Source organism: Eutrigla gurnardus (assembly GCF_963514095.1).
Source record: "Eutrigla gurnardus genome assembly, chromosome: 10".
Classification (NCBI taxonomy): domain Eukaryota; kingdom Metazoa; phylum Chordata; class Actinopteri; order Perciformes; family Triglidae; genus Eutrigla; species Eutrigla gurnardus.
Genome location: NC_139924.1, coordinates 157378 through 281679, shown reverse-complemented (window position 1 = coordinate 281679; position 124302 = coordinate 157378). Strand labels below are relative to the sequence as shown.

Sequence of the window (124302 nt, the reverse complement as noted above, 5' to 3'; positions counted from 1 at the left end):
GCTTTTCACATAGACAATAGGCGAATTCGACTTGATGTAGCCGCCTGCAGCGCGCTATCTAACGTGATGTATTGTGGGTTGAAAGCGATGCATGATGGCTAGAATTGTGTCCGACTTAGCAGCCGACTGCAAAGACGTCACAGGGTCGCGACCATATCACGTGACCCAAAACATCGCGGGAACAAGCGCGGTCTATGGCGGCTGCAACCGGCTTGTCCACACCTCCGCTACAGTGGAATGGTTCTCATTGGTTAAAAGTTCAATGACGTGTGTTCAGGTCCGCACTCGGCGGCCACCTTGTGGTGAAATTATACTTTTTATTTTGGTCGCATTGATCTCATGGCTTGATCTTAAGTTCCGTGCATTGTGCTGTGAGTAGGCCTATTATATGTGAGGTCTGGTTAATACAAACATAGAATGACAATACAAATATACTGGAAAAAAATAATGCCTTCCACATGTTGCCTTGCATGTGTGTGTGTGTATGTATGTATATATGTATGTGTGTGTGTGTGTGTGTGTGTGTGTGTGTGTGTGTGTGTGTAATATATATATATAACATATCCTCTTTGGTTTGCTGCTGTGTTCTATCGCTTGAGCACCATAGTCACGTTGACTTTGTTGTCCGACTTGACGGCGTTTGGCTGCCGTCTCTTTTAGAGACTGCCCCCTCAGACACCTGCAGCTCTCGTCGGCGTGATAAGTCAAGTCAAGTCAAGCCAAGACCATCCCGAACAAGCCTAGTGAATGGGACGCGGGGAAACACCGCTGCCTGTGGACACGTACCTTTAGCAGCTGACTGCAAAGACGTCACAGGGTCGCGACCATATCACGTGACCCAAAACATTGCGGGAACAAGTTTTTAAGCTTGCAGCGCTTGGCAGCGCGGTCTACGGTGGCTGCAACCGGCTTGCCCACACCTCCGCTACAGCGGAATGGTTCTCATTGGTTAAAAGTTCAATGACGTGTGTTCAGGTCCGCACTTGGCGGCCACCTTGTGGTGAAATGATACTTTTTATTTTGGTCGCTTTGATGTCATGGCTTGATCTAAAGTTCTGTGCATTGTGCTGTGAGTAGGCCTATTATATGTGAGGTCTGGTTAATACAAACATAGAATGATAATACAAATATACTGGAAAAAAAGAATGCCTTCCACATTCCGCCTTACGTGTGTGTGTATATATAGCGTATCCTCTTTGGTTTGCTGCTGTGTTCTATCGCTTGAGCACCATAGTCACGTTGACTTTGTTGTCCGACTTGACGGCGTTTGGCTGCCGTCTCTGTTAGGCCTCAGACACCTGCAGCTCTCGTCGGCGTGAGTCAAGTCAAGTCAAGCCAAGACCATCCTGAACAAGGCTAGTTACTCGAACTACGGCAAGCCGCGAAGACCAAAGCTTATTATCATGAAAAAAAATAGAGTATTGAATTGGGAAATATAAGCGTGAGAAATGTCAAGTGTGGCGTGTGGTGTGAGAATGGGTCAATATGCGTGACTGTCACACTCAAAGCATGAGGCTTGGCAGCCCTGCTTCTTAGACTATTAATCCAATCCTCCCTTGAATCCAGATAAAAGGCTGGATTTGGGTATTTTAAAACGTAAGGCAGAGATCAGGATCAACTTGATACCAAAATTTCAGGATAATTTGGATCCCACCTCAGAGGTGGATTTGACTTGGATTGACAATGTCTCAGCTCCGCTTCTCCTAGATATTGTTACTCAAGATGTTCATTACACTTAATCTAAACTGTCAGTGCATAACTTGAAACAAATTGGAGTAATTTAAGAACATTTAAGATGTAGCAAAAGTGTTTGGCTATATGTTTGTGTACAAACTGATTATTTTACTTAACCAAATCAGATGCTATTTTGCTTTAAATTACCACAATTATGTTTAGTGAGAGTCTTCTACATAAAGGGGGACAAATTAGGATGGAAAAAATGTATCTAATTGTGTCACTGATCACGCTATAATACATGAAAATAATGCAACTACAATTTCAAACACTTTCCAGCACTTTATTCAACATCCAACAACTTATCACTGCAATTGAAGCATTTCCACGGATTTCGAGCACTCATACAGACCCTGTCCTTGAAGAAAGGGAAGGAGTATGAGTAATATCTTTGTCTTCATTGGGAATCCACAATAGTCACAGAAATTGTGTGCATGATGACTACAGCATGATTTTCCCAGCATTACTGTAGCATTCTGACACTTCTGAATGAACTGCATAATTCATACACAACACACATATACACAGTGTAATGTTAGGTTTCCAAAGCACTGTAGCAGTCTGGTCTGTACATATATAGCCTATTTTTTTTAATTTCTTTTTACATGTAGCCTATTTTAAGTCTGCTGTGTTGCCAATGACGTAACACTAATAAACTCCGAACAGGTTGATGTTAGTTTAAACAGTTATCGTATAATGTACGTCAGATTAATTACCTTGTAAATCAAACCATGGACCGCAAAATTCGTAAACAGCTGCTTAACATGTAAGTCAATGGAGCCGAGTTAGCTACCGTTAGCACGGCCGCGGCTCAATTAGAGATCGCTACAGCCTGGTTTTAAGTACGTGACAATTCATATAGTTAGCTAGCACGATATGTTGGTTGGCGTTCATATGGTCCTTAAACCGCTAAATATTAGACGACGGTAAACTTACATTTTTGACGTGAAAGTCGTGCTCCCAGCTGCTCCTTCCGTGAAGTAGTCCGCCATGTTTCAGATCCGGAGGCGGAGACTTGCGATTTGGTAATCCGTATCCAACCAGGTCGGGATCACGGTGATCCCCCCGGCCAGTGTTTTGAAATACTCAGATAAAGTCAGCAGGATCACCTTGATCCATGACTGAGAAAAGGAGGATTTCATTATCCGGATTATTCTGATCCGGATTACAAGTTTTGAAATACTGGGCCCTGGAGAAGTATGATGATATCTGCAACCTCTTCCGAGAGCATAGCGCGGCAGTTGATTAACGAATGCTTGTGTTCAATCAGCAGATCACCTCTGATTTGCTGCGAGACGTAAGCTGCTTGGACATATACATCTGTGTCCGTCAGTCTAGAACAGGTGTGTCAAACTGATCCAGTAAAGGGCCGCTGTGGCTGCAGGTTTTCATTCCAACCAAGCAAGAACACACCTGATCCAACCAATCAAGGTGTGAAGGCCAATCAGGTAGGTGAATAAGTCGAGTCAGGTGTGTTCTTGCTTGGTTGGAATGAAAACCTGCAGCCACAACGGCCCTTTACTGGATCAGTTTGACACACCTGGTCTAGAACAACGGGTCCAGTGTACTTACTGGCTCTCACCTTTGCATAGGCAGAGAGCAGCATTGTATCTGCTTCTGGATGTCTGAAGACATAGTCCCCATTAGCCATGCCAGTGCTCAGGTTGGTTGACGGTTCTCCCTCGCAGTATATGATGTCCCCATGCACCTGACCCACTTGTCTTTTCAGCTGTTCCTTTACAAGTTTCTGTAGTCTGACCTTATTTCCGGAATTAACCATGAGTTGGTTAAACTCAGCAGCACCTGGGAACCTGTCTTCAGGCTTGGGAAAAACATTTGGGCCTTTTGGATGTTTTGCTGCACGACGATCATGCTCATCATCCTTGATGCTGAAAGGAAGGTCATATATGTCATTGACAAGGATGATGAGATATGCGTTGGCATCGCGTGAGAAGATCATAGCACAGATTTTATCCAAGTATTCACCCCAGTGGTACTCACGGTTGTCAGGTGTGGGGGTGGCAAGCCGCCAGATCAACCCTATGTCCACAAGGCTAACATGGTCTCTCGGTTTTTCACTTAATGGGTCTGGCTTGAAGAGCTCCAACAACTTACTCTTCACAGTCTTGCGCATTGACCCATCTACATTGTAGAGTGAAAGGCACTCCTGAGTCACTCTCCTCTCAAGGGCTGACTCAAGTTGGATCATTCCTTCCCTCTGCAAGGTCCACTAGGGCTGCTAGCCCTGATCTCTCCATATGGGCAACCTTCATATGAGTACCAGATGGTGTACAGATAATTTCTCCAGCAAAATTTCGCCTCTTATTCCTGTGGATGGTTGCAGTGAGAGGCTTGATTTTTGTGAAAACTCGCTCTTGCAGGAAGATTTCCAACCTGAGCTTGGCCATCTGGAAGTGCAGTCTTTAGGTCATGCACTAACTCTGGTTAGTGAGTGTAGGTGAAGAGATGTCAAAGGGCTCAGCTTCAAAATCCTTCATGCATGTTAGGAGGACCTGAACTACCAGCTCATCCTTCTTCATCCTTGCTGGCTGGCATTTAACATGCTTCCTATGGCGGCGCTGGCACTTAAGGCTCTGCTTCACAGTAGACTTCACCCTTGCAACATTGTTTGCATTTTTTGTTGTTGAGAACAGTTGCTTTTTATTATGTAGAAGCTGAATCCATCCTTGCTTTAGCTTCAAGTTCAGATTCATAGTTGTTTCTATCCAAAGGTTGAGTGGCTGACAGGAGTAAGGTAGCCCTGTCATTGCTGGATGAAGTGAATGTTTAAGAATGCCAGTCTCTCATCCGACAGCGAGGAGAGCATTGTCCAATAATCTGGTAATAATATGTCAGCCAACATAAATTGAGAAACAGCTAAGATAACATTAGATAGCTACCTAATTTAGCTAACACTAATTATCAATGATAACTTCTGCACATAACATTATCTCTTTGCTGTCATACATTCATAATGATAAAATAATATTTGGACTAGTGAATAATGTTGAGTATATAAGAACTTACCTCAAAGTGTCTCAATGCAGCAAGTAATTTTCCAGTGACATGAAACCGTGGAAACGTAAACATTGGAGAGAGAGCGTATTTGCAGCGTATCACTTGAATGTGGGACTGACTGATTGGGAGTGAGGTATGCTTTGTTGAATTACTGCAGAAGACAACTTTAGAGATATTTTATGCCATTGAGAAGTGTTATTTTCCAGTTCGAAATGAAATGAAGGGACCAATTGATCAACACAGTTCAGGTAACTAATAACATCAGCAAAGTTTGTTTCTCATCAACCACAAACCTTGATCTTTTTTACCTTTGAGATGACTTCTGCATAGCCTACTTGTAATTTTACTGTCCATAAGTAAACTCAGTATGAGCAGACCTTTCATTTGAGCCTAATATTAAGGCTCAATGACGACTTTGAAAAATGTACATTTAAAGAGCCAAAAGTGGCAGCCATCTTGTTAAATCACAAGTCAGTTCCAGTCACACAATCCAGTTTTTCAAGTCAGTCACCTATACCAAGTCAAGCTACCTGCATCACCTGTCACTCAATGAGTTGGCCACGCCCCCCAAGGCTATATAGGTTGGCCCTTCAGCCATGAGGCTTCCTTGTTGTCTCCATACCAAACCCCAGCAAGAACAAAGGAAGCACATGGATGTGTTGCACATTTTCCTCTGAATAATGACCTCGTATCACTGTTCGAAGTAACTGATCTTTCATTGTTTATTTCATTTAATAGATTCCTGAGTATACCATTTACCTGTTGTTTAAGGAGATAAAGGATGCATTAATTAAGTAAGTTTCAAGTTATCTGATTTACGATTTTGACTTTTTGTTATGCAAGATCAGTAATGTTTATATTTTCACATCCTCTGTTTAGACTAAATCATCCGTAAATCATCCATCAAATAAAGGATTGAACAGCAACCTGGATCCCGTGTTTAAATGTGCACACCACATAAGATGTTCCCTGATCCACCCCACACAAACTGTGCAGTTTTTTCACATCTTGAATTTGAAGTTTAAAAATAGGTCAAATCGAAAATCTACATCATTCGTGAATTTCTTGACCCAAATAGTCTTAGAAGCCATGTATTATGCAGCACTGTGGGCAAAACCATTAAAAAGTTACTTTCCAGCTTGGCTGAATGTAGCCATTTTGGATATAGGGCTCTCCCACAATTTTGTGAGGGGCACCCCGGCTCATTTTTTTTAATTTAACCTAGCTCTGAGCGACGACATTGTGAAACACCGCTCACTGCTGTCTCACCGCAGGACACACTGAACTTCACCTCGGTGATGAACACCCCCTCTCTGATATCTCCTATCAGAGGAGTTCGGTCTATGCAAATGACTCCCTTCGGTACGTAACAATGGGAGCTGAATCTGATCAGCCTGTAGGAGCGCCGTTGTACCAGTGGGGGGGGGGGGGCTGCAGAGACCATGGGTGCCGTAAAATAGTCTTTTTTGCTTAGGAAGGTTCCTAACTGAAGAAGTGACCCGGAAGTAAACAAGTGGCCGCCATGATAAGAGCCGTTCGAATTCTCTAAATGCAAAGGAAAGGAGCTTATGCCAAGCCGTTTTAACATTTAATCGAACCACTCTGCTATCTGTAATTATATTTTAGATATCCTAGTCAAAATTACAAAATTACATTTTGACTAGGAGAAATGGTAATTAAAGATATCCACAATACATTCTTACTAGTAAAAATGATATTTTAAGATATCTACAACTTTGATTGTACTAGTCAAAACTACATTTAAGATATCTAAAAATCCTTAAAAAGTATAAGTGGCCGTTTTATCATTTAATAGCTAAACTGGATATGTATTGCAGATATCTGTAATTCAATTCTTCCTAGTCAAAAAGAACATTTCAGATATCCACAATGACATTCTTCCTATCCACAATTGTCATTTCAGATATCCACAATGGCATTCTTCCTAGGACAAATGACGTCACTTTTGCCATTCATGTGTATTGGGCTTTCAATTTCAGATATCCACAATTACATTCTGGATATCTAGAATGAACATTCTGGATATCTGCAATTGAATTCTTACTAGGAAAAACTCCCATTTCAGATATCTTCAATCCACTTGTTACTAGTCATAATTTAAATTTTTTTTAAATGGCGTCCTGTCTACCTGTCAACAGATATCAACAATACATTTTGATGGATATCTGCAATTGTATTGTTCCTAGTCACAATTCTAATTGTAGATATCTGAAATTACATTTCTACTAGCCATAATATGAATTGTGGATATCCATAACAACGTTTCTACTAGTCACAATGTATTTTTGGATATTCAAAATTACATTCTGGATATCTGGAATAGTTTTTCATTTTGGATATCTAAAATGAAAATTATGACTAGTAACAATTGGATTGAAGATATCTGAAATGGGAGTTTCTCCTAGTAAGAATTCAATTGCAGATATCCAGAATGTAATTGTGGATATCTGCAATTGAAAGCCCAATACACATGAATGGCAAAAGTGACGTCATTTGTCCTAGGAAGAATGCCATTGTGGATATCTGAAATGTTCTTTATGACTAGGAAGAATTGAATTACAGATATCTGCAATACATTCAGTCTAGCTATTAAATGTTAAAACGGCTTGCCATAACAGCTCCAATGCTTCCTTTCAGAGCTCCTTTAGCATAGGATGCAACGGACCTTCCTATGCGAAAGTAAAGGAGATTACGCCGACCCACAATTCTTTGCGAGAGCAACATTTAAACTGCCGCACACCTCGGCCGTTCATGAAAACAAACGATATGTGCATTTGCATATTTAACAGTTACTTTCATGCAGACATATAGTAATTGGAATAGTGTTGATAAATGTGTGTGAACAGTGATAATTGAATGGTTTTTTTTGTTTTTTTTCAATCATGTTACAAACTTGACAAAAACGAAACTAAAACCACAAATGAAATGTAAATAAAGCAACCGGTCAAACAGGAAGGAGGAGCTGCTGAAACTGAAGCCGGTCAGTGAACGAGCTGTTTATAAAACCAACATGGGGAGAAGTGGACGATGCGCTTTTTGTAGTCCATTATTGTAGTTTCTCCAGCGCAGACGCACGTCAATCACCGGTGCCGATCATCAGCTGTCAATCATCAGCGGCCGCGTTATAATGACGTAGATAGTGAAAGTCCGGTCGGATTCTCTGAGCACCGCGGTCGACTTTTCCTAAATCCTTTTGCGTTCTCCTATCGCCTTTCCTTAACCCCGTGACGTTTTCCCCAGAGGTCAAGGAATAGGAGTTAGGACCTTATTTGACTATTCGACTGCACCCCTTATTTTTTGACTTTTCGACTGCACCCCATGCAGGTGTCGCTTGTTTTCCACATCCTGGATGTTGACAGGCCCAGCCCCAGATCACCAACCCCACCTCCCAGGCGTTTCAAGTGTCTACCTGAGACCGCCCCCATGTCAGTCTATTTAACAGGCAGAATCCCATAATGTACCTTCCTTACTGATCTGTTAATATTTATAAACACACATTGGGATCTTCGGATTCAAACATCCAGCATAAGTTTATTTCATCTGGTGGTATATTTACTAAACGTACATGTTGCATTACTCATGTACTTGATCTGTACTCACTTCCTGTGAGGTTACTTTTTCAGGGCAACCCATTAGTGCTGTCCATCAGTACTGATACAGATAAATACATAAAAATGCACAGCACACCCATTTTATAGACATTTTAAATCTGCAATTGAATTGCCTCATTTAACTGAGGGTGGACAAGAGATGGAAACGATAGACCGATCACTGATGATGAATCATAAATAAAGATATGATTTAAATGACGAGACTGTTTATACGCTTTGGACCTGATATCAGTTTTATTGTTTCTGTACAAACAAGAATATCAACGGCTGCAGATGTTTCCTCTTCAAACTCGAGAAGGATACAGCATCTGGAAACGAACAGGAAGTCAGACTGTCACAATAAAACAACACATTCACACAGTAACATCTGATCTGAGAGCTGCATAGAGGGGACTGGTTAAAACAAACTCTTCCTTCAGGAACCAACAGACTCGTTAGTAATGCCAAGCAGTTTTACAAGAGCACTATTTTATATTTCAATTAATAACACTGAAACCACAGTTGTCCCTGAACTCACCACTCTGATTCTGTGTCCGATGGCTTTAGCTGGCAGGTTGCTGCCAAACTTGGCTCGGACCATCCCGCTGTTTCCGTGAGCCCGGGTCACCTTGCCCCAGATCACACGGGTCTTATTGGGTTTACCGCCAGGCGTCACTGTGTTTCTGCAGACAAAACACATGGCTCATTTAACTCAAACACCTAAAACTGCGGGACAGGCAAGTCATATCGTTTACTTCATGAGAACAATATGAACTGGTGGCCCGTAGGCAAGTGTCTCTTACTTCTTAGCCTTGTAGACATAAGCGCAGCGTTTCCCAAGGTAGAAGTCGACCTCATCTCTGGTGTAACATCCCTCAAGCTTCAGGAGCGCTGTGTGTTCACGCTGGTTCCTCAGACCACGTTTATAGCCAGTGAAGATGGCCTTACTCCATAGTCTGACCAATCAAACACAAACACAGATGCAAGGCCTTTTTACACAGAAAATTCTGCCGTAATCGTGGAAAGGAGAGCCAAAAATATGCCGTGATCACACCGTTTATAAAGAACTTTGTAAGGCCGCAGAGTTGTCTCCTTTTACAAAGCACCTCAGCTTTGCCAAACGAGAGAGACGGTAACACAGTAACAGTAGCACCCGTGGGTGTGTGCCATATTAAATGAGGAAATCCGATTAGCTTGAGCCAACAAAACATCATAGATTTCTCCCACCTCTAATAGTGTTACAGCAGTTAATAGGATGGTTTGTTCAGTAACAAGAAGCACCAATTAAAAACAAAACAAAACAAGATTACTTACTTACAAGAACTTAACCGTTAAATTCACATTAATGCATAATGCAGGATAGGGGTGATAGCGATTCGATTCGATTAACGATACAGTAGTTGGCGATTCAAGGACGATTTTTTTTTTTGTAACAATTTGATTCGATTCTGTAAACCACGATTTGATTCAGGAACTTGTAACCAAAATTCTATATCCATGAAATAAACATGCAATAATGCGAGTGAGACTATCTGTATTCTTCTGAAAGGTGAAAAAATAACATTTATTCTATAAAAAAGTAAACCTGCATAATATTTTATGCTGAATACAACAATGTAATTAAACATTGCTCGGTTATTTTTTTTACATTTTGCTGGCAGGGGAGAGAGTGTCTTAAACGTATTAAAACATTAATCATAAGTAAGAATCACGATTAATCCGATTAAATGCATTTATATCGATTATTGGTGAAGCCAAAACGATTCATTCTATTTATTTATTGTAGCAGATCGATTTAGTAGAATCTATAGGACTGACAATCGATTCATCGATTAATCGTTACACCTCTAATAGAGGAAGTTGTTATATCAATCAATCGGTTTTATATCAATGAGTGAATTAACAGTGTTGGTCAGTTTGTTTACTGCCAGCAGGGTTTATGTTAGAAGTGTGACAGTAGCAGGAAGGAGGAGCTGTAGGAACTCTTCAACATCACAGTGAAGCAGCTGTCATTGAAGGAGCTCTTTATACACAACAACATGGGGTGAATTGTAAAATGCACTTTTGTAGTCCACCTATAGAACATTATAATTTAGCCACCGCAGACCCACATCAATCATTTATGGTTCAGCTGTCACATTAGCACGTAGCTTAGTAAAAGTGCAGTCAGATTCTATGAGCTCCGTGGTCGTCTTCCACATCCTTAAATTCTCCTCAACTTTTCTTGACCTCATGACTTTTTCCATTGAGGTCAAGGAAAACTTTAGGATGTAACTTTTTGATTTTTCGACCGCAGCACTGGACTCAGGTGTCTGTGTTGCTGCTTACCTTCCAGGCATTGTCAGTCTTCTCCAGGTGAGTCCTGGAAACAAACAAACAGTCACATCATTAGCCGAGATCACCTGCAGCTTCAACAACAGATCAATTTCCCCGTCTGTGTGGAATCGCTCACTATTATAGTGCAATATATATTGAGTTTGCCATGTTGTAGTGATAAAATCAAAGTTATTTATACAGCACAATAGCATACACAAGAGCTTTAAAATTAAAATAAAATGTAAACACAAATAAGATCAAATAAAACAATTTTAATAATAAAACAATATAAATCAGGGGTGCCCAACTCCGGTCCTGGAGAGCCACTGTCCTGCATGTTTTAGGATTCTCCCTGCTCTAACACACCTGATTTGAACGATTTTCAAACATGTGACAAGCTTCAGTTGCTTGATAAGAGCACATCATTAGAATCAGGTGTGTAAGAGCAGGGAGAAACCTAAAGGCGGGTCCACACTGGACCGAAAATCGGCGTCTTTGAGAGAGTCGGCGTCCGTGACATGAGTCTCCTTGGTGTGGTCGCTCGAATCTGCCCACGTTGGCGTTCATTTCAGCCGATTCAAATGTGTAATCCGCCATTCGAGTCGGCCATATTAAGTAGCCCGACTTCATTTACCGATGCGAGTCGGGCAGTCGGTGCAGTGTGGACCTGCCTTAAAACCTGCAGGACAGTGGCTCTCCAGGACTGGAGTTGGGCACCCATGATATAAATGCTTAGACTTGACCCTAGGTACAACCAGCTGACCAGGGTCAGAAGATCTACGTGACCTGTTATGTTTGTAGCAGACTTGTAAGTCTGAAATGTATGTTGGTCCAAGGCCATTGAGTGTTTTATAGATAAGGAGAACTTTAAAATATATTAAGAATTTGATTGGAAGCCAATGCAAAGACCTGAGGATTGGGGTGATGTGTTCTTTTTTTAAGTTTTGGTCAGAATTCTGGCCGCAGCATTTTGAATTAATTGCAGCCGCCCGATAGATTTTTTTGGGGGAGGCTGGTTAAGAGGGCATTGCAATAGCCAAGCCTGGAGGAAATATATGCCTGAATGAGCTTCTCTGACTCTTGCTTTGACACAAATTATCTAATCTTGAAAAGTTTCTCACATGCCAGAATGCCATTTTACTTATGTTTCTTATGATAACAAAAAGTAAGATCTCAACCCAAGATAACGCCAAGACTTTTTACATGGGTTTTTGTCTGAAGTGCCCTAGACTTAGTAGGCACTGTGCATAAGGCTCCCTTCTAGGAGTTCGAGAACAGTTATTTTGCCCGAGTCTGTATTTAAGCGAATGTCATTTAATACTAACTAGTGCAGTTTCAGTGATGTTGACGAAAATATTGTGTCGTCTGTTAGGTGAGAATTATTATATCCTACATAGTGGACACATAGTATCCCAGAATTAATCTGGTAAACAACCAATGTTAACTAAACGAGCATTATTCACCATCATGCATTGAGCTACAGGAGAGATTAGATGGATGAATGCATCATTATAATACAATATAATACATAATTCTGCACGAGTACTTGATGTACATTTCGATGCAAATACCGTGGTACTTTCATACAGTACTTACTCTCTACAACTTTTTTACTGCACCTCTGACCGAAGGGTTACAGAGGTTAACAATAGGGTCACGCAGTCAGTCTGTTGTAACTTAAAAACAGAGTTATTAGCAAAGATAGTTTGATCAGGGCAAGTTTTCATTAAGTGTAGCTCACAGGAGGCTAACAGGTAGCACATTGGAGCCACAGATCTTCTGTGTGACACATCTTGAACTCCTGCAAACCTCAAACACAGATACTGAATATAACAGGTGACCAGTTTGTCTGTATATCCCCTGCTTTTTCCTTCAACACGTATACGCACTGATGCTAATATGCTAACGCCAGCTCCGCTCGCGTCTACCGGCTGACTTTAACCGGAATAACACCGGTAACACATTAACAACAGCGGGAGAAAAGTTAAAATGGCACCATGTTCTTACGGGACCTGCACCAACAGTCCGAAACACCTCACTCAGTCTACACGACCGTGCAACCATTCCGCCGGCTCCGCACCTTTCCGATAGCCGCTTTTAGCTATATCCAAATGGAATCGTCGCCATCATGGCCTGAACCATCGACACACATCGTCAAGTGTGCGGACAACAGCCTACCGGATCACTGACGCCGATTATCGGGCGAAACACAGCCATATTTAGTGTTTTAATGTAAGTTTCAATTTGTAATGTTGGATCTTACCGTCACTGCGAGAAGGAAGATGGAGGAAAAGAAAGCGAGAAAGGAATCCTGGGAAATTATTGTAAACAGAGGTGTCCGCGGAGCTGCCTGAACAAAACAGCGGATTAAAAATATATACTTTATGTTGCCTAATTTTATTCAGAAAATGAATGCGTTGACTCTATTACACACCATGTTTATTTGTCATCTTTATTAATGTATTCAATGCATATATATATATATATATATATATATATATATATATATATATATATATATATATTTATTATTATTATTTTTTTTTTTATCAATATCCTTCTCGTTTGTTACATCATGATTTTAGCGAATTTTAGAGTTTTCCTTTCTTTTTCTTCCTGTTACATTATTGGGGCCAGAGCACCGACAACGTCGGGCTGCGAAGCCCTATTGTAGCCTAATTCAAATGTTTCTTATTATTCTTACGCGGAAGTAACTCGCGTTTTGGAGGCCTAAAAAAGAGGTGTTGGAGGTGTGCGTAAAAAAAACGAAAAATTTCACTATTTTGAAGGTTCTTCCACAAAAAAAATTGCTCATTAGCGCAACCTGAGCATTTGCCAACCCCGCCACACTGTAACTCCGATTGACATGACATTTTGCACACCTGTGCTGGTGAGTGTCCTCTACAAAAAATCCCAAATTTGCTAAATTTTCAGCCATCTCGGATTTTATGAAAAGCCCTATCTTGCTAATTTCTCTGACACGGTTGCTCCTATTTGTACGAAATTGTTCCCACTCATTAAACCTAGCTGGGGTCATGGTCCAAAAAGGTTTTGAAAATATGGTTTTATTCATAAGATATCGGCCAAGGAACATAAGAGGGTTGTGGCTCCAAAACGCAATTAGCATAACTCCATAACCTTTAGGCCAATCATTACTAAACTTGATAACCTATGTTGACATAGGTTCAAAGAACATACATGTCAATTTTCATCAAAATCGAGTAATCTGGGGCACTTCCAAAAAATTCTAAAAATCTAAAAAATTTGGGCCACTCACACGGGTTGTACTTGATCTATTTTAGACTACACTGTTGGTCCGATTGATAACAAAGTTATCTAAAGGTTATCTGGTTGGAAAGGCTTCGAGAACAAAAAGTTATCCAAAGATGTCCAGAATATTAAGGGACGTGGTCAGGACGACGCCATGACTGCGCTACTAAAGTATTTTGAACCTTCGCCAAAAGCATCAAAGCTGTTATAACTTCAGTGTTTCTTCTCCGATCTGCTCCAAAAAAATCATACTTGATGAGGGTCCCGCCCTGAACATGTCTGCACTGCAATATTGAATCACAGTCAGAGCGCCACCTAATGGCGACAGGAAATGTGACTGATTTTATGGCCTGTACAACCACCTGCGTATCAGCTCTGTGACTGTAAATAGTGGCGGAGGGGAAGGAGAAACACTAAGGGGACTCAGAGAGATGTCAGGAAGGCATGGAGAAGATGTGACCTCTGTCACTGTTTAACACCAGATCAACAGTCATGAAATTTTCCACATCAGCTAATGATTTTGTTCATTGTCTCATCTGCTCCACACTTAGCATGCACCTCAGACAGCAGTCACGGAGATAGATGTCTTTGAATGTTGATCGCTTGTGTCTAAACTTGCGCCACGAGGAGGCGGCCACAGCACAGGTAGGCGGCTGCGACACTGCCATGTGACCGCAGGCACTTCACAACTGCATAGCGAGGGCCCGTCACATCACTTTTAATTATTATTATTGATAACTAATTCATTATGGTCCTCATTTTTGTTTATTTATATATATATATATATATATATATATATGGATAGTTATATGATTTTATAATAATGACAATAAAATGAATTCAGTAACATGTCCATCCAAAACACTCCTAATTTTGTATAAAATGAAATACACTACAAAATTATATGTTTTCATTGTTTTTGCTTTTGTAGTGAGTTATGAAACTATTTTTCTCTGTTCTCCATGTCTTTCCTCCTCTCTGGTCTTCTCTCCAGTGTTCTCTTCTCTCATTTCTTTCTATTTATTTGTTTTATTGAAACTATCACCATCATCTATTATTATACTATCTGTTCATTATAATCCTTTTCCTTCTTTTTCTAAAATATATTTGATAATTTATTATGATCTATTTCTATTATGTATTGCTATCTTCTCCTCTCCTCTGCTCTCCAGTCATCTCTTCTCCTTTTCCCTGTTTTCCTCTCCTCTCCTTTCAATTTATTCTCACGTAACTTCTCAGATTCAAGTTTTCTACTTTTTCATATATTTGGAAAGAGACAGTACAGTGTTTGAAACGTGACTGGACCGACCAACTGCAAAATCTTCTGTTGGGGAAACACACACCACACAAACACACCACACAGGAAGAACAGCAGCAACCTAGCCCACTCCGTAATAATCTCCGTAACAATACTCATTTGTTACCTTTAGTTATTAACCTTTAGTAATTATTAGTTATTGTTATTATGATTACAGTTGCTAATGATTATTTCTAACAACGGTGTATGGTGGCCTTTTTTAAAAGTATATACAGTGCTGTGAAAAAGTATTTGCCCCCTTCCTGATATTAGTGTTTTACATATTTATCACACTTAAATGTTTCAGATCATCAAACTAATTGTAATATGAGGAAAACACGAGTAAACACAAAATACAGGTTTTATATGATTATTCCTTTTATTGAAGGTAATGAAATATTCCAAACCTATATGAGCCATGTGAAAAAGTAATTTGTTTGCACCACTCTCGGCAGCCACAACTGCAATCAAACGTTTGCAATAACAGACATGAGTTTTTTCCATAGCTGTGGAGGAATTTCTTTGGAGAATAGTTTTAATTTAGCCACATTGGATAGTACTGCCCCTTAAAGGTCACACCACAGCATCTCAGTGGGATTTAAAGGTGCCATATTATATGTATGATACGTATATGATATAATATATGTTTTTCAACAATTCCACACAGCTGTCAGAGGTCCAACAACACTGTATTCGACATGCATTGCCCCAAACCCATCCACGGTCCTGAATTGCAGCTGTATAAAAGTTGCTCAAATGAGCTCTCCTGAGAACAGGCTGTTTCTGTGCCTGCACCTTAAAATGCTAATGAGCTCCATCTGTCATCGCCTAATTGGAGAGCCACGGAGAGGAAGCTGCTTACGCTAGCGGCAGCATGCACCAATGTTTACGGTGGAAGTATCGCTATGGCTGGTGGATGTACAGGTCTCTCTCCTTCTCATGGCCTATGTGGCTCAGGCGAAGTTGCTGGTCCCGTATGGTTGGGACAGATCCTTTAACGACGGTCAGTGTCGAGGCAAAGCCAGCTTTGTACTGACCCTCGTTACTGAAGCAGTCCAATGTGAAGTGGTTAGCACACACATACAAGCTAACACGGACCGTAGCCGGCACATTGTCATTAAAAATGAAACGCAACCATAGCTGGGACAGAATATAAGCACTTATGTTGATATGTACAACCAACAACAGAGCAATTTGCGTAGCTCTGAGCGACGACATTGTGAAACACCACTATCTCACAGCTGTCTCACCGCAGGACACATCGAACTTCACCTCAGTGATGATCGCTAACTCTCGGATATCTCCTATCATCAGAGGAGTTCGGCCTATCAGGACACACCGAATTTCACCTCGGTGATGAACGCCCCCTCTCGGATATCTCCTATCATCAGAGGAGTTTGGCCTATGCAAATGACTCCCTTCGTTACATAACAACGGGAGCTGAATCTGAACAGCCTGTAGGAGTGCCGTTGTACCATGCAGGAGTCGCTTGTTTTCCTCATTCTGGGAGTTCACAGGCTCAGGGAGGACCAGTTTATAGGTGTAAACACCAGAGAAAACATGTTTATGCTTTAAGTCAGGACTTTGACTAGGCCACTCCAACACATTAATTTGGGATCCAGATGTGTACTTGCTTGTGTGCTTCAGATCATGGTCCTGCTGCAGAACCCAACTGGACTTGAGCTTCAGGTCACGGACTGATGGGCGGATATTTTCCTTCAGAGTTCTCTGGTCAAGAGCAGAATTCGAGAGCATAATGGTTCCATCAATAATCACAAATGGTCCAGGTCCTGAAGCAGCAAATTAGCCCCAGATCATCACTCTAAAACCACCATGTAGACTGTTGGTATGATGTTCTTATTGTGGGATCCCATGTTAGATTTCCACCAGATGTAAGGGGAGACATGTCTTCTGAAAGTTCTATCTCTAACTTATCAGTCCATAGAATTTGATCTCAAAGGTCTTGGGGATGATCAAGATGTTTTTGGCAAATGTGAGACGAGTCTTTGTGTTCTTTATGGACAGCAGTGGTTTTTGTCTCCCAGGTCTCCCATCGGTGCCATCTTTGCCCAGTGTCCTTCTTATTGTGGAATCATGAACACTGACCTTAACTGAGGCAAGTGAGGGCTGCAGTCCTTCAGATGTTATTTTGGGCTTTTTTGGGACCTCCTGGATGAGTCGCCGATGTGGTCTTGGTGGAATTTTGGTGGCCAGTTGGTCCTGGGAAGGTTCACCATTGTTCCATACACGGACGTAATTTAGGGGGGGACACAGGGGACATGTCCCCTGCACTTTTTCAAAAGGCCGTTTTGGTCCCCTGCACTTTTTACCGGCTAAAAACAATGTTACGCAGTAGTAAACGGACACGTCAAGCACTAGGACCAAGCGGAAAACGGCCGCTCAAGCTGAAGCCTGTTTCCCTTAGTTTAGACCGCCCACAAGCTCCTCGATTGGCTCTGCCGTTTCTTGTGTGATTGGCCGTCCCCGCTGTCACTCCATCTTGCTTGCACACCGGTCTGCGGTCAGGAGTCATACAGGAGTCCGCTACTAATATGGGGTCAGTTCAGTCTCATTAATAATGAATGCACAGAGAAGGATTCACAAATATATTTTGTGATTTATATATAAATGACTCTCTTCTCACAAATACATTTCGTTTTAAATAAATGTAATATAAATCCATAAATATATGAATTAAAAAAATATTTTCAATTTTCATCAAAAATGTATTTGTATGTTGTTACATTTATATACAAACTGTTAAACTTGAATTTATAAGACGCTTTTCATTTGTGAACTTGTTTGCATTTGTTCGTGAACTGGTCTGTATTTATTTGTGGATTTTTGAGACTCTCCTGACGTGGCTGGATTCACAAATGCATTTTTTTCAACAAGGAACTCTCTGTAGCAAATCAGATGCCTCCCTCATTTTCAGCCAATCACATGACTTCATTCCCACGAGGGGTACCTCACCATGGCCAGAGCACAGCTTTTTCTCTGCGCATTTGTGATTGGTGAAATCATGTAGACCAGTTCACGAATAAATGCAAACATGTTCACAAATGAAAAGCGTCTTTTAAATTCAAGTTTAACAGTTTGTATATAAATGAAACAACATACAAATACATTTTTGATGTAAATTGCAAATATTTTTTAAATTCATATATTTATAAATTTATATTACATTTATTTAAAACGAAATGTATTTGTGAGAGAGTCATTTATATATAAATCACAAAATATATTTGTGAATCCTTCTCTGTGCATTCATTATTAATGAGACTGAACTGACCCCATACTACTAGAAGTTAGTTCACGTCAGCTAGAAGGATGTTAATAGGCGAATTCGACTTGATGTAGCCGCCTGCAGCGTATGGCAAGCCGTTTTAACATTTAATAGCTAGACTGAATATGTATTGCAGATATCTGTGCATTGTGCTGTCAGTCGGCCTATTATATGTGAGGTCTGGTTAATACAAACAGAATGATAATACAAATATACTGGAAAAAAAGAATGCCTTCCACATGTTGCCTTGCGTGTGTGTGTGTGTGTGTGTGTGTGTGTGTGTGTAATATATATATATATATATATATATATTTTTTTTTTACAGTTATAATGCGTTCATGCTCTCTTCTCTTGTAAAATATATATATATATATATATATATCCATCCATCCATTTTCTACCGCTTATCCTGTATTCAGGGTCACGGGGGGGCTGGAGCCGATCCCAGCTGTTATATATATATATATATATATATATATATATATATATATATATATATATATATATATATATATATATATATATTGATAAGTCAAGTCAAGTCAAGCCAAGACCATCCCGAACAAGCCTACTATCAGAGGTTTCATTTCCATTAACGTTTCAATCGGTGTCCGTGTGCGTATGTGCACGCGTGCGTGTGTATGTGTGTTTGGTAATTAGACGCAGCCAGGGTGTCTAAAAAACATAAGAGACTTCTTTAGAAGTCAAAGTGTAAGATACTCAAAGAAATGCGTTACACCCATCCTGCAACACCTTCACTGGCTCCCAATAAAGCAGCATATCCACTTCAAGATCCTCCTCATCATTTACAAAGCTCTCAATAATCTGATAAATAAAATGTATTATTATTATTGTTGTTATTATTACTATTGGATTAGAATTGGGTGATAATGTTTTGCTACATGCTTTACAACCAGTCAAACCAAAAAAGGGAACAGTACTAGAAAACAGTGAACTGAAAGAGTTAAGAGTTTTATTAAAAATACTTGTGTCCCCCCACCTCTGAAATCAAAATTTCGTCCTTGGTTCCATGTTCTCTCCATTTGTTAATAATGGCTTTCATTAAGGTTTGCTGGAGTCCCAGAACCTTAGAAACACTGACACACTAAATAAAGCATATGTTTTATGTTGAGTTTTAGTTATTTCAGAAAACTGGTGGTTTGATTTTTATTGACAGTAAATAAATCTATTTATTTATAACACAATTACATTAAAGGATCATTCACCAGCAGTCAAAAAATAAAATGACCTCCCCTAAACGAACTCGTACGTTTGTACGTTCTGGCACTTAAAAAAATACTCACCACCCTGTAGCATCTTATCCTAGCTATCTCTGTTTTATACCAGTAATGGGTTAACCTTGCAATTGGAGTGCTTGAAACTTGTTCTATTGACATCCTTACTGTACCGACAGCCATATATTGTTTCACTTTCTTCTGACAAATGTTCTTATTGTAAGTTGCTTTGCACCAAAAGCGTCTTCTAAATGCCCTAAATGTAAATGGAATAAATACAATTTTAATATGTCAATGTGATGAAGCGTTAACATCAGTGAAGAGTCAAATTAAAATATTTATTTAAAGCATGTAAAACTCAACTCTTCATACAGATGTGGTCAAATCTTTTATACAGCAAAAAATATAACTAAATGAAAAAATGTGAAACTTAAACTTGTCCTCCATGAAGAAATGGTGGAATGTCCTGTAAAACCACGACACTGCCGTCACATGACACCCTGACTGCTGCAGGAGAAACAAACAATGAAGAAAAACACAAAACATCTGTACAAACATGAAGCCACTTGATCGATCATTGAGTCCATGAGAACGCAAGTCTGCTCAGGACACGGGATTTGACAGCACACCTGTCAATCACAGCACCTGCGTGGGACGGCTTGGGAGGTCCCACATAAAACACGCAGATCACCGATAAGGGTTTGACTGGTCTCAGCCGCTAAACTGGAGGTGAGATGCTGCTTTTAGGTGAAATGGAGGCTATGCGCCATCCCTTCCTGTGTCCAGCATGGGACATTATTTCAGAATAAATATGTATGGTAGTCAACAAAGACAAATCATATTTGATCCCATTTGAATTCTACCAATCATTACACAGGCTTGTCAATTTAAAAGATGATTTTAAATTATGCAAGATGATGAAGTCTCATTTTGTTGTATAACTGTTTCAGTTGTAGTATCAGACAATGAAAAAACATAATTGGAAATACTTTCCACCAAAAATGTCATGGTAAGTGACGTTTCTCTCCGAAGCTACGAGGTCTGTGTTTGGTACCAGGATGTAACGTTACTCACACTAACAACAGGTCACTCTGTGTGTTGGGTACCAGGATGTAACGTCACTCACACTAACAACAGGTCTCTCTGTGTGTTCGGTACCAGGATGTACAGGTCTCTCTCCTTCTTTCTTTTCCTGCTGATAAGAGGAGTCGCTGGATAAAACATGTTACATTAGTGATGGAACGTAGCCAAGTTAGATAGCTAGCTAGCTAGAAATACATGCTAACAGCTGTGTTGGTGATGTAACTCTCAGTTTCACACAAAACTAAATGATACTTGAAAAAAATATATTTTAAATTGACAAACATCATAATTCATGGCACAATTCAAACTTGAAAAAAGATTTGTGTCTCTCCGTTACTGTACATATCTACTCTCGAATAAAGTACCATGAAGACACAGGAAGGGGCGGGATCTAGCCTCTATGGAAACAAAACTGTTCCATGTCCCCCGAATGCAGCACATGCCCTCATTAAAACATGGAAATATAAAATATGTGTTCACGTCAGTGAGTTCAGACTGTTGACTGAGGCAACATGATGAATGTTATCCGTCTGTAAACTTGATGGTTCATAAACTCTGCAGTAGCAGGACCACATGATGACTGGGCCGCTCCTTTAACAACACTGAGGTGACCTCGTCACTTTGCTCATCTTTTGACCTTTGATTCATCTGTCCATGATGCTATATGTGACATATAATTAATACATATTTATATATATTTACAGAATACATTTGTACACACATATTTAATGTAGACTGCCCTGCCCATGCTGTTTTAGTGTCACATCAGGAGGATTCTTGTCACCTTTTCCAACAAAAAATGTCCCGGAAGAATGCAACAGACAGCTTGTCACCACCTGGTTGATTTCATCCACTACAGGACCTTCAGTCTCCGTCTGAGACAGATCTGAGGTCTGTCTACAGACTCAAACTGTCATCAACAGGTTGGTTTGAATTATTAATAATGATTGCTGTCAGTACATTTGCTGACTCACATATTTCTACTGTCTTAGTTCATAACTGGAAGACTAACTGTCAATTATTTTAATGAAACCTGTAATAAATAAAGTTTAAAATGTAAACCAGTGTTTCTCCTCCTGATTGTAACATGTTGACCAAAGAGAGTCTACACATAAAACATGTGTCCCAAGGTCCGAAGAGTTAGCAAAACTTTTCATAAATAAACACATTTCCTGTCTTATGGTTTGTATTTCTGAAACTGCAGGTGAAAATCAGTTTGGTTTACAGACATGTGTATCAATGTGTGCTGTACTTATTTGTGGCTCTGAGATGAGACTGAAACAATGTATTATCATTAGAAAAGTTAAAAAGCAGAAGTAATTAATTAGTTTTTCTATCTTATTTTAGTCTGATTAACTAATTATGACCCACCAAATGATTATAGGTCATGAATACTTTAATGGTCCGGTTTCCCTAACATAGTTGAATTTATTCTTATTATTGAATATGATCAACCAGATGGTAACGGAGCCGTAAACAGCCGCCAAGTAACAATCTGAACCTTCAGCTGTGATATGTTCAAAAACAATTAAAACAAGAAGAAACGGTGTCCATCCGATGGCAACAAAGATCCTCCTTGTCACATTTGACCTCATCAAATGATTGATGATGTCACTGATGCACTTAGAACTCAAGAAAATTTAAAATAGGAAACTAAATTCTGATGTTTGGATCTGACAGAGAAAACCAAGCTGAAGTCTCAGGAGCTTGTTGTTTAAATTACTTTATCCATATTAGATAAATCAGCTTCATATCCACACCGAGTAGAATGTTAGCTAATGTTCAACATTACAGCTAACTGTAGTTTAATAGCTAAAACTACCATGACCTTTAGCTAATTGTTAGCTAATTAGATGTGAGATGTAAACTCACCTTATAAACCAATTAAGTTTGTGTTGGCTAATATTAGCATCTATGTGTGCTGTCATTAAATTGTAAACCAGCATTAGCTTAGCTTGAATCCCAACCTAAGTGGTCTATTATTACCTAATATTAACATCTAGACATGTTAGCTTAATATACTAACTAGCTTCCTAATGTCAGCTAATATTAGCAGTGAGTTATGTTAGTGTTATCTCAAAACAATGATGTATTAGCTAATATAAGCAGTGAGTTAAATTAGCTTCAACTTCAAACCAGCTACATTAATCTAAGCTAACATTAAACACTAGCCATTTAAGTTTAAGCTTTACACTTAACAGTATAATCTTCGCCAATATTACCACTGATCCGTTTCTGACCATATACTGTACATTTATGTTGCAACAGGAACTGTTAGTAATCAGTAGTGTTGGTGTGAACTCTAAAACAATTTTTATCAATGTTAGCAGTGACCTAAATTGGCTTCAATCCCAAACCAAGCAGTTTAGATTAGTTAAAATGTACAGCTAGCCTTGTTAACTTAATCTACAAACCAACAAGGTTCATCATATTCGATAATATTACCTGTGAACTATGGTAGCATACTCTCTTATCAAACTACACTCATATTGGCTACCATCAGCAGCGAGTTACATTAATGTAATTTGAATAAATGCTAGTTATTATTAGCAATTAGCAGCACAACATCTCGACGAACTTCAAAAAGGATTTATTTTCATGCTTAACTTTTGCCATGTAAAATAATATTAGCATTTAACTACATTAGGTTTTACTGATATAATTGTTTTTAAAGTTACATGTTTAGTGTCTAAGTATCTTTGTTTGACATAAATAAATAAAACCAAAGCTCGATAATTTCAGCTGAAGCTGTGAAGGCATCAACCTCATTTTCAAACCAAGAAGACCCATAAAGTTAGCCAATGTTAGCTTAATATCAAAACTACCTCCAACATTAGTCTCATAAAATCTAAAGTCACTGAATAATTCTCCAACCTGGAGATCTAAAACTATAATGAAACCTGAGTCATCAGATTATTTTTATAGGCAGTAAAATGACAAAATCTTTCAAGGATTGAATTGTTGTTCCTGCATTAACTGTTTGCTATCTGATCATTTTGAGCTACAAGCTGAGTGTCAGACGTATTGTTGTGTCTTCAGATGTCTTGTTGTCTCCATCAGATCCAGACCTGCTGCTGTTCAGGATCACTCACTGAAAAGGTTTCCTCTTAAAACAGACTAAGGGAGTTTTACAGGTGGCATCTACACGCTGGCGGAGGGTCCAGGCGTGGTGTTGGCGACAGGGTGTCTGGGCGGGGCCAGGTTCAGCAGGGCGCCAACCGTCCCGGCCACCTGCGGGAGACCTCGCTCCTCCAGGATGTGCAGAGGAAGACACAATTGACTCTACAGAGACAGACAATCCAGAGGAAGACATACAGCGGGGGACAAAAGAAAACACAACGGAAAGGTGGGTCAATGAATGGCAAATTAAAATAATGAGGAAAACAACAGTAAGCATGGCAACACAGGTGATAAAAAAACAAGGGGCAACAACTCAAAATGACACAATGAACTGATGGAGGAAGCCTGGGAGAAAGCAGCAGTGTGACAGGATAATTGAATAAAAATCTTGCTTAATACCGTGATCAGAATTTGCTATAAAGAAATAACAGATCAATCAGAACAAAGCCATAAGACAAGTCATACGAGTTATTTTAACATGACCAAATATCAACATCTTGTGATGACTCCACCTACAAGTGATGAACATCAGATGAAGGGTTGGGGAAAACATAGTATCGTGATATTTTGCGTGGGAATATTGTATCGAGAGATGGATGTATCAATCTTTTATTACATAAACTATTAATATTTCAAATACAACTTGAAACATTTGGTAACCCCTAGATGGTGCCGAGTTTTTTCTGAGTAAAGTCAGCTGATTGACAGGAAGTTTGCGAGATGAACCAAGTGAAAACTTTATTTTATTGGATAAAACAGTTGTTGACAAACATTTAAAGTTGATAAAGGTAATAAATCGCAATATATGTTATCGCAAAAGTCAACATGCAGAATGTTTAAAATCTGAATAAGACCATACGGATGGAACTGATGGAAAAGTATGAGAAGATCATAACGTGACTTAACTATTGTGATAACATATCAAGATAATATCTAAATCGTAGGGCCTCTGGTGATTCACACCCTAAATGAGATTTGGTGGAAAACGCTAGCCAGGATTCAAACTTTATGTCATCGTAAATAGAATTTACGATTAAAATAAACATGTTACCATGTTCATTCAGCATCTTTTATAGTCAAGAGTTCAAGACACACAAAGTGAGTCCAGGTGATTTCCTTCTTTTTATTTACGTTTCGAGGAGAAAATCATGATCAGCACAGAGCAGAGACACTCAGTCAGTTAAAAATATATATTCATCATCATCCTCACTCTTCATCTCTTATAAATACACAGTGCCATGACTGGGAAGTCAACTTTAACAAGCTGATCAGAGGTTTACAGGTTTGATAGGAATCCAATAATCTGGTTCTTTCTTTGTGAGGCTCTGGTACCAGGGTCTTCTTGTGTCCTCAGAGACAGACCATAACACTGATTTGGAAGAAGGTTTTAGAGTATGCAGAGCATTTCTGGGGATTTTGTGTTTGAATCAAAAGTATGTTTCCCTGTTGACTTGTGTCTCCTCTTTGTCACAACACAAGAAGTACTGGAGAAAATGACTTATTGTTACATCTAAAAGCTTGTTGGTTATACCAGGTACTAACAAGGGCAAGGGCTGAATGCCATCAGACAGAATGTAGGCCTTATGAGACCCACTTGTATCCTGTTGTGTCCCTTTTCTCAACTGGTTCGTAGGACTGGTCCCAGGAGATAGACTTTCTTGACATTCAGCAACAGTGACAACCATGTGACCATGTAACCTTACATCCCAATCCAGTCTCACAGTAGGTTGTAAAAGAGTCAAGCTACACACGCATTGTCCATTTTTGCGTGCCTCACAGCACTGTCCAGGGCATTTACATTTAGGTCATTTAGCAGACGCTTTTGTCCAAAGCGACTTACAATAAGTACATATGTCAAAAGAAGGAAACAAAGAAACCACAATATATCATTGCTGATAAAGTAAGAGCTAAAAATAGAACAAGTGTTAGGTCCTCATCTGAGTAAACTAGTACTTCAAGAGCAACAGTGCTACGATTAGAGTGCTATAGGTGAGGGGGGTTTTTTTGTTTTGTTTTTTGGGGGGGGGGGGGGGGGGTGTTAGTGGGTCATGCTTTGTAGAGTCGAGGTGAAGTCTGAACAGGTGAGTCTTGAGCCTTTTTCGGAAAATGGCAAATGACTCTGCTGTCCTGACATTAGTTGGGAGTTCGTTCCACCACTGAGGCGCCAGAACAGAGAAGAGTCTGGACTTTGCTGAGCGACATTTGTTTGATTTCAGCGATGGTGGTGCCAGCCGGCCAGCTGAAGTAGAGGAGTGAAGTGCTCGCTTCGGGGCATGAGGTTTGACCAGTGTTTGAAGGTAGACGGGTGCTGTTCCATTGATGGCCCTGAAGGCCAGTGTCATAGTCTTGAATTGGATGCGTGCTGCAACAGGGAGCCAGTGGAGGTCACGGAGGAGGGGGGTCACATGGGAGAATTTGGGTAGGGCTCGTGATATTGATAAAGACTCCTTATGGTGGGGGGTGGGGAAGTGAATGGGTCCAACAACACAGGACTTTCACCCACTAATGTTCCAATGTGTTGATGTGAAGTGACGTGTTAATTTTCCTAAACCCAACGTTGGATTTGTTATCTTAGCCTAACTAAGAGGTTTTGTTGGCGAAAACCTAATACTGTGTTTCTTTTTGTCTAAACCTTATGTTTTTGATAAACCTAACTCATGTTTTTTTTTTGTCTAAAACTAATGTTGATTATGTTGCATAATGTCGTCCCAACAACAAAAATGTAATTAAATGATCGATATTCCACAAATGACAAATTGAACATGACATGTGAGTTCAATATATTTTGACAAACTGTCGACAATGTTATTGTCTAAAGCAGCACAAAACAAAATGAAATATTCACCATAGTCTTAAAGTACACTTGCCACTGTTTGTAATCAAAATTGATATACTCCAAAGTTTTTCTACAATGCAACATAAATTGCCAAAACTCATCAGCTCACTGCAGCACTGCCATCAGGTAGTGCATCTAGTGTTGCACGGTATAACGTTACTAGAAAAGTGTGGCGATACCCTCTCATCAATGTTTTTATGGACCTTGCTTTGTGCACTGGTGCACAGTCATGTTGGAACAGGAGGGGGCCATCCCCAAACTGTTCCACAAAGTTGGCAGCATGGAAATGTCCAACATATCTTGGTATGCTGAAGCATTCAGAGTTCCTTTCACTGGAACTAAGGGGCCAAGCCCAGCTCCTGAAAAACAACCCCACACCATAATCCCCCTCCACCAAACACTACACGTCGCACAATGCAGTCAGACAAGTACCTTTGTCCTGGCAACCGCCAAACCCAGACTCGTCCATCAGATTGCCAGATGGAGAAGCGTGATTGGTCACTTCAGAGAACGTCTCCATTGCTCTAGAGTCCAGTGGTGGCGTGCTTTACACCACTGCATCCAACGCTTTGCATTGCACTTGCTGATGTATGGCTTGGATGCAGCTGATCGCCATGGAAACCCATTCCATGAAGCTCTCTACGCACTGTGCTTGAGCTAATCCGAAGGCCACATGAAGTTTGGAGGTCTGTAGCGATTGATTCTGCAGAAAGTTGGTGACCTCTGTGCACTATGTGCCTCAGCATCTGCTGACCCTGCGCCGTCATTTTACGTGGCCTACCACTTCTTACTTTGTTGCTGTCATTCCCAATCGCTTCCCCGTTGTAATAATCCCACTGACAGTTGACTGTGGAATATTTAGGAGGGAGGAAATTTCCCGACTGGACCTGTTGAACAGGAACACTGGAATTCAATGAGCTCCTGAGAGCGACCCATTTTTTCACAAATGTTTGTAGAAATGTTCTGCATGCCTAGGTGCTTGCTTTTATACACCTGTGGCCATGGAGGTGATTGGTACACCTGATTTATGTTATTTGGATGGGTGACTGAATACTTTTGGCAATATAGTGTATCTTTAATGCATCAGATCATTGACAGTGTATTGAGATACGTATCATATCGGTCTCACACCAGAAATGCCCAAATCTAGTTTACACACAGTACGGCAGGTTTCTAGTGTGTGTGTGTGTGTGTGTGTAAAAATAAATAAATACAAAAAACACACATGCTCAAACAGCCAGCCAAACATAAGGCACAGGGGGTGGAGCTTCAACAGGCAAGAAAAAGGCTTCAGGGACAACTTTGGGGGATAGTCATGTTTTAAGTTCACCGGAGGGATCACATGTTCCTCTGGGGCTTAATAGAGTCTGATCCTCAGGGAGACATCATACACATACATTTTGCAAGTTTAGCAGAGGTGAACTGTCATTGTTCTGGCTTGCTCTTTGCCATGAAGTGTGGGGTCAAGGCAAACAAGGCCCAAATAAAGACCAACCGTTGAGGTGGTCTGATATTTCCATCCATCCATTTTCCTCACCCCTTTTGCGTCCGAGTCACGGGGCAGCAGACTTAGGAGGTCAGAACCATGATCTCAGACTTGGGGATACAGATCCTTGGTCTGATATTTCTGATCATAAAGAAAAAGAATCATGAACTTGCCTAGCACTGGATTGCTTCTTTCGGGTTTTGAGTGAGGAAGTTTACGTATTTTCTGGGCTTGTTCAGGAGTGAATGTAACATGGTAACACCAGATCGGTGACACATTAGCAGTATAGTAGGCCTTTGCACTGGACTGCTGTGTTGAAGGAAGAGATCTACGCTTCGTTCCTAACCTGATGGTTAGGACCTAAATGGTCCTGAGCTCCAAGTACTGATCAAAAGAATGCAATAAGGCATACTAATAACTTAGGATTGAGATGCGTTGGAACAGGGGCAGCCGCTTCAAAAATCCCCCTTGGCAACGTAGATTGGTGAAAACAGCGTAGCAGGGGTGTGTGATCAACCAGGTGATCAAATGTGGATTCAAGCAGATGTAGCTGTTGCACTGCTGTTGGATAAGGAGGAGAGAAATGCACCATAAAAAGATGCATACTGAAAAAATATATAAGTCATCCTAATTAAAAACCATTAATATCAACTTTGCTTTGTCTGTTCCAACCACACCTACCTGCATCAAAACAGGAAGGAAGTGGTTAAATAGATTTGATTGGCTGCCTGGGTCAAATATGACACTGACGAGTGGTGCAACTCCACACCTGGTGCTGAAAATTTGAGAATATAATAACATTTATGCGTGTCTATAAATTCCAGGTAAGTGCAACTGGAAGAAGACCTGGGGCAGGCCAGGGATAATCTGGATGCGTTATACAGCACATCAGGCCTGGAAATATCTTGGGATCATCCAGGAAGAGCTGGAAAACTTAGCTAAGGAGATCTGCACACATTTTCAAAGTCTGCCTCCACTGACATGTGGATCACATAAGCATCAGAAAATTGATGGAGGGATTTGCATTTCTGGCTCCAATGGTCACAAGCTTTGGTAAGAATGACATTGAAATCAGTTTTCTCTGCAGGCTACTCAGCCTCAGAGACTCAGAGAAGAATCGCTGTTCCTTAAGGTAAAACAAATTCAGTTGGGGTGGTTTAGGCATCTCATCAGGAAGAGGGGCTGTGTCCGACCATTTCTGTAAATTTCCAAAACCAATGATGACACTTATATATTCTGGCCCTTATATATAGAGCACCTGGCCTGGGAATGCCTACAGGTCCTCCAACAAGAGCTGATGTTGTGGCTACATGGAAGGACATTTGGGCTAGCTAAATAAAGGCGGGTCCACACCGGACCGAAAATCGGCGTCTTTGAGAGAGTCGGCGTCCGTGACATGAGTCTCCTTGGAGTGGTCGCTCGAATTGGCCCACGTCGGCGTTCATTTCAGCCGATTCAAATGTGTAATCCGCCATTCGAGTCGGCCATATTAAGTAGCCCGACTTCATTTACCGACGCGAGTCGGGCAGTCGGTGCGGTGTGGACCCGCCTTAAGAGTACGAAACCGGACCGGGGTAAGTGGATGGATGATATACAGAGCCAAGCTACATGTCAGCTAAGTGTTTCCTTATGGCACTTTACATATTGTGCTGTGAATCTTATTTTCCTATGGATATTAGTGAAATAAAATAGTCTATGTGGTGCCTGATCGGACAGCTTGTACTCAGACATAAGGTGCCAGTTGTACGTAGATGGCACACAGCACCGAGATGATGGACAGGTAGAAGAAGGCAAAGCCTGCCAGCTGGACCCGAGGGGAGGAGCCAGTTAGGGGCGGGGCTATAGAAAGCAACACACCCACTGTCTCATAAATCCCGGTGCCTTGCCCCTCCAGGACTTCTCCCACTGAACAAAGACTGTTCTATGAGTTGAGGAAGGGATGGACACGGTGAAGTATCAACATTTGGACAGTGAGACGAACAGAATAAAACAAGGATTCATGAAATGAAAATGAAAGAGAAGAAAGAACGTTGTTAGTTGAGGAGAAGCGGATTTTTGGTGGGGCAACACCCATGAAGACACTTCAATTTAAAACCATTGTTGTCATTAAAATACTTTTCAGACTTAAACAAAATGTAGGGCCCCTGTGCAGTCTGCTTTCTTGTGAACTGGGTGAAAGTTTCTTACTGCCCATTCATTGATTCATTGTTACAAGGTAGCAGGCTAGGCCTGAAGATCAAACAACTGTCTTTGGTCCTGACTTTGACCAGGTGTTTTCACAAAAAAGGTGTCACAGGTAAATCTGATCTGGGATCAGTGTGGATGTGCGAGTGAGTTACCTGTGGAACACCAATCCTGCGACACGCCTCCAGGAAGTTCTCAACGTTTCGTCGACATTTTGCCATGGTGAGTTTAGGCTGCAGGACAGAGACGCAACATATAATAATAATAATAATAATAACGATAATAATACCAATAACAACAACTATAATCTGTACTCACCACAGCAGGGGAGGGGACATGGATGCTGGGGACAGACCGAGGTCTTACGTGATTGGCCAGGTGACAGAGCACCACCCCGTCTGTCAGAGCTGCTCCCAGGTCGCTAGGCAATGACACCTTCAGACGAGCCTCGATATTCTGGATGGATAGAGACATTGCTGTTTATTTTTATTAATAGTACTACTATGCATGTGTACATTACTCTGCATTGCTCAGCTCAGTTTAATCTAAACTATTGTAATGCTATTGTAATACTGATGTTTAAATGCCACTACATATTAAAGGATCCTTCTATGATTATATCCTCAATATTTCTAAAAACAGTTTCAGTTTAAATTCTGTGTGGACTGTGAAGGTGTGTTCCCACCAAATGCGTTTGACCCCGGGGAACTGACCTCCATGTAGCCACTGACAATGTTCAATCAATCGTGGCTAAAATAACCACTATTGCTGCATTTTGGCATATTCATGCCATTCATGGCCTCGGCGCAATTTCATGCCTATTTGTGTCTTTGCATGGACTTTGTATGCAATAGCACAATGCGAAAATGTCACTTTGCCTTCAGTGTGAACACACTTTCCCATGTGAACAAGGCGGACCTAACAACACTCTGAATGTGACGTGAGGTTCTGTTCTCCACACAGAACCCCTATAGAGGACCATACAGACCAGCAGCTGTTATCAGGTGTGAGACATGTTGATACGAACCTTCCTTAGCTGCTCTACCAGCTCCGCATCTTCTCCAATCAGAGGAGGAGCAGCAGGAAGCTCCTCTTGGGTCTGAACAGCAGCAGCATCACCTGGACAACACAGAGGACACTCATATTATCAAAGCTTTGCTCAAAAAGCAGGAAACTCTTCCTACTCTTTGGTTGAAGATTCTATATAGGGTCATTCCATGTCAACTCAGCCACCAAACAAAGGAATCTGAAGTTTCATGTCAATATCTAAAACGGGTTGCCCGTGGCGTCCATTTGAATTTCAAGTGCCACACCCCTTTTTCATTTGTTGGCATTTTTGATAGTGATTGAATAGTGATAGAAGGCTGAAAATTGCTGTGTTAGTTCATTGTAGTTTGTACTAGCACCACGATAAATGATCATATTTGTTCTAAACAAGATTATTTGTTATATTTGGGAGCTTTGCTCTTGCCAAAATGAATTTGAAGGGTATGGTACCACTGGTGGGAGTTTTATGGGGGTCCGAAAACCCTTTCGGGCAGAGGTGACTCTTTTGGAACCCCATATTTGGACCCCCAAATGACCATGTGGGCACTTGATGATCCTAATGGGATTAATACCAGATAAGGATACATATTTGTTCTTTCTTTTAATGAAATAAAACCCTTGACTATGAAGCTCCATCATATGAATTTTATTCTTCATAATACACCATTTTTGAAATTTTTTCCAGAAGTCTGGCGTGTAGATCAGGGAGAATTTAGTGATGATAAAGAATGAAAATAGTGGAAATAACTTAGTATTATGCTCAGTGATGGCAAACAATTAAATATCAATATCAATATATAATATATAATATAAAGATTGCTGGCCATTAGTTTCCTGAAATCACAAATTAACCCTTATCCCTGATGAAAGAGACAAGCAGCACGAGCAAGTCTGCAGGCCACTGATGCAAACCATATTCTGACACCAATGGAGATGTTTCAATGAGCAAAAGAAAACATTAAGAACATTACATTCTTCTTTGTTCATGTAAAATATATTAAAAAACAAGGTGAAACGTACAAATTGGAGAGATGTTACGCCTCGGCCAAAAGGATCAGTGGAACACGATCGCATCATTGCTTTATACCAATTTCCAAAAAATAAGATACAGATGAAAAGAATATCACAGGATACAATATTCACAGAAGTTGATGCAGGACAACAATCGGATTCAGAACACTTGGATACAGAACACCTGGAGGCAGAACACTCGCAGTCAGATCAGCCACAAAACTCAATTTTCCAGCCAGGAAAATACATTGGCTGTATCTATGATGATGACTGGTTCATTGGCAACATTGTTGAACCTTCAGATGAACATGGTGCCATTTTTGTGAAATTCATGAAGTGTGTCAACAACATCCTCACATGGCCATCGGACCAAAGAAAGATCCCCTGTTGGGTGCCATTCCAACATATCATTTGTTGCCAGACATCTATGGACGCAGTGCTCACCAATACAAACTTGACCAATTTAATTAAATTGTATTATTGTCCACAAATACCATGACAAAATTATGTCACTGCTTCCACAATTTCTTGGATAATAGATAATGTCTTTAACTATTATCCAAGAAATTGTGGAAGCAGTGACACAATTTTGTCATCGTCCTTTGGTCAAGTTTTTATTGGTGAGCACTGAGTCCATAGATGTCTGGCACACGGACACAACAAATTATATTTTTATAAATGCTTGTATTATCAGGTTGACAAGTGTTGACAAGTGTTGACCTGATAATACAAGCATTTATAAAAATATGTTGACCTGATAATACAAGCATTAATACAAATTCAGCGAAACTTTTTCATACTCTCGCGTGAAACTTGCATGACGGAAACAGCTGGGTACACACGGAAGTTGTGCAGCAGGGCATATATAAATTTTTATTATGGACTCAGATGGTCCACTCACATCCAACATACACACACACATATGACACATTAAAATACAGACATAGAAGCTATCAGGCAAGTGTTCTTTTAAATAAACTCGTGGTGTACTTACACACTTTCAAATGCCTCATTTTGTGAGTAGAGACCCTATGTGTACTACTGCAGAAGTTTGGTAACATTCCATGCATTATTAGTGGGGTCATTTATGAGATATACACACTGTACCATTTGCGCAAGTACTAAGCCATTCGGCTGATAGCCCTATCTTAACCAATGTTGACCATCGCTAAAAATACTTCTGAGGGGGTATTTGGCTGGATGTCATGGTGGAAATGAACTAGGGTTTACTCCGAACCATCCCTTTAAATGAGCTTCGGAAATCCGATGAGTTTGAGCCACCAAAACAACAATGAAAGGGGAACCTTTGCTCGTCGTGAATATAATAATTAAGCAAAGTTGCTGTGCGTCATAAACATGTTAATGTGTACAACAGCGGCCTTGTGCGACCAACTATTGGCTTTCTATTTTCTTCGGATCTACGTTATGAGCTTGTTAATTATTCCAGTGGCACGTCACCCACGTTGCATGTCTTAAAAACGCTCGCTCCGTTCCTCCTGTGTTGTGGCTGTGACTGCTTCGTTGCCGTCTCAGAGGCTTAACGATTCTGTCACACCTTCGCTAGCGTTTACAATGCGGAAAAAGGAGTGATACTCCCACAACAAAATGAAGAATTTAGCACCTTCAACTATGAGGGGCCGTCAGGGACATAATTCAGAATGACCTCTCACACACACATGTGAAATGCTCTAATATACACTACTGAAACACTCTCACATAAACAACTGAAAAAGTATTTGCTCACACACACTATTGAAACGCTCTCACACACACTACTGAAACGCTTTCATACACACTACTGAAACGCTCTCACAAACACTACTGAAACGCTCTCACACACACTACTGAAACGCTCTCATACATACAAGTAAAACACTCTCACGCACACTACTAAAACACTCTCACACACACTACTAAAACACTCACGCACTACTAAAACACTCTCACACTACTAAAACACTCTCACACACACTACTAAACACTCTCACACACACAATACTAAAACACTCACACACACTACTAAAACGCTCTCATACATACAAGTAAAACACTCTCACGCACACTACTAAAACACTCACGCACACTACTAAAACACTCTCACACACACTACTAAAACACTCACGCACTACTAAAACACTCTCACACACACTACTAAAACACTCACGCACTACTAAAACACTCTCACACACACTACTAAAACACTCACGCACTACTAAAACACTCTCACACATACTACTAAAACACTCATACACACTACTAAAATGCTCTCATACATACAAGTAAAACTCTCACACACACTACTGAAATGCTCTCACACACACTCAGTGTGTATATATATATACTGTATACACAGTATATGTATATATACAGTATGTATACAGTATGTATACAGTATGTATGTATATAAATGTATGTATATATATATATACTGTATATACATATATATATATACATATAAATATACACACATATATATATATATACATACTGTAAATATATATACACACATTATATATATATATATATATATATATATGTAGCTGAAGCGTTGCGCGTGATAACGCGGCGCACACTCTCTCCGGACTGGAGCTGCAGTTGGCAGTGTTATGCTGCTGTGCTGTCCGGGAGGGGAAAAGCGACGCGATGTGACTGTCCAGCGTGTCGCGGCTTGGATTTGCAATGTCAGTTGCTGCTTGACAACGCATTTGACAAGGTTCTGATGGTCTCCGCTGACGCCAGTACAGTGTGAAGTAACGCTGCTGCCACGGTTAGGCTACGTGCAGGCTGTTGGGCAAACATTAGTGTTGCAAACAACGTGGCTGACGATCAACACGTGAATCGCGCTGTTAATTGCGCAATTTTGTTGAACCGAAGACCTTCCGGTTTTACTGAAACACCTTCCGCTTTGACTGAAATGCCTTCCGGTTTAAATGAAAATCCTCTCACACACTATACTGAAATGCTCTTATATAACCAAGTAAAAGCCTCTTACAAATTAAAGTGAAGTAGTGTGTACGAGAGCATTTTAGTAGTGTGTGTGAGAGCGTTTTAGTAGTGTGCGTGAGAGAGATTTACCTGTATGTATGAGAGCATTTTAGTAGTGTGTGTGAGAGAGTTTTACTTGTATGTATGAGAGCATTTTAATAGTGTGTGTGAGAGCGTTTCAGTAGTGTGTGTGAGAGCGTTTCAGTAGTGTGTGTGAGCAACTACTTTTTCAGTTGTTTATGTGAGAGTGTTTCAGTAGTGTATAATTAATTCTGTAATTCTGAATTATGTCCCTGACGGCCCCTCATATTCAACTCTCCAGCCTTCACTGTTTGGCTGTACTTGAACATGTCACCTGCTTATAACAGCTCACCTTTCCTCTTCTCTTCTTTCTGACCGAGACGAAATAGGAAGCTCTCCGGTCTTAGACTGGCTGTCCGACAGGAAGTCACTGAGCCGGGGTATGAAGGTGACTGATTGGCTGGAAGAAAAATTAATCAATCAAAATTCAGGCAGTAAAAAGTGACAGAATGTTAAACAGCATTTATTCATTTATGTGGCGTCTTACCTGTTGGAGACAGAGTAGCTCTGTCTTCTCCCTGCAGAGACATAACACAGTTGACATTTACACATTGAGACATCAGACATGTTTGAGTCAAAATAAACTAGTTAAAAATGTAATCCTTGAAATAAGGACAGACAGCAGCAACATGCAGGTGTCAGTACCTGCAGCAGACAGGAGGTGGAGCTATCAGAAGGGTGAGAATGACAGCCATCTACAAACTGACAGACAAGGAGACGGACAGAATGACAGGAAAAAGACAAAATAGAAAGTGGCAGAAATGAAAAGATGAAGGTGTAAATAAAAAACAGAAAACTTAGCTCGGATGTCATGTCCCTGTTGTCTTTCTGCTCTTTAAACTGACCTTCGCCATCACACACACATACAGTAAGACTGTAGAGTGTTTGAATTACCTCGACAATGTGAAGAAATGTTTGAAATAAGGCTAATTAGGCACGTTTCCATCAACTGGTTTGGAGCAAATAGACAGAAGTTTATAGGCTACGCTTTAAACAGCGTAGAATAAGTAGAGGCCTATGCAACCATCTACAAGAGAGACATCTAGAGGACTTTTGCTTCATGTCGGTTAACCTGGAGACAAAAATGATATCAATATCTACAGTTCAGATCAGTCATGTGACTTAAATGCTCAATACATCAGAATTTATTTCACAAAGGTGTTTCCATAAACTGTAGAGCGTAAAACAAGTTTGACTGAATGTACTTTGATACTTCAAAAAGAAGATGGCTTGTGTGATCTCAGATCAGGTTATATATACTACATTCACTCATCAGAGAGACAAGAAGACAACAGTGGACACATTTAACTACACAAACCTGTCTGTATGGACCAGCTTGTCTCTTTATAGTATTATTGTCAGAGTCTGTCTCAAACACCAGCACACAAAGACAGACAGACAGAGACAGACAAAGACCGACAGACAGAGACAGGGAGAGAGACAGATAGGTAGACAGAGACAAACACAGGCAGAGACAGACATACAAAAGGCAGGCAGGCAGACAGACAGAGAGACACAGTTGGGGACAGAGGTAAAATGAGGGACAAACTAAAGAGAAAGTGAGGAAAATATGGATAGAAATACAAATATAAAAGAAGAAAATGTAGAAAGTTGATAACAGGAAGAATCAAACAAATGGAAGGTTGATAGAAGGAAAAAGAAGCAGAGAAATTAACTGTTATCTTCGATATCAAAATTAGATTGCAATGCATTTATTCTCATTTCATTGTTTCCAGCTCTCATTTGAATAAAATAGAAATAACTTAGGATATTATTGTCCTGTGTGTATTATTATTATCGTGTGTGTATTATGATGATTATTATCTTGTGTGTATTATTATTATCATTATTATTATCCTATCAATATCAAGATAATTAACATTGTATAAACAAGAGGTAGGATTGGGGACGGGAAGTTATTGCAAGCTACTGTATATGTGTTGATTGTATGTGTGTATATTAGGGATACAACCAGTGACGGCGCGGGGGGGGGGGGGGGGCAAGCAGGGTCTCCTCCTGTCAAAGGCTGTGTCCCCCCTTTTGCCCCCCCTCCCCTCAAAATATTTATGGATTAAAAACTATAACAAATATAGAACAAATTAAGACACTGAGACATTAACAATCAATCATCTGAAGAAATATTGTTTATAACGTTCCTATGGTGATTGTTTTTTTTTTTCCCCTGTGTCGTGCGATTTGATTGGCTGGTTTGCACGCAGACGGCAGGCTGAATTTGACGTTCACGTTAGCGGTGGTTGATGCATAGCGGCTAGTTAGCGATTGTGTCAACAGAGCGAAATGGACCGATTTGTGATAGCCAAAAAGCGAATAAGAGTGGACGATGGTGGTGGTGATTTACGGACGCAGGACAGAGTGATGACGGACTTGGAGGATGAGGATGAAAGCGAGGATGACGAAGGGGCAGTAGTAGGTGAGGAGAACAGAGAAAGGAGGAGGAGGGGAGAGGAGAAGAGAGTTTAGTAACATGCATTCGACAATATGTAGTGTATCAGCACGGCCACAGGAACAGTACATCTATTATAGTATTATTTGTTGGTGTCAGAATTCACTAGCACCTCCTATAAACATAAAGCACCCCCTCATTGCCCCCCCAATAATAATTTTCTGGTGCCGCCGCTGGATGCAACGGTTCTCAATATAATATTGAACCATACAGTATCCTATGCATGGTTCAATGCGCACTTTTGATTTTCGGTTTTGCAATAAAATGTCATGTTTCCATGCTTTGTATTTCTCTCTGAATTGGTGGAGCTTAAGAGGAGCACTTGAACGCAGCATGTGTTCATGCACTGCAGATAGGGAAACGCCTCCTTGCCGAGTAAACACTTCCACAACACTTCAACATGGCGAGCGGAGCGGAGAAGCAGGAGTTTGAAGAAGTACCGTCTTCTTACAAATCTGTGGTGTGGGGACATTTTGGTTTCGGCGTTGAATACAGTGACGATGGAACAAAAAAATTCAACAGAACAATCTGTCTGCAAGCATTGCTTCACACGTGCCGCTTATGCAAACAGTAACACTTATGAGCGCACATTTGCGGTGCCACCACCCCGCAGGATGGCTGAGCAGGTACTGCTAGTTAAGAAAGAGTTGTCCCTTCCTGATGCTTTTCAACAATCCTACTCAACCAGTTCTGAAAAGCACAAGAAAAGTGCAGTTGGAAGGTTTGTTGTAAAAGATTTGCAACCGTTTTCAGTAGTTGGAGATGCGGGCTTTCGCCAGTTAATCAAGATGCTTGTTCCGCGCTACAATGTGCCATCACGCATATTTCTCAGTACTAGTGTATTTCCCGAACTCTACATAATAACACAGAAAGGCATCGAAGTTGAACTGGCAAAAGCACAGAGCCTGGCACTGACGACCAGTCAAAGATCTAAGACCTTTTCTGTACACAAAAAGCCCATTTCTCTCAAATTTTGTTTACAAATTTGTTTCAATCAGTGTTAGTGAGCATTTGTCCTCTGCTGAGATAATCCATCCACCTGACAGGTTTGGCAGATCAAGATGCTGATTAGCTGGTGATCCCCCTTTTCCTCACACAGTGCAATACATCTCCTTCGCATGGGGTTGACAAGTTGTTGATTGTGGACTGTTTGTCCACTCCTGTTCAATGGCTGTGCCAAGTTGCTGGATATTAGCAGGAAGTGGAAGACGCTGTCATATAGGCCAATCCAGAGCATCCCAAACATGCTCAATATGTGGTTGTGAGACCAGTTGGACATACAGCAGTCATTTCTCAGAAAACGACTTTGGAGACTGCTTATGGTAAAACAATGAACATTCACTGCTACATTCACAGCTGTAATGCAGTCACAAACTCTCTCTGTCTCCACCAGACACTCGCTAACGTTATGTCATAGTGGCTGTAGTACATCGGTGAAACCCTGAATGATTCTATCAGCAAACAAAGACACCTTCACAGCTAAAAAAAACTGATGTGGTGGAGACTCTCTGTTAAGCTCCATAGTACTGCAGCTGTTGATTAATGGTGATTTAACATTTTTGTCAGGTTTAAGACAATGATACTGGCATACAAGGCTGTCAACGGAACTGCCCCTACCTACCTCCAAGCCTTAGTCAGACCCCACGCCCCAGCTGGACGGCTGGTACCGCCATAGCTAAGAGCAAGCAAAGGTCACAACTCTTCTCTGTTTTGGCACCGCGTTGGTGCAACGAGCTCCCTGCTGATGTCAGGACTGCAGAGTTGCTCACCGGCTTCCGCAAGAGACTCAAGACTCACTTGTTCAGAATTCACCTGGACTCTGCAAAGTCTCCCTCCTTTACCCCCCCGACTCTCCCTACTATATATATATATATACAGTGGTGTGAAAAAGTATTTGCCCCCTTCCTGCTTTCTTCTTTTTTTGCACGTTTGTCACACTTAAATGTTTCAGATCATCAAACAAATTTTAATATAAGGCCAGGAAAACACAACTAAACACAAAATGCAGTTTTTAAATGAAGTTTTCTTTTATTAAGGGGGGAAAAAATCCAAATGTACATTGCCCTATGTGAAAAAGTATTTGCCCCCTAAACCTAATAACTGGTTTAGCGTTTGCGATAACTTGTAATGAGTCTTTGACAGCGCTGTGGAGGAATTTTGGCCCACTCCTCTTTGCACAGTCATTGTAATTCAACCTTATTGGAGGGTTTTCGAGCATGGACCGCCTTTTTGAGGTCATGCCACAGCATCTCAATAGGATTCAGGTCAGGACCAGGGGCGGGGTTAGGGGGTGGCTACTTGGGCTCAAGCCCCGGATGTTTTTGCCAAAGCCCCGAATGTTTAAAGTAACCTGCGTTCATAGCCTGCCCTGCCGAGAAGAAGTGTGTCCTCCCTGATTCTGTTTCCTGTGTTGATTCCGAGTCCGCGATCTGTCAGATGGACGTAGAAGATAATGGATATTAGGACATTTTTCTCAGCGGCGGCGCAACGACCCACCAGCAATGCCAACGCCGGAACAGATGTTTCAGGTCTGTGAATTTTTAGATTAACACTTGGTGTGTGACACTTTACTGATAAAAGATACTGCTATGACTATGTTAGCATAACTGTTAGCACACGCAATTAAAGTGAATACAACAACATAAACGCTACATGATAAAAATCTAAATTGAAGGGTAAAGTGGATAAAATATAACCACATGAGTCACTGACTGTGTGTGTGTGTGTGTGTGCGCGTGCGTGCGTGTGTGTGTGTGTGTATTTTGCCATTCAGATCAGCTGCCATCCACTTCAGCTGCATCAGCATCAGCCAGTCCTCCAGATGCTGTTTCAGGTTTGTAAAATAAATAATGTTCTTCTATGTATTTCTATTTTAATGGTTCTAGACTAGTGCTGCTCTCTATGAAAAGTGAAAACCATTTCAAAAAATTAGTGGTGAGTTAGAGGTTAGCTAAATTTGTCCCTTTCACTGTAATTTGACATGTGAAAGGGATTTTTGTTTTGTTTTACGCAGATAAGTCAGCTACATGCAGGGATGAGCAGCAAGGGACAGCACAGCAACAAGAGAGAGCAGGTGTACTGCCTCCTATTGATTTAGGGACAAAAGAAAGTGGCCCAAAGCAGGTGCCCCTCTCCCAGTACCCGTTCAGCCAATTTGGTATCCAGCAGAGGGCATTTAACAAGAGCTGGTTTGAGGAATTTTGTTGGCTGGAGTACTCTGTCTCCAGAGACTCTGCATTTTGTTTCCCTTGTCATCAATTTGGAAGGCAGCATGTCCGTACCAACAAGGATGCTCTAATCCGAAGCTCTGGATTTTCTAACTGGAAAAGAGCTCTGAATTCATTCCGTGAACACGAGAAATCTGAGCTCCACAAGATGAGTATGGGCTGCTGGCAGAGTTATAAGGACACACAAACCTACGGGGGGATGTGGTCGAGCAGCTCCATACTGCAAATGCAGAGGATATATTAGACAGACGCTGCTACCTCCAGCGCATTGTAGCTGTCACTACTTTTCTGGGAAAACAAGGCATCGCATTCCGTGGCCATAATGAACAAGAAGACAGCCGTAACTCAGGCAATTTCCTCGAATGCATGAAGCTTCTTACACAATTCGACCCATTTCTGCAAAAATATGTACCACAAAAAAATACTACATACCTTTCACATTCATCACAAAATGAAATGATATCCAGCATTGCACAAGAAATAACTATACATGTCACCAAGCAAGTTACATCCTCCAAAATGTATTCTGTGATGGCAGATGAAGCCCGAGATGGCCACACACAGCAGCTGGGAGTATGTGTCCGTTTTGTCACTGAAGAGGGTACCCCAAGGGAGGCTTTTCTTGGTCTATACAAGCTGGACAAGTTTGATGCAAAATCCATTGCAGATGGTATAGAGGCGGTGCTTCATTCCCACAACTTAGAGGGCCTCATGTGCGTTGCTCAAACGTACGATGGAGCAGCAGTAATGAGTGGAGCAGTGGGAGGGGTCCAGGCCCGCTTCAGAGAGCGACACCCAGAAGCAGTTTATGTGCACTGTTATGCACATGAGCTGAACCTGGTTCTGTCCCACTCATGTAGAGCCATACCAGAAGCTGCAGCATGCAAAACGACATCCAGCTCCCTGCTGGTTCCCGGCACAAACAGAAACGGCTGGATGATTTTGTGGTGGAGTCAGCCTGTGGGGCAACTTCTAATCCGACCACCTCAGGTGATTTCAAGCATCATCTTTTTTATCCATGTCTTGACAGGATGTTGCAGGAGCTTAATCACCGTTTTTCAGATGTAGGGGAAGAGCTCATGTCAGGCATTCAAGCCTGCAACCCAACTTCTCCGACCTTTCTCTCTAAAGATGCCCTCCAAAACCTTGCTACCCATTACAAGATCCCACTGAAATCAGAGGAGCTTATGGTAGCTACAAATTTCATCAAGAGGAAGCTTGAGAAGGAGAAAGGGAAACAAGTCTGTGAAAGAGAAAGACCCTGACATAGCCACTGTGTTCCACATGCTTGATGAGGACGTTTCCAACCCTGAAAGCTGTCCTCCAAGTGGCTCTGACAATTCCTGTAAGCAGCTGTAGCTGTGAACGGTCCTTCAGTGCATTACGTCGTTTGCACACATGGCTAAGGAGCACTATGGGCCAAGACAGGCTTAATGACCTTGCTATCATATCCATCGAAAAGGACAACCTGGATGCCATAACCCCAGACAATGTTATTGACAGATTTGCCCAATTGAAACCACGTCGGCACAGCCTCATTTTGCCACCACCACCACCACCACAAGAAAAGTAGAAAAAAAGCTTTAGTTGGGACAGAGGGGTTGGGGGGTAGGATAGTGGATAGTGAAGCACAAAGGAGAAAATGACTTATGAACACAAGAAATGAAACTGAGTTTAGAGCAGAGTCATATTGAAGATATCAAACTACTCCTCGTCCTTCTCCTTTTCTTCCATCTCTTGTGTTGAATAGTCATTTTTGCTTCACTGTCCACTCCTTTCCTTTCCAGCATTAGTTTGATATCTTCAGTACAAGACTCTGCTCTAAACTCAGTTTCATCTCTTGTGTTATGTAACACAAGAGATAGACAGATAGACAGAGTCAAACTGAAGATATCAAACAAATGCTGGAAAGGAAAGGAGTGGACAGAGAAGCAAAAATGACTATTCAACACAAGAGATGAAACTGTTTAGAGCAGACAGAGTCATATTGAAGATATCAAACTAATGCTGGAAAGGAAAGGAGTGGACAGAGAAGCAAAAAGGAGTTTAGAAGAGAGGAGTGAAGAACAGAGCAAGACAGCAGAGGTGCCAGGCAGCATTAATGTAAGATAATAAAACAAACTTCTTGTTTGTTTGTTTTTCAGTTCTGAAGTTTATGAGATGTCAATCAGGACATGCACTGCAAGATTTTAATGTAATGCTTATGATCAGTTTTAACACCTTTTTATCTTTTCTTTTTTCAGCGGATGCAACACACTATTCGTGGATCCTTCAGGACAGCACCTTTGTCTAGATAAAGTATGTATGTAATGTGTTTTCTGAATTAGCAATAAAAAATTAAGTTAAAAAAAGAACTTTGTGCATACATCTTTTCTCCCTCTGGGCTAAGCCTCGGATCTCCCATAATCCTAGATCCGCCCCTGGTCAGGACTTTGACTAGGCCACTCCAAAGTCTTAATTTTGTTCTTCGTTAGCCATTCAGAGGTGGACTTGCTGGTGTGTTTTGGATCATTATCCTGCTGTAGAACCCAAGTTCGCTTCAGCTTGAGGTCGCGAACAAATGGACGGACATTCTCCTTCAGGATTTGTTGGTAGACAGCAGAATTCATGGCTCCATTTATCACAGCAAGTCTTCCAGGCCCTGAAGCAGCAAAACAGCCCCAGACCATCACACTACCACCACCATATTCTACTGTTGGTAGGATGTTCTTTTTCTGAAAAGTGGTGTTACTTTTACGCCAGATGTATTGGGACACACAACTTCCATAAAGTTCAGCTTTTGTCTCGTCAGTCCACAAAGTATTCTCCCAAAAGTGTTGGGGATCATCAAGATGTTTCCTGGCAAACATTAGACGAGCTTTAATATTTTTTTGGCTCAGCAGTGGTTTTCGTCTTGGAACTCTGCCATGTAGGCCATTTTTGCTCAGTGTCTTTCTTATGGTAGAGTCATGAACATTGACCTTAATTGATGCAAGTGAGTCCTGCAGTTCTTTTGATGTTGTTCTGGGGTCTTTTGTGACCTCTTGGATGAGTCGTCGCTGCACTCTTGGCGTCATTTTGGTTGGCCGGCCACTCCTGGGAAGGCTCATCACGGTGTAATGTATTCGCCATTTGTGGATTATGGCTCTCACTGTGGTTCTCTTGAGTCTCAAAGCTTTAGAAATGGCTTTATAACCTTTTCCAGACTGATCGATCTCAATTGCTTTCTTTCTCATTTGTTCCTGAATTTCTTTGGTTTTCACCATGATGTCTTGCTATTGAGAAGCTTCACTTTGTCAGGCAGGTCCTATTTAAGTGAATTCTTGATTGGGAACTGGTGTGGCAGTAATCAGGCCTGGGGGTGGCTAGAGAAATTGAACCTTGAAGTGATAAACCTTAGTTAAGTTGTGTTTTAACTGGAGGGGCAAATACTTTTTCACACAGGGCCATGTAGTTTTGGATTTTTTTCTCCCTTTATAATACAAACCTTCATTTAAAAACTGCATTTTGTGTTTACTTGAGTTATCCTTGACTTATATTAAAATTTGTTTGATGATCTGAAACATTTAAGTGTGACAAACATGCAAAAAAAGAAGAAAGCAGGAAGGGGGCAAATACTTTTTCACACCACTGTATATATATATATATATATATATATAAAATATAAAATATACAATACCAAACAACTAGTGTCTACTAAATATGAATCAATATCAGACAAGTTAGTATAAACAATCCAAAAGTACTGAATCCTGTCTGTTAGAAACACATTAAAATTACAGCACCTGAGACAGACAGGTGGACAAATAGACAGACAGGCAGTTAAACCTGACTGGGTGGGCGGTGTGAAGATTAGATTAAAATCATTCACATTCAGGAATATCAGTGTTTATGATGACATCATCAGACTGTGAAGTGACCTCTGACCTTAAAAGGTTTTTACACAGAAACTTCAAGTACACTGCTCAAATGAAAGGCATACTTCACCGGTGGAATCATGAATCTGTATTGAAAATGGGTCATATCTGTAGTCGAAAATGTAAATGTAAAATAAATTTCAAATTTGGTGCCTTCTTGACCGAGAAAAGCCAGACAGTGACTTTTTGGTGCATGTGGATGGAAGACAACAACTCCCACAATGCACAGCTGCGCAGGCCACTCCCACTGATCTAAATAAAGCCCTGATTATGCTTCCGCGTAGCGATCACGCAACGGCCACGCAACGGCCATGCAGTCGCTTGGAGACCGTGATGGTTCTGCGTTGGGTTTACGTGTCGAAATGCAATTCAATGCCACACCGGTAAAGGGCGCTATGTTTTTTGTAAAGACTGACCGACCGACCGAGACTCTTGACGTATATCGTCGTTAGTAGGGATCAAGGACGAAAATTTTATTTCAGAGGTGGGGGGGACAAGTATTTTTAATAAAACTCTAACTCTTTCAGTTCACTGTGTTTTCTAGTAGTTCTTCTAGTTTTCTATTGTGACTTTTAAGTTTACTGTTCCCTTTTTTGGTTTGACTGGTTGTAAAGCATGTAGAAAAACATTATCACCCAATTCTAATCCAATAGTAATAATAACAACAATAACAATAATACATGTTATTTATCAGATTATTGAGAGCTTGTAAATGATGAGGAGGATCTTGAAGTGGATATGCTGTTTATTGGGAGCCAGTGAAGGTGTTGCAGGATGGGTGTAACGCATTTCTTTGAGTAACTTACACTTTGACTTCTAAAGAAGTCTCTTATGTTTTTTTTTTAGACATCCTGGCTGCGTCTAATTACCAAACACACATACGCACGCGCGCACATACGCACATGGACACCGATTCAAACGTAAATGTAAATGAAACCTCTGATATTACAATCTTTCGAGCTGACGTCAGGCAGAACAAACTCCCCACTTCCAGTAGCGGACTCCTGTAGGACTCCTGACCGCAGACTAGCAGACCGGTGTGCAAGATGGAGTGACAGCGGGGACAGCCAATCACACAAGAAACGGCAGAGCCAATCGAGGAGCTTGTGGGCGGTCTAGACTAAGGGAAACAGGCTTCAGTTTGAGCGGCCGTTTTCCGCTTGGTCCTAGCGCTTGACGCGTCTGTTTACTATAGCGTAACATTGTTTTTGGATGGTAAAAAGTGCAGGGGACTAAAACGGCCTTTTGAAAAAGTGCAGGGGACATGTCCCCTGTGTCCCCCCCCTAAATGACATCCGCCTCGTATTTGTTTACTTTCCGGCTTTAAACGTCCACAATTTTTCAGAACTTGGTGTTTTATTTCTTTGTGCAAAAGCGACAAGGTGCAAACAATAAAACGAGGTGCAAACAATAAAAGTAGCCTTTTAAAAGTTTAAATGGTGGTGTTTATGAGTGGAAACCGGATAGCGGTCTCCAGCGGATGTAGTTAGCGGACCAATCACAGCCAATGCGTTGGTGTTGTGTCGCCTCGACGCGCGTCTAGGATTTTTGGGAGGTGCACGTCAGGCCCTTGCGTTGGACGTAAGGGGGGTCCGCAAGCCCCCTTGCGTTGTATCGACGCGGAAGCATAACTTGGCCTTAAGAACAAACAAGCCTAGGCCCGGATGCCTCTTGTACATACGTCATCATGACGTAATACGACACGTGCATGACTTTACATAGTTTCCAAGAAGCGCTGTCTTAAAGTGATGGTTAGGAGTTAAATGCACGCTTCTATCCTCGGCTACCGGACGCCACTTCCGTGTTTACCCAGCCGATGCCGTCATGCGAGTTTCACGCAAATTTTTGCTGAATTTTTATAAATGCTTATTATTAAGTTTCGACAAGTGTTGACCTGATAATACGCTACGCTGCGGTAGCGTTAGTAGCCGAGGATAGAAGCTATCAGGCAAGTGTTCTTTTAAATAAACTCCTGGTGTACTTACAAACTTTCAAATGCCTCGTTTTGAGAGTACAGACCCTATGTGTACAGCTGCAGAAGTTTGGTAACATTCCATGCATTATTAGTGGGGTAATTTACGAGATATACATAATGTACCTTTTGCAGTAGTACTAAGCCATTCAGCTGATAGACCTATCTTGACCAATGCTGACCATCACTAAAAATGCTTCCGAGGGGGTATTTGGCTGGATGTCATGGTGGAAATGACCTAGGGTACTTTTACTCCGAACCATAACTTTAAAGTCATCAACAAGAGACAATAACACAGAGAAACATGACCACTCAGCCTCTGGATCGGCGCATGTGAGCGCGAGCAAGTGGCCGGCACAAGCAGGGCCAGCAGATTTGGGACAGAGTGCAGAGCGGCATTTTTTCTAAAAGGACCGGTCCAGCTCCACTCACACCCCCGTGTCTGAAGTGAGGTCCCACCACTGGTCTCTAATAGGTCTGTAGTCTTAGTGGGTCCCACCACTGGTCTGTCACAGGTCTGTAGCCTCAGTGGGTCCCACCACTGGTCTGTAACAGGTCTGTAGTCTCAGTGGGTCCCACCACTGATCTGTAACAGGGCTGTAGTCTCAGTGGGTCCCACCACTGGTCTGTAACATGTCTGTAGTCTCAGTGGGTCCCACCACTGGTCTGTAATAGGTCTGTAGTCTCAGTGGGTTCCGCCCCATGAGGAACTAGTGTTGTCGTCTCACCCCCTCTAACCAAAGCAGCCTCCTTTTCAGAAAAGAAATATATCTCCCCTCTCTGGAGAAAAAATGAGGGAATGATGCACGACCATTCAAAAATACTACCGGGTTTCTAACGACACAAAGCTTCATACAAATGGGTGAAGTATTCCTTTAAGGGGACACTTAAATCACACATCAGATCTTGATGATTGCATTATTTAATTTGAAAATCTTTACTGATGGTCATTGTATAATTAGTTGAGATCAGAATGACATAACAGTCAATGGTAACCAAAATCATTAACCCGTTGAGGAATGGATTCAAAATTACACCTAAAATCACAGGCTGATCCAATTTCATCATGGCAACTCATAATGTGACTCAGTAGTGTGTATGGCTCCAGCCTGCCTGCCTGGGCATGCTCTGATGAGTCAGCGGATGGTGTCCTGGGTGATCTCTTCCCAGACCGGATCAGGGCATCAGTGAGCTCATGGACATTCTGTGACAGTCTCTTGGACAGTACTTGGCAGCGTTGGATGCACCTATACATAGCGTCTCATAGGTGCTCAATGGGATTTAGGTCAGGAGAACATGAGGGCCAGTCAATGGCATCAATGCCTTTGTCATCCAGTAACTGCCTACACACTCTTGCCACATGAGGCTGGGCAGACTGATCTCATGAAGTAGCATATGTATGACACCCCAACTCGTATGCCGCTATGGCTATTGGCGTGTTTATCAACGCCGAACCCTAACCCGAACCCTAAAGGGCGTATACATACATGGGGATGTGATGGGTCGTTTCGCTAGAGGGCGCTGACAAACACGCGAATGCGATGGGTCGTTTCGCTCAAAACGTACACATACAGGTGGATAGCTCAAATTGCGTACAGATAACATGCCACAGGCAGTGGCGTGTATTTTTACGAAAAGTCATGATGCCACATTGGGCTGGGCTAGTCCTGCACCAGGAGGAACCCAGGACCTGACAATCGATCTGGGAACTGTTGGCTATGACATGGAGGTCTGTGCGACCCACAGACCAGAGCATGTGAGTGGAGCGGAGCACAGGCGAGTGGCAAGCACAAGGGTGCATGCGTGCAGGGCGCATGCTCGTGCAGCGACCGGCAGCAAGACAAGTCGTGTCTGTGTCCAACGTATGTGTTTTTCTGTTGGGGAGTGTGGTGTGGAAGAAGTGTGATGCTGATGGTGATCTGATGGTGATCTGCAGTGTGGAACCATCAACGTGAAAGTTGGTAATCCTCTCGTGTGTGCATGAGAGATGATGGAACCTGCAGTGGTGATTCTACTGTGGATAGCGTTCTACCTCGCCCAGGGTCTCCAATCCCCGATCGACAATCGCGGATCCAGTACAGCAGGGAGTTTCTTCTCCAGTGGAATAATCTACTGCCTGCTGACCCTCCCTTGGATCTCATTCTACCTCGTGTAGATGATTTGGTGGATGTAAAAAAGTCTCATGAAAACTCAAACAGTGCTCTGCCCCCCAAGAGGGGCGGGGCCCGCCAGAGATTACGCAACCAATCCCTCTCCCACATCCCGCTGCCGTCTATGATTCTTGCTAATGCACAATCACTCAGAAATAAAACGGATGAATTGCAAGCCCTAGTCAGGTATCAACACGACTTCAGAGATACCTGTCTATTGGCCATCACAGAGTCATGGCTTACGGTACAGTGAAAGGAGCATACAAGTCCCTGCCTCTCCCCCCTCTCGGTGGGGCTGACCACAATTGTGTGCAACTCATCCCAACATATCAAACAGCTCTGAGGAAAGGCAGAGTCCTCACCAAGCAGGTTAAGAGGTGGACTGATGATGCTGTGATGAGGTTACAGGAATGCTTCGAGCGCACTGACTGGGACATTTTCAAAGAGACTTCCATGGACATCGATGAGCTGACTGATGTCATTGGCAGTTACGTGACTTTTTGTGAGGGCAATGTACAAAGACTCTTAAGGTTTTTCCCAACAACAAACCGGGTTTCAAAAACACTGAAAACTCTATTGAGTAAAAAGAAAAGGGCATTCAGAGAAGGCAATCTCTCTGAGCTGAATATACTGAAAAGAGAGATAAAATGTGAAATCAGGAGAGCAAAATTGAACTACAAAGAGAGGCTAGAGAGAGAAGTTAGTCAAAACAAGCTGGGCTCTGCTTGGGACGGCCTAAAGACTATCTATCGCAATAAAAAGGTGCAATTCCAGAATATCTTTTCATGACATGATCAGATAAACACCTTGCACAGGATCTTAATAAGTTTTGAGATTTGATACCCTGGATTTTAGCAATGACATTTTAAAACTGAGGAACGAACTACAGTGCTCTGGATCCCTCCCTTCGATCCACACTCAGTGGTGAAGTCTTTTAAAAAGACTAATGTCAGGAAGAGCCCTGGTCCTGATAATATTTGTGGCCGTCTGCTTCATACCTGTGCTGATCAGTTAGGCCCCATCTACTTTTATATATTTCAAATTTCAATAAACCAGCAGAAGGTGCCAGAGAGCTGGAAAAATAGTACAATCATCCCAGTGCCCAAAAATAAACATCCCAAATAACTAAATGACTTCAGGCCGGTTGGCTTGACCTCTTTGGTGATGAAGTCCTTTGAGAGACTCATGAAGAGAGCACTTCTCCCTCACTTAGAGCCACTGCTTGACCCATTGCAATTTGCTTACAGAGCTGGTCGTGGGGTGGAGGATGCCACTGCCACTTTTAAATCTTGTTTTTAAACATCTTGAGGGGAGCAAAACACATGCCAGACTCTTATCTGTGGATTTTTCTTCAGCTTTTAATACCATTCAGCCCCACATTTTAATCAATAAGCTTATTAATGATTTTAGTTTGGATTTTAATGTTGTGGGCTGGATCCTTGACTTTTTAACCAATAGAACACAGAGAGTCAGGGTAAATGGGCACATGTCAGATGTTTTAACTTCATCCACAGGCTCCCCCCAGGGATGTGTCCTCTCACCACTCCTTTACATACTGTACACTAATGATTGCCGGAGTGAGTATGAGAACAGATACATTCTGAAATTTGCGGACGACTCTGTTATTTTAAGTCTTCTACATGGCACTGAAAATAATCATGGTCCTGTTGTGGACGAATTTGTACAGTGGTGTGATAAATCTTTCCTGAAGTTGAATGTTGCTAAAACAAAGGACATGAGCATCGACTTCAGGCGGCAGCCCACACCCTCCCAGGCTATCATCAAGGGTCAAGTGATAGAGTCTGTGGAGAGGTGTGAAGTACTTGGGGTCTATCATTGACAAAAAGCTGAATTTTAATGACAACACTGACATGCTATGTAAAAAGGGGCAGCAGTACTTGTTTTGTTTGAGGAAGCTGTCATTCTTTCATGTGGACAGGTCTCTCATGACCTTGTTTTATAAATCTTGTGTGGAGTCTGTACTTACTTTTTCTATAATGTGATGGTATGGGAACCTCAATGTTAAATCCAAAAATGCACTCATGAAAATAGTCAAGATGAGTGGCAAGATTCTGGGAGTTCAGCAGAGCACACTCTCTGACCTGTTCACCAGACAGATAGAGAGGAAGGCCAGAAGCATCTTGTCAGATGCCACCAACCCCTTGTTCAGTTGGACAGAGCGCAAAGGGCGTTTTTAAAAAGGACAGCGGGTCGCCCTATGTACCACTCAAATTTTGCTTATCGCTCACACCACAAGTCTGAAACATGCACAAGCAAGGCCCTGAATCCATCTGTGTCTTGCAGACCCATCAACAGTGAAATACATGCAGATAGATTGGAGTGTCACACATGTCACATTTGCTCAGTGTGGACCTGCTCTCATCTGTGAAGAGAACGTGGCGCCAATGGCGGACCTGCTAATTCTGGTGTTCTCTGGCAAATGTCAATCAAGCTGCACGGTGCTGGGCTGTGAGACTAGGTGCCATTAGAAAACATTGGGCCCTCATGTCACCCTCATGGAGACTGTTTGACAGTTTGGTCAGAAACATGCACACCAGTAGCCTGCTGCAGGTCATTTTGTAGGACTCTGGCAGTGTTCCTCCTTTTCCTCCTCCCCGAAGGCGCAGATATCGGTCCTGCTGCTGGGTTGATGCCCTCATGTCCTCCCACATATGGATGTTCCATCCTAGAGGAGTTGGACTACCTGTACAACCTGATTAGGCTGCAGGTAGCACCACATGCTACAAGTAGTTACAAGGACACTAGAAGAACTCAAAACTCATTCAGGAAGGATAAGGAGAGAGCAACTGTCTGTGGCCACCATGTGCAAAATTATTCCCATTTTGGGGATCTTCTTGCTTTTGCCTCTCTATTGCCACTTAATGGACTGATATAAGTTAATTTCAAACGACTTGGTGTTTTGCTGTGATAATAAAGTGTTCCCTATATTTTTTTGAGCAGTGTATTCATTGGTAATTAGTTTTGTGGTAATCACTCAAACTTGGAGTTTGTTGGAGAAAACATCTTTGGAGAAAAGTTGGAGAAAACATCTTTGCTTGTATCTTTATACTTCTTCTACTACACCTTTGTATCTTTATACTATCAGTCTGTACCTTTGTACTGCTTCCACTACCCTCTGTAACTTTATACTGCTGCTACTTCCAGTTTCTAGCTTTATACTAACTACTCTACTACCCATACATACCTTTTTATTGCTTTTACTACTACCCTGCTTAACTTTATACTACTTCTACTTTCCGTCTGTACTAGTAAACTATTGCTACTGCCCATCTATTCATTGAAACTACTTTACTGTATGTGAAGCTAAACTGGGAGTTGCTTTAAAAGCTTTCCAAAGTATTTTGTTGTGAAACAGCAACAGTAAATGCAAGGTTCAGTTTCCTATGATGATGATTATTCATTAATCTTAATGGTTCAGTTGTTAGTAGGTTTCTGGGGGCATGGCCAAACTCTTACCATGAAGAGGGCGGAGTCATCTGTGTGGGTGGAGCGTCTGGAGGGGTAGAAATTCTGAACACACACACACACACACACACACACACACAGAGAAATACATGAGGGAACAGGTGTGGAGGAATTGGGCCAACATAAGGAGGAGGTGGAGCCAATCTGAATCTGACAGGTGAGCGTTTTTTTAAACCAAAATTGAAAACATCACAGATATGATAAACATGTGAGAATAATTATCAGGGCCCGAGCACAGACAACGTTGGGCCAGCGAAGGCCTTATTGAAACAGTCTCGTTGTTTCGTATTATTATTTAACGGAAAGAAGCGCCTTTTTGGAAGCCTTATTATATTTAGAAGTTCGCCAAAATTGGTTTTCGCATGGGAACTGGTGAAAAAATAGAGAACACGCCTGCACACAAATATTGACACACGGTCAGAGCGCCACCCACTGGTCGCATACAGTATGCCTTTTTCCACAATCAGCGTCTGATTTTCATGTAAAATTCATGGTACGTTGAACACCTCGTACTGAGACATGACGAGAGATGAGGGAGCATTGCTTGGAGCCACCTAGTGGACACAGGAAGCAATCTTTGACTCGGTCGCACCGTGTCCCTAACAGGTGAGGATTCAGATACGTGTTGACAGGCATCGAGCGATGGGTCCATTCATCATGGCCGCAGTTTTAATTATTTTTGTTATAGACTCCAGGACTATCATTCACATTGACTCAGAATATCCATCAATCAGGAAGAACATTGAACATGAGGTGAAGTAACAGAACCAGTATTTACTCTAACCATTTACAGTAAACCAAAGACAGTGATGGATTTCTTTATGAGCTGCTGAGTGAGTGATGCTGATCCAAGATCTCCATGTTTAACACCCTCCAAAACCAAATTCTTTGTTTTTCCACATTATCATTAGTTAAAATATTTCAAGGTGATCATGAACATGAATAAAGCATGTGCAAAGATCAGAGACTGTCTCTGATAATAATAATCACTGTAATGTACAGTGTACTCACATGGATTTATAGAAAACATGCTGCATCAATTTGAACTAATCAGTAGAAAAGTGGTTTGTTCATTTGTTTCATAAATGTATAATTTATTCAAAAACATTGTGGGTTTTTCAAGTGAATTTATTGGTTTGCTATTTATAATTAGCAATTGGTCTCAGTTATATGAACATGGAATATTCTAGAATTGAAGGAGCTGGGGTGGCCGGTGTCACAGCGGTTAGGGCAGCCGCCCCATGTACAGAGGCTCAACGTCCTTGACGCGGTGATCCTGGGATCGACTCCCGGCCTGGCGATCAGTTTCCCGCATGTCTTCTCCCTCTATCTCCCTGTTTCCACGCTGTCTCTATAAAATAATAATAAAAGGCTTGAACGGCGCTCTAGCCAAAAAAATAATCTTAGAATTAACGGAGCTGCCGGACAAGATGACTTGACCCATAGTATCAAGATTTGGCTTTTGACCCCTCATAGTTAACCTAGCGTTTTTGTTGTTCATTGGAATGCAAATACTGGCTGCAGACTTGTTAGCTAGGCTTACATCCTGTAATGTTATCATTAACGTGGGTTCAATGACAAGCATCTGAGAGGATATCTACCTGTGCGTGCTTACGTTTCTACTGTGTGCATTCGGCTTTATTTTCATCACAGTTCTATGTAACATTAGCAGAATTCTTGTTTTATTAAGACCCTCGTCCCAAAAGTATTATCAATCTTCCTGATGTCATTGTTTCCTGGGGGCTGAACTATGAATCCAATTCAACTTACCAATGATATCTTTAGGTTATCTGTCTTAACCAACATTAACAGCTGTGATCATACTAAACGGTCCTACGACGGTGCTTATCAAATCAGCTGATCAACTGAGGTTTATCAGTGGGCTGTGAGTGTGTTCACATATAAGGGGCGGAGATTGCAGCATATGACCAATGACAAACATGTACAAGTCTGCTGTCATCAGAAGCAGATTTTATTAATGAAGAGCAATTATATTAGATAGCTATGAAGACGTTAAACACATAATCAGATTTAAAGCAACACAGTTGCCATTCCAAATGCAGGAAGGACAGCTGGTAATAAAACACTGACTGTGTGAGTATGTAAATTAATAGACTGATTATATGACTGACCATCTAGGTCAGCGGTTCCCAAACTTTGCCATGCCGAGGACCCCCATATTGCATCTGGCGGGTACCCCATTTAGCGATCTCGAACTGGCATCGCAATCAAATTTATGTAAATTTTGGTGATAAGCCATGAACATTTTTACTCAATGTGGATAGCGCTAATAGCCTATAAACAGCCAAAAATTCACGCGACCGCAGCCAGTCAGTTTTTGGCTTGTGCATCAAAGTAAATGGCCATTTCCTACCACAAAGCAATATTTGAGTTAATGGCGGTAAGGAGGACTAGGAGCCACAGCAATAAACCAGGGGAATCAGGAAAAATGAGTGGAACCAGTGAGGAGGACGACAGCGAAAGTACGTCCATTAAATGGTTTGATTACCTAAAAAGCTATAATTAGAAATTAAGGCTGTCTGCAAATTATGTAATCTGCCTGTGTCAACCAAGTCAGGAAACAACACAAATTTTTTAACTCAACTGAAAAGGGACCATCACACTGACTACACCGAAAGCATGGCAATGAGGGCAAATGTACGTCCCTCCACGAGTGTTAGCAGTGCAAGCTGGGCAACACCAAAACAACAGCCCAACAACAGCCCAACAACAACTTCTTTTTTCGGCCATGACCCCAAACGGAATGCCATCCAAAAGATGCAAGAGATAAGTAGTGCAGTTTCGTACTGCACAGCAAAAGAAATCTGGTCCAGCTGCACATCTGAGCCATTAGCCTCACCACAGTTTTGGCAGATTTCAGGTTTTTGACATTAGTAAAGTTACAAGGCAAGCCAACTTGTATTGTTTTTCATAAGGCAGATGTTTGCAAAGTTAAATGTTTACAGGCTGTAATTCTGCACTAATTACTTAGATTTCTACCTCTACAATATATGCAAAACCAGTACATTTGGGCTGGGTTCAAATAATCGATTTTCTGATTAAAATCGATCTTCATTTGTATTTTCCAATATCGATTAATAAAATCCCAGGATCGATATTTTAATATAGTGTAATTAACGGCACACCGCTTCACCCAACATCTCTCCTCTCTCTCTGTTTCACCGAGGGGCGGGGCTGAGACACACACACACACACGCACGCACATACACAGATCGATAGTCATGTCGAAGACATTTATTCTAACTTTTCTCTGAGTTTTGTCAACACAACAATGAATCGACCCTCAAGAATCCATGTGATGAGCAGCTACAAACAGAATCTCACATCAAAAACGTGAATCAAAATTCACAACTGAAAGTGAAACTTAAATAGCGGGGTGTGTGGATCGACAGATGCGCTGACCATAGACACGGTGAGGTGGGGGGACAGAATTTAGAAAAAAATAAAAAAAATAAAACAGAATCTGGAAATTTACTGGAAAACTACTAGTAGTAGTGAACCAAAACATGGCAAAACATATGGGATTTGTTAAAGACCTTTGGGATGAATTAGAGTGGAGAGCCAGGCCTTCCCGTCCAACATCAGTGTGTGACCTCACAAATACACTTCTGGAACAATGGTCAAACATTCCCATAAACACACTCCTAAACCTTGTGGAAAGCCTTCCAGAAGAGTTGAAGCTGTTATAGCTGCAAAGGGTGGGCTGACGTCATATTAAACCCTATGGACTAAGAATGGGATGTCACTTCAGTTCATATGCGAGACAAGGTTGGTGAGCGAATACTTTTGGCAATATAGTGTATATTAAAACGTTATTGTCTTTTCCCTTTAAAGTTTCCCCCATCTGAGGCCTGTACTATGAAGCAGGATTTGTGCTTAGCAAGGTTACTTAAGCCTTAACTCTGGGTTTTCCGTCCTACGAAGCTGGTTCACTTCTTACATTGCCATGGTAACTTACGCTGCAGAGCTAACCTGCTCCGGAGCAGATTATGTTCCTGATAAGAGATCAATGTGTAGAAAAGCACTGCCTACTGACCAGTCAGCGCTCTTGGAAAATGGATATATAAAAAAAAAAAAAAGAAGCTCGGTGGATCGTGGATCGGGTCTCTTAGGAGAACTAGAGTGTTCAGAGACCGGCAAAACCCTGTCTGTCCCTGATGGTGTTTTATATGAGATACAGATAAAGATTTGAACACATAACTGCTGCAGGAACCATCGATACATGGGTCGGTAACTCTACCACTGAGCTATCAACGCACTCTTCTTCTTCATTTAATCAGTCAGATCTAGTAGTGCTCTTATGATGGAGCAGTCATATTACACAAATATTAATTTACGCATTCACACAGTCGGTGAGTTTTTGCCAGTTGTCCTTCCTACATTTGGCAGATGATACTGTTACCTTTTGCTTGTATTATATGTTTAACTTCTTCATATTTCTGTAAGATTATGGTTTGCTCCTCGTACGTGAAATACACCGCTCCACTGCCGTAGACTGATCCATGTTAGCTGGAAAGGGAAACCCTGGTTGACTTACCAAGTTGATAACCAGCGTCGTGTGACTGCTTATCTCTTGGGCCTGTAGTACGAAGCAGGATTTGGGCTTAGCGAGGTAGCTTAAGCGTTAACCCTGGGTTTTCCCGTCCTACGACGCTGGTTCACTTCTTACCGGGGTAGATCGCTATGGTAACTTAGGCTGTGGAGCTAACCTGCTCCGGAGCAGGTTATGTTCCTGATAAGAGATCAACGTGGAGAAAAACACCGCCTACTGACCAATCAGCTCTCTTGGTGCGCAGATAACAAAAAGAAGCTCGGTGGATCGTGAGAGGGTCTCTTAGAGAGTTCAGACCAACATTGAGGAGAAGATAATTGTTGCTGTGTGTGGGCACCCGGTGCTCTACGACACCACAGCGGTGTTCTACCGGGACAAAATAAAAAAAGAGGAGGCGTGGGTGAAGGTCGGTGAGGAGGTGGGACCCGGTAACTTCATGAACCCAGACACAACGGCGGGTGGTTTTCCGGCGTTTCTGGGACTTGTACAGCAGGTACAGTGCAGCAACGGTGGAGATATCAGCCATGATCGACGTGGAAAGAGAGCGGGAGAAAGGGCGCCCACGGTTAAAAAATGAGCGTCATGCGCGAATGACGCGAATGGCGCGTCTGACGCGAATGAAGCGAATGGCGCATCTGACGCGAATGGCGCGTCTGACGCATCTGACGCGAATGGCGCGTCTGACGCATCTGACGCGAATGGCGCGTCTGACGCAAATGACCAAAATGATCAAGCGGTGCGATACACGCGTCTCACGCGATTGTATTCGCGTCTATCGCGTCCGGTGTGAACGCACTAGAATCACTTTTATTTCCATATCGATTAGGTTGACGAGGAAGGGATGAGAATTTTTTTCAGAGTTGGTTCAAATTCCGGAAAAAGGCGGAGACATGTAGGAGAAACTCAGGGTTTGTTGAAGCAAATCTGCCAGCGAGCAGGTTAGGTTCACAGAATTTACTTTCTGTGATAACATGGTTGTTGTGATGACGTGTTTGTTGTGAAGACGTGTTTGTTGTGAAGACGTGTTTGTTGTGAAGACGTGTTTGTTGTGAAGACCTGTTTGTTGTGACAACGTGTTTGTTGTGAAGACCAGAGTCTCACCTCATTCTCTGGACTGGATTTTGTTGGACTCTGAGCTGCTTTATGCTGAAACAACAACAACAACAACAACAACAACAACAGTAAGTGCGCGTCTTCCACCTTTAAAGGACCATACCAGTGTTACTACATATCATTGTCCATTGACAACATCGTGCACACCTAACTTACAAAAAATCTCTGCCATCATTTAAAAAGATTCTCGAGAGGAAGGTCGCATTTATACTTCCCGTCCACGTTGCATACCTGTACATGTGCTCGTGCATGAGCAACTGTACCGTGCCGAAGCAAGCCTTTTTCAACTGTGCCATGGCTAAAGAAGTGTACCATGCTTTGGCACGCTACGGATTACCTAGTGTGATCGCACCCTAAGACTCCACTGGTGACTGTCAAACTGGAGTGGGACCGGGTAAACTGGCAGGTTACTGGTGAAATTGGCAGGTAAACTGGTGAGTGAATAGTTAGACTGGTGGGTGACTTGTTAAACTGGCAGATCACTGGTCAAACTGGTACCTTGGCGCAGCTGAGGACAGAGTCTCTCTGCAGAGATCGATTCTTGTGTCTCTCCTCGTCGTACCTCAGGGCAGCGAGATGAGCCTCCCTTCTCATCCTCTCCACCCCCCCTGAAGCACCAGTTCCTCTCTGAGGGGGACACGGGCAGACATGGGTTGTCGGGATTTGTAGTTGATGGTCTAAAACATGTACCTGTTTGGATCGGAGGGGCAAACTGACAGAAGGTTTTACCTGACTCTGTGCACTAGAGTGCGCTGTGACACCATCAACCACACTCCTACAGGACAGGACAGACAGACACGGGATGTAAGACAGCTCAAATGTTTACAGTCAGCATATTATGCGTCATTAATTCACAAGCTTTTTTGTTGTAGTAGTGTACCTGTTGTGTCTCCTCGTGTCTTCTGTCTTCAAATTATTTTTTACTGGAGAACCCTGTACACACAAGTACGACGGCGTATTAGGGCCAAGTATGAAAAAATAAATAAAATAAAATTACGGACCCAGAGGAGGGGGGTAATATTTCGAGAAAAATGTTGCAGATTTAGGAGATTAAAGTGGCAAATTTACGAGAAAAAGGTTGCAGATTTACGAGTTTAAAAAGTGGCAAATTTACGAGAAAAAAGTCGCAGATTTACAAGTTTAAAAAGTGGCAAATTTACTAGAAATTTCACGTTTCATTTTTTGGCATTTTTGGAGGCCCATAACTTCTGTTCTAATAGTGATAGAAGGCTGCAAAAAGGGAACAGAGATCAGGGAGAATTTAGTGATGATAAAGCATGAAAAAAGTGGAAATAACTTAGTATTATGCTCAGTGACGGCAAACAATTATTACAATGTTACACTGATGGTTCGGAGTAAAATGCACCCTAGGTCATTTCCACCATGAAATCCAGCCAAAATACCTCCTCAGAAGCATTTTTAGCAATGGTCAACATTGGTCAAGATAGGGCTATCAGCCGAATAGCTTAGTACTGGCGCTAATGGTATATTTTGTATATCTCGTAAATGACCCCACTAATAATGAATGGAATGTAACCAAACTTCTGCAGTAGTACACATAGGGTCTGTACTCACAAAACGAGGCATTTGAAAGTTTGTAAGTACACCAGGAGTTTATTTAAAAGAACAGTCGCCTGATAGCTTCTATCCTCTGCTGCTAATGCTACCGCTGCATCGACGCCACTTCCGTGTGTACCCAGCTGTTGCCGTCACGTAAGTTTCACACGAGAGTATGAAAACCTTTCGCTGAATTTTCATAAATGCTTGTATTATCAGGTCAACAAGTGTTGAAAAGTGTTGACCTGAAGCATTTATAAAAATGTGGAGATGTTTCAATGGGCAAAAGAAAAGCATTAAGAACATTACATTCTTCTTTGTCAGTGCAGAAGATATTAAAAAAACATGAGGAAACGTACGAATTGGAGAGACGTTAAGCCTCGGCCAAAACGATCAGTGGAACACGATCGCATCATTGCTTTATACCAATTTCCAAAAATAAGATACAGATGAAAAGAATACCACAGGATACAATATTCACAGATGTCAATGCAGGACAACAATCGGATTCAAAACACTTGGATACAGAACACCTGGACGCAGAACACTCGCAGTCAGATCAGCCACAAAACTACATTTTCCAGCCATTGCCTGTATCTATGATGATGACTGGTTCATTGGAAACATTGTTGAACATTTCAATTTTATTTTCAATTCAATTTTATTTGGAGATTGACAGGGGCAAGGAAAAACTCCCTTCTATTTGTAGTTTTCTTACACCATGTAATATTCTTGTTATTTAGTTCTTTAAAAGTTTGATGCTGGGTCTCTTTCATGGGGGATAAGAGGTTAATCCGTGACAGTCTCAGTATTTAATTGTTTGCCATCACTGAGCATAGTACTAAGTTATGCACTATTTTCATGCTTTATCATCACTAAATTCTCCCTGATCTACATTCCAGACTTCTGGAAAAAAAATTCAAAATGGTGCATTATGAACAATAAAATTCATATGATGGAGCTTCATAGTCAAAGGTTTTATTTCATTAAAAGAAAGAACAAATATGTATCTTTATCTTGTATAAATCCCATTAGGATCATCAAGTGCCCACATGGTCATTTGGGGGTCCAAATATGGGGTTCCAAAATAGTTACCTCTGCACGAAAGGGTTTTTAGACCCCCATAAAACCCCCACCAGTGATACCCTTCAAATTCATTTTGGCAAGAGGAAAGTTCCCAAATATAACAAATAATTGTAGAATAAATATGATCATTAATCGTGGTGCTAGGGGCACCCAAAAAGTGAAAAATCACACATGCCATCAAAATTTTTTACGACTTTGGTGACCCACCTGTCACCCAAACAGTAAGGAATGTTGATTCTGCCTACAATGAACTAACACACCAATTTTCAGCCTTCTATCACTATTAGAAGAGAAGTTATAGGCTTCCAAAAACGCCAAAAAATTAAATGCGAAATTCCAATGTGTCCAAAAGGGGTGTGGCACTTGAAATTCGAATGGACGCCACGGGCAAACCGTTTGAGATATTGACCTGAAACTTCAGATTCCTTTGTTTGGTAACATAAGGCATATTTTCACCACAAAATCTGAGAGGTGTCATGTACATGGGTGGCTGAGTTGGCATGGAATGACCCATTATGAAATGTCATTAAGTCACAATTACACAACTCTCCGACGGTGAAAACACATCAGCCGAGCGCTCTAGAATCTTTGGGCGACCGAAGAGAGACAGGGAGAAAGACAGTGAGAGAAAGGTAGATTATACTAGAAAAGTAATGCGATACCCTGCCATTAAAAACCATACTATACACTGATTTAATATGAGTTGTGTGGAATCACGGGATTGGTACGTCGCTCAAGTCAACGTCACTGGAGCATGCCGCTGGCAGAGTTAAGAGATGTACCAAAACAACTCTGACTGATGATGGCCATGTCAGAAAACGGATCAACATCGGGCAGAAGTATAAGTTGCTAGCTCTGAGGTTGCTGCTGCTGTTTCCCGATTGAAAGGGAGTTTGAGAACAGAGACACAGAAAGTGGAAGGGGAGAAGTAAAGTCTGACTTCCTTCCTCCGGGTGTTGATCCCGAGCCTTCACTTCCTGTTATCTAGACTAGTTGTGTGTGACAGCGGAGCAGTGATTTGTCTGCAGTGCTCTGCTAGAGGACTGAATGGAGAGTGAATGAGGATGGTTTTATCTTTGCAGCAGTCAAAACATAAACTACAAGTCCAGGCTTTCGCTAACATGGCTAACTAGAAGGAAGGAGTCAACAAATTAAGTTGAAAAGATTATTAAAGCACGACACAAACCGCTCACTCTGAGCTGGTGTCTTTATCAGCAGAACCCCATTAAAAAAACAAGGAAAATAATAACGCAGCTCTAATTACCGACCTAATGTTCTGATAAAATTAGACTCAGGGGGTTGTAGGGTTGGCCTGCCCCCGCTGCTGAAAAAGTCTTAGAGGAGACATTGCACAATAACACAAGGGGAAAGCATTGACAGGAAGGTACACAGGTTAAAATATTCAAAATATAGCGTCCATCTAAACTGGTATTGATTGTTTAGATAGCAGTACACTGACTCTGGACCTCCTACAAAGATCCCTACTGTCCCTTTAACATGACTTGTTGAGGGTGAAGCCGTGTGACCGCAGGCCAGGAGGAAGAGTTCCTACCTCTCTGGTGATTCGTCTTTCGATGTATGCCATGAACTGAGAGCTCAGGCTAGCACTGTCCCCGCCTCCTCCTCCTCGACCCCTCCCATCCTCCTCCTCTTCTTCCCCCACACAGCTGTCTATGAAGTCTATCTGCTCCAACTCCACATCTGTAGACAGAGACAGATTGCATCACAGCAATTTTTCGGTTTTCTTTTAACAATCCAATTTTCATCAATAACAGTCTCTGGTCCTCTGAATGTGATGAACTCACGTGTGCCGTTGGCCACCAGAGTTCCTCCTGGTCCTCCTCTCTGTCTCTGGTCTCTGCTGATCTCGGCGACTCTAAGCGGCAGCTCTGACAGCTCCTCTGTAGGCTGGACACACAGACAGGAAGTGAGCTCACACACAGACAGGAAACAGAGAGATGTGCCGAGTGTCCAGTGTGTGTCTGACCTCGTTACCCGACCACCTCTTGTCTCCGCTGTCCACGCTGTTGAAGCCTGAGTCAAGCGCTCCGTATGGACGGCCAGGGTAGAGCTCATCAACACTGACACAGGGAAACATTTCGTCAAATAACGTACCAACAGACTGGGGCTGATTATTTATACTGTAGCGACATACAGGAGGCTGAAAACTAAACCACCTTTACTGTTAATAAACAAAATCATCTTCATATTGACACACAGTTGTGTACTGAATGAGGCTCAACATATTGTTAAAGACAGAGGTACCCCAATCGACCGAGGCTGTTGTCACAATACCAAAACTGTGACTGACTATCTCGATAGGATACTGAAAAAATACCACAGCAAAAATCTAAAATTTCAAGAAAAGTAATGGAGTAGTAGATAACACAATATGGAAATTAAAATACATTTTCCTATTCATTTTTTAATGTATTAATTTGAAAATGTACATGGTATGCAGTAATCTGATATTCCCTTTAATTGAGTTTATGCGATTTCCTTGATAGTTCAAACACATAATAAGATTATGTGTTAGGGTGGATTACAGGAGATGCCTGGACAGATTCAGAAAAGATGCTGAGTCTCATTTTATTAGAACTTTTTGTCAGTTAATAGAGCCACATTGTTACTTTCCTTGTTTTTTTAAGGGAATTCTGCTGATCGAGACACCAGCTTAGAGCGGGTCTATGCAGCCAGTGAGCAGTTTTTGCTGCTCACTGGCTGCTTAAATATACTTTTACTTTTTGACTCTATCCTTCTAGTTAGCTCTGCTAGCTAAATCCTGGCCCTGCAGTTTTAAGTTGATGCTGCAAAGGTAAAACCGTCCTCTTGTGGAGCAGAGCGCTGTCACACATCAACTCATAGGAACGACTCTTAATAAAACACTGTCCGACATTAACTGCCGCTACTAATAAAGTTGGAATCATTTTTAACAGCAGGGAATCGCCATACTTTTATAGTTTTGTTATACCATGAAAAACAAATGACACCTTTTATATAATGTGTTAACTAAGCATACTGTACATTTCCATCACTTTATCATAATAAATTCAACAACATTAGCACGTGATTTTCAGCGTTATTTAGGGGTGTAAATCTTTGGCTTCACAGCGATTCGATTCGATTAATGATACAGTAGTTGGCGATTCGATTCAAGGACAATTTTTTTTTTTTTTTTAAATTCGATTCGATTCTGTAAACCACGATTCAATTCAGTAACTTGTAACCAAAATTCTATATCCATGAAATAAACATGCAATAATGCGAGTGAGATTATCTGTATTCTTCTGAAAGTTGAAAAAATAAACAGACCACAGAATTACTTATTTAACATATTTATTCTATAAAAAAGTAGTCCTGCATAATATTTTATGCTGAATAGAAAAATGTAATGCTCAGTTATTTTTAACATTTTTCAATAGATTACATGCTGGCGGGGGAGAGAGTGTCTTAAACGTATTAAAACAATCATAATTAAGAATCACGATTCATATGCTTTAACGCATTTATATCGATTATTGGTGAAGCCAAAACGATTCATTCTATTTATTTATTTTAGCAGATCGATTTAGTTGAATAGGTAGGACTGACAATCGATTCATCGATTCCATCCATCCATTTTCTACAGCTTATCCTGTATTTAGGGTCACGGGGTCGATTCATCGATTAATCGAATGAATCGTTACACCTCTAGTGTTATTGTGTGTTCATGTCTCAGCCAAAATGGGGAAATTTACATTAATTAGGGCCCTATGAAATCCGTTTTAATTTTTTCTACATTCCGTTTTATTTTCACCGTGTCTAAAGTCAGCGCATCTGTCCATCCACTCGGCAATATTTAATTTCACTTTCAGTTGTGAATCAGTTCATTTCTGCTGCTCATCACAAGGATTCTTGTGGGTCGACTCATTCTTGTTGATAAATTGTATGTTGAAAAGTTAGAATAAACGTCTTCAACATGACGATCGATCTGTGTGTGTGTTTGTGTGTCTCAGCCCCACCTCTCGGTGAAACAGACAGAGAGGAGAAACGCTGTATGAAACGGTGTGTCTGTTAATTACACTCAAATACAGTAGAGACTCTTAGGTACTCTTAGGTGCGGTGACAAACGCTTATATTAGAGAAAACATCAATTTTTATAAATTTATGAATTTTGACAAATTCCACGGAATTCAAAGTTTTACAGTTTCCGCATCACGGAAATCCTAGAGCCCTACATTGATGTTCACAGTAAATGTTTGTGTTTAGTTTTCATCAATTAGACCAGTTAAAGTTATTGTATTTTAGTTCATGATTATTAAATATTCAGTAATTAATTTAAGACAAAGACAAGACTATAGCAGCAGATAATGAATGGTTCTGACCAGGAGCTGAAGATCAAAGGTCGTCTGTCGTAGTCTGGGAGGTCAGGGGTCGTCTTACTGGCCTCCAGGTTCAGATACTTAAATATGTGGACCTTCCCTTTCATGCAGATCTACACACATACACACACACACACAGACACACAGACACACACACGAGAGAGAGAGAAAACACAGATATTCAGATTACTTTCATCCTCTAGCTGGACATCAATGATTTCACTTCCGGTGAGTACCTGTGCAGGTGGAGTCTGCAGAGGGTTGTTGTCAAGGACAATGGTCTGTAGCTGTGTGAGCCGTCTGTAACAGACGGGGATGGATGTCACTTTGTTACAGGAGAAGTCCAGACGCACGAGAGGGAGGTCGGCCAACTCTGATCAACAAAGTGTTAAAGTTACAGAGTGTTAAAATGAAAGAGTAATATACACATGTATACACACGTATATTTCACATGTGTATGTGTTTACCTGGAGGCAGTCGGACCAGATGGTTCCTCCTGATGTTCAGGTCTCTTAGAGTCTCCAGCTGACCCATGTGAGATGGTAGAGTCTGGATCTCATTACAGCTCACATCCTGCAGGGGGTGTCCACACAACCATCAATAACTGATCATCAGTAAATGATGAATGATTAATAATCTGACTGATAAAGTGTCATCAATGTGATCAATACTTTGATCCGTCAGACTGACCAGTTCAGTGAGGTGTCTCAGCTGTCCCACTTCTTCTGGCAAAGAAACCAGTTTGTTGTTGCAGGCGATCAAAACCTTCAGAGGAAGATTGCAGACCACTACAGGGAGGACAGACAGCTGGTTCCGACTGGAGGACAGACAGACAAACAGCGAAAGGACAGTGACAGAGACAGACAGACAGAGAGGGAGAGAGACACAGGTACAGAGATAGAGAAAGCGACAGGGTCAGAAAGACAGGGAGGGTCAGGAAGAGACAGACAGATAGGGAGAGAGAAATGGAGACAGAGAGACAGGGGGAGAGACAGGGAGGGAGAGAGATACAGGGAGACAGGGAGAGACAGGCACAGAAGGAGAGATACAGGGAGACAGAGACAGAAAGAGAGACAGACAGACAAGGAGAGACACAGGGTGGGAGAGAGACGGGGAGAAAGAGAGTTACACAGGGAGAGAGACAGACAGACAGAGACAATCGTCCTCAGTCACAAAGTGTCTACCAACAGATCATTCAGCACTTTAAATAAGAGACACTGATTATATTAGACTCCTTGATGCATGTTTTATCATGAATGTAAGCTGAATACTAAAAACAGACATGGAGCCAAGAGGAGGTGAAGAAAAGAATCAAGGATGTACAAACTGGGAAACGATAAATAGTGGAGCAGATAACTGCTACTAGGGACATCCCGATCCAGCTTTTTGCACTTCCGATCCGATACCGGCTGATCCAAGCATGTATTAAGGATTAAAGATATTTACTTATTTTTTTGTCAGACTCATGTTGAAAAGGGTTTTACTCCTAAGAACAACTAGCCAACTTAATTAGGTTAGTTTGAATAATGAATGGATTACCTACATTGGTGCGCTGGAAAACACGGACCGGAGTTTTGAAAAAAACTGGATCGAGAGTCCGGATCGGGATTTTCCCGTGCAGGCCGATCCGATATCGATATGCATTTTTTGCTAATATCGGCGGCCGATCCGATCCAAATTTCGGATCGGGACATCCCTAACTGCTACAATCTTTCAATTTGTGATACAAGCATGAAAATTGGCATGAGCAGTCTCCATGGGTCACTTGACAAGAAACTTTTCCGAGACATTTGAAATCTCAAGATGGCGGCCATTTTTCAAGATGGCCGAACACCTTAGTGGAACAGTTAAATGTGCCTGGAACTGTGGAAACCTGCCTGTGAGGTCTTGGTGATGTGTACGCACTGCACGCCAGTCAGACAAACTGCCACTCCGCCAGCTGTAATTCGCCTTGAATGAATGGACTTTATTTGCGCCTTACGCCAAAAGTAGACTAGGTTGGAGCTGGCGGGCTTTCAGCGCGGTCTACGCCAAGCTGAATCTGTGACGCCTCCCCCTGCTGCGCCGCCACACCCATCTTGGTGCAGGCGATCCACCAAACTGCCAAACTGACTGTGCACAAGGCTGCACTGGTTGACACTTGCATTGCACCGGCTCCGCCACCCTGCGCCACCTGCGCTCCGCCACGAAACTAGGGCCCATAGTGTCATCCTTCCATGGCAAATCAAAGAAGTCTGCTTGGAAAACATGGGACGTGTGTGATGAGGTCTCAAAAACATTTGCAAGACTCAGCGAATGTCCCTCTGCAGTGGAAGATAAGTGACCTGCAAGCTTTGGAGAGATTTGTTGTGACAGGTCCAGCAATGTCACAACTGTGAATGAGGCCAGGCTTGATCTCTTTGCCAGAAAGCAAGACAATATGATTTGATCCCACCAACTCAAGCAGCACTCAAAGAACATGCCAAATGTGCTTCTTATGAAGCTGGATACGTGTGGGGACAACCATTGAAGCAACATCTACAAATGCCAAGCCATCCAACTGGGGATGGGTGGTACAGGACGAGGAGTTGACCAAATGTGGGTGCACCAAGGGCATGTACTGGAAGGTGTAAGTGCTTCAGATATGGACTCAGTTGCACATGCCTATGTAGTTGCCCCTGCTAGAACCTATTTGCATGTTTCTTTTGCCAGAGTTATTCCCTGTTGTCCTCTGTGTTTTCAGGTGTAGGCCTATGGCTCGGCTTCCCCTCGCCACATCCTGTTTTACTTTGTCACCAGCCTATTACTATGAAATTTTCAGTTGTTACTTTGTAGCATTGCTTCCACTGCCTATATTTTACAGTGAAGCACATTTTCAGTTTAGTTCCTTAGTATTGTTTGAGATACTTTCTGTTTGTCATGGTTCTGTGGCTGTGTCAGCCAGAGCTGCTGTTGCCTCTGGATCTGTCCTTATTGTCATTCAGTATTAGCCATTGCTCAATTATTATTTTGGGGCACTGTTCGTTCACTTATTTTTTGTTTCCCCATCCCTTAGTATTTATTTGACAAATGTAATGGCTGTTAGTTATAAAAAAAACCTAAAAAAAAAAAACCCTCCCTTGTGACTGTTACCTTGTTGTGGTAAGGGAGCTTGTGTACCTCAGTGAACACTGAAAGAGCTATGCCGGTGGGAGGCAACTCCTGACAGGTTTTACCAAACTGGACAGGTCGTGGGCGAGGAATCGGACAAAACACAGTCAAACAACCTCACTTGATAGAGCCTTTTGAGGAACACAATACATTTCTATGAGAAAATGTATCATTTAAAAGATCCACATGTAAGATGGCAGTCATCCTAAAAAATGGCCGCCATCTTGAAATTTCAAGTCAATGTGGTGATCATTTGGTCAACTCTCTGCAATATAGGTGGAAGTGGAGTCCAGAAGACTTTCCACTCCTCGTCCTGTACCACCCATCCCCAGTTGGATGGGCTTGCCATTTGTGGATGTCACTTCAATGCCTGTCCCCACATGTATCCAGCTTCATATGAAGCACGTTTGGCATGCTCTTTGAGTGCTGCTTGAGTTGGATCAAGTCATATTGTCTTTGCTTTCTGGCAAAGAGATCAAGCCTGGCCTCGTTCACAGTTGTGACATCGCTGGACCTGTCATACATTAGCACAACAATTCTCTCCAAAGCTTGCAGGTCACTTATCTTCCACTGCAGAGGGACATTCGCTGAGTCTGCCTCTTCATGAATACACAGGGCTACTGCATCCAAATTGATCTTTTGAGGATCCATGGGGTGGCCATCTATTTTCATCTTGAAAATAGAAATTTCAAGTGGCTGGGAGTGTTTTCTTGTCAAGAAACCCTTAGAGACTGCTCATACCAATTTGCATGCTTGTGTCACTAACTAAACAATTATATCGCTTAATTGCTCCATTTAGGTTGAGGCCATTTTGAAAAATGGCTGCCATCTCGAAATTTCAAGTAGCTGTGGGTGGCTTATTGTCAAGTGACCCACAGAAACTGCTCTTGCCAACTTTCATGCTTGTATCACCAAATAAACCATTATATCACTTAACTGTTCCACTAAAGCCCTGATTATGCTTCCGCGTAGTGATAACGCAACGGCAACGCAACGGCCACGCAGTTGCTTGGAGACCGTGATGGTTCTGCGTTGGGTTTACGTGTCGAAATGCAATTCAAAGCCACACCGGTAAAGGGCGCTATGTTTTTTGTAAAGACTGACCGACCGACCGAGACTCTTTGCGTATATCATCGTAAGCTTCGTTATAGCGTATTTGTTTACTTTCCGGCTTTAAACGTCCACAATTTTTCAGAACTTGGTTTTTTATTTCTTTGTGCAAAAGCGAGAAGGTGCAAACAATAAAACGAGGTGAAAACAATAAAAGTAGCCTTTTAAAAGTTTAAATGGCGGTGTTTATGAGTGGAAACCGGATAGCGGTCTCCAGCGGATGTAGTTAGCGGACCAATCACAGCCAAAGCCGCTGCGTTGGTGTTGCGTTGGCGTTGCGTCGCCTCGACGCGCGTCTAGGATTTTTGGGAGGTACACGTCAGGCCCTTGCGTTGGACGTAAGGGGGGCCGCAAGGACGTAAGGGGTCCGCAAGCCCCCTTGCGTTGTGTCGACGCGGAAGCATAATTCAGCCTTAAGGTGTCGCCCATCTTGGAAAATGGCCGCCATCTTGAAATTTCAAATGTCTCTGCCAATTTTCTTGTCAAGTGACCCATGGAGACTGCTCATGCCAGTTGTCATGCTTGTATCACCAAATAAACCATTATATCACTTAACTGCACCACTATGGTGTCGGCCATCTTGAAAAATGGCCGCCATCTTGAAATTTCAAATGTCTCGGACAATTTTCTTGTCAAGTGACCCATGGAGACTGTTCATGCCAATTGTCATGCTTGTATCATCAACTGAAAGATTCTGACAAAAATAAGCACTTAGCCGCTCCACTAAAAGGCCCACTGTCTTTGTGGCAACATTGAGGACAGTGTCAGACTTAGAGGATGAGTCAGTATATCTTAACTTATGTTAAAACTCAAACCAAAATCGCTTGTTGTTTGGTCTCTCTCAACACTGTCTGACTTCCTGTCAGTGTCTCATTGGTTCCTACTTAAGACGTTAAAAAAAGAAACACCTATAGTAGGGTTGTTTGGTATACCGGTACTAATTTGGTACCGGGGTACTGAGGCATTTAAAACGGTACTAATTGCATTTGGATGGGACCAGTACTTGCAGCGCCGCCCACAACAGCGTGGCGACCGCGCCACGTGACGTCACCGTGTTGTAACTACAGCTGGGGAGAAAAAAGAAAAAGCAAGCAAGCCGGAGGAAACGGCTAGCAAGTGAGCGAGCAGCGTGGCCTGGAGCAACAAACGGAGCAGGAGGAAAGCTGGGAGAGAGAGACGTTGGAGAGGGAGGGGGAGAGAGAGAGAGAGAGAGAGAGAGAGAGACGGGGGGAGAGGAGCACAGAGAGGAGAATGGCTGCTGCAACCGTCACCATGCTGCAACTTGTGCAACCAGGGGCGGGAAGTGCGATATGGCAGTACTTTGGCTTAAAAACAAAGGAGCAAGGCGAGGCAATTAACACTGATGCACCACTTTGTAAACGGTGTTTTAAAACATGCATGGCTAGGGGCGGAAACACCTCCAACTTAGCCAAACACCTAAAAGACAAGCACCCAGACCTGCACACTGAGAGTCTGTCCACACGAAAACGTTTTAGTGCGTAAACGCAGAAGTCTTGTGCGTTTCGCCCTGCCGTCCATACGAATCCGGCGTTTTCGCGGCCTGAAAACGCACTTTTTGAAACCAGCTCTCTGGGTGGAAAAGAAAAAATGGCACCCCTCCGTTTCGTGTTTGTTTTCGTGTAGATGGCGAAAACGAATACGCTGACGTCATCGCCCCGCTCCTCGACCCTCGAGCCTGACTTCTTCCCCCGCAACGTCTCGTAACAACAACAACAACGGCGGCCTCCGTGCTCGTAGCAGATATTCTGCTCGTCTGTACGTATGAAAAAAAAACGGGCACGAGAGAGGGGGGGCGATATTCCGGGAAAAAAGTTGCAGATATGCTACTTTATTACGATGCTAACAAACAACCGCTAGCTAACTTCCCATGAATGTAGGCATTTATTTGTCTAATTAATCCATCCCAACGTGTGACAATGCCACGTCAAGGTCCTTAGGGTGACGGCTGTTGATGCTTATTGTTGGTTTTAGTCATACGGGCCAAATTGTCATCTTATGGGTGTTTATTGATCGGGTGGTCGGGCGGAGATTAGCCGTAACTCTCACGTGTTGCCATAGCAATGGCAAACATCCGGTCAAGCTCCGTCTCTTCTTCTGCGTTTTTGTAGCAGAAACAGCGCCGCATAAGGGCCTGGAATATGTACTACAGCGCGCTGAGTCGGTTTCAGTGGATTCGTCTGGACGCGGATTTTCTTGAAACAACGCCAAGGCAAAACGGGGAAAAAAAGTTTGTTTTGCTTCGTCTGGACGGCCTCTGAGCTCAGGGAACAACAGGGCTGCGTTTCAAAAACAGTTTGAGTCGCCCTCGCTCACTTGCCCTAAGCACTTCCCCACTAATCCCCGCCGCCATCTTAAGGGCTGTTCCATTTCTCTGAACAGCTGAAGTGAACTCCGTGAGATCGACCCTTGAGGGCTGAGTGATCGAGTCAACAACGATGGTCACTTCAGAGCTGTATATCACCCACCCAATGCATTGCAGTGGTGCACGAAAAATATGTCCATGCGGTTGGGATAATGAACCTCAAACACCATTGTCTGCTGTCTATTCACCACCAAGGAAGAAGAAGAAAGACGAAAGTAGAAAATGAATTAAATTTAATTCATTTTCCTTAATTGTGCAATTAGACTGTCTGTTGCAGAGTTATGGCAGAGCCCACCGTTTACAAGTGTAAGTATATAAGCCGACGTATTGCCATCAAGCGCAGAATACGTCTTCGTCTCAATTAAATGAGTCTCCGCATATTTTGTGTAATTTGGAATAGGCAGTATAGCGCTACTCCAACAACGTGTGGTTGATCCATGATTGTCTGGGCTGTTAGTGAACGAGGGCAGGTGTGTTCCATTTACCTCTTTCACTCCTCCTCCGCCCACTTTCCCTCCACCCTCCAAGTGGCCTCCGTGTGACTTCATAGCAAGGGCTGAGGGCAAGTGAGCGAGGGCGACTCAAACTGTTTTTGAAACGCAGCCCAGGTAATTTACTCATGAAAAAAAGCCACATTCAGTGCTAAAAGCAAGCGCCACCCCCTTCACTCTTAACGGAAGTAGCTCTGGAAGAAAAAAAATAGAGCTGGTTTATTTATATTATATTATTTATTTATATTATATTATTATATTTATATTTTCACAGTGATTTTTAAACTTTTTGCCATACATGTAGACATGCTGATTTACAATAAATCTGAAGTGGTCCCTTCATTTTTTTCCAGAGCTGTAAAATGCATACATGCATTATTTTAAAATTGTGTGCATTAGAAAAGCTTGTCTTTGTGGTATTTTATTTTATTTACTGATTAATATGTCATTGTTCTAAGATTTTCTATTAAAATAAAGTCAGTAATGACATTTTTTGCGTTCTCTTTTTATTTGAAAAAGTATAGAAAAGTATTGAAAATTATCGAAATACATGTTGGTGCCGGTACCGATACCAAAATGTTGGTATTGTGACAACAGTAACCTATAGTTTCATCAGTGATTCATTGGAGTTTTATCAAACAAACCGTATGAAATAGTGACTGTTGGGGACTATTTTCAGGGTGGATAAATCCACATTTGGTGCTCTAGTGAGTGTTTGTGGGAGCAGAACGTGTGTGTATGTGTGTTTGTTACCTGAGGTTCAGGTACGTGAGGGCCTGCAAGTTGAGCAGACTGTCTGGCACAGACCTCAGACAGTTCTGGTAAAGGTTCAGACTCTCCAGAGACACGAAGAGACAAACCTCCAGAGGGAGCTCAGAAAGACGATTACGAGACAAGTCTGGACACACATACACACAGACAGAGAGAGAGAGAGGGAGAGAGAGAGTTTCGGTTATATTACATTACATCATCAACATATCCTTTTTCCAAAACAATGTAGGAATCAGAGCTGGACATCATCAACTGTATTTCAAAATTCTAAATCAACATTATGATGTGGCAGAGCTTCATTGTGTTTAAAGCTTGTATTTCTACAGAGCAGGATCAGGCTACATTAGAGTTAGTTAGTAGAACTAGGTTCAAGTGGTGGCTGTAGGATTGTATCAGACTTTTATTATCCAAACTAGGGATGATTTTAATTTTTCCCACATTCCGTTTCATTTTTTCCCAAATTCTGCGTTTTCCGTTTTAATATTTCGTAAATTCTGTGTTTTCATTTCCCTACATTCTGTGTTTTACAATTTTAGAATTTTTTTTCCCCATCAAATGGTGTCTAATCATGTGGTTGATGAATCAAATTCTGTATGGAAAGCCTTTCCATTCAGCATCTATTCATTATCTGATCGGCTCTTGTAATGAGCCTTTAGAAGGAGTATCAGCTGATTGGGAACCAAGTTAACAAAGTTATCGAAAGCAAAATGAACCAAAACTGACATCCCTAATTGAAACATTTCCAATAAAATATGGTCCAAAAGTCAACATTTTTTAGACAAAGATGGTTGTTTTTATTTCAGGAAATATTCTGCTTTGATTCATATTTGTTGGTGTTTTGCCTTTCAAAAACAACATTTTCATTGACGATAAAACAGTTTGTTTGCTGCACAAACCGACAAATTTGATTTATTAAAGAAAGTTGATTTAATAAAAACCACTCACAATACATTCACACTAGGGCTGCACAAAAAATCGTTAAAAAATCGCGATCTCGATTCACACATACACGTGATCTAATTTCTACACACGGCGATTCTGAAGCATTTTATATCTCGAGCTGCATCACAAATGCTCCTATTTCCTTCCGGATTTTTTGAAGCGCCCCCAAACGCAGCACTGCCGCTGCCTCCTCCCTCAACCTATGGTAAAGCGTCTTTACAACACGTGATTCAGTGGAGGAAGCCGCCTGCAGTTGAGTGTTTGGAAAGAAGGTACGTGTCCACAGGCAGCGGTGTTTCTCCGCGTCCCATTCATTGCGCCGGGCTCGACTCGCCGCCTCGGGAACGCTCGCGAAAATCATCTAAACTGAATGTTGTCGATCTAAAATAAAGACAGATTCAGCAACTGCATAGCTTATTTCTCGCTTAAAATGTTTTCAGAAACACCTTTCGGTGAACTATTTTCGTAGAATAAGAGAAAGTTTCCAAACGAGCCGCCATGTTGGTCTGCGTGAACTCCGGAGCAGACAGGACAGCTGTGAAAGCGATCGTCCAATCAGGTGCAGCCATGAAGTGTGCGCGTGATTGTATGAAGGAGAGCGCCTGTCAATCATCATAGATCGACAACATTCAGTTTAGAAGATTTTGGCGACCGTTCGCGAGCGTTCCCGAGGCGGCGAGTCGAGCCCGGCGCCTCTAATTAGCATAAAGTAGATTCGACTTCAACTTTATGCAAATGAAGAGCGGCCAACTGATAAACACTGTAAAACATGAGGGATTTCGTAAGATGATAAACACTGACAACAAACGGTACTAGATGCCCTCCCGGAACTACTTTTCAAACATTGCGCTCCCGAACATGTACAATAAGCAGCGGGCAGTGGTCGAGGCAGAATTGTGGGAAATTGATCATTTTCCCGCTACATCTGATTTATGGTCTAGTCGGACCATCGAGCCGTATTTGAGCCTGACGGTTCATTTTATAGCGCCTGATTCACTATCAGCCGCACGTCAAATTTTTTTTTTTTACTTTTGTAAAAATTACGTATCTTCCGATGATAGAACTACTACTATGCCTCTGCCAAAGCAACAAACGTTTTTTTTTTTGTAAAAGTTCATCAGTGCAATAAACATTTTGTGGAAAAAAATCGTGCAAGAGAATCGTGATCTCAATTCTAAGCAAAAAAATCGTGATTCACATTTTTTCCAGAATCGTGCAGCCCTAATTCACACTATGAGCGACAAAAGAAACCAAACAGTCCAGCGTAGTCGGCTATGCCGTCAACTTTCTGTCAAAGTGTTGCTCAAGCACTCAATGTAGAAATGTCTTTAAAAGGAACCCCGGCTATGAACTTGTAGTTCTTAAAAGATAAATGTTAGGATCAGTTATAATAAAGTGATATAAAAAACCTTCTTGATGTCTTCGTTTTTATAAAATTTGTAAAAAATTGTTTAACTCGTAGGTCGCCATTGTTAACGTCGCAATGCACTCTGGGTAGTGACGTCAAATGGTTGCACTAGCCGGCTTCGGGACCCTGTGGTAACTGTTCAGTGACATAAACATGTCATCTGTTCAGCCTTTTCAATTTGAACCCGAGCGAAACATTAATGAGGAGGACAGCACTGACAATGTTTCACAAAATGAGCATCAAAATGAAGAGCAAGAAAGACGGGATGAGGAGAGAGTGGGACAAAACCGGTGGTGTATGTGCGGCAACTCAACTCAACCGAGAGGGAGAGTGTTTGTTGTCAAGAGCTCCAATTTTTGTCAGCAGATGTTCACGGTAAGCTATTGTGTGATCAAACTTATTCCAATATCAATAATTTTGGAGATTATTAACATCCAGAGCTGTCGTGTGCTTTATAGATAATAAGGAGTCCAACAAACAAAAGTAGCCACTTCATTAAGTCCCACGAGCACGCTAACTCCAGTTATCATCCATAACACGCCATGTGTTTACTTTGCGAGTCTCTGTAGAAGATTTTGTTTATCGCTTTGTACCGCTTTACGACGGAGCTGTACTTATCGATGTTTAACGCGCATTTCACTCGCTCCCCGAGGGCGTTTAGGCTCCTTATGTGGGAAAATTGTCGGAAAAGCATTTGATTTTAGTCTTCGTTTATACCAAGCCGCTCCGGTGAGCTCTTTCAGCAGTTGTGGTCGACTAAAAGCCTCAAATGCATCAGGAGAAAAATGTCGAGAACACAGCCGCGGATCTTTGGGAAGTTGTGTCCGTCCACAGGCATCTTCCCACTCCTTTCTCCTCTTCTTGTCAGTAGGAAAGCAGTGTAAACTCACATCACTCCCCTTGTTGCCTTTTGATTGGAAATCGCATCCAAAAGCAGTACAATGTGGCATTTTACTTGAAATTACTTAATACGCACGTAAACAAACACTAGCGTCAATAGCTATTCTACCGAGTGCAATCATTCTAAGTCATCGCCCCCAGAGTGCATTGCGCGCGGAAAACATGGCGTCCTACGTAGGTCAAAATATGTACTAAATATTATATATATTTAAAGCAATGGCAATATTTTATGTGCTTCTAACAACATATTTTAGTACAAGAGAACAATTGTGGCATATTGGGGCCTACAAGTCTTCATACCCGGGGTTCCTTTTAAAAATTTGAATTGAGAACTGACTAACAGTACATTTAGAAGTAACAAAAACATATGATTGGTCCACACTTCACTGGAAGTACTCAGCACGACACAAAGTACACTCAGCACAACACAAAGTAACTCAGTTTGAAACAAAGTACACTCAGTACTTTACAATGATTCCAAAGAACAACACAAAGTACTTCACATTAGAACAAAAAGTGCATTCAGTACTCAGTATCTATATTTATCAGTGCAGCTGTGAGGGGATCAGCACCTGGCTGGCAGGAAGAACACATCACTATGGCAACATTTATTTCCTGTTGTGATCACACACACTTACACATACACATGTCCTCCATGTTATGTAATCATTCCAAACATAAGGAACAGATAACCCACATTATTTATGATGCATCAACATTAAGGGTGAAGTCTGCCTTTCTGATCCAACAAAGCTACACTTTCTATCCTCAGTTTGAATAAAGTGACTGAGGTGATAGTTACAAACCTTAAGTTCATATACATATATTTAGGCACCCCGAGTATCAGGAGGCGTGGGCTGCAGTTAATTTACATCTATATGTAAACCAATTGAGCTAGAGACGAGACACACTGCAGTGAGCTCTGTGGCGGCGGGCTCCGTTGTGCTAGGGCTCTATGATTTCCGCGAAGCGGAAAACGTGGACGGAATTACAGAATCTGTAATACTGTGACTCCTCCATAAATGATGCACATACACTTACATATTTATGCACTACACAGAATTTAGAAAAATTAAAACGGAAAACACAGAATTCAGACAAATTAAAACGGAAAACACGAAATTTAGAAGAAAATAAAACAGAATCTGGAAAAAATGTAAACAGATTTCATAGAGCCCTAGATTCCTCCCATCTTCAACACTTGTGTGCATCAGTGCATAGCCTCACTGTTTTAAACACTCTTCACTGCCATTCATGTTGAAACGGTAAAGGTTTGAAATGTAAGTTGCTGGGTTTAGGGAATTCAACCATGTGAAAATCCTCCCATTGTTTATTTTATGTCAAATCAGCCAATCCCAGCTATCATTGGGTGAAGGCAGGGTTCACCCTGGACAGGTAACCAGTCTATCACAGGGCCGACATGTAGAGACAAACAACCATTCAATCTCACATTCACACCTACGGGCAATTTAGAGTCATCAATGAACCTATCCCCATCCTGCATGTCTTTGGACTGTGGGAGGAAGCCGGAGAACCCGGAGAGAACCCAGGCTCACATGGGGAGAACATGCAAACTCCACACAGAAGGAACCTGAACCCGACCCGGGAATCAAACCCGGGACCCTCTCGACAGTGCTACCCACTACACCACCGTGCAGCCCTAACATGGAAAGTATTGTGTCAATTAAGTTTGCACATGACAGAAACACTGTGCACTTATAAGTTACATGGAGATGACTGACTTACATTTACATTTAGCAGACACTTTTGTACATTGTACATTTGTCGAAAGAAGTGAGTCATGCTATGCAGAGTCGAGGTGAAGTCTGAAAAGATGAGTCTCGAGTCTTTTTCGGAAGATGGCAAGTCACTCTGCTGTCCTGACATCGGTCGGGAGTGAGGTGCCAGAACAGAGAAGAGTTGGGACTTTGATGAGCGACATTTATTTGATTTCAGCGATGGTGGTTCAAGCCGGCCAGCTGAAGTAGAGGAGCGAAGTGCTCGCTTTGGGGCGTGTGGCTTGACCAGTGTTTGAAGGTAGATGGGTGCCGTTCCATTGATGGCCTTGAAGGCCAGTGCCATCGTCTTGAATTGGATGTGTGCTGCAACAGGGAGCTAGTGGAGGTCACGGAGGAGGGGCGTCACATAGGAGAATTTGGGTAGATTGAAGACATGGGCTGCGTTTCAATAACAGTTTGAGTCGCCCTCGCTCACTTGCCCTCAGCCCTTGCTATGACGTCACACGGAGGCCACTTGGAGGGCGGAGGGAAAGTGGGCGGAGGGGGAGTGAAAGAGGTAAATGGAACACACCTGCCCTCGTTCACTAACAGCCCAGACAATCATGGATCAACCACACGTTGTTGGAGTAGCGCTATACTGCCTATTCCAAATTACACAAAATATGCAGAGACTCATTTCATTGAGACGAAGACGTATTCTGCGCTTGATGGCAATACGGCTGCTTATATACTTACACTTGTAAACGGTGGGCTCTGCCATAACTGCAACAGACAGTCTAATTGCACAATTTAAGAAAATGAATTCAATTTAATTCATTTTCTACTTTCTTCTTTCTTCTTCTTCTTTGGTGGTGAATAGACAGCAGACAATGGTGTTTGAGGTTCATTATCGCCAACGCATGGACATATTTTTCGTGCACCACTGCAATGCATTGTGGGTGATATACAGCTCTGAAGTGGCCATCGTTGTTCACTCGATCACTCAGCCCTCAAGGGTCGATCTCACGGAGTTCACTTCAGCTGTTCAGGGAAATGGAACAGCCCTTAAGATGGCGGCGGGGATTCCCCCGAGGGCAAGTGCTTAGGGCAAGTGAGCGAGGGCGACTCAACCTGTTATTGAAACGCAGCTAAGGTGTGCTGCAGCATTCTGGATACACTGCAATGGTTTAGTCACCGAGGCTGGGAGTCCAGCCGGGAGAGAGTTGCAGTAGTCAAGGCAAGAGATGACCAGTGCTTGGACCAGGAGTTGCGTTGCATCCTTTGTGAGGAAAGACCGGATCCTACGGATATTGTAGGGGGCAAATCTGCAGGATCGGGCCACAGCAGGGATGTTGGCGGTGCAGGATAGTTGGTCATCAAGGATTACACCCAGGTTCCTCGCAGTTGACGACGGCAATACTGTGATGCCCTCGACAGTGACCGACAGGTCCATGCGAGGGCAGTCTTTCCCCTGATGAAGAGGAGTTTGGTTGTATACAGGTGTAGCTTGAGGTGATGCACACTTGTCCAGACGGAGATGTCCGCCAGACATTCCGAGATGTAAGTTGCAATGTGAGTGTCGGAGGTTGGGGGAAAAGAGAGGAACAGCAGGGTGTCATCCACAAAACAATAGTAGGAGAATCCATGTGATGTGATGACACAGCCTAGTGATCCGGTGTATAGTGAGACAAAAGCGGTCCTAGTACTGAGCCTTGAGGGACACCCATGTCCAGATAACAGGGTTTGGACATAGAGCCATTCCATGTGACCTGAAAGGTGCGATTTGTCAGGTATGATGTGAACCAGGTTAGAGCAGAGTCAGTGATGCCAAGTTCAGCCAGGGTGGAGAGGAGGATTTGGTGGTTGACTGTGTCAAATGTGGCAGATAGGTCGAGGAGAATGAGAACGGAGGAGTGGGATGAGGCTCTGCCGTTTCACAGGGACTCAGTCACTGTGAGGAGGGCCGTCTCAGTGGAGTGAGCAGTCCTGAATCCTGATTGATTAGGGTCAAGGAGGTTTTTCTGTGAGAGATAAGGATGACAGTTGGTTGTAGGCGGCACGTTCCAGGGTTTTAGAGTGGAATGAAAGAAGAGATACAGGTCTGTAGTTTCGGATGTCAGCAGCGTCTAGGTGTTTTTTTTTTAGGAGGGGCTCCACTGTAGCCGTCTTAAAAGCCGCTGGAATGACACCTGAAGTGAGGGAGGAGTTGATCAGGGTGATGAGGAATGGCAAGAAGTCTTGTGAGATATCTTGGAGAAGAGAGGAGGGAATCGGGTCAAGGGAGCAGGTAGTGGCACGTGTGCGTGAATATCTTCAGAGGAGAGAGGGCTGAAGCTGGTAAGGTCATCAGAGGTGAGAGTTAGGGGAGATGTTTTCTGGGAGGTTGTAGGAGCGAATGAGGAGCTGATGTCTTTTACTTTCTGCTACACAGTGCTCATTAACTAGCTAAAGTTAGCTGACGTTGTTTTGGTTAATGTTGTAACTTTTTATTTAACAGGTGTAAAAGTTATCTATAAAAAACTCTGGGTGTACATTGGTCTACTGATATTTGGTCTCGTTGAACGTTGTTAAGCAGTTTTTTACGTAATAATATAATAAGCGACCAGGGAATCACGTCAAGTTAACAAGGGGGGGGGGGGTACAATGTTTGTCACAACACCGGCCCTGACGGTTCTCCCATCCCATCCGCTACACAGTCGTTAAAGTTGAATCTTGACTTCTCAGCGCCCTGAACTCTATAAAAGCTGTCGCTAAGTTACGTTAACCGACTGGACAGAAACCTGCTCGGACACTGTGTTCAGTCCCCGGGCTCTGTGGCTCACTCACCGGCCCTGGTGGTGTCAGTCAGGTCGTGGTTGGCGGTGCTCCGGGGAAACTCCTTCAGCTTCCTGCCGCTGAGGTTCAGGCACCCGGTGGCCGAGGCTTCATCCAGCGCCCGGTCCATAGAACGGTTCCAGGGAGCCGGACCCGCCGGTCCCAGTCCGTTATTATTCCCGACTAAAACATTTCTGGGGGTGCCGCTGTTGCCGCCTCCAACCGTAAAGTTGAGACCGGTGTTGTCCACAGACCCCAGCAACACCGAGGCCGCCATTACACACTACGGCTGGTTAGCTCTGGGTGCTAACGGCTACTACCTCTCCCACCCTAAACTCCAGAAGAGAGCATGCGCAGAGAGGCGTTTAGAGGGAAGATAACCGGACATCAGATTAATTGAGCAAAACTGCACAGTAATCGTAATGTATGTACTGTAGTACTTTATTGTTCATACAGTATGACTACATAAAGTACTAAAGTAGACACAATATTATTGGACTACTTCAAAGGACATTTATGAGGAAGAAAACATTTGAATGAAACTTTCGGGACCACAGAACTAAAGATAAACGTATGTGACACCTTCCAAAAAAGATAAAGTGCTTTACATGGGAAAAAACGAATGAAATGAAATCGTTGAATAGAATAACCACAATAACATTTTTCCACTTAATGAAGATAATATTTAATAATATTTGTGGTATGTTAATGCTATGTAAATCAGATCCTTCATTATAAAGTCCTTTACATGACACAGAATGGCTGCCGTCAATTTTATTATATATTAAATTAATTATATATTTTTTATACTATTACTAATGTTTTCAACTTGGTTAGCTATTGTAACAATTTGTTGTGTTGTTATAATGTATCTATAACACTGCCTCGTACATTTGAATCTGATTATATTTGTTTGTTAAAAAAATAATTCTAAAATATATAATAATATATTTTAATAAACACATTTCTTCATACATGAGAGAGGATCAATATGAACAAACTTAATAAATATATTGTTGATTACATTTTCACCTACTTTGGATGAAGTTTCACAAACATTAAAAAAATATTTCATAACATTTTCATCATATGGTAGATCAGTAGTATCTGAATCAATCATTATTCTATTAAAAAAGAAAGTAGCTTTAACAAAACACATACTATCCTGATGGGAGACCAATAGTATGTATATTATATACATTCATTCTAACAACAGAAAAAACACTCTTTTCTTTCAATTTGTAGTATTTTATCACCTAACAACTTCATCCCCCAGAATTCCCGGCGCTGTCGCATATTGACGCATGCGTTTCCGCAGCAGTGTCCTGGGCCGGGTATCATGGCGACGTACGTGGACATCCTGAAAAGCGAGTTTCCAGAAATCGACACGGAGGTTTTCGATTATATCACAGGTGAGTGGCCGGAGACAGGAATGCTGTGTCCGGGGACAGAGACGCTGTCTCTCGGGGTGATGGAGCGACAAACGGCAGCCATATAATCGACTGTTAGCCGGGCAGCCGCCGCTCTTAGCTACAGCTAATGAGCTAACATGGGTGAGGCTAACCGGGCTAACTGTTCTGAGAGGAGGGACACCGGGTGGGACAGCATGGCTCGGTGAGGGTAGCTAAACCTGAAACCAAGTTAGTTGGAGGTTTATAGCCCGGCTTGACTTTACCAAACCCTGAACCCTGAGCGACAGGAATCATTATGTAATTATCTACTATAACAAGAAGTATAACTTGAAGTGTTGTCGGAAAAACTACTACAAGAGCAGCAATAGTACAGGAATGTCATAGGAAGTAGTATAAGAAGCATAACCCTTAGTTTCAACACAACATTATAGGAAGATTACAGTAAGGCAAGGCAAGGCAACTTTATTTGTATAGCACATTTCATACACAAGGCAGACTCAAAGTGCTTCACATCATACAACAAAGTGAAAAAAAAATAGAAGAATTAAAAGAAAATAAAGGCAAATTTAAAAGTGCATTACAGAAAGAAAGGAGAATAAAAACATATTTGCAATAATTAAAAACAGTGCAGACATTAAAAGATTTAGCAGAAAGCTATGGTGAACGTAAAAGTTTTCAGTCTAGTTTTAAAAGTGGTCAGAGTTGGGGCAAGTCTTACATCTGGGTCATTCCGTGTCATTTCATCAAATTTCTGAAAATCTTCCCACCTGACCATCTCAGAATGTCCTGAAAAAATTCAAGTACAAAGACACACTTGTTAATAGGACAAATCCAAAATATTAGGTCTCTACTGTCAATACTTTTCTCATGAAACATCATTGAATGAAGGGTAGTTTAGACGGTTTTTGGCATCATGTTCTGAAAAGCCATTTTTAAACAGCAATATCTGGAAAACTATCTCACCTGTGGCCTTCAAATTTTCTACAGTGTATATATGTTACTAATAGCCTCCAGAAATGAAATATCAGGGGTGTAGCTCAATGATAACCTAGTATGGTAGGTACTTAAAATTAGGCTTTTTAAAATAAAGTAGTACATTTGAAGAGTGGCTGAGCTCCCATTTTTGCAGATAAAAGACTTCTATCACTTCTGCCTCTATCTCTGGTGTTGGCTTAAACATTCTACAAAATATGGTTTCTCTTAGATTATTAGTTTCACAGATATTAAGGCTCAAAAATGGAAGTAAACACATCTTTGCCCAACTTCAGAGTCATATTCCAAAAAACTGACAACACGCATCAGGTCCAAACTTACTTATTTTGAAAGATCATATTCTTGTTGAAATCATATTAAAAAATCGGGAGGGTGTTTTGCCTCAATTTGTCGCAGTGATTTTTTAAAATCCTGACATTGGTGGGGATTTTGTGGCCGTTTTTGGTACTGCATGTCTTATTATCCTACCAGTAAACATCACAGGAGGGCAATTCAATGTGTTTTTTACCATTTACCAAAGACTTACATGTGACTAAATGCTACTGATAAATTTAGCCTCACGAAAACATTAAAATGTAGCACAGTTGTAGTTACAGAGGCAATACGTCCTTGAATGTGAGTTAAACATGGTGAAAGCAGCTTTTAATGTCTTAAACCATGAACAAACATAGCATAATATTGAAGAGTGTACATTTTGTCATACTTTAAGTATATAAATTACACAACTAAACCAAATAATAATCTTAATTTGAGCATAAAGATTTTGAATTACAGTAGAACAGTCTCCAAAGTTTGATATTGAATAACAGTTTGTCTCTATGCTCACTATGAGACAATATGTGAGTTATGATCAGAAATGGTGGATAGGAAGTATCAGAGATGTTTCAGATGAAGATGTACTGGTTCAGTTCATGCACCCACATGGCCCTGCCAAGAGTTTCTACTGGCCAAGAAGAGAAGATGTGCAATGTCCCACTGCAGCATAGAATTGCAAGATTTGACGTTCCCTCTACAGTAACTGGGTGCATGTATGCCATCAAAAAAGATGAGCACAACAGAGCAGAGATGTACATGAGACAATTTCTAAAGTGACTGCCAAATTAATGAATGTGACGAAGGAATTGGATCTAAAAGATGAAAAATGTGTCATCCCTCACAGTGAGCATAGAGAGAAACTGTTATTCAATATCAAACTTTGGAGACTTTTGTACTGTAATGTAAAATCTTATGCTCAAATTAAGATTATTATTTGATTTGGTTGTGGTATTTATATACTTAAAGTATGACAAAATGTACAGTCTTTAATATTATGCTATCATATGTTTGTTCATGGTTTAAGACATTAAAAGCTGCTTACAGCATGTTTAACTCACATTCAAGGACTCATTGCCTCTGTAACTACAACTGTGCTATATTTTAATGTTTTCGTAAGGCTAAATTTATCAGTAGCATTTAGGCACTGTAAGTCTTTGGTAAATGGTAAAAAACACAATTGAATTGCCCTCCTGTGATGTTTACTGGTAGGCTATTAGGACATGCAGTACCAAAACGAGCCACAAAAACCCCACCAATATCAGGATTTAAAAAAATCACTGCGACAAAATGAGGCAAAACACCCTCCTGATTTTTTAATATGACTTTAACAAGAATATGATCTTTCAAAAAAAGTAAGTTTGGACCTGATACGTGTTGTCAGTTTTTTGGAATATGACTCTGAAGTTGGGCAAAGATGTGTTTACTTCCATTTTTGAGCCTTAATATCTGTGAAACTAATAATCTAAGAGAGACCATATTTTGTAGAATGTTTAAGCCAACACCAGAGATAGAGGCAGAAGTGATAGAAGTCTTTTATCTGTAAAAATGGGAGCTCAGCCACTCTTCAAATGTACTACTTTATTTCAACAAGCCACATTTGAAGTACTTACCATACTAGGTTATCATTGAGCTACACCCTGATATTTCATGTTTGGAGGCTTTTAGTAACAGATATACACTCTAGAAATTTTGAAGGCCACAGGTGAGATAGTTTTCCAGATAATGCCGTTTAAAAATGGCTTTTCAGAGTATGATGCCAAAAACCGTCTAAACTACCCTTCATTCAATGACGTTTCATGAGGAAACTGTTGACAGTAGAGACCTAATATTTTGGCTTTGTCCTATTAACAAGTGTGTCTTTGTACTCAAATTTTTTCAGGACATTCTGAGATGGTCAGGTGGGAGGCATTTGATGAAATGACACGGAATGACCCATCTTCAGGAAGTTTATTCCAGCCATTTTTTGCATAGTGACTAAATGATGCTCTCCCGTGATTGTTGTTTACTCTGGGAATCACTAACAGATTGGTCTCAGAAGATCTTAGTGGTCTAGAAGGCTTATGTAGTGGGAGCATATCAGTGATATACTTAGGTCCTAGACCATGTAGTGATTTATATGTGAGCAGGAGGATTTTGAAAACAATCCTCTGACATACAGGGAGCCAATGTAAGGATTTAAGAATTGGTGTAATGTGCTCACATTTTTTGGTCTTTGTAAGAACATTACACCAATTCTTAAATCCTCTGACATACAGGGAGCCAATGTAAGGATTTAAGAATTGGTGTAATGTGCTCACATTTTTTGGTCTTTGTAAGAACTCTAGCAGCAGCGTTCTGAACAAGCTGTAGCTGCCTGACAGTTTTTTTCGGAAGACCTGCAAGGAGACCATTAAAGTAGTCTATCCTACTAGTAATAAAGGCATGTACAAGTTTTTCTAAGTCTTGAGCATTATAGGAAGTACTACAAAAGTATTACAGAAAGTATTACAAAGTATTTAAGAAAAAGTGCAGTGGTGTCATAGCAAGTATTACAATAAGTATTGTAGGAAAAAGTACATCCATCCATCCATTATCTACTGCTTATCCTGTATTCAGGGTTGTGGGGGGGCTGGAGTCCCAGCTGACATTGGGCGTAAGCAGGGTACACCTGGACAGGACGCCAGTGGAAAATGTACATGAGTGTCATTAAAAGTAATACAAAAGAATTGTAGAAAAGTTACAGGTACATCATGGTAAATATTATACAGGGCTCCAGACTAACTTTTTGCATTGGTTGCACTGGTGCGCCTAACTTTTTTTTTTAGGTGCACCAGCACAAAATTTAGGTGCACCCACATTTTTCATCGCGTCGCCTTTAACGCCAAAAAGTCACCTTTTTATCGCTCTCCTCCTACATAATGACACCCCCTTATGGCCTAGGTTAACTGCAGCACCATCAGCACCCAGAGCAACCCTTTTCTCCAGCCAATCTTCACACTGATGCCCAAGCGAAGCAAATGCTTGCTTTGTGGCACAATAAAAAGATCATACAGGTCACTAGCCTATAGATTGCAAATGGAAAACTGTTTATGTGATCTTAGCCTAGCCTACTTATATTTTTACTAAGACTATCCATTTTAAATAATATAAGAAATAGGCTACTAGGGCTGAACGATTTATCGTATCGTTATCTAGATATGAACATTCAAGATATTAATATCGAAAAAGCAACGATATAAACGATATAGATTTACCCCGCGCTCGCCCTGCATGTAAAGCTCTGGCAGTCACAATAAACTTCATTTTTACGATTGCCCTTGAATTAGGGATAGACCGATTATCGGCCGGGCCGATTATCGGCGCCGATATTCAGCATTTTGACGCAAATCGGCATCGGCCTTTTTCTTTAATCCGACGGCCGATAAGAGATCAATTTAAAACTGGGTTATTTTGGCTCTGATGGAGCCGCGCCTCTCTGTCTGCAGCATTGTCCCACCCACAGCACCATCCGATTGGTTACACACAGAGCCATGGCATGGGTAACAGCCAATCAGCAGTGAAAGCTGTGCATGCTCAGTGCTGCTCACACACGCGGCGGCGAGGAGAAAAAGTTTTGCCGAGTGGAGAAGCTGCGGAGTCCTTTACAACTCACAACTACTAGTAACGTTACCATGAGCCCAAAACACAAACATAAGCGGCAGCTCTGCTCGCTCGCAGTCCCTCCAGAGGTGTCTGTTAACTGAGACCCATTGTGGCGTATACGCTACAAAATATCATGTTGTCTTTAGAGCGTCATAACTCCGTAATGGTTTGCGCTAGAAACATGCGGTCTTTTTCCTCTTAAACTAGAGAAACGGGGCTGAATAACGGTACCCTGCTTGCCCATGTGAGCGATTTATTTCTGACAACAAAACGAATGCGTAAAGTTGTAAAATATGTGACTAGATGTCTCCTCGTCTCCGTGGCGCATTTCTCCGTTTTGTTTATGTATATCGTCGATCACTTCTCATCCGCCATCTTGCTAGTGACGTATAGCGTTACGTTTATGCATCGGACGCTCGTATTGGCTCCCGTAGCGGCTTTTACAGCCAATCGGAAAGCCTGATTTACGCTTGGCCGTGAGTTGTTGTGTTTGCCCAAACGGGAGACACGGAGGAGTTCAGAGCAGAGCAAATGACGGTCAAAAAGTTACTGTAGTGATAGAGAAAGTTAAATACATAAATGGTACAGAAGAAGTACACTACACACATATTTAGGGCAGGGAGAGGAAAGGACCATTGCTGGCAAAACAAAACGCCCATGGACACTACCCAAAATAATATCCATATTTCATAGACAGAAGCAGCTTATTATTATTATATTATTATTAATATTATTATATTATACATGTTGCAATTCTGAAAAGCTGTTTAATATCGTATCGGTATCGGCCCTGAAAAAACCATATCGGTCTATCTCTACCTTGAATGCACCGCTATGGCCAGCCAACCACGAACCTTATTTCATGCTTGCTGTGGATCGACAGCTGAAGCCAACCAATGACGAACATATGAGGGCGGGACTCCCGCCGCGAGAGTGAGGGAGACGGAAACCGAGACGCAGACGCAACATACACACCGGGGAAATCAAAAAGAAAGAAAGAAAAGTGAGACGAGTGCGGAAGATAATGCGGCCAGTGGCGGTGCCGAATCTGATTTGGTGCCAAAACATAAATCATCCTCCATTATTTGGAGGTATTTTGGATTTAATAACGATGATGTCAACCAGAGCGGGGTGTTGTGCAGGTCGTGTTTGGGGAAAATTGCACCGAGTGTATTGCAATGCGTTCAGTAGCGTTACACCGTATGAGTTGGCGTCCACCAGACATAAAGACATTACAGACGCTATAACATACCACATTGCAAAAGATATGGTACCCGTGTAGACAGTCTAAAATGTTTAATTTTGTATTTATTGATTGGTGACTTTATGTTAATGTTGATGACTGGCAGTAAGGTATCATCAATAAAACTGCAGTTTCCACATTCTTTTGTATTATGATGTTTTTATTTTTCTGAAAATATTTGGTTTTCACCGAACCCGTAGTCATATCGTATCGATATCGAGATATCTGGCATGAATATCAAGATATGAAATTTTGTCCATATCGTTCAGCCCTATAGGCTACTATACAATTTCCTATTCATGATGTCTCATGCTGTAATGTGGACCTTCAAACACTGTGCGTGTCCATGCTCCACCTCGACATGTCCAATTAACATGTTGACCGGACTCCCTTTACGCAAAATGCAGCAGTAGACAATAACGCACTCCTTCGTAGAGACGTCTGTGTCGCAGTCAATCATGAATGACGTGTACCATACGTGGCGTTTCCAACCTCCGCAGTTGTCTTGTTGTTTAGTGTGTTGACATTTTTTTCATCAGAATAATTTCGGACTTAAATTTGGTGAACGGCAACTCCTCCTTTGCAATATTATATGCGACATTGAATTTTATAATCATTTCACAGGGCTCCAGAGTGCGACCATTTTGGTCGCATATGCGACCAAAATTTTTATGAGTGCGACTGAAAAAAATTGTAGGTCGCACTGGTGCACCTAACGCTGCTCGGGTGAAAAAAAAAATCATAAGCGCAGCATCTCTTTATGTTCTCCTGACGGTATCGTGGTCTAAACCAATAAGAGACAGAGCTCGGGCGGGTCCTTGCCTCTGATTGGCTGTGGTCCTTTTCACTGCTGTAAATTGTGTCAGTTCGAAAATGCGAGCGAGCAGAGCAGGTACTCTGAGCGCTTCGACGCTGAGCGCTTCGATTTTCTTTGAAAGTGAAGAGAGTCAGAAAGCCTCGCCCCGAGACTAATTAAAAAGCCCAAAAACATGCCTTCAGACAGGACTGGTTGAAGCAATTTCCCTGGCTGATGTACGATGAAGAAAGGGACTCAATGCACTGCATTTATTGTCGGGAGTGCGGTCAGCATTTGGCCGGTAAAAAATAGTGCGTTTGTGGAGGAGTCAACAACATTTCACATCGAGACATTGAAAAAGGGAGTTTGCATGTTCTCCCTGTGTAAGCGTGGGTTCTCTCCGGGTTCTCCGGCTTCCTCCCACAGACCAAAGACATGCAGGATGGGGATAGGTAAATTGGTGACTCCAAATTGCCCGTAGGTGTGAATGTGAGCGTGTATGGTTGTTTGTCTATATGTTAGCCCTGTGATAGACTGGCGTCCTGTCCAGGGTGTACCCTGCCTTCGCCCAATGACAGCTGGGATCGGCTCCAGCCCCCCCGCGACCCTGAATACAGGATAAGCGGTAGAAAATGGATGGATGGATGGACATTGAAAAAGCGCAATATGTCCAAAAAGCATACTACATGCCGTGATAAGTGTGTTAATAAAGTGGCCCCTCATCCAGCTGCATTTCAGCGTCAGGCTGTATCAATCACGTCCGCTGAGGAATCTGAAATGATTATAAAATTCAACGTTGCATACAATATTGCAAAGGAGGAGTTGCCGTTCACTAAATTTAAGTCCGAAATTATTCTGATGAAAAAAATGCTGACACACTAAAGAACAAGACAGCTGAGGTTGGAAACGCCACGTACACGTCATTCATGATTGACGGCGACACAGATGTCTCTACGAAGGATATTGTCTACTGCTGCATTTTGCATAAAGGGAGGCCGGTCAACATGTTAATTGGACATGTCCGGTGGAGCATGGACACGCACAGTGTTTGAAGGCCCACATTACAGCATGAGAGATCATGAATAGGAAATTGTATAGTAGCCTATTCCTAATATTATTATTAAAAATGAATAGCCTAAGTAAAAATATAAGTAGGCTAGGCTAAGATCACATAAACAGTTTTCCATTTGCAATCTATAGACTAGTGACCTGTATGATCTTTTTATTCTTGAGGAATTTATGCTGCCACAAAGCAAGCATTTACTGCGCTTGGGCATCAGTGTGCAGATTGGCTGGAGAAAACGGTTCCTCTGGGTGCTGATGGTGCTGCAGTTAACCTAGGCCATAAGGGGGTGTCATAATGTAAAAGGAGAGCGATTAAAAAGGTGACTTTTTGGCGTTAAAGGCGATGCGATGAAAAATGTGGGTGCACCTAAATTTTGTGCTGGTGCACCTAAAAAAAAAAGTTAGGCGCACCAGTGCAACCAATGCAAAAAGTTAGTCTGGAGCCCTGTTTCAGATTCCTCAGCGGACCTGATTGATACAGCCTGACGCTGAAATGCAGCTGGATGAGGGGCCACTTTATTAACACACTTTTCACGGCATGTAGTATGCTTTTTGGACATATTCCACTTTTCAACGTCTCGATGCGAAATGTTGTTGACTCTTCCACAAACGCACTATTACCGGCCAAATTCTGACCGCACTCCTGACAATAAATGCAGTGCATTGAGTCCCTTTCTTTATCGTACATCAGCCAGGGAAATTGCTTCAACCAGTCCTGTCTGAAGGCATATTTTTGGGCTTTTTAATTAGTCTCGGGGCGAGGCTTTTCTGCCTCTCTTCATTTTCAAAGAAAATCGAAGCTCTCAGCACTCATTGTCGAAGCGCTCAGGAGTACCTGCTCAGCTCGCTCGCATTTTTCGAACTGACACAATTTACAGCAGTGAAAAGGACCACAGCCAATCAGAGGCAAGGACCCGCCTGAGCTCTGTCTCTTATTGGTTTAGACCACGATGCCATCAGGAGAACACAAAGAGATGCTGCGCTTATGTTTGTTTTTTTTTCACCCGAGCAGCGTTAGGTGCACCAGTGCGACCTACAATTTTTTTCAGTCGCACTCATAAAAATTTTGGTCGCACTCTGGAGCCCTGTTATATGAAGTATTACAGTTGTATTACAGGAAGAACTACTGGATTATCATAGGGTAGGGTTGCACGGTATACCGGTACTAATTTGGTACCGGGGTACTGAGGCATTTAAAACGGTACTATATTGCATTTGGACGGGACCGGTACTTGCAGCGCCCGCAACAGCGCCCGCAACAGCGCGGCGAACTCGCCGCGTGACGTCACCGCGTTGTAACTACAGCTGAGAGGACGAGGAGCGAGCCGCAGCTTGGAGAGATAAAAAGAAAAAGCAAGCAAGCCGGACGAAACAGCTAGCTAGTTAGCGAGCAGCGTGGACTGGAGCAACAAACGGAGCAGGAGGAAAGCTTGGAGAGCGCGAGAGAGAGAAAAAGAGAGAGCGCGCGAGAGAGAGAGAGAGAAAGAGAGCGCGAGCGAGCGAAGCACGGAGAGGAGAACGGCTGCTGCCACCGTCACCACGCCGCAACTTGCGGACAAACCAGCGCCGCGAAGTGCGATGTGGCCGTACTTTAGCTAAAAACAAATGCGCAAGGCAAGGCAGTTAACGCCGATGCACCACTGTGTAAACGGTGTTTAAAACATGCATGGCTAACGGCGGAAACACCTCCGACTTAGCCAAACACTTAAAGGACAAGCCCCCAGACCTGCACACTGAACTCAGGGAACGACAGGTCATTTACTCAGGAAAAAAAGCCACATTCAGTGCTAAAAGCAAGCGCCACCCCCCTTCACTCTTAACAAAAGTAGCTCTGGAAGAAAAAAATAGAGCTGGTTTATTTATATTATTATATTTTAACATTTTTAAAATTGTGTGCATTAGAAAAGCTTGTCTTTGTGGTATTTTATTTTGTTTGCTGATTAATATGTTATTGTTCTAAGATTTTCTATTAAAATAAAGTCAGTAATGACATTTTTTGGATTCACTTTTTATGTGAAAAAGTATCGAAAAGTATCGAAAAGTACCGAAACACATGTTGGTACCGGTACCGGTACCAAAATGTTGGTATCGTGACAACACTATCATAGGGTGTATGACAGTTAGTATTATGGCGGTATTATAGAAAGAAGAAAATACAGGGTTATCATAGTAAGTACTTTGAGGCTGTCATAAGAAATGTTACCTGAAATATATCAGTTATATAGGTAAAATAGCAGTAGTATCATAAACTGCTCAAAAAAATTAAGGGAACACCTAAACACCACATGCTAGTTCTCAATGAATAACATACAACAGTTGGAAATCTTTATTCATTAGGGTCATTCCGTGCCATTTCATCAAATTTCTGAAAATCTTCCCAACTGACCATCTCAGAATGTCCTGAAAAAATTAAAGTACATAGACACACTTGTTAATAGGACAAATCCAAAATATTAGGTCTCTACTGTCAACAGTTTTCTCATGAAACATCATTGAATGAAGGATAGTTTAGACGGTTTTTGGCATCATACTCTGAAAAGCCATTTTTAAACGGCAATATCTGGAAAACTATCTCACCTGTGGCCTTCAAAATTTCTACAGTGTATATCTGTTACTAATGGCCTCCAGACATGGAATATCGGGGGTGTAGCTCAATGATAACCTAGTATGGTAGGTACTTAAAATGTGGCTTGTTGAAATCAAGTAGTACATTTGAAGAGTGGTTGAGCCCCCATTTTTGCAGATAAAAGACTTCTATCACTTCTGCCTCTACCTCTGGTATTAGCCTAAACATTCTACAAAATATTCTTCTATATTCTACAGCCACTTGGTTGTGCCTCTCCATGTACGCTGATCCAGCTAGCATCTTACACCCTGCTACTATGCGCTGGTCAGGGGCTTCTTTGCACAGTCTGCATCTTGGGTCTGATCTGCTCTGGTAGATCCTGGCCTCTATGGCTCTTGTGCTTATGGCCTGTTCTTGTGCTGCCATGATTAGTGCCTCTGTGCTGTCTGTCAGTCCTGCATTTTCCATCTACTGGTAGGATTTCTTGATATCAGCCACTTCCTCTATCTGACGGTGGTACATGCCATGTAGGGGCTTGTCCCTCCAGGTTGTCTGCTCCTCCTCCTCTGCACTCTCATCAGGGCTCTGCTGCCTGAGACATTCACTTAGCAGTTCATCCTTCGGGGCCATTTTTTCGATGTAATCTTGAATTTTCAATATCTCATCCTGGACTGTGGCCTTGACGCTCACTAGCCCTCTGCCTCCCTCTTTCAGCTTAGTGTATAGCCTCAGGGTGCTGGACTTGGGGTGGAACCCTCTGTGCATGGTGAGGAGCTTTCTAGTCCTGATATCTGTGGCTTCTATCTCCCCCTTTGGCCAGCTTATGATACCAGCGGGGTAACTGATGACTGGTAGTGCGTACATGTTGATGGCTCGGACCTTGTTCTTACCATTCAGCTGACTTTTCAGGACCTGCCTTACTCTCTGGAGGTATTTGGCTGAGGTTGATTTCCTTTTGGCCTCTTCATGGTTTCCATTAGCCTGTAGGATGCCAAGGTACTTGTAGCTGTCTTGGATATCACCTATGTGGCCCTCTGGTAGGTCAATCCCCTCAGTCCTGATCATCTTGCCTCTCTTTGAGATCATCCGGCCACACTTGTCCAATCTGAATGACATCCCTATCTCATCGCTGTAGATCCTGGTGGTGTGGATCAGTGAGTCTATTTCTCGCTCGCTCCTGGCGTACAGCTTGATGTCATCCATGTAGAGCAGGTGGCTGATTGTTGCCCCACTACGGAATCGGTACCCGTAACCACTCTTCGTGATGATCTGACTGAGGGGGTTCAGGCCTATGCAGAACAGCAGTGGTGATAGTGCATCTCCCTGGTATGCCGCACTTGATGTTGACTTGGGCAATCGGCTTTGAATTGGCCTCTAAGGTTGTCTTCCACATTTCCATCGAGTTCTGGATGAAGCCCCATAGGTTCCTGTTGATCTTATACAGTTCCAGACATTCCAGTATCCATGCGTGCGGCATTGAGTCGTAGGCTTTCTTGTAGTTAATCCAGGCAGTGCACAGGTTGGTTTGTCTCTTCTTACAGTCTCAGGCGACTGTTCTATCAACCAGTAGCTGGTGCTTGGCTCCTCTGGTGTTACTGCCAATTCCTTTCAGTGCCTCCATCATGTATTGAGCCATATGCTTACTCATCTTTGCTGCAATGATGCCTGACAGGGCCTTCCATGTTGTGCAGAGACGGGTAATTGGCCGGTAGTTGGATGGGACGGGTCCCTTCTGGGGGTCTTTCAGGATTAGGACTGTCCTGCCCTGGGTTAGCCACTCTGGGTGGATCCCATCCCTCAGCTGGTTCATCTGTGCTGCTAGGCGTTCTAGGAGTGCAGTTAGCTTCTTCAGCCAGTACGTATGGGGCCTAGTGCTGTCCAGCTCTTCATCTTTGACACTCTTTCTTGGATGTCTGCCATTGAGATGGTTACTGGTTCTTGTTCTGGGAGGTTGCTGTGGTCAGCTCTTAGGTCCACTAACCATTGGGCATCGGTGTTGCGTGTTGCCTCCTTTTCCCATGTCTTTCAAGTATTTTTCCACCTCAGCTCTTGGTGGGTCTGACTGGTTGTTGTTTCCCTGCCACTGAGACGACACCTTGGCTGGTTCAGTGCAGAACAGCTTGTTTATTCTCCTGGCCTCTCCCTCCTTGGTGTATCTCTTCAACCGGGTGGCCGAGCTGTTAGTCGTTTTTTGGCAGTTTGGAGTGCCTCTGGTATGGAGAGTGAGTTGTACTTCCTGGGTGCCCCTTTATTCACCATGTTCCCTATATATATATATATATATATATATATATAAGGGTTGCACGGTATACCGGTACTAATTTGGTACCGGGGTACTGAGGCATTTAAAACGGTACTATATTGCATTTGGACGGGACCGGTGCTTGCAGCGCCGCCGGCAGCGCCCGCAACAGCTCGGCGAACTCGCCACGTGACGTCACTGCGTTGTAACTACAGCTGAGAGGACGAGGAGCGAGCCGCAGCTTGGGGAGATAAAAAAGAAAAAACAAGCAAGCCGGAGGAAACCGCTAGCAAGTTAGCGAGCAGCGTGGACGGTAGCAACAAACGGAGCTGAAGGAAAGCTTGGAGAGAGCAGAGACGGAGAGGGAGAGGGAGGGAGGGAGCACGGAGAGGAGACTGGCTGCTGCAACCGTCACCACGCCGCAACTTGCGGACAAACAAGCGCCGCGAAGTGCGATATAGCCGTACTTTAGCTTAAAACAAATGCGCAAGGCGAGCAGTTAACGCCGATGCACCACTGTGTAAACGGTGTTTAAAACATGCATGGCTAACGGCGGAAACACCTCCGACTTCGCCAAACACTTAAAGGAACAAGCACCCAGACCTGCACACTGAGCTCAGGGAACGACAGGTCATTTACTCAGGAAGAAAAGCCACATTCAGTGCTAAGAGCAAGCGCCACCGCCCTTCACTCTTAACAAAAGTAGCTCTCGAAGAAAAAAAAATAGAGCTGGTTTATTTATATTATTATATTATATTATTGTATTTATATTTTAACATTTTTAAAATTGTGTGCATTAGAAAAGCTTGTCTTTGTGGTATTTTATTTTATTTGCTGATTAATATGTTATTGTTCTAAGATTTTCTATTAAAATAAAGTCAGTAATGACATTTTTTGCGTTCACTTTTTATTTGAAAAAGTATAGAAAAGTATTGAAAAGTACCAAAACACATGTTGGTACTGGTACCGGTACCAAAATGTTGGTATCGTGACAACACTAATATATATATATATATATACTTTAAGTATACATACACACAGATTACACAACCAAATCAAATATTAATCTTAATTTGAGCATAAAGATTTTACATTACAGTACAAAAGTCTCCAAAATGTGCAGTCTTCAATATTATTCTATCATATGTTTGTTCGTGGTTTAAGACATTAAAAGCTGCTTTCAGCATGTTCAACTCGCATTCAAGGACGTATTGCCTCTGTAACTACAACTGTGCTACATTTTAATGTTTTCGTAAGGCTTAATTAATCAGTAGCATTTAGTCACATGTAAGTCTTTGGTAAATGGTAAAAAACACAATTGAATTGCCCTGGGGCCTGTTCCAGAAAGCAGGTTCAACAAACTCTGAACCTAACCCTGAACTCTAAGATGGGCAACTCTGAGTTTTCGGTTCCAGAACAGCAGTTCTGAGTTAGTTCAATCAACTCTGAGTATGATAATCATGAGTTACGCGCGTGGCTGCCGACTCTACAAAGCCATCATCAATGGAGCTCCGATTCACCATGGCAACCGGGAGAGCGTTATTAGATATTACTGAGTGTTTATGTAGAAAACAAGCTCATCCTTAGAAAGCGGAGCAACGTAACTGCAGCAAAGTAGAGACAGTTGTCGTGGCAGACATTTACGGCCCGACTTAATGTGTATAACTGAATGAAACAGTCGATTGATCTAAAGGTGATAAGTCTTTACTTTCAGCTATTTAGAGCGACACTGTGGTGTAACTGTTAGCCCACAGTGCAGGCAACAGGGGTTCGACCCCCCGTAGATCTCAAAGTAGCGCAATGAACAAATAATCATTTTTATGTAGGTGTAATCCCCAGGCACAAAAAGAAACTGGCTTCAGCTGAAAATTAAGCATTAAAATATTGCACAAATACGTAGACTAAGGCATATGATTTCACATTTCATATTTCACATATTAAACGGTAATATAAGTGGCTATTTCAATAAAGAAATGTCCTTTTTCAGAAAACTCCCGTTCGCAAAAAAATCTTAAGAGCTCTGCAAAGAATCGGCATTATGTCCGTGATATGAAATGTCGAAAATGTCGGCGAATATTGTTTAGATATGTGATTGGTAGGAAAAACGGTAATTTCCTTCTAAGTCATCAAAATCCTCTCCCCACGTAAAGCTGTTCGAATCACTTTTATTTCCATATCGATTAGCTTGACGAGGAAAGGACAGCATATTTTTTTCAGAGTTGGTTCAGATTCCCGAAAAAGGCGGAGACATGTAGGGAGAAACTCAGGGTATGTTGAAACAAACCTGCCAGCGAGCAGGTTAGGTTCACAGAGTCAGTTACTATGGTAACTATGGTTACTATGGTAACTGACCTAAAGGTTGAGTTACCTCTCTTTCTGGAACGGAAAACTCAGAGTATCCCTCTTCTCAGGGTTAACAAACTCAGAGTTTCAGGAAAACCTACTTTCTGGAATGGGCCCCTGCTGTGATGTTTACTAGTAGACTATTAGGACATGCAGTACCAAAAACGGCCATTTTAAAAAATCACTGTGACAAATTGAGGCAAAACACCCTCCCGATTTTTTAAATATGATTTTAACAAGAATATGAACTTTTGAAAAAAGTAAGTTTGGACCTGATACTAGTTGTCAGTTTTTTGGACTATGGCTCTGAAGTTGGGCAAAGATGTGTTTACTTCCATCTTTGAGCCTTAATATCTGTGAAACTAATCATCTGAGAGAGACCATATTTTGTAGAAAACACCAGAGATAAAGGCAGTAGTGATAGAAGTCTTTTATCTGCAAAAATGGGGGCTCAGCCACTCTTAAAATGTACTACTTTATTTTAACAAGCCACAATTTAAGTACCTACCATACTAGGTGATCATTGAGCTACACCCCCGATATTCCATGTCTGGATGCTATTAGTAACATATATACACTGTAGAATTTTTGAGGGCCACAGGTGAGATAGTTTTCCAGATATTGCTGTTTAAAAATGGATTTTCAGAGTATGATGCCAAAAAACGTCTAAACTACCCTTCATTCAATGATGTATCATGAGAAAAATGTTGACAGTAGAGACCTAATATTTTGGATTTGTCCTATTCACAAGTGTACTATAATTTTTTTCAAGAAATTCTGTGATGGTCAGGTGGGAAGATTTTCAGAAATTTCATGAAATGACACTGAATGACCCACATGCCAAAATGTCCTTGGGCAAGCTACTGAACCCTTGGCCCATTTGAAGTCTGTGGGAGTTTGTTCCACCACTGAGGCGCCGGAACAGAGAAGAATCTGGACTTTGCTGAGCAACATTTGTTTGATTTCAGCGATGGTGGTACTAGCCAGCCAGCTGAAGTGGAGGAGCAAAGTGCTCACGTCGGGGTGTGTGGTTTGACCAGTGTTTGAAGGTAGATGGGTACCGTTCCATTGATGGCCTCGAAGGCCAGTGCCATCATCTTGAAACATGCAGTGAGAGTTGGGGGCTTTTATAATGAAACGCAGGCCTCATCATGAGCTTCTGGTTAGAAAAGTTATTCTTTTGGGTTTTATTATTTCTCTTTTAAAAACAGCCTTGTCCTGAGTTATTTTCCTGGGCTTTTTTTTAATTATTATTCACCACATGCATCGACTGGTATGGTCCTTTATCAACCAGCAGCAGGTGTCTTAACCTCATATATTTCTTTCAGGAGTGTTGGACAGCTGCGGAGGAGACTTCGAGGATGGGGAGGAGGTTTATGATGCCGTGGGAGGAGTCCTACAGGAAGTTTCTGCTGACAGTAAAAACGAGTACGACGTCAGGGACATCTGCTTCCAGATGTTTAACACACTCAAACTGTAAGACAGAGGGACAATCATGTGTTTCTGTCTGCAATAATACTGATTGTTCTCATTTGGGTGTTCATTGGGTCTCATTCATGAAATGTTAGTAAAAACCTTCTCCAGCTTCAGGAAAGCTGTGTAAAAGGGGGGGGGGGAATGTCTCCTTTGCTGAGATTGAAGTTATTTTAAGTACTGTGGCTTTATGAACCAGACAATGTTATCTTGTTACTGTACCACTTTAATCTGGTGCTAAAATACTATATGAAACAACTACATTTTTGACATGTACGGTGTCTGAGGAGGCACATACAGGACGAACTCACACTTAACAATAGTGCTACCAGCACTTACACAATAATTTAATAATTTATTTTCTTCTGTTAGTAGTGGTGTGACTGATGCCGTAAACACTGTGTCCTCTGTCCAAAGATCCAAAGATTTACACAAGCTCTCCGAGTGGTAAGAGGCAGGAGTAGATTTTCTTGGTAGCTATGAAAAGTTGAGAGCTAACATTTTTATTAATAACGAAACATGTATATTTCCCTCAGGCAACAGTTTAGACAGACACATTCGTTCTGCTCACGTTTCATTAATGAGACCCAATGTGTTTTATCAGGACTAACGTGTGTTCTTTTTTGTTTTGTTTTTTTGTGTGTTTTTTAGTAAGGGCTTTTTGCCTTTATTCAGATAGGACAGTGTTAGAGTGAAAGGGGGAGAGAGGGGACGACATGCAGAAAGGGCAGGTCGGATATGAACCCAGGGTCGCTGCAGTAAGGACTTAGCGATGCCCTTAACAGGTGTTTTAATGGGGAATAACATGCTTTCATCAGGACTAACAAGTGTTGTGTTTTCATGAGGGATTAACACATTTTTTTAATCAGGATTCACACCTGCGTATTTAAGGGGATTCAAATTTTTTTTATCAGGACTAATATGTGTTTTGTGTGTTAAACAGGAATAACCATCATGGCACTCAGAGGCAGGTGTTGCTGGATGCTCCAGTTCAACTCTCTCAGATATCTGCAGACAATGGTAAGAAACGATATTCAATCATATTTCCATTTACACTCACTCAACTATATGCACAATATTTTTATGTTAACACATTTTACAGTTTTTTAGCTAACATTGGGTCCCATTCATGAAACGTGAGCAGAACAAACTTGTGTGTAAACTGTGGAAATGCACGTTTCGGTATTCATCAAAACATTAGTAGGCCCGAACTTTTTGCAGCTACTTACAAATTCTCTGATTGCTCGTTGAAATAAGGAATGCACATATGGAGGTGATTTATGTGCAAATCTACTCACAGATTTGCTCACACATTTCATTAAATAGACCCATTCTTTGTTATTAACACATATTGTAGTGTATTTTTACTAAAAGTGTTTGATATTAACACACCTTTTAGTGTATATTAACTTACAGTTTTTGATGTTCGTGTCCCTGTTAAGTTTGTGCAACAGAAGATGTTCAAGGTATCTGGATGATGAAACGTGGTCAGAACACAGTGAGTCTCTTTTAATTAATTTACACTAAAATCTAGGGCTGGGCGATTTTTTGAAATGGCTGAACTGCAAAATCGCGATTTAAAAACAGTTCTAGACTCTGCAGATTTGTTTTGCTTTAAGGGACTCTGTAGTAGACACTCAAGAACACGTGCAAAAGTCAGCCACATACAATCACATTCACTGCACCCCAACGGACCATAGAAATGTCCACCAACTCAAACGTTCTTTTACCAATTAAAGAGAAGACTACCAAAAGTTTGCGATCTCTGTTTACTGCTCCTTGGCGCTATCCTCTCTCTCCTCTTCCCTCACGGCTTCCCGCCCCTCCTCCTTAAGCCCCGCCCCTCCTGAATCTTCCTTACCAATCACAACATGTGACACTGACAGATCCATGCAGTGAATCAAATTACACAAACAAGAATAAAGGCACAGTCTCTATTTTTCCACAGTTTACCTTTAACATTTACAATAATTTTCTCATTTATGATTAATTTGTCTTAATCTAAATAATTCAACCATTTTTACTAGAGATAGACCGATATGGTTTTTTCAGGGCCGATACCGATACCGATTATTAGTAGTCAAGGAGGCCGATAACCGATATTCGGAGCCGATATTCATTTGCAGTAAAAGTGAAAATACTGGTGTCAAAATTTTGAATAATACAAACACCAACACTTAACTTCTTTTAAATGCCTTTAAGCATATGTTTATTAAACAGCTTTTCAGAATTGAAACATGTATAATATAATAATAATAAACATCTGTTTTAAAATTTTAACAAAAAGTGCAGGAAGCTACCAGGCTCAGCAGCATGTCTTAAGGATAAATGAAAACTTAAACAAATAAATATCTCCCTGAAGTTTTATACAGTAAATAAAATGTTCCAAAATTTCAATATAACTGAAATGTTATTTTATCTTCTACTCATCTTTGTTATCTAAGTTTTGAGTAGTGTCCATGGGCGTTTTGTTTTGCCAGCAATGGTCCTTTCCTCTCCCTGCCCTAAATATGTGTGTATATAGTGTACTTCTTCTGTGCCATTTATGTATTTAACTTTCTCTATCACTACAGTAACTTTTTGACCGTTCTTTTCTCTGCTCTGAACTCCTCCGTGTCTCCCGTTTGGGCAAACACAACAACTCACGGCCAAGCGTAAATCAGGCTTTCCGATTGGCTGTTAAAGCCACTACGGGAGCCAATAGGAGTGTCCGAGACATAAACGTAACTTTATACGTCACTAGCAAGATGGCGGATGAGAAGTGATCGACGATATACATAAACAAAACGGAGAAATGCGCCACGGAGACGAGGAGACATCTAGTCACATATTTTACAACTTTACGCATTCGTTTTGTTGTCAGAAATAAATCGCTCACATGGGCAAGCAGGGTACCATTATTTAGCCCCGTTTCTCTAGTTTAAGAGGCATGTTACTAGCCCAAACCATTACGGAGTTATGACGCTCTAAAGACAACATGATATTTTGTAGCGTATACGCCACAATGGGTCTCAGTTAACAGACACCTCTGGAGGGACTGCGAGCGAGCAGAGCTGCCGCTTATGTTTGTGTTTTGGGCTCATGGTAACGTTACTAGTAGTTGTGAGTTGTAAAGGACTCCGCAGCTTCTCCACTCGGCGAAACTTTTTCTCCTCGCCGCCGCTTGTGTGAGCAGCACTGAGCACGCACAGCTTTCACTGCTGATTGGCTGTTACCCATGCCATGGCTCTGTGTGTAACCAATCAGATGGTGCTGTGGGTGGGACAATGCTGGAGACAGAGTAGTGGCTGCAGACAAAGAGGCGCGGCTCCATCAGAGCCAAAATAATCCAGTTTTAAATTGATCTCTTATCGGCCGTCGGATTAAAGAAAAAGGCAGATGCCGATTTGCGTCAAAATGCTGAATATCGGCGCCGATAATCGGCCCGGCAGATAATCGGTCTATCCCTAATTTTTACTCTTTATCAAACCAAATTACTTTTAGTTTAGCTATCTTATGGATTTATTACTGCACTTATTTAGGAACTTATTCATTTGAATCCCTGCTTTCTATGTTTTTTATTTTTAAGTTTTTTTTTTTAATTCATTTTTTCAGGGATGGCCTACAAGGGACATTTTTTTTTTCAATTTGATTTAAAAAAGTCTTTGCACAATAATGACAGCCAAGGGGCTTTTTTTATTTGCCTTGGTCTTTTTAGTTTGTTTAGAGAAAAACAGAAGAAAATTTAGGTTTAAATCGAAAATTGTCCAATAGTTTAAAAAAATTTAGATTTTATTTTTAGGCCAAATCACCCAGCCCTACTAAAATCAAACTATTTTAAATAATTTACTGTTTTGATGAACAGCTGATATCAAATGTCATCAAATGCATCACTCCCTGTCTCTCTTCAGACGGTGGACGCTAAGAAACTTGAAAAGGCCGAGGCGAAGCTGAAAGCTAAACATGACCGCCGGAATGAGAAGGACGGCCTGAGACCCTCCACTCCACTGTCAGTACCTGTCCACACCTGTCATCACCTGTACTACACACCTGTACACACGTCCTCACCTGTACACACCTGTACACACGTCCTCACCTGTCCACACCTTTATACACCTGCCCTCACCTGTACATGCCTGTCCTCACCTGTAGACTCATGTCCTCACCAGTACACAGCTGTCTTCACCTGTACACTCCTGTCTTCACCTGTGCACTCCTGTCTTCACCTGTGCACACCTGTCTTCACCTGTACACACCTGTCTTCACCTTTACACTCATATCCTCACCTGTACACACCTGTCTTCACCTGTACACTCATATCCTCACCTGTCGTCCTGTGTTGTCTCACAGAGTGCTGGAGGAGGCATCAGCCAGTCAGGCCAGCAGTAAGAAGGATAACCGAGTCGACCAATCAGGGAAGAACCGCAGTTACGACATCCGCATCGAGAACTTTGATGTTGCCTTTGGAGAAAGGTGAGTTTATCTTTATTAACATGATCATTGATCAATCAATTGATATGATTTTTTTTAATTGTGGCAAGGGAAAAATGAGTTGGTTACTTTAAAAAAACACTACCCACCGTGGCTGGTGTGCAAAAGAGTTCTTGTCCAGCCCTACAAAACGTATGAGCTATTATTCATCAGTTTTGACGAATGCATTTCAGTTTTTGACAAGTATAATTCTGTCTGCAGGTGTTTGCTGCAGGGGTCGGAGCTCTCTCTGGCATTGGGCCGGCGGTACGGTCTGATTGGTCGTAACGGTTTGGGGAAGACAACGCTATTGAAGATGTTGGCCAGCCGCAACCTCCGCGTCCCGGCACACATCTCTATCCTCCACGTGGAACAGGAGGTGGCGGGAGATGAGACGGCAGCACTGCAGAGTGTCCTGACGAGTGACACACTGAGAGAAGACCTGCTGAGTGAGGAGAAGGTGCTCAACACTCGCATCGCCAATGGAATGTACGTGTGTTTAAATTAGCACTTAGTACTAAATTGCTCATAGACGTGAATGTGAGCGTGTAGCCCTGTGATAGACTGACGACCTGTTACTAACAATAAATAGTTCTAAACTTAATAACTGTATGCATAACATATTAATAAATGGAAACACTGAAAGTCTCATATTCTTTTTTTATTCATTTGTGTATATATTTATCTGAAAGTGGAGTTGTTTTGTTCCTTTATCCCCTCAGTTTGTAGAATGGTTCTTATCACTACAGTACCCATGAGCCTCAGCAGGCTGTTGGGATGTCGTGCTTAGTTTGTGTTGTCTTTTGTTTGTTTCAGTGCTGACGGGATGGAGAGCGTCAGACTGTCTGAGATTTACGCCAAGCTGGAAGAGATCGAGGCCGACAAAGCTCCGGCTCGGTAACTACTCTATACTACACAAATGTCTGTTCACCTTATGACCAATTATTGGTTTATATATTGTAATTATTTTGATATCATTATTTTTGTTATGTAGTCTGCAAATTGTCCAAAAGACAAATATCCATCAGTAGCCAGGGTCACAAAATCCTGCTGTAAAAGTAGTGTGTAGTATTATGAGGTCCATGTACAGTCAGTGGGGAGCTCTTCCTCGCTCACAGACGCCTCCTGGTGGTTGTTGGTGCTCACAACAACATACACGTGTAACAATTAAAGTGTTTGATTTGATAAAGAGGTTAATCAAATAATTGATTGACATCTGTCTCATCCAATCAGAGCCTCTGTCATCCTGGCAGGTCTCGGATTCTCTCCCAAAATGCAACAGCAGACGACCAAGTGAGTCCCCTCTCGAACACACACACACACTTTGATTGAAGTGTTTTCTGTCACAAGACATTGACTTCCATTCGTCACCTGGAAATTTACAGTAAACACACAACCATGTCAACTTTAATTAAAAACCCTCAATGTCAATGATCTATAGACGGACTGATGACTCACACACTGTTGTACTGTGTGTGTGTGTGTGTGTGTGTGTGTGTGTGTGTGTTTAGGGAGTTCTCAGGAGGATGGAGGATGAGGTTGGCGTTGGCAAGAGCTCTTTTTGCTCGGTGAGTTTCACTTTCTAAACATTTAAACTGTGTCTGTCTGTGCTGTGTGTGTGTGTCTGTGTCTGTCTGTGGTGTGTGTCTGTCTGTCTGTGAGTGTATGTGTTTGTTGTGGACAGTCTACAAACGGCGTGAAAGAAAACACTATGTCTTTGAGAAAACTCCTCAACATCAGGTGGCAGGACAAAATCCCTGACACTGAAGTTCTCACCAGGGCCAGCATGTCAAGTATCTTCACCATCCTAGCCCAGGCCCAGCTTTGCTGGGCTGGTCATGTAGTTTGCATGCCAGACCATCGGCTTCCAAAACAGTTAATGTATACTTGGCAAACACTGTCAAGGTGGCCAAAAAAGGCTCTTCAAAGTCTGCCTGAAATCATCTCTCAAAAACTTTCAAATAGTCCTTGACACCTGGGAGGTAACGGCCCAGGACCGAACAAGGTGGCGCACTACACTGAAAGAGGGAGCAGCCACATATGAAGCTGCCAGGACAGACGCAGCTGAATTGCAGAGGAAAGCAAAGACAGCGCGCTTAAACAATCCTACCCCCAACCCATCTCCTATCCCCTGCCCTCACTGCCCTGAGAGAGTCGTGTGTGTGTGTGTGTGTGTGTGTGTGTGTGTGCGCGCACATATGTGTGTGTCTGTGGTGTGTGTTAGTCTGTGAGTGTGTGTGTGTGTCTGTGTTGTTCAAACATGATGAGCTTGTCTAACTCATCGTCTATTTTCTTTGTTTCCACCAGACCAGACCTGCTGCTACTTGATGGTGAGTCAGATACAACTACAGTCACACATTGGAGTACTAGTAGTAGGCTGCATAGGAGGAGGACTTTTAGTCTTTATTGCCCCCCAAGGAGGAGTAGTTCGAGGAGTAGTAGTAGAACGAGTAGGAGGAGTAAACGTAGTAGGACGAGTAGTAGGACGAATAGTAGGAGTACAAGTAGTAGGACGAGTAGGAGGAGTAAAAGTAGTAGGACGAGTGGTAGGACGAATAGTAGGAGTACAAGTAGTAGGACGAGTAGGAGGAGTAAAAGTAGTAGGACGAGTAGTAGGAAGAATAGTAGGAGTACAAGTAGTAGGACGAGTAGGAGGAGTAAACGTAGTAGGACGAGTAGTAGGACGAATAGTAGGAGTACAAGTAGTAGGACGAGTAGGAGGAGTAAAAGTAGTAGGACGAGTGGTAGGACGAATAGTAGGAGTACAAGTAGTAGGACGAGTAGGAGGGGTAAAAGTAGTAGGACGAGTAGTAGGAAGAATAGTAGGAGTACAAGTAGTAGGACGAGTAAAAGTAGTAGGAGTACACATGGTCATTCCATGCCAACTCAGCCACCCATGTATATGGTACCTCTCAGATTTAGCTGAAAAGGTGTGTGTGTGTGTGTGTGTGTGTGTGTGTGTGTGTGTGTGTGTGTGTGTGTGTGTGTGTGTGTGTGTGTGTGTGTGTGTGTGTGTGTGTGTGTGTGTGTGTGTGTGTGTGTGTGTGTGTGTGTGTGTGTGTGTGTGTGTGTGTGTGTGTGTGTGTGTGTGGCGTCAGAATCGTTTCATATTACTTGCGCAACTATCAACTGAACGCGTCACACCCGCGTGCTTTGACGCCTGTGCAGCACACAGCGCCTGACGTGTAATGTAGTTTCCTCATTGACTTATAATGGTCACGCGTTCACGCGCGATGGCTGCTGCACGCCTGTGATCACATTACGCGGAGTAACTACGTGTAACATTCATGCGTTTTTTAGCGAACGCACGCATTAACGCTCGCATGAAGATAATTGAACATTTTTGTCAGGCGCTCACATGTACGCGGAAACGACGTGCGCAGACTCTGTCACGCGTAACAAGAAGCTGCGTACATATGAAGCAGCGTGCGCACGTCTGTCTCTCACTGTTTGACAAATGTTGTTACGCGTTCACACGCACGTGCGGTCGCAGATTCTGATGCTGCGCGGCCGGAAGTTGATCTGCTGTGCGCACCTACTCCGCGTAACATGAGCGTGTAATGTAGTTGCCTCCCCTGGTTGACTGAAATGAACAGGCCAACTACATTACGCGTTCAAGTTACGCGGAGTAGGTGCGCACAGCAGATCAACTTCCGGCCGCGCAGCATCAGAATCTGCGACCGCACGTGCGTGTGAACGCGTAACAACATTTGTCAAACAGTGACAGACAGACGTGCGCACGCTGCTTCATATGTACGCAGCCTCTTGTTACGTTCGACATACAACCTGCGCACGACAACGCACGCACGCATAACAAAGTAACCATGCGTTCACACACACGCTGCTGCGCGTCTTTCTAAGTGTTTTGACATCGATTTACCTTCATAGTGTGTGTGTGTGTGTGTGTGTGTGTGTGTGTGTGTGTGTGTGTGTGTGTGTGTGTGTGTGTGTGTGTGTGTGTGTGTGTGTGTGTGTGTGTGTGTACGTGTGTGTACGTGTGTGTACGTGTGTGTACGTGTACGTGTGTACGAGTAGGAGGAGTAAAAGTAGTAGGATGAATAGAAGGAGTAGTAGTAAGTAGTTTTTATCGTCGTAAGATGACGGTAGTGTTGGTAGTCTTATGTACTGTGTGTATTTCAGAGCCGACCAACATGTTGGATGTCAGAGCCATTTTGTGGCTGGAGAACTACCTGCAGGTCTGAACTATCACTCACTTAGCATTCCTCATTGAAAACAATGTGTGGTTAGCCACAAGCCAACAAGTAATAAACGATGCCTCCTCCCACAGACGTGGCAATCCACCATCTTAGTCGTCTCCCATGACCGAAACTTCCTGAATGCCGTGGTCACAGACATCATCCACCTGCACTCCCAGAGGCTGGACAGTTACCGCGGCGACTACGAAAACTTTATTAAAACCAAAGAAGACAGACTGAAGAACCAGCAGAGAGAGTACGATGCCCAGCTGCAGTACAGACAACATATACAGGTACTCCTGCTAATGCAGTACAGACAACATATACAGGTGCTCCTGCTAATGCAGTACAGACAACATATACAGGTACTCCTGCTAATGCAGTACAGACAACATATACAGGTACTTCTACTACTGCAGTACAGACAACATACACAGGTACTCCTACTACTGCAGTACAGACAACATACACAGGTACTCCTACTACTGCAGTACAAACAACATATACATATCCTCCAGCTACTGCAGTACAGACAACATATACAGCTACTCTTACTGCTGCTACTGCAGTACAGACAACATATACAGTTACTCCTGCTAATGCAGTACAGACAACATATACAGGTACTCCTGCTAATGCAGTACAGACAACATATACAGGTACTGCTGCTACTGCAGTACAGACAACATACACAGGTACTCTTACTACTGCAGTACAGACAACATATACAGCTACTCTTACTGCTGCTACTGCAGTACAGACAACATATACAGTTACTCCTGCTAATGCAGTACAGACAACATACAGGTACTCCTGCTAATGCAATACAGACAACATATACAGGTACTGCTGCTACTGCAGTACAGACAACATACACAGGTACTCCTACTACTGCAGTACAAACAACATACACAGGTACTCCTACTACTGCAGTACAAACAACATATACATATCCTCCAGCTACTGCAGTACAGACAACATATACAGCTACTCTTACTGCTGCTACTGCAGTACAGACAACATATACAGTTACTCCTGCTAATGCAGTACAGACAACATATACAGGTACTCCTGCTAATGCAGTACAGACAACATATACAGGTACTGCTGCTACTGCAGTACAGACAACATACACAGGTACTCTTACTACTGCAGTACAGACAACATATACAGCTACTCATTTTAATGCATCAATTTGGTGAATTTTGGGAACCAAAGTATGACATCAATTACTGACTAATTTCTTCCAAACTGCTGGTACTGATACAAATGTGGACATACTAAATGGGGTTGAGGAGTTTAAGCATTCAAGAAAAGCTGAAAACAAAAATGACTAAAACACAGTGCTGAGCCTTTGTACTATTAGTTTATTATGACTATTATTATTATTATTATTATTATTAATATAAGTGGGTGACTATTCCTATGAGCCTTCCTTGGTGTTTTTTAAAATAATTTTGGGCGAACATTGAGACTATGGCAGACAAAATTAGACTGGCGGTGCGCCATTTTCTCGTCAGTGTGTGGGAAACACTGGGAACTAACTTTTTGGCTCACCTGCAGTACAGACAACACATACAGGTACTCCTGCTACTGCATTACAGACAACATATACAGCTACTCCTGCTACTGCAGTACAGACAACATATACAGGTACTCCTACTACTGCATTACAGACAACATATACAGGTACTTCTGCTACTGCAGTACAGACAACATATACAGCAACTCCTGCTACTGCAGTACGGACAACATATACAGCTACTCCTACTGCTGCTACTGCAGTACAGACAACACATACAGGTACTTCTGCTACTGCAGTACAGACAACATATACAGCTACTTCTGATACTGCAGTACAGACAACATATACAGGTACTGCTACTGCAGTACTTGTCTAGATAACAGGAAGTGAAGGCTCGGGATCAACACCCGGAGGAAGGAAGTCAGACTTTACTCCTCCCCTTCCAATTTCTTTCTTTGTCTCCGTTCTCAAACTCCCTTTCAAACGGGAAACGGCAGCAGCAACCTCAGAGCTAGCAACTTATACTTCTGCCCGATGTTGATCCGTTTTCTGACATGGCCGTCATCAGTCGGAGTTGTTTTGGTTCATCTCTTAACTCTGGCAGCGGCATGCTCCAGTGACGTTGACTTGACGGACGTGAGTCGTATTGCACTTTTACAACGGTCACAAGCTGTCAATTACATCTATGATACTATTCGAATTTCATTCCATATTCTTTTAAATGTTCGAATTATATTAATATTAACAACAGTACACAGGCTCATAAATTGTAAAGTAAAACAACCACATTGCCGTTCTCCTGGGGACACTGCGACCCTGTTGCCATGGCTACGCCCTCCTCAGCTCTACTTGCACTTTCTCACGTACATCAACAACAACATTAATTCCAGATGAATCAGCTGATGGAGACGCGGGTCGATCTAGCTAGCAGTAAGTAGCATCTTTGTCATGACTAGGGCTGAGTATCGCCACTGATCCATTTGATTCCGATTCAAAAGGTCAAGATTTGATTTAATCTTCAATTCGATTCGATTCAATATAGATTCAGATCGGGATATTTCGAAGGAGGAAGGGAGAGAGAGAGAGAGCAAGAGCGAGCGAGCTATGCAGAGCTGAATGAACAGAATGATATTTATATTTCAAAATCGTGTTGGGGGGGGGCGGGGACCTGGAATGTGGCGCTTGGTGTGCGCCACACATTGGTGTATGGGAAACACTGGTGTTGTGTGTTAGAGAGTGCGTTTTACCACTACTTGCATATATTAGCTTTCTCGAGCACAGTGCAGAAGCAAGCACCTGCTTTTCTTAACTTCTTGCACCAGCTACCAAAAGACTTTCCGTCTTTCTATGCACGCACAGCGCCATTTATTGTTTAGTCCCTTATCAGTTAGGAGGGTATCTTCCCCAGGATTCATGAACTTACTCTCCATCCTACTTTCCTACGTGACGTCTCTGCTCGGGCAATCTGCAACTCGGGCCGCGTGCTGGAAATCCGCCAGGTGCGGGAATACATTAAGCCCTGCGCTTTGCCTTTTCTGAGTTGGGTGGAAGCTTTGATATTGCTTGCTCAATGATCCTCTGGCTGGCAGCAACTACAACCAGCTGTCTTTCTTGCTCGTCCGGGTGGAAACGTGTAATAAGGTTTCTCATATCTGTCATGTTTTCTAAATGTTTCAGTTTGGTTTGACATACGGTAACTTGCATATAGTGTGGCTCTTTTCCAGTTCATGTTTCCCTTCAACTTCATAAAAGCCAGGGGGGGTCCCGAGAAGCCGAAGGGGGGTAGCAAGATGATTTTCATTACTTTGACTGATATATTCTTCTGGAAACATGGAAATAAATGTATTATGTCAAAATTAAGTTTGCACATGACAGAAACACTGTCCACTCATACGTTCCATGGAGATTACCTTGACTGAGATATTCTGCTTTTATCTAATAGTAAATTGTTTATGTAAAATCATGTTCTGTTCTTTTGTGTTGTCATTATGCCTGTGCGCACACATTCTAATGTTTCAGTCACCTCCGGGGATATTTGGGGTCTCAAGTCTCTGGCAACGTAATTTTGGGGGTCGCGGGTGGAAAAGTTTGGGAACCCCTGCCGTAAACAATACTTCAATATTAACATAACAAATATCAATTAACATTTAGTGTCTTTTTATTAAATATTTGTGGATCGATTCAGAATCTTCCACGTCCGTGTCGTGATGCATCTAAGAATACATTTTTTACCCCACCCCTACTACTGCAGTACGGACGGAATATGTAGGTCCTACAACTACTACTACTACTGTACTACAGACAACATACACAGGTACTACAGTAGTAGTAGTACTACTGTAGTACAGACAATACAGGTACTACTGATACTGCTGTGCAGACATTTACATTACTCCTGCAGTACAGACAACTTATGCAAGTACTACTAGTACTGTCACTGTAGTACAACATATAGCAGTGCTGATACTACTGCAGTACAGATAACAAAGACAGGTACTACAGTAGTAGTAGTAGTAGTAGTAGTGCAGTACAGAGGACTTAACTTATACAGGTATTACTACAGCTGCTGTACAGACAACTTATACAGCTACTCATACTGCCATTAAAACATATGCAAGTGTTACTATTACAAATACTTCCACTGCAGTACAGACAAAGTATACAGGTACTTAGTGTTTCCCACAGGATTTTTGGAGACTATGGTGGGGGGGCTCGTGATCCTCTAGGGGGTCTGGGGGCATGCCCCCCCAGGAGAAAATTTTGAATAGATTTCATTTTAATGCTTCAATTTTGTGAATTTTGGGAACCAAAGTATGACATCAATTACTGACTTAATTTCTTCCAAACTGCTGGTACTGATACAAATGTTGACATACTAAATGGGGTTGAGGAGTTTAAGCATTCAAGAAAAGCTGAAAACAAAAATGACTAAAACACAGTGCTGAGCCTTTATACTATTAGTTTATTATGACTATTATTATTATTATTATTATTATTATTATTATTATTATTATTATTATTATTATTATTAATATAAGTGGGTGACTATTCCTATGAGCCTTCCTTGGTGTTTTTTTAAATAATTTTGGGCGAACATTGAGACTATGGCAGACAAAATTAGACTGGCGGTGCGCCATTTTCTCGTCAATGTGTGGGAAACACTGGGAACTACTATATAGTCAGGGCTGTAAACTAACTTTTTGGCTCACCTGCCAAGGGGACCGGTAGATGAAAGAATCTACCGGCCAAGTACATTTTTTACCGGCCAAATAATAAATTGCCTCTTTTTGTTGCATATACATCTGTTTCAGAACTTTTCATTGAGATAACAGTATTCTCACTTTTGCTTTTTTCGTCGATGTTTCGCCTCCTTTGTCACCTTCCTTTCCACCTATCTCCTCTGTATTTTTCCTCTTTTGTTCGGTCACACCGGGGATATGCCGCCACATTGCTGCGCTCGAGTCTCACTCACTGCGCCAAACTTTTAAAGAGCGGTCACGCGCACCCTACGTTGCTTCGGGGGAACTATTTTCTACAGCTGTGACGTCAGGGGAGCTACTTCAATGTGACACACAACAAATCACCGGTTTAGCATTACAAGCTGGTCTCAGTCAAGTAAATCAGCTCTAAAACCACTTTATCGTACAAAAGCGCCCTCAAGATCCATGATAAAAGGCCACGTCGCTACCATCACTGTCACATACTCAATAAATATGACATTTTAAACTTTAAAAATCTGGTAAAGCAATCAAATATCTGCTTACTTTTTAAATCAGAGAGAGAGAATATTTCGGGGGCAAACATTACATGTCCTGTTGTCTCCGTTTCCCGTTTGTATTTATCGTTTTTTTGTTTTTGCTATTTTTGTTCTTTTATTAATCTTTTTTTGCAATTTGCTACAACCTGGCATTTTTTCTTGTTGTATAAGATCAATGTCTTATTGTGCATTGGCCCTGTCTTGAAATAAAATAAATTACAAATTACTACTGCAGTACAGACAACATATACAGTTCTACTACTTATCTGATTAGCAGAAAATAAAGAAGTACATCGTAAAATATATATAATAATATAGAAAATATTAGCTACCTAGCTATAAATTCTAAATAAATGAATTCTAAATTAAAAGTATAAAACTGCTCCATAATCATTGTCAGATTTCTTTTGGTTTACATTTGTCTGATACATACATAAAAAGGATGAATGTCACATGAAGATTTTCCCATGATGCATTGTATCACTTACCCTGATGTGTGTTTCTGTTTCAGGTGTTTATTGACAGATTCCGGTACAACGCAAACAGAGCAGCCCAAGTCCAGAGCAAACTGAAACTGCTGGAAAGGCTGTGAGTATTTCTACACCTGGGCCCAGTATTTCAAAAGTGATCTGACTGGATTATCCTGGTCGTGAATCCTGATCCTGAAGATCAGGATTCAGCTTTGGTAATCCAATCCTCCCTTGAATCCAGATAAAAGGCTGGATTTGGGTATTTCAAAACTTAAGGCAGAGATCTGGATCAACTTGATACCAACATTTCAGGATCATTTGGATCCCACTTCAGAGGTGGATTTGACTTGGATTGACAATGTCTCAGCTCCACTTCTCCTAGATATTGTTACTCAAGATGTTCATTACACTTACACAGTTTATATCATGCTGCACATTGAAGCACTTTCCAAGCATGTTCAATGTATATTTTCATGCTTCTGATTAAACAAAGACTAATTTGACTTAAGTCAAAAGCTTAAAAATGCACTTTTAAAATGTTTGGAACTTTCTTGAATGTGATTTTAAAACATGCAACTACGTATTTCAGTAAGTGTTTGTGTACAAACTGATTATTTTCCTTAACCAAATCAGATGCTATTTGGCTTTAAATTACCACAATTATGTTTAGTGAGAGCCTTCTACATAAAGGTAGACAACTTAGAAAGGAAAAAATGTATCTAATCGTGTCACTGATCAATACTATATATACATACTATACATACTATATAATACATGAAAATAATGCAACTACAATTTCCAGCACTTTATTCAAAATCCAACAACTTATCACTGCAATTGAAGCATTTCCAAGGATTTCCAGCACTCATACAGACCCTGTCCTTAATAGCTGAGTGGGCTCTGAAAGTAGAAGAAAGGGAAGGAGTATGAGTAATATCTTTGTCTTCATTTGGAATCCACAATAGTCACAGAAATTGTGTGCATGATGACAACAGCATGATTTTCCCAGCATTACTGTAGCATTCTGACACTTCTGAATGAACTGCATAGTTCATACACAACACACATACACAGTGTAATGTTAGGTTTCCAAAGCACTGTAGCAGTCTGGGCCCGGTTTCCCGATAACGTCCACTCTTAGCGCGCTACGAAGACTCCTACGTTATGAATTACCGACGTTGTTTACCTCTATAGTCGTGGTTCCCGAACGGTCTCTTAGGAGTCTTCTTAAGAAACACTCCTTACGTCGTACGTACACGGCGCTGTCCAGAAAGAAAGTGCTGAAATCGATTGCTCAGAGTTCGATTTTCCATTTCATGTGCATTTGCATGACAGCACTATATTATAAAATGTAGGCTATTGCAGTGTTTGAGAATAAAACATTGCTAGAAATCCTTCTAGGCCTAAACTTTTATTTAACCATGGTCGAACATACTACCATAGCCTATACTGATTTAAAAAAAGATATAATAAATATAGAAACAGCGGAGGAGATTGAGCCAATTACATCCTTAATTAAATGCGTATTTGTTGCCGTTGTAGTCGAAACTTATGCAATATAGCTGCGTCGGTCAATATATCCATGGGATTGAAGTTGATCCTTATGAAATTATGTATTCCAAAGGCTCCGAGGACGGCGACGTCTTTGGTTCAGTACGAGGATGCGTTGTATCGCTGCCATAGTTTTGCCTCCGTTCACAAACGTCACCGGCGTCCATTTATGACATGTTTTAATTGTTTGACGATGTGCCAATTTCCCAAATTGCTTTCAGGATTGTGCATGCCTTGACATTGACTAGGCCTAATGGGCTAATTTAATGACACTGTAATATACCTAGGCTACTTCTGAGGTTGAGGTAATGCTTAGCCTTGTGATGAAATGCATGCGCATTTTATTTTTTCATGAATGACTTAAAACCACTGGTGAAACACAACACTGGCAATGTGCAGTTCCATGCGCAGCAGGGATTTCTGGATTACTGTACAGTGGCGGCGACTAGCGTCAGGAGCTGAAGCATCACTACGGTAGAGCTAAGAAGGCTCTAAGAGTGCTCCAGACCACTCTTACCAACGTATGACGTACGAAAGAGATTCGTAGCAAAGAACGTTTCGGGGAAACACGCAAAATGTTAAGTAGGAACTCTAAGTAGGGGTTACGAATGACGTAGCGTTAAGAAGGCTTTAAGAAGGCTTCGGGAAACCGGGCCCTGGTCTGTACACATGTAGCCTTTTTTTTTTTATTTATTTATTTTTTATTACATGTAGCCTATTTTAAGTCTGCTGTGTTGCCATGACGTAACGCTAATAAACTCCGAACAGGTTGATGTTAGTTTAAACAGTTATGGTATAATGTACGTCAGATTAATTACCTTGTGAATCAAACCATGGACTGCAAAATTCGTAAACAAAGCCAGCTAGCCCGCTAGCTGCTTAACACGCAAGTCAATGGAGCCGAGTTAGCTACCGTTAGCACGGCCGCGGCTCAATTAGAGATCGCTACAGCCTGGTTTTAAGTACGTGATAGGGATGCAAACAATTAATCGATTATCGATTAATTGTCGATAAGAAATTACTCGATTAAAATAAATTAATTGCAATTAATTGCGTTTTGAACCCGTAATTCCCGCCAGTCCACGTGAGAGACTGACGCCAGACGTACTTGACGCACATGCGCGAACACAAGCGAAGCAGGGCTCTGATGACAACAACAAGACGAGCAGCCATAGTCTAATTTAGGCCGCCATAGTCTCAATGTTCGCCCCAAAATTATTTTGATTACGCATTTGCAGCGCTTATTATAAGGGGAAATCCTTGCGGCTGGTTTGGCTCATCAACGTTCTGTTTTCCCCCGTTGCCATGGCAAGGCGTCCCCCGCGCCGACCCCCCCCTCAGCTGGCGAGTGTGACGAGCGAGTGACGGGCGAGTAGTGACGTATGTGAACGGGGCTCCATTCACATACGTCACTACTCGCCCGTCAATCGCTTTCTTGCTGAATTCTACTCGCTGGCAAAAAAAACTCACTGCCGCCGACGGAGAGTTCAAGCAGCAACTCTCTGTGGATCTCTCTGTTGACGTCAACTGTCAATCATCTCTATTCTACATTCCGATTGGTACTCACTTCACTCGCATCGCAGAAAGTTAAACTTATTTTATCTCCGTCCCTGCCCACATCGCATCGCCTTTCCTGACCACATTCCGTTAGAACACATTAACATTCCATTGACAGTTGTCGCTCAGAGATGGGCGAGTGGCGACGTATGTGAACGAGGCTTCAGTCAAAACCAAAACACCAAGGAAGGCTGAGGAATAGTCACCCACTTATATTAATAATAATAATAATAATAATAATAATAATAATAATAATAATAATAATAGTCATAATAAACTAATAGTATAAAGGCTCAGCACTGTGTTTTAGTCATTTTTGTTTTCATCTTTTCTTGAATGCTTAAACTCCTCAACCCCATTTAGTATGTCAACATCTGGATCAGCAGTTTGTAAGAAATTGGTCAGTAATTGATGTGTCATATTTTGGTTCTCAAAATTCCCTAAATTGATACATTAAAGTGAAATTATTCAAAATATGATTTGCATTTTTCTTTATATCATAAGGAAGATAGCATTTTATGTTAAGTATACAGTAGATTCAGAGGGAAATTCAGCTTCTCAGAAGAATTGCCGCTTATCAATTAATCGATCATCGATCGATAAGATGAAACAACTATCGATTAATGAATTACTCGATAATTTGCATCCCTAGTACGTGACAATTCATATAGTTAGCTAGCACGATATGTTGGTTGACGTTCATATGGTCCTTAAACCGCTAAACATAAGACGACGGTAAACTTACATGTTTCAGATCCGGAGGCGGAGATTTGAGATTTGGTAATCCGTATCCAGCCAGGTCGGGATCATGGTGATCCATCTGTCCAGTGTTTTACTCAGATAAAGTCAGCAGGATCACCTTGATCTATGACTGAGAAAAGGAGGATTTCATTATCCGGATTATACTGATCCAGATTACAAGTTTTGAAATACTGGGCCCTGGTACACACCTAGTACACCAGCTACATGGACTGGGAGACACTTGGGTGTTAACAGTATGGACAACAGATGTGTCACAGTACCATCCACCTGCAGTCAGATGGACCTGGCTCCAGGGGTTCCTGCTGTCTCTCGTCACGTTGTTGGTCACCTGACGTTCTGTGTGTGGTTCTATGACAGGTTTACAAATGTGTCTTTTCCTCCTGCAGACCTGAACTGAAGCCCCTTGAAAAAGAAACTGAGGTCACTTTAAGGTAAGAAGATAAACTTCTGTTCAGACACTCGGGATTCCTGGTTCAGGTGTTTTCTCTTGTCCACCCAGGTGCTGATTGATTCATTGATTGATTGACATGTTTTTCCCCCCACAGGTTTCCAGATAACTTTGAGAAGTTGTCTCCTCCCATCCTGCAGTTAGATGAAGTAGAGTTTTATTACTCTCCTGACCGCCTTCTCTTCTGTGGACTCAACCTGTCAGCCGACCTCGAGTCTCGCATCTGCATCGTACGTGTCAGAAAAATCAGTCAATCCGCTGCAGGACACCTGTTACAGCAACCGTTTCGTATGAAACTTACAAATAGAAGTTGACATTTCTAGCCTGGGGCGATATGACGAGATTAACGTAGGTTGGCCGTTATAATGCTCCTTGTATGTTATAACATATAAATATACCAAAATCATTTTTTTCTCTTCTTGAGATGATATAAATGTAATTTATGGCTCTGTTAGATTGATGCTAGACCGCCCTGTTAATTCAGGTAATTGACCACAGTGAACATGTAGTTTTTGAAAGGAACAAGCCAACAATTATGGACTGATGACTGAGACTATAACCTAATACTGGGTAATAGGTAGGGGAATTTCAATATCGGCCAAGACTAGATCCTTCAGTACGAATTGCACCTGTAGGATCCAGAGAGTCTGAACTCATAAGGACTGTAACAAAAGGTTTAACCTGAACATCAGTGCAACAACTGATCATACCAATCTATAATCCAGAGTCAGTACTGGACATGAGTTGACGTGTTGTGTTTCTTGTCAGGTGGGTGAAAACGGAGCCGGTAAATCAACCATCCTCAAACTGCTGATGGGTGAGTTGACGCCAGTCAACGGGGTCAGACAGTCTCACAGGTAAGACAACCAACAGAGCAATGAGAGCAGAAGACACCTGAATGTTTTAACTGGGAATAGGAAAATAGGAAATGTTTTTTATCGAACTGGTTTTTAGGAAACTTCATATACCCTACAGCAGGGGTGTCAAACTGATCCAGTAAAGGGCCGTGTGGCTGCAGGTTTTCATTCCAACCAAGCAAGAACACACCTGATCCAACCAATCAAGGTGTGAAGGCAAATCAGGTAGGTGAATAAGTCAAGTCAGGTGTGTTCTTGCTTGGTTGGAAGGAAAACCTGCAGCCACACGGCCCTTTACTGGATCAGTTTGACACCCCTGCCCTACAGGGAACTGTTCATGTACCCTTTAGGAAACTGTTTATGGGGATTTTTTTTTTGTATAGTAGCCATTGACCAGACTGAAGTTTCTTTTTCTTTATCTGGTGGTTTAAATTTCTCATCAGGAATCTGAAGATTGGTTACTTCAGTCAGCATCATGTGGACCAGCTGGACCTCAACGTCTGTTCTGTGGAGCTGCTGCTCAACCGCTTTCCTGGTAACTACAGCAACCACAACAATAACATACATACGTGTAGCGTCACAAATTTTGAATGGCTAGTGTCTGTGTGTCACAGGTCGGACGGAAGAGGAGTACCGCCACCAGCTGGGAGGTTACGGTATCACCGGAGAGTTGGCGACAAGGCCGGTGGCAAGTCTGTCAGGAGGCCAGAAGAGCCGGGTGGCCTTTGCACAGATGACCATGCCATGGTAGTAAAAAGCTCAGGGTCCTGATGATGATGATGATGATGATGATGATGATTATGATTATGATGATGTTATCTCATCTCTCTGTCCTTCAGTCCAAACTTCTACATCCTGGACGAGCCTACCAACCACCTTGACATGGAGACCATCGAGGCTCTGGCTAAAGCTCTTAACAAGTTCAGAGTGAGTGAGAGAGAGAGTGTGAATATATATATATATATGAAATATTTAATGCGTTTATTTTTTTTTTACGAAATTAACGCAGCTGTGTTTTGTTTACGTCCCGTGGCGGCTGACGTAAGACCAATGACGACCTGTGCTGCAAAGCCGCTAGCCATTAGTTTTTAACTAATACTCGACGGCATACAAAACTCCTGCGTGATAAACCGAAGATTTCAAACTTTGATTCATCAGTCCATAACACCTTCTTCCAGTCTTCTAGCTGCAACTCGACCGTTCAAATAGGGCTGGGCGATATGACCTCAAATCAATATCACGATATATTGAGGAACTCACCTCGATAACGATGAATGAACGATAAGTAACCCACCCCCCCCCCCCCCCCGCGCCTAAAAAAATGCCACTTTAAAAGGACTGTAAAACTAAGATTTATATTATTTATTTGGTAGTATAAAATAACAAAGTATTAAAAATACAGTCTCTATAAACAAATTCAAAATATGGAGTTGTCAAGTAATCAGGTTCTCGATAACGGGAGAAACAAGTTTACATTTCACATTTTTCTGATCGACATCGTCCTCGCTGAACCCAAAATGTTGCCAAACGATCGATGACGCATTTCTTTTGGGAACGAGGTGCTCTTCCTCCTCGACCAGATTTACTTCGGCTGCCGCGGCAGCAGCCGCTTCATCGTTTAAACCGGCGGGCTCCATTTTCGTCTCAAGGTGCGTGTCCACAGGGGCGATTTTAAACGCGTGTGGAAAGCGTGCTTCCCAGTATTGCACGCTTGGCGGGCTGCCACTAGAGGATGATTGACAGGCGCTCTCCTTTAAACAACACATTTTTGCGAGCGTTCCCGAGTCGAGCCCGGCACCTCTGATTAGCATAAAGTAGATTCGACTTCAACTTTAGGTAAATGAGGAGCGGCCAACTCGCGCGCCGTCTCTCGACATTCGCCGCGACGCTACCAGAATGCATTGCACAGCTTTTCACATAGACAATGAATGGGACGCGGGGAAACACCGCTGCCTGTGGACACGCACCTTCACCCACACTTTCCCTTCTTGTTACAGACTGGATGGGGTGGAGTCACGTGACTGCACACGCTGTATACGTAGTACAATACAGCCGAGCGTCTTAAAGGGACATGAACATACTGGTAGCCTACCTACACACACAGCCAAACAAGAAAAAAACGACTTTTCTTTTTTTTTTTTTTTAAACCGAATATACCGACATGGGCAAAATCGGTTGTCGTCGTAAATTTCGGTATCGGTACATTTTCGGTGTATCGCCCACCCCTACGTTCAAACCTGCAGCTCGAAGTCTTCTCTTCACAGTTGAAACTAAGACTTGCTTACTACGACCACTATTAAGCTGCGCTTGAAGCTATTGTCCTGTGAGCCGCCTGTCGCGCAAGCTCTCAGAAACTTGTCTTCTGATTCTGTTTTGGCTTTGGGTCTGCCAGATCTCTTCCTGTCAGAGTTTCTCCCAGATTCTGAGTGCCTTTTGATGGTGAAGGAAACTGTACTCACTAGGCCTGGGCGGTAATACGGTAGTACGGTATACCACGGGTCTTAAAAACAGCAACGGTATCAGTTTCAATACCGTCATTAAAAAAATGCAATGCACTTGTATAGGAGAGAGAGAGAGGGAGAGGGAGGATGACGACGACGACTCGCGCCGAGTGACCTGGTCTCAAAGAAGAACACAACTCTTGCAGTTTGGCAGCATTTTGGGTTCCGACCTAATGAGAAGTAGAGCTTAGTTCGGACCCAGAAAATGAAGCCCGACCCTATCGGAGCCCGTGCGCCTTCTGTCCGAACCCGGACCGACCCGACACATTAACTGTAATTAAGAGCCCGAGCCTGATTTCAACCCGACAATTATTTTTCATGCATGAGGCTGTTGTATGTGCATATCCGTGGGAAGTGGGGGTGCGACCACTACTCAGTCAATAGCACTGCTCCGGCATGGGAGAAAGCTGAACAAATGTGTACATCAACTAACATTTGACAAAGAAAACTCTGATATCGCAAGACAGGCCCGTTTGCTGAGGAAGCAAAACAAAATTCAATCAACATTGACTGCCAACTGTAAAATCTTCACAAGGGTATGGTACCACAGTGTGTTCCAACACTACTTTTATGCAGACAGAGGGGGTTGTAAGTAATCAAGAAATGTTGGAACACCTGTAGGAATTGGTAGCACCAACTTTCAAGGCTTGATCAACCTCCATTGCTGCAGAACAGCTTTAAGTTGTTAACCCATTTCTTGTTCCCTGAAAAAAGCCATTCTGAAATGTATATTATTTTTCAGTTTTGGGTAACCTTACCTTTTTTTTTAACCTCTAGCAGTTCACTACTTACCTTTGTACCATTTTAAGCTATTCATTGGACTTGAACGGCTTGAATTTCAATTAAAAAACGGGAAAAATTGGGGTGTTCTAAAACTTTTGACTGTGTGTGTGTGTGTGTGTGTGTGTGTGTGTGTGTGTGTGTGTGTGTGTGTGTGTGTGTGTGTGTGTGTGTGTGTGTCTGTGTGTGTCTGTGTCTGTGTCTGTGTCTGTGTCTGTGTCTGTGTCTGTGTGTGTCTGTGTCTGTGTGTATATATATGTGTGTATATATGTGTGTATATATGTGTGTGTATATATATATATATATACACACACTGTAAACAAATAGGATTTTTTAGATATTGTGTGTATGTGTATATATACAAACATTTGTTTACATTGTTTAGGGAAACATTAACTCTGTCCGTCTTCTGTTCAGGGAACAGTTTCCTCTTTGTTTATAGATTCTCATTTCAGGGAGGGATAGTTTTCAGGGAACGGTTTACTCTGTTAAAAATATAGTATTCAAGTAAGTATATATAAATCTTCTGTGACCTCAGGTGTGAACTATTGTCTTTTAGTCTTTAATTAACAAATAGTTACCCGCCGTCTCTCGAAGTCGAAATGTAGCGGCTTGCCAGTGTGTCTCAGGGGTGTGTCATCAGTATGTGATGTCATGTGTTTCAGGGCGGCGTCATCCTGGTGTCCCACGACGAGCGTCTGATCCGGTTGGTTTGTAAGGAGCTCTGGGTGTGTGAAAGTGGGAAAGTCGGACGCATCGATGGTGGCTTTGATGAGTACCGAGACATCCTGCAAGAGCAGTTCAGGAAGGAGGGTTACCTGTGAGACCACTCCCACCTCGAGCAGACCATGCCCATAGTTGACCACACCCACCACTAACATAAACCTAGCCCCCCTCTGTAACAACATCCTGTCATAGTAGCCAATCAGAGCAGACCGGAGGACATTTTCTTCTCTGAACTGTCTCACCTGCTGCTTCAGATGATGATCTGCTGCAGCTGATTGGTGGTTTCTGTTTACCTGGTGAGGTCACAGTGAACTCTAGAGGAGACATCACCAAACATTTGGAATTTATTTAAAAGTTTATCAATACTTTAAATCTGTTTTTTGTTTTGTATCATTGACTCTTTTATCAGTTTTAAAGGGCCAACATATATTCAGAGACACAAACCTAATAAAACCATCAGATCATGTGTTCACTTCCTCTTCTTCTACCGCTCCTTTATCTGGTTTATACTCGTAGTTATATCACCTTGCTGCAGAGACGTGGACAAAAACAGACTTCCACTTGGATCTAAAAAATATTATATGTCCATATTTTATAAACTTCTTTTGGTTTTCAAAGTAAAATATTGAAATACAAAATAACTTTACGTGTCAAATACATATGTGCATTAAAAAGTACTATATTTCTCTCTGAGATGTAGTAGAAGGTAGAAAGTACAGATTTCCATATTGCACTTAAGGACAGTATTGAGTAAATGTACTCAGTTACTTGGGATTGACCTTTAAGTCTGTATTACTGTATTACTTAATAATTATTTGTTGCTGCTGGTGTGTTCAAGGATGCTGTGGGATAGTATAGGTATCAGATATGCTTGGCCTGCCAGCTCAGTCTCCTGCCTTTACAGATGACATCACATTATCATTGGCTGCATGTAGAAGAAATTAAAATTATTCTAAACAGATTTTTTTTATACACTATTTCATCACTAAATTATGTTCTGAGACCTTTTGAAGTGAGAAATAAACCCTAGATTTGATGAAAAGTGATGTTGAATTGAGAACTATTTCAGAAGTAAGATGCTCCCCATACAGCCAATCATAAGTTATGCCATTATCTATAGACAAAGGATACTGAGCACATTAGGTACCTACACTTACAGATGATTGATGTAAATAAAGTATAAAGAGATAACGAGATGACAGGAAATAACATTCAACTATTTAAGCTTTATTAATATGGAGCTCATTAAAAACCATGGATGTAGGATGTGGTGTTCGTTAAATATTTAACTAAATAAATTTGAAACTAAAGCTCAGAGGGTCAGATTATGAACGCGACACCCAGAAGAGTCAACAGACTTCTTAGTATTATTGGTGATTGATGATCATCATGAGAATACATATAAAAATGAATAATTCACGAGACAAGAACAATTGATTTAAATAATTCAGCGCTATGAAATTAAATCTTTACATAAAAATAAAGGGGAACCTGATTTAACGC

At 41.9% G+C, this 124302-nt stretch overlaps 3 protein-coding genes and 1 long non-coding RNA gene across 7 annotated transcripts; 2 read left to right on the top strand and 2 right to left on the bottom strand.

Annotated features, from left to right (window-relative positions):
* Positions 1–8599: 8599 nt before the first annotated feature.
* On the bottom strand, positions 8600–13002 carry rpl35a (ribosomal protein L35a). The gene is made up of 5 exons (XM_084019242.1): positions 12943–13002; positions 10692–10725; positions 9167–9319; positions 8902–9046; positions 8600–8692 (listed from the first exon to the last, which is right to left on the bottom strand). Exons 2-5 carry the CDS (start codon positions 10700–10702, stop codon positions 8669–8671), a joined length of 333 nt encoding a protein of 110 aa, XP_083875368.1. The 5' UTR covers positions 10703–10725; positions 12943–13002; the 3' UTR covers positions 8600–8668.
* Positions 13003–20086: 7084 nt separating this feature from the next.
* On the bottom strand, positions 20087–81479 carry lrch3 (leucine-rich repeats and calponin homology (CH) domain containing 3). Of its 4 annotated transcripts, none has more exons than XM_084019940.1 (21): positions 81164–81479; positions 73352–73496; positions 66176–66302; positions 65953–66058; positions 65722–65858; positions 65489–65598; positions 63112–63205; positions 62930–63032; positions 62677–62825; positions 59362–59414; positions 59211–59256; positions 58980–59108; positions 58470–58514; positions 52787–52840; positions 36246–36302; positions 36088–36118; positions 35893–36000; positions 31504–31595; positions 30795–30932; positions 30632–30709; positions 20087–24132 (listed from the first exon to the last, which is right to left on the bottom strand). In XM_084019940.1, the coding sequence occupies exons 1-21, from the start codon at positions 81426–81428 to the stop codon at positions 23992–23994; spliced, it is 2208 nt and encodes a 735-aa protein (XP_083876066.1). In that variant the 5' UTR covers positions 81429–81479; the 3' UTR covers positions 20087–23991. The 4 variants fall into 4 exon arrangements, with proteins under 4 accessions (XP_083876066.1, XP_083876068.1, XP_083876065.1 ...); XM_084019939.1 differs by lacking the exon at positions 20087–24132 and adding an exon at positions 29994–30213; XM_084019942.1 differs by lacking the exon at positions 36246–36302 and having other exon boundaries at positions 81164–81478.
* Positions 40440–43626, top strand: LOC311020138. The gene is made up of 3 exons (XR_014597871.1): positions 40440–40592; positions 40838–40897; positions 43535–43626. It is a non-coding gene; the product is annotated as an uncharacterized lncRNA (long non-coding RNA).
* A 948-nt stretch (positions 81480–82427) lies between the features above and the next one.
* abcf3 (ATP-binding cassette, sub-family F (GCN20), member 3) lies at positions 82428–123265 on the top strand. Its single transcript, XM_084019946.1, has 21 exons — positions 82428–82563; positions 99076–99223; positions 100164–100240; positions 100663–100718; positions 103111–103208; positions 103550–103672; positions 103892–104158; positions 104486–104566; positions 104903–104962; positions 105181–105237; positions 105977–105999; positions 107810–107865; positions 107958–108158; positions 113659–113735; positions 117874–117918; positions 118033–118165; positions 118704–118792; positions 119236–119327; positions 119407–119539; positions 119632–119719; positions 122739–123265. The coding sequence occupies exons 1-21, from the start codon at positions 82491–82493 to the stop codon at positions 122895–122897; spliced, it is 2136 nt and encodes a 711-aa protein (XP_083876072.1). The 5' UTR covers positions 82428–82490; the 3' UTR covers positions 122898–123265.
* The last annotated feature ends 1037 nt before the right edge of the window (positions 123266–124302 follow it).

What these genes read in the sequence shown, in the direction of transcription:
- rpl35a (XM_084019242.1), bottom strand. An exon ending in TATGTCTACAAGGCTAAGAA is followed by an intron (nt 9,047 to 9,166) that starts GTAAGAGACACT and finishes TTTTGTCTGCAG; the next exon opens with AAACACAGTGACGCCTGGCG. An exon ending in TCGGACACAGAATCAGAGTG is followed by an intron (nt 8,693 to 8,901) that starts GTGAGTTCAGGG and finishes GTTCGTTTCCAG; the next exon opens with ATGCTGTATCCTTCTCGAGT.
- lrch3 (XM_084019939.1), bottom strand. Translation starts at nt 81,428, where the DNA reads ATGGCGGCCTCGGTGTTGCTGGGGTCTGTGGACAACACCGGTCTCAAC. An exon ending in AAAGACGAATCACCAGAGAG is followed by an intron (nt 59,415 to 62,676) that starts GTAGGAACTCTT and finishes TTGTGTGTACAG; the next exon opens with GGTTCTCCAGTAAAAAATAA. An exon ending in GACACGAGGAGACACAACAG is followed by an intron (nt 59,257 to 59,361) that starts GTACACTACTAC and finishes CCTGTCCTGTAG; the next exon opens with GAGTGTGGTTGATGGTGTCA.
- abcf3 (XM_084019946.1), top strand. Translation starts at nt 82,491, where the DNA reads ATGGCGACGTACGTGGACATCCTGAAAAGCGAGTTTCCAGAAATCGAC. An exon ending in CTGAGACCCTCCACTCCACT is followed by an intron (nt 103,209 to 103,549) that starts GTCAGTACCTGT and finishes GTTGTCTCACAG; the next exon opens with AGTGCTGGAGGAGGCATCAG. An exon ending in GCAAGAGCTCTTTTTGCTCG is followed by an intron (nt 105,238 to 105,976) that starts GTGAGTTTCACT and finishes TGTTTCCACCAG; the next exon opens with ACCAGACCTGCTGCTACTTG.